The 102,256-nt window shown below is 56.5% G+C and overlaps 3 protein-coding genes and 1 long non-coding RNA gene across 11 annotated transcripts in view; 1 reads left to right on the forward strand and 3 right to left on the reverse strand.

The window, feature by feature from the left end:
- NKX1-1 (NK1 homeobox 1) overlaps positions 1 to 3,390 on the forward strand; it is a 72,309-nt gene extending 68,919 nt beyond the window's left edge. Inside the window, exons 5-6 of the mRNA XM_027104058.1 lie at positions 4 to 316; positions 2,540 to 3,390. Of these exons, the coding sequence (XP_026959859.1) occupies positions 4 to 316; positions 2,540 to 3,390 (1,164 nt within the window). The remainder of the gene's footprint in view (positions 1 to 3; positions 317 to 2,539) is intronic.
- Positions 3,391 to 15,777: 12,387 nt separating this feature from the next.
- UVSSA (UV stimulated scaffold protein A) lies at positions 15,778 to 41,012 on the reverse strand. Of its 4 annotated transcripts, XM_027103968.1 has the most exons (14): positions 40,906 to 41,012; positions 39,846 to 39,953; positions 38,363 to 38,693; positions 37,123 to 37,243; positions 36,006 to 36,308; positions 35,164 to 35,276; positions 34,943 to 35,071; positions 27,254 to 27,359; positions 21,952 to 22,096; positions 21,417 to 21,542; positions 20,563 to 20,746; positions 20,011 to 20,134; positions 17,260 to 17,425; positions 15,778 to 16,219 (listed from the first exon to the last, which is right to left on the reverse strand). In XM_027103968.1, exons 2-14 carry the CDS (start codon positions 39,941 to 39,943, stop codon positions 16,126 to 16,128), a joined length of 2,040 nt encoding a protein of 679 aa, XP_026959769.1. In that variant the 5' UTR covers positions 39,944 to 39,953; positions 40,906 to 41,012; the 3' UTR covers positions 15,778 to 16,125. The 4 variants fall into 4 exon arrangements, with proteins under 4 accessions (XP_026959769.1, XP_026959768.1, XP_026959770.1 ...); XM_027103967.1 differs by lacking the exon at positions 40,906 to 41,012 and having other exon boundaries at positions 39,846 to 40,840; XM_027103969.1 differs by lacking the exon at positions 40,906 to 41,012 and having other exon boundaries at positions 37,123 to 37,239; positions 38,363 to 38,539.
- A 7,624-nt stretch (positions 41,013 to 48,636) lies between these two features.
- MAEA (macrophage erythroblast attacher, E3 ubiquitin ligase) lies at positions 48,637 to 79,710 on the reverse strand. Of its 4 annotated transcripts, none has more exons than XM_027103971.1 (10): positions 79,581 to 79,710; positions 64,198 to 64,380; positions 62,133 to 62,336; positions 58,034 to 58,156; positions 57,150 to 57,263; positions 54,569 to 54,645; positions 53,517 to 53,625; positions 50,260 to 50,393; positions 49,767 to 49,962; positions 48,637 to 49,522 (listed from the first exon to the last, which is right to left on the reverse strand). In XM_027103971.1, exons 1-10 carry the CDS (start codon positions 79,647 to 79,649, stop codon positions 49,427 to 49,429), a joined length of 1,305 nt encoding a protein of 434 aa, XP_026959772.1. In that variant the 5' UTR covers positions 79,650 to 79,710; the 3' UTR covers positions 48,637 to 49,426. The 4 variants fall into 4 exon arrangements, with proteins under 4 accessions (XP_026959772.1, XP_026959775.1, XP_026959774.1 ...); XM_027103974.1 differs by lacking the exon at positions 79,581 to 79,710 and adding an exon at positions 78,640 to 78,723; XM_027103973.1 differs by lacking the exon at positions 57,150 to 57,263.
- Positions 79,711 to 94,889: 15,179 nt separating this feature from the next.
- LOC113619194 (uncharacterized) overlaps positions 94,890 to 102,256 on the reverse strand; it is a 7,438-nt gene continuing 71 nt past the window's right edge. Inside the window, exons 1-3 of one of the 2 annotated variants that reach the window (XR_003432321.1) lie at positions 100,698 to 102,256; positions 97,416 to 98,355; positions 94,890 to 95,834 (exon numbers count right to left, since the gene is read on the reverse strand). The exon at positions 100,698 to 102,256 is cut by the window's right edge and continues 71 nt beyond it. This is a non-coding gene — a long non-coding RNA (uncharacterized LOC113619194). Of the gene's footprint in view, positions 95,835 to 96,349; positions 96,727 to 97,415; positions 98,356 to 100,697 lie in introns of those variants that run through there. The other variant, XR_003432320.1, reaches the window with a different exon arrangement.

The raw sequence follows: 102,256 nt of genomic DNA on the forward strand, positions 1-102,256 counted from the left end.
GAGCTGCCCGCCTTCCCGCGGGCCGGAGCCCCGCCGCTCGCCGCCAGCGACACGGTGCCCGCGGCGCCCGAGGGGGCTGGGGCGGCCCGGCCCGGCCCGCCGCCGCGCCCCACCTCCTTCTCGGTGCTGGACATCCTGGACCCCAACAAGTTCAACAGCAGAAGACGCCGCTGTGTGCTGCTGGGCCCCGTGGCGCCCGCGGCGTGCGCCCCGGCCCCCGCCGCCCCGGGACGCCCGCCGCGCTCAGAGGAGCCGGAGCGCCGTGCCCTCGCCGCCGCCGGAGGAGCTGGAGCCGGTACCGGAGCTGAGCCGCCGCGTGAGTAGGGCACGGCCGGTGCCGGGTCGCGGGGGTAGAGGGACGGGCCGCGTCTACGCGTTTGCGCTCCCGGGACCCCTCGGCGAACCTGACCGGCCCGGCGCCAAGGCTCGGTGGAAAGTTCGCAGCGCGCGGGGCCCGCACCAGCCCTCCCGCCGCCTGCGTCCGACCCGGACTCCAGGGCCCGCACCGCCCGGTGCCTCCCGGGATGCCTCCCCCAGGCCGGGCCCAGGGCTACGAACTGCATGGCCGGCACAGGTTTGGCCACCGCGCACCCCCGGCATTGGAGGGCAATAGGTGGCAGAGGAGGGGGAGTCGTGCGCGGCGGCTAGCCCGTGACCTCCCCACTCCCACTGCAGCCTCCGGAGACCTCCCTCCCTCCATTCTTTTATTTCCTTTTTTTTTTTTCCCGTTCTCTCTCTGTCTCTCTTTTTTTTTTTTGGACAAATCAGACTAATTGTGACAAAACGCTGGTTATCTCTGGAAAAACAATTAAATCCTTTCGAGTACAGTTAAGGGGAAATGTGCTTAGCGGCGGAAAGCGGCCGGTAATGGGGCAGCCCGCAACCCCGGCCTGGTCGATATCCCATTACGGCTGCATGCATATCTCTTTCAAGCACCTTGCAAACTCCCCCCGAACATCTAAATTATAGGGTCAAAATTCGGATAATTACTCGATTAAAACCTATTACACTTATTAGGGGCCGCTATTGATCGAGAATTGCATTCGACCGGCGCCTGATTGCTTTTGGTGCCCCCTCCGCCGGCCCTTCCTCCCTCCAACTTCCCGGGCCCTCTGCCCTGCGGGGAGAGGCGCGCAGGGCCGGCAGGGCTCGGGTGGGCCTTTTCAGGCGAGGGGCCTCCCAGCACCTGCACCTGGGCTTCCTCCCGGTTGGGCGGAGATGAAAGAGGAACAATCTCGGGAAGGCTGGAGGGGAGCCCCTCAGGTTTTCGGCCTGGCCAGGGTTCTGGGAGTTTCCACCTGGAGCCTCTGATGGGGAAGACATCCCAGTCGGAAGGCCCAGTTTCTTGGTAGTTTAGGGAGGGAGCTGGGTCAGGGCCCCTCCTTAGCCCACCCCTGGACAGAGCAGGAGCTGTCAGGGTCACCTGGGGGACTGTCTCTTCTCCTGCTAAGGGGTATAGGTGGGGGCCAGGATATCTGCCCTGCCGGCCTCCACGCAGCCCGTGGTCACCCTGGAGGAATCGGACTGAATTTGTCCTTTACTCTCCAGTTCTCCGTGCCAACCTGACCGGGGCCTGGTGCCCGACGGGGCGGCATGGTGTTGGGCGCTTGCCCTGGCTTCTCTCCTGGTTGTATGACCACCTGTGGGAGCAGGGGCTGCATAGAAACGCCCTCCCCTCCCCTCCCCGCCACCCCTCCCCTCCCCGCCACCCCTGCCGGGCCCTGACCGGGACAGATGCTTTTCTTCCAAATTTCTGAGATTCACATTGCAGCCACCGCGCGGGCCTCTGCTTGGAGGATCCGGAGCTGCTGCTCAGACTTGACCTATGGGGACTCCCATCCCGGCTGGTCTCAGCGCTGCTCTAGACCCCCACTGCCCACTGGTCCCTGGTTGGGACCAGCCTGGACCTGCTGGGGTCTCAGCCGATGGGCCAAGGGTGGCCAAGTTCCAGGGCCCCAAGTCTTGAGGTAGGGATGGATCCAGGGCAACTTTTTTGGTCCCCGGAAATCGCCTCCTCACAGCGGGCTCCAACCTTACCCCAGGACTCTGGCCCGGCCCACTCTTAAATGCCCAGTAATTGGCTGGCTCTGTTGGAGCCTTGTGGTAATTGGAGGGTAATGTACGCTGAAATAAATTAAATGGCCGTTAACTAGTTTCTACATTACGCAAAATGAGTTTAATTAAGTTTGTATCTGCCCCATGGATCGATGGGATCTTTCCGTCTGCCGTAAGCTCTGCGGCCCCGTCCTGCCCGGCTGGGGCAAAGGCGCAGGGCTCGGGAGATGGCGGGAAGGGGGGCTCTGGAGAGAAGGAATGCACAGGGGACGGAGAGAGAAAGCGCGGGAGGGTGAGAAGAAAAGGAGGGGAGAGGGCAGGGAAACGAATGCGCTAAGGGGAAAGGGAGGCAAGAAGAGAAGCAACGGAAACAGGAAAAGGGATTCGTTAAGGGGAGCAGGGCGCCGGAGGGGCGAGCGAGCGGAAGGGAGGCGCCGGGTCCTAACTGTGCTGTCCTCCCGCCCCGCCCCGTCCCCGCCCGCAGACGCCGGCGACCCCTGCAAGGCGGACGAGGCCGAGGCCAACGGCTACAGCAGCGGCGGTGGCCGCAGCCCGAGCGGGGACGAGGCGCCCGACGACGAGGACGAGGACGAGGACGAGGCGCCCGAGGCGGGGGCGGCGCGCGGCGCTGAGGCGCGGGGAGGCGGCAGCGGCCTCGGGGCCCGCGGGTCGGGCTGCCAGGGCGAGGCCGAGGCGCCCCCAGGCGCTGTCGATGAGGCCGCTGTCCCCGGCCCCCGTGGGAACTCGCCCGGAGCCCCGGGCCCGCCGGGAGCCTCGGCGGCGCCCGGGGACGCGGGGACGACCCCGCAGGGCGCGGCGACGGCGACGAAGCCCAAGCGGAAGCGCACAGGCTCCGACTCCAAGTCCGGGAAGCCGCGGCGCGCGCGCACCGCCTTCACCTACGAGCAGCTCGTGGCGCTGGAGAACAAGTTCAAGGCGACGCGCTACCTGTCGGTGTGCGAGCGCCTCAACCTGGCGCTGTCGCTGAGCCTCACCGAGACGCAGGTGAAGATCTGGTTCCAGAACCGCCGCACCAAGTGGAAGAAGCAGAACCCGGGCGCCGATACCAGCGCGCCGACAGGCGGCGGAGGGGGACCGGGGCCGGGTTCCGGGCCGGGTGCGGGGCTGCCCGGTGGCCTCAGCCCGCTCAGCCCGTCGCCGCCCATGGGTGCGCCGATCGCCATGCACGGCCCGGCCGGGTACCCGGCGCACGGCCCCGGCGGCCTGGTGTGCGCCGCGCAGCTGCCCTTCCTGTCGAGCCCGGCGGTGCTGTCGCCCTTCGTGCTGGGCTCGCAGACCTACGGCGCGCCCGCCTTCTACGCGCCGCACCTCTGAGCACGGCCTCGGATCAGGACGGGACGCCGGGCCGGGCAGCCCCACGAGGCCCTCGCGCCCCTGAGGCCGCGCCCAGGACCCGAGGGCGCCCGCCGGTCGGCCGTTTTGTAAGGCTGCGGTCGCTGACTCTGTATATAGCCGATTGCTACAGAAGAGTTTTAAATTTATAAACGACTGTCCGCGCGCGTTGGGGCCGAGCTCTGCCCTCTGGGAAGCACTTTGCCGAACTCTACTTAATCAATAAACCGCAGGAGACCGCGCCCAAGTCCCTCAGGCTCCCGCGTCGCCCGCGCCCCGTCCTCCTCGCCGCCCTTCGGTGGGGACTTCGGCGCGACCGAGGCGCTCCGGGGTGCTCGACCCGGCGCGAGCCTTGGGCCCCAGTTTCCCCGCCGCCCGGCGTCCCGTGGCCAAGCTTGCCCCATCCTGCGTCGCCCGGGTACCCCCACGCGCTTGGGAACAGGCGCGCGGCCTCGGTGCTGTGTACGCTGAGGCTCCGGTCCAGGAGTCCCGTGTCCCCGCTCCTTCCCTTCCCCTCCCCCCTCCTCCGCTCGGGGCGCTTGGGGGTGAGGGAAGCCCAGCGGGACAGTGCCCGCGCGGTGGGACCTGGGGGCAGCGCTCGCGCCGGGCGCCGACCCCGCCCCCGCCCCAATGCGCATCCGCGCGGCCTTCCCTGAGCACCAGGCCGGCCCGAGGAGGAGGGGCCTCCCGCCGCTTCCCAGTGGAGGAAAGCTGGGGCTGGCCGGGATGGAGCAACCTGCCCAACGGCGCCTGAGCCGGACCCCGAGCCCGGCCCGCGGGAGTCCGGCGCGGCCACCTCTCCTCCAATAGCTTGCAGTCCGGCTCTGGGCGCGGTCCCCACGCGGGCTTCTGGAGCCCTGGGGAGAGAGGGGAGGCGCGAGGCGGCGGCGCCTGGGCCGGGTGGCCGACTCGAGGCGAGAGCCGAGGCTCGGGGACGCGGGCGCTGCCGCGCGGTGAGGGGGTCCCCGCCGCAGCCCCGCCGGCACTCAAGGTGGGTGTCCACGGTCGCTGGACGCCAGCGCGGTGAAGCCGTGCGCCTGCCCCGCCCCCTGGCTGCTCCGCGGCCGAGCCTTGCGCCCGCAGAGGGGACATCCCTCTCCATGTGCGACCAGCGAGCTTTCAGACTCTTCCCTGCGCTGTTCAGCCCATCACCCACCACCGTGGGCAGGGCTGGGGCTGAGGCTAGGGCTGGGGAGAAGGACGACCCTGCGGCGGGTGAGTGACAGCACCACCGTCCAGGCCCAAGTCCGGGAAGCCGCGGCGCGCACGCACCACCTTCACCTACGAGAGGGCGCCCCACGTTGTCCTCTCCATCACCTGTGGGCAAAGGGTGGGGGAGGAGCAGCCCCCGACCACGGCGCAGCGGGGAGGGGCGGAGGCAGCTGGGACCGCCCTGCCCACTGCTGCAGCCCCCGCCACCTGGGCCTCTGGCCTCCCGCAGGCGGCTCCTCACCTGCCTCAGACCTGGGCCCCCCCCCCCCCCCACACCATGCACCACTCCGCCTCTGCCTTCCCCGTCAGCTTGGGGCGGGCGTTGCTGAAATTCTCGGAGTATTCTCGCAGCTGGTGGTTACAGCCGCCATCCGAATCCTCCACCCAACCTGCGGGCAGCCGGACTGTCCCCGAATCTAACCGGCCGGGGTGCAGAAGGGTGAGGACACTCCTGAGGCCTGGGCCTCCAGGGTGTAGACAGCTGACAGAGGAGCCCCAGAAGGCTCCAGAAGGTTCCAGAGGGCTCTCGGCCTCAAATCATCAGCATTACTGTGCACTTAGCCCAAACAGGATGCCAGGGGCTGCCAAGCAAGAAGCCACAGCCTCCACTTCCAGGAGCTGGGGGGAGAGGCCAGAGGAGGGCAAAACCATCAGGACCTTGCAGGAGCTGGACACCTGTCCCTCAGGGGTCCCCTGCCTCCCCTAAAGCCACCTTGCTGGGCCGGAACCTGCTGGAGCAGAGGGAGAGGTCAGGGAAGGGCAGTGCCCCCGACCCTCCACGAGGCCTGGTCCTGCAGCGTTGTCCACGGTGGGGCAGGAGGGGAGGAGGAGGGAGGGAGTTTCAGACTCCAGACTCGACAGCTCCAGTCTCCTTCCTCTCCCCATCCCGCATCCTGCCCTCACTCACCAAGGTCGCCCAGAAACAAAGCGGCCACACCGCTGGACCCTTCAACATCAGTCCCCCGTGGCTCAGGACACGGGGGCAGGGGGCCGTTGGAAGCCATGAGGCAGGGAATCAACGGCCCCCGCCCGCCCGGCTCCACCTCCGGGCTCGCAGACTCAGCCCTGAGCGGATACCACAGCGGTGATTGGCCCACGCGCTAGGCATACACTGGGCTGCTCTGAGCACCTGTGCAGGCCCTGCTGCGGGCGCAGGGACGGCACCCTGTCACTTCCCTGGGCCCCTCCAGTCTCTCTTTGGTGCGTGCCTACCATGTGCTGGGCCCTGTGTCAGCCCATCTGAGCCTCCCCACACTCGAGTGGCATCCGAGCTGAGGGTATCTGCACATGGTCACGTGGGAAGAAACAGGCCCTGGCCCCGGCCTGGGTGCCCTTGCCCCTCCTGGAGGTGCCGACAGGCCCAGCTCCCACCTCAGCACCCCCGCTCCCTCTCCTATCAGGTGCTTGGAACCCACCGCGGACCTGGGGAACTTGGGGGTGCAGGCTCCTCTGGCTGCTTCCCCAGGGACCCTCCAGCTGGCCCTACCACCCTTGCTCCCAATAGGCTATGGGGGGCCCCTGCCTGCCCAGTTCTCAGCTTGGGGTTCCTGAGCTGGAAGCAGAGGGCAGTGGTGGCCCTGCTGGTACCTGATCCCTGTCCCCCCCATGGTCCCACTTTGTTGTCAGTGCCATGAGGACTGGCACAGCCCCCAGGATCTTCATGTACTCTGGGAAGGCCCTCCTCCAGCCCCTAGGACCAGCCCTGGCCCCAGACAGCATCCACCCCCAATCCCAGAATAGTACTCAAGTAGTTTCCATCACGTGGAAGGAGCAAGCAAGACACAGCCCCTGCAGGTACGAGCCCGGACAAGCACAGGCACCCAGAGCCCTCCCTGGGGGGCTCCCCTCCCCACACTGCCCCCCAGTCTCCTGCCCAGGGACTGTTGAGCCCCACCCTCCTCCCCTCCTTGTGCCCAGCCCACAGCTGGCTGGCTGTGGTCCCTTGCTGTGTGTTAGGCTTTGGTTGCATGAAAGAGAAAAACTGAATGAACAGAAGTTGAAAGGAGATTGTTTATTTTCTCTTGTGTGAGGGAATGCTGGCCTTTGGCAGCCCTGGGCAGCTAGGACACCTTCCCAGGGTCCTTGGAGAGCCAGCTCTGTCCAGCTCTCCACTGCCTCATCCTAGCTGGGCTGGGCCCTCATCCTCATGGACCCATATAGAGGGTGAGGCTCCAGCCATCACATCCACGTTCTAGGCAGCAAACAGGAAGAGAGAAGAGGGGCACAACTGCCTCCTTTTAAGGTGATTTCCAGAAGCCCATGTAACAGCTGCTCACATCTCATTGGCCAGAACTTGGTCACATGACCACTCCTAGCCAAGGGAGTTTGGGAAATGTAGTTTTTCTAGCGGATGCGCTCTCATTCCTGGTAAAAAGGGGAGGGGTTGCAGGGGCTGCTGACAGACCTGCCACCCTTGCAGAGCACCCTAGCAGCTGCACCCGTTTCCCTGCCTGCCTGTCCCACTTAACTTTAACCAGCTTTGTTCCGTTTGGGCGTGTTGGAAACCCTCGGCCTTACCCAGTCACAGCCAAACCCTCAGGGGACACACCTGGACTGCGGCGTGCCCCTGGCCCACTGTGCTCACTTCCCCGCTCAGGATCCCCAGTGCCCACCGCCCCACCCCCACAGCAGGCTCATGCCACCTGCCCGTCCTGCCGCAGCCCTCCCCTCCCCCTTCAACGGTGGCCCTGCTGCCACCTCATTCCTGCCCCCCCCCCCACGGTCCCACTTTGGTGTCAGTGCCATGATGACTGGCACAGCCCCAGGACCTCCACCCCTCCTTGCCCGGCTGTACTGGAGTCCAAACACACTCTAGTGTCTCCACCCGACCCGGGATTGCTTCTTCCGGCTGCCTGCAGTGTGGCCTCCTTTCAGAGCCCAAGTTACCAAAAGAGCTGTCTACGCTGCCTTCCCTTCCCCCGCCCATCACACCACCCTCTTGCCCGCCCACAGCCCATCCTGCGCCCTTGCCAGGTCTGCTGCTGCTCCTTCCTGCCGCGGACGCTGCCGATTCCTTCTCAAAGCTCGGGGGGACCCATTGCGCCCACCCCTGTCCTGCAGAGGCAAGGATGAGCCCCAAGGGCCAAACCCAGCTCTGCCCCATCTCAGACGTGCCCCCAGCCGCACCTCACTCGCCTCCCAGGACCCAATGAACTCCCGCTCCGTCCCCCCTCCACACAGCAGCTCTCCTGTGGCCCCCTCTCCAGGGCCCCCAGCCCTCCCCAGGCCAGTGGTGCTGACCCATCACTCAGCCTCCTGTGCCCCTCCCCCCTTCCCACCCCTTGCTCCAGGTCAGCCAGCGTGACCTACCATGTCCCCCATCCCAGGGTGGCACCCAGGTCTCCATCCTGGGCCACTGAAGTGTCACTCAGCTGAGGGACCTTGCCCAGCCATGTGCGGTTTCCTGGAGGGTGTGATGTTTCCACAGGGAAAGGGCAAGGCTGGACAGACAACTCGGGGCACCTGGGGGCAGGCAGAGGAGTAGTAGCAGGGACGGGGTGGGGAGGAATCAAACAGGTCATTCTCAGGGACGCAGGGACTGTCACTCAAGGGGAGGGTGCAGAGCTGAGGCACGCAGGTCCACGGGGTGGCGGGGGGAAGTCCCGTCCATTCCACGGCCACATCCCCTGTAGACGGGCCACAATTCCGGGTGCCATGTCCCACCCCATACCAGACAGCCGTGTGGTGGCCCCCTTTGGAGAAGCCCCTGCTGGGCACTGACAGGTTCTCCCTCTTGCGAGGACACAGCTGATGGCAGCTGGGCGCCCATCCCCAGAATAAAGCCAACTTTTCCTGCTTTCTGGGCAGCTGGACGATGCCGCGTGACTAGGTTTGGCCAAGTTGGCATGAGCAGGGTGTATGTTGCTGGAGGGGTTCCCAGGGAGGCTCCTCACAGGAAATGGCTGAGCCCAAGGCACACACCCCTGCCCCCCTTCTGCAGACCCAGTGATGGCTGGAGCTCCAGCAGCCACCTTGGGCCAAGAGGTAGCCTTGGGGATGCAGGCCCTGTACGCTGACACTGGGAAGGGATGGGGGCCAGTGGCTCCGTGCGGCCTCCTCCCCAGCCTGGGCACCACCTTAGGACAGAAGCACATTTAAAGCCTGCGTTCACAAGCCACTGTCACTCAGGAGTTTTCCGTTCTGTGCAGCCAGCTCTGACTGCCGCTGTAACAGCCCTGCCAGTCCTCCCTCCTGCCGTCCCTCTGCCGCTCCCTGGGCCGGCCCAGCCAGTCTGCCTTGGACCAGGGCACAGCACCTTCCCACCCCGCACCCCACAGCAGCCCCCGTGGTCCCAGGCTGGAGCTAGAGCCCTCAGCGCCACACGAGGACCCGCTCCCACCAGCCCTGCCCGCACTGCCCCACACCACCCGCGCTGACAGGGACTCCCACTCACTGCTCCCGCCCTCCTGACGAGAACCTGCCTAGCCCAAACGCCAGCACTGACACCCCCTTGCTACACGGCCTTGAGAGGCCCTGGGACCCCACCCCCCCAGGCAGTCCCACTCTTGCTTGCCAGGTCCTCACTGGAGTGCCGCTCTCCCACATGCAGGTGGGCTCCTCGAGGCACTCGGGGTGTAGCCTTCCCCTGCTGGCTCCGAACCCACCTACTGCCCAGGCTGTCCCAGGCCCCCCTGCCCCGCCCTGACTCACGGGGTCCCAAGAAGCACATGACAAGACAGGTGGGGGGGGGCACTGAGGGCACCAAGGGAGGGGGTGCAGCTTCCTCTGCTTCCACTGGGGCCTCTGAGGAAAGTGGGACCCACCCAGGACCCCCTCAGCACCATGTCACTGCTTGGGGGCCCTGGGCTCAGAGTGGTGGAGCCTGCTCCCCGAGGTACCGTCCACCGGGCCCCACTGGCCAGAAGGGCCAGCCCAGCTCCCACTGCTGCTCCCGCCAGCCAGAAACACATGGACCTGTGGGTCTGTCTTAATAAACACTCACGGCGATTCATTAAAAGATACGATGCAAAGAGCCCCAGTCACCAATCAGTCATGAATTCAATTTTATAGAAACACTAGTTATGTAACTTCACCTGAAGTTATACAACAGAGAACAGAAACATAAGAGGTTTTGACATAGGCATGTACTACCAAGGCACAGTAAGTACAACAGTATGATGATATGTAAACAGGCAGACGAGTTGATGAGCTAGAACAAAGTTCAGAAATAGAACCACTGTACGCAGGGACTTCAATAAATGATAAAGGCAGTATTTTAAATCTGCAAAAACAAATGAATTCATTACTAGTGTTGGGACACCTGGATGGGTATTTAAAATAAAAAACTGAATTTCCAGAGCCATATTTTATATCAAAATAAATGTTAAGTAGATCAGTGACTTAAACATGAAAATGCAACCTATAAAAGTACTAGAAGAAAAGATGGAAGAATTTTTTAGTACAATCTTTGAGTGGGGAAGGAATACAAAAGCAGAAGCCATGAAAGGTTGGTTAAATTCATCTGCATAAAAATCTACATGGCGAAAACAACATAAGCAAAGTCAGGGATAAAACGAGGAAACATTTGTGACTCACCATGTACAGCTCGTTACTGAATAAAGAGCTCCCACAGCTTAATAAGCTAACAGAAAAATGGGCAGAGGGTATGGAATACAATTCACACAAAAGGATAAACAATGAATGCTTTAACATTATGAAAAATGCTTGCTCTCACTCCTAAGAGAAACGTCAATTAAAACTATAACACGCTACTTTCTCATGGAGCAAAGACCAAAACATTCATCAAGTGAGAGCCAAGGCAGAGTCAGCAACCGGCTGGCAGAGTGCTGAAGGTGTGCCCAACACAGACACATGCACACACAGCTAGTCGGAAAACCACCAGACTCACTGGATCAAAGCATTTAAGGAAATCTCTGTCCAATCATTAGCTAATCACTAAGCTGCCTTGAAGATAAGTCCACAGGTCCAGTCTGAGACACAGTAAAAAGAACAAAGAAAAATGAACAGGCCTCAGAGGCCAATGGATACCATCAACCAAGTGTGTATACATGATGGAGAGGAGAGGAGAGAGGGAACAGGACAGAAAGAATCTCAGGAGAAACAGTGGCCAAGTGTGATGAGAAACAATCTCTACAACCAAGAAGCTCAACAAATTCCAAGTAGGACACACACAGAGAGACCTTAACTAGACACTTCGTGGTTCAAACAGTCAGAGCATGAAGACAAACAGAGCATCTTGAAAGTAGCAATTAAAAACCCAACTCGTGTTCAAGGCTTCTTTCCAGACTAACAGCTAGCTCCTCTCCAGAAACCCTGCAGCCCACGAGGTTGTGGGATGACTTGCAAGAGGGCTTCCCTGGTGGCGCAGTGGTTGACAGTCCGCCTGCCGATGCAGGGGACACGGGTTCGTGCCCTGGTCCGGGAGGATCCCACGTGCCGCGGAGCGGCTGGGCCCGTGAGCCATGGCCGCTGAGCCTGCGCGTCCGGAGCCTGTGCTCCGCAACGGGAGAGGCCACGGCGGTGAGAGGCCCGCGTACCGCCAAAAAAAAAAAAAAAAAAAAAAAAGTGTTGCAAGAAAAAGACTGTTAAACCAAGAATTCTACATCCAGCAAAACTATTCCTCAAAACGAAGGAGAAATGAAGACATTCCCAGAGAGACGAAAATGAAGAGACTTCACTGCTAGCAGACCTGCCCTACAAGAGACACTGAAGGGAGTGCTTCAGGTTGAAGTGAAAGATACCAGATTCAAATCCTCAAAGAGAAATTAGGGCACTGGGAAAGGGAACTACAGAGCCAGATAAAAGACAGTATAAATGTGCTTATGTTTGTAAACCTTTTCTTTTCCTATCTGATTTAAAAGACAACTACATAAAGCAATAATTACAAAACTATGTTGATGGGCTTACAATCTATTAAGATGCAATTTGTATGACAAAAACAGCAGAAAAGAGCTGGAAGGAAACAGAGCTCTAATGGAGCAGTTTTTGTAAATTACTGAAATTAAGTTGTTATTAATCCAAACTAGATTGTATTAAGTTGTTCATTGTAATCCTCAAAGCAACCACTGAAAAAAATTACTTAAAAAACAGTGGTAGAGACACAAGGGAATTAAAGTATTACAAGGGAATTAAACAGCCATTTAACACACAAGAAAAAAAGGTAACAGAGGAAGAAAGATTTAAAAAGATATGCAGAAAAACAGAAAAACGGCAGACATAAATCTTACCTTATCAGCAATTACATTAAAGGTAAGTAGATTAAACACTCCACTCAAGCAGCAGAGACTTGGTAGAACAGATATAAAAACATGATCAAATATATGCTGTCCATAAGACTTGAAATTCAGAGATATAATGAAAGTGAAAGGCTGGAAAAGGATATGCCATGCAAACAACCAGAAGCTACGCTAACTCATACAAAAGAGACCTTAAGGCAAAAACTGTTTGGTACTAGAGATAGAGAAGGCTGTGCTGTAAAGGGTCAACCCATCGGGAAGAAATAAGAAGTATAAACATATATGCACTTAACAGAGCCCTAAAATACACAAAGCAAAAACTGACAGAGAAGGAGAAACAGAAAATTAAACAATAACAGCTGGAGATTTCAATACCCCACTTTCAATAACGGATTTAACTGCTGGGGTAAAGATCAATAAGGAAAAGGAGACTTAAACAATACTATAAACCAGCTATAGACCTGACAGAACACCCATCAGCAGCAGAATACTCATCTTCGCAGCTGCACATGAAACACTCTCCAGGACAGATCAGAAGTCTCAAATGTTAAAGAACTGGAAGCACACAAAACATGTTCTCTGGCTACACAGAATGACATGAGAAATCAAATAACAGAAGGAAGTCTGGGAAATTCACAAGGATGTGGAAATGAAAGGACGAACACCTAAATAAACAGTGCGTGAAGTAAGAAATCACAAGAGCAGTTAGTAAACACTTTTGAGATAAAGATGGACACACAACGTACCAAAACGCACGGGACGAAGCTAAAGCAGTGCTTGGATGGAAATCCATACCTGCAAACACCTACGTTACAAAGAAGACAGGGCTCAAGTCAATAAGCTAAACTTCCACTTAAGAAACTAGAAAAAGAATGGAAACTTCTAAACACAAAGCAACTCAATGGAAAGAAACATTAGAGTGGACATTAAGCAAAAAATGAAAAATAATAGAGAAAAACAACTTTGAATAGATCAGTAAAACTGATAACCCTCTAGCTAGACTAACCAAAAAATTAATGAGAGAAGACTCAGATTTCTAAAATCAGGAATGATAGAAGAGACATTACTATCAACCTTACAGAAATAAAAATGACTATAAAGTAATGCTATGAACAACTGTTATGTCAACAAACGATAACAAATAACCTAGATGAAATGAACAAATTCCTAGAAATATACAGACTGCTGAAACTGACCACGTGGGATTTATCCCATGAATGCAAGTGTGGTTCAATGCATGAGAAACAATGTAACGCACCATACAAAAAGAATAAAGGACCAAAACCACACGGTCATTTCAATAGATGTAGAAAGTGCATTTGACAAAAACTCAACTCCCTTCACGACAAAAACACTCAACAAACTAAGAACATAAGGAAACTTCCTCAACCTGATACAAGGCCATCTACAAAAAAACCAGCTACCATTACATTCGATGGTAAAAGACTGAAAGCTTTTCCTCTCAGATGAGGGACAAGACGAGGATGTCTGCTCTCTCCAGTTCTATCTGGCACTGTACTGAGGCTCTAGCCAGAGCACCCAGGCAAGACAAAGAAATAAAAGAAATCCAAATTGCAAAGAAAGAAATACAACTTTCTCTTGCAGATGACATGGGAGTGTGTATAGAAAATCCTAAGAAATCTACACACACATACAACTATTAAACTAATAAGTGAGTTCAGCAAGGTTTCAGGATATAAGACCAACATAAGAAAAGTAGTTGTATTTCTATGCATTAGCAATGAACAATCCAAAAATGACATTCAGAGAACAGCTGCATTTACAACGACATCAAACAGAACAAAACATTGAAGAATAAATTTAACAAAATAAATGCAAAACTTGTACACTGAAAACTACAAAACATGGAGAAAATATAAAGAAAACCTAAACAAATGAAAAGATATTCTAAGTTCACTAATTAGAAAATTTAGGATTAAAATGACATTACACGTGGCCCTTGAACGTCTCAGGGTTTAGGCGAGCCTACCGAGCCTACCCTCCATGCAGTCAGAAATCCACGTGTAATGGCACCCTCAGCCCCTGCGCCTGTGGTTCTCCTCCAAGGAGTCAACCAGCCATGGCTCATGTGGCCCTGCAGTGTTTACTGCTGAAAAAGTCCTTGTGTAAGTGGACCTGTGTACTTCAAACCCGTGGTTTTCAAAGGTCAGCTATACTTTCCAAAGTGATCTCTAGGGTCGACACAATCCCTAAAATCTCAGATGCCCTTTTTTTTTTTTTGGTGGCACAAATTCATTCATTCATTCAATCATTCATTTATTTGTGAGATTCCATTACTCTTTATTTTTAGCAAGAGCGACAGACACATGAGGTGGCTCAAAAATTTGTCTGGAAACGCAAAAGACCCAGAATGGACAAAACAATGTTTAAAAAGAACAAAGTTGGAGGATTTCGAAACTTACCACAAAGCTACATTAATCAAGACATTGTAGCAGTAGCATAGGATTTATAGGTCAAGGGAATAGAAGTGAGAGTCCAGAAGTAAATTCACACATTTATTGTCAATTGATGATCAAGAAAAGTGCACACAATTCAATGGAAGAAAGAATAACCTTTTCGACAAATGATGCTGAGACAACTGAAGAGCCACATGAATGAAGCACAGACAAAAATTAAGTCAAAATGGGGCTCCCTGGTGGCGCACTGGTTAAGAATCCGCCTGCCAGTGCAGGGGACACAGGTTCGAGCCCTGGTCCGGGAAGATCCCACGTGCCACGGAGCAACTAAGCCCGTGTGCCACAGCTACTGAGCCTGCGCTCTAGAGCCCACGAGCCACAACTACCGAGCCTACGCTCTAGAGCCTGAGAGCCACAACTACTGAAGCCCGAGTGCCTAGAGCCTGTGCTCCGCAACAAGAGAAGCCACCACAATGAGAAGCCCGTGCACTGCAATGAAGAATAGCTCCCGCTCGCCCCAACTAGAGAAAGCCCATGTGCAGCAACAAAGAACGCAGCCAAAAATAAGTAAATAAAAGGTAAATAAATAAAATTTTAAAAAAAATTAACTCAAAATGGACCAAAGACCTAAAATGAACAGCTGCATCTTAAAACTCTTAGAAGAAAACATAAGAGTATATATTCGTGACCTTAGAGTAAGCAATAGCTGCTTGGATATGACACCAAAATCACAAGTTACAAAAGGAAAAATAGATATATTGGGTATCATCAAAATTCATAATTTTTGTGTTTCAAGGAATACCATCAAGAAAGTGAAAACACAGAATGGGAGAAAATATTTGCAAATCATATAAGGATCTAGTATCCAGAATATATAAATTACTTTTACAACTGAAAACAACAATTCAATTTAAAATGGGCAAAGGATCTAGATGTTTCACCAAAGAAAATACACAAATGGCCAATAAGTACATGAAAAGATGTTCAGTATCCTTAGTCAAATCAAACCACAATGATACGCCACTCCACACCAAGATGGCTAAAATTAAAAAGACTGATAAAAGCAAATGTTGGCAAGAACGTGGAGAAACGAGAACCCTAATACACTGCTGGTGGGGACAGAAAACGGTGCAGCGGCTTTGGAAAATGTTTTGGCAATTCAATCAATAAGTTAAACACAGAGTGACCACGTGACCCAGCCATTCCACTTCTAGGTATAAACCCAAAAGGAATGAAAATATACGCCCACACAAAGACTTGTACACAAATGGTCATAGCAACACCATGCATAATAACCCCGAAGTGTAGACAACCCGAGTGTCCACAATGAACGGATCAACAAAGTGCAGTATGTTCATACAGTGGTGAGTTATCCGGTCATAAAAAGCAGTGAAGCACGGACAGAGGCCCCAGCAGGGAAGAACCTGGAAAACTCTGTGCTAAGTGAAGGCAGCCAGACACAAAGGGCCACAGGCTGCTATGACTCCATTCACAGGAAACGTCCAGCAAAGGCAAATCCAGAAACAGGAGGCCAGAGCGGGCCGGGGCTGGGGGCAGGGCTGGAGCTGCGCACTCGTCTCAGACGTTGAGCCACCCTGAATCTCGCCACAAAGGGCACAGGCTGGACAAGACACCCACCTGTGGACACGGTTACCCAAGTTCGCCCCGGGCTACTAGGCGGTCAGACCCATAAGCGATGGCCGTGGTCCCCCGCAGCAGGGGAGAGTCCACACCTCTGGGGCGCTTGAAGCAGAAGGTGCACCATTTCTTCACGTTAAATACACACTATAATTGTGGCTGTGGTTATAGCCCAGACCTGGGTCTGCCTTCCCATCCTAGCTCATCAGCAGAAGAAGAGGAGCTGACGATCAGAGTGGACCCGGCCTGGCGCTCTAATTCAGCGCGTAGTTAAACTGGTTTGCAAACTTCTCATGCTTCTTCCGGTCCATCTGGTTCATGGCTGTGACCACCCTCTGCACAGCGGCCCTGCAGGGAAAGCACAGCGAGACGTGATCAGGGAGGCACCGGTCAGGGCTCCGGGCTGCTCACTGCAGCCTGGCTGGGTTCAGGCATGGGTCCTGGGCCGACTGCCCGTCCGCTCCCTACGGACGGGCGACACAGCTCGGAAATAGCTAGAGCTTCCCCATCCAGAGCCGGACACCACAGTGAGTGGCTCTGCCCCCGAACATGGCCTTGGCCGCGTCCTGGCACCTCTCCCGTCGCTCCCTGAGCCCTGAAGCCTGCTCCTAGGATCCCCAATTCTGCCAGCACCAGGGTGCACCCCAGAACGAGGGCGCAGCCTGCCCAGCAACCGGGCAGGAAGCAGCATGTGGGCAGAGGCGGTCAAGACACGCTGGATCCACTCAGCCCAGCTTGCTTTCGCCCCACTGTGCACAGAGCTCGACATCCAGCGAGGAACACACGTCTCACGGCCAGCCTGGCTGCCGTGACGAGGTAGCGCCTCTGCCTGGGAGGAAGCCGCTGGGGCCTGGCAGCAAGGAGGCCCAGACACGGGCACCACTCCAGGGATCAGGCACGGCCTCCCTCACAGATCACAGAGGCTCCGGCCACAGCTCCCAGCCCCTCGGAGGACGCCCCCAGGCCCCGCTCCTCCGGGCGCCAGCACCCACGGCACCATCACCCCTGGCTGAGCCACGGGGAGCCAGCCTCGTGCCCGGAGCCCGGGGGCCGAGCCCTCCCCTGGATGCAGACGCAAAGGCAGGCTGGCGGTGAGGAGCCATGGGCATTCCGCGGGGTGCTCAGGAAGCTGCCCTCCTGCTCACCCGACTTGGGCAGGGCCCTGGCGCCGCCTCCTCTGCCCAGGGTGGACGGCGCCCATGGGGCCTGGGCGCAGACACCCTCGTGCCTTCTAGGGCACCTAGCAGCGCCGCAAGGAGCGCCTCTGGCCGCCAGAGCGGCGGGGTGGGGGGCGGGCAGTGGGGGCGTGGGCTGGTGGCCTTCTCCACTCTCACCACCAGCGACACCGGGCCTGGGGCGGAGTGCGGGACCCCGCGAGGAGCTCTTACTTGGCGAAGACCTTCTTGGCGATGCGTGCACGCGCCGTGTCCGCCTGCCGCTTGAGGTCGGTGAGGCCGGACCGCCGCCGCCTGCCCTTCCCACCGGGCCTGGATGAGCCAAGATGCACCCCAGTGGCTGCCTCCACGTCCCTCATGAGCTCAGGGTCCTGCCAGGCTGCAAACACACCCGACACTGCAGAAAACTCCCGGCACCGACCTCACCTGAGCCCCAAGCCCTCCCTGACACGGGGGCAGGGAGGGCCACCGGCTGCCCAAGGAGTGGGCGCAAGTCCCCGTAGGCCAAGGTGGGCGCCTCCACTGGCCCCTTAGGCAGGAAGGCAACCGAGGCTGGCGGCCAGGGGCAGTGCCATGCGCAGGCTGCTTCCGCCTCCAGGCTGACGGTGCCCCGCCAGAACCCAGGCGTGGCCTCCGGACCCGTGTGCTGGCCAGAGGGTGTGCACAGCAGGGTGGCCACGGCCTCTTTACTGGTCCAAAGAGAACTTGGCCCCAGGCCCCAGCGATGAGGGTGCCGGTTCAGGTAGGCGGCCCTGCTCCTCCCGCCACGGCCCAGGCCCTTCAGGTCAGAAGATGGTGCTCCGCGGGGAAACAACCGTCACCCAGCCCCAAGGTCTGGTCTCACCAGACCCGGCTGCAACAGAGACAAGTGAGTGTGCCTGTTCACCAAGACGGGAAACGTTAACTGTCTAAATGGGGGGCTCCCAACGCAGCAGGCCCAGGCATCGGAGTCAGAGGCCAGCATCCCAACTCCACCCACCACTGCCCTGGCAGCGACTTCCGCCTCAGTCTCCGTCCGCTGGGTCGGGGGCAGGGCTGGGTCGCGTGGAGGTCCCTGAGATGCAGGCTCCATCTAGCCTGCTGGCTCGGGAAGGCCGCCCTGGTCAGGAGTGTGACAGCACAGCTCCCCAACGTGCCCAGACCTACGGACCCAGGCCCTGGCTGGCAGATGGGGGCTGGACACCCCAAACCCCGATGGCGCCCACCACGCCAACAAGAGCCCCATGGGGGGCTGCGGCAGAGGGGCCGGGTGGCAGGCAGGGCACGTCCAGTGGGGGGAGAAGCCACGCGCCCAGACAGATAGCGAGGCCTCCCCGAGTTGATTTTTGAAGTGAAGGAATACGGGGCGGCCCAATCCAGATACAGGAACGATTAATCCAAGATTAAGGAAAACTGTCCCAACAGTTTATCTCCCAGAACGAGAAGGCGCCACAGTTTAGGAACCCGGTGAATGGAGCAATTGTTTAAACACAACGGAAAAACGCTGGCACCCAGTAGAGATGGAATGAGCATCTCAGTAAAATGAAGGAGCAATTTAAAAGCCTTTGAAAAAAATCAATAAGAGCCAGGCCGCGGCCGTCCTGCGCGCTGATGGGCCCTGGAGCTCCGCGCGCATTGTCACTGAGGTTAGCGCCGGGAAAAGAAAACTGCCCGGCGTGTGAGGGAGGCGGGGATCGATACTGTAGTTAGTAAAGAGATGCTATTTCACATCTGACTGGCCAGCGCTGGCCCGCGGCCCCGGCCTGATACCTGTTGTTAACAAGTCACCGAGGGCTGCAGAACCCGATACTCTTCAGGGCTGACACAAAAATAGGCACTTAATTTGCTCCCGAGTGGGCCACCAGGGAAGGCCTCGCTGCGGATTAATGGGCAGGGCCCCTCCGCGCCGCCCTCCAGGGCTCCAGGCGCCAACCCTGGGTGTGAGGCCGAAATCTAACATTTGTCTCTCGTGACAAAGGGAAAAACCCTGCGAAAGAGGACACACGGCCCAGCTGAGACCCACACTAGCACCACCCCTACAGACACAGCCGCCTTCTGCCTCGGGGCTCTGCGCTGTGGGCCTGGACTTTCTTTTAAGGAAAGGGGCCCAAGGCGGGACGGCCTCCAGACCCCAGCCCAGATCTGACAAACCACGGGATGTCGACACGGGTCAGGGCCGCACCGTTGGGCCCACCACCCCCACCCCAAGTGTGCTCGGGTGCTGCCCTGCCCAGGACGCCGCTTCTGCGGGTCACCATCCTGCCCGGCTGTTCAGGGGCCTCTGGGGGCCAGGCAGCCGCCACCCGCAGCTTGTGCCAGAACACAGCACCGGCTCACGTGCCAGGATGAGATGAGCTCCCTGAACGGCGGAGAACAGCGTCTCGGTGGCTTTGGCACGAAACAGGCCTACAGGCCGGAAAATGGGGGCCCTGAGTAGGACCCCAAGAGAGCGCTCCAGGCTCAGAGGCTCAGCAAGGATGCCTGGGACCACCGGGCAGGACCCTCACCTTCTGCCCACACACGCGCACACACAGTCCACGTGCACGCAAATCACACACCGCACACACCGCAGCCCTCCTGCCCGGCCCCTCGTGCATGGCTCTGCAAGACAGCAGGTGACGGACAGGGGCAGCTGGCATCCTGGAGGCAGCTCGGGGCTCAGCCAATTAACTTTTCATGCCTCGGTTTTTCCATTTGCTTAAAAACAGGCTTAAGAACCCAGAACCCAAACCAACGATGACAAGGTGGTTTCCGGCCGTGGGCGTGTCCACGGCGCCCGTCAGGAGCCGCGTGAAACGCGGCCAGGCTGGTGCTCAGTGCTCTGCTGGCCCCGAGGACAGCGTGTCCCGACCACGCTTGCGAGCTATGACTGAGTGGGAGGCGGCAGGCGACCACACGTGGCAACCACGGGCCACCCTGTCGGCTGCCGGGGTCCAAGGCGCCCCCCCACGCCGTGGCTGCCACTACCCCGTCCCTCGGACCTACCTGGGCGCCCCCCCGGCCTCTGCAGCTGCTGCTTCTGCTTCTGCTTCTGCTCGCGGGCCCTGTCCTCCGGATGGAGGGGCCGTCCCATGTCATCTCTCGGGATGATCTTCCCGTGGAAAGGGCACTGAGGCGGAGAACGGAGCAATTCTGAGGCGGGAGTGGGCCACTGGCCATCCCTACCTTCACGGCTCCCGGGGCCGGCCGGTCCACACCACCCTCTGCTCACACACCCCTCAAAGGAGGGGCCCTCGGGCGCAGCCGCGACACAGCCAGGCAGCGGATGGAGATCTGGTGTCAGTCTGGCCAAAGCCCCGCCTGGGGCACAGCGCCGCCTCCGTGGACCCCCGGCCCAGCACAGAGCGCGCTCAGGAAACACACGTGGGCAGGGACGCAGGAGCCAGGGCAGAGCAACCCAGCCCTGTGCCCGCGTGTCAGACCACCCACCCAGGGGAAGGTCCTGGCACCAGCAGCCTGGAGCCCAGCGCCCCCTCCGGCCCCATCCTGGCCTGGCCGAGGTGGCCACCCCACTGCCCAGCCGCCCACCCTCCTCACCTTCAGGCGGTCTTGGCGCTCGCAGAGCCGGCCGTCGGGCCGGGGGGCACGGCACCGGTGCTGCACGGGCTCGAATCGCCCCGCAAAGGTGATTTGGCGGCTCCGGAGAGACTCAGAGACAGCGGCACTCTCTACTTCCGCGTCCACCTCGCGGGGCTTCCAGAAGCGGTGCTCCGAGTCGGACCTGCACACGGACCAGACGCTCAGCGCCGTCACGGGGTGGCCACCACAGCACCCGCAGCAAGGCCGGCCTGGGCGGCTGAGCAGGGGGCACCCCTGGGCTTGTGAGCCCATTCGGGACGAGTAGAGACGCTGAGTATGGTGGGGGCACCGCCAGGCACCCCACCCCGGTGGCCCGCCTCCCTAGCCTGGCCTGGACCCGGGGCAGGGGCTCCCTGACGGAGGTTAACAGAGGACAGATCCGCCCACCCCCACCCCCACCCCCACGCCCACGCCCACTCCGGAGAGAAAGCGTCCAGCCCAGCAACGGGGGCGGCTTCCCAGAAACTCTCTGCGGAGTCCCAGGCCGGGCCCGCGGAGATCCGAGTCAGAGGACCAGAGGGCGGTCATGACGAGGGCCTGGGCAGAGAGCCTGGAGCAGTCCTAGGCAGACAAGCCTCATGCCGTCTGCCATGATGCCCAACCATCAGGGCAGACAACAGGGAACGTCCCCCCAGGGAGGAACAAGGAGGTTCAAAGCAGGTCCACAGGCCTCTGGGCAGGGCTGTACAACCCCGGGTAGGCACCATGCCTACGAGAGCCCGAGAGCTGCGCTTGGCGGGACGCGTGAGGGGCTGCGCCCAGGCCGGGGGCAGAATGGGTGCCCACAGGACCCACGGGACGCCCGCACTCACTTGAGGATCTTCCCAGCCATCGGCTCCTCTCGGCCCCAGTAGCACAAGTCCACCCCGAAGGGCACGACAGGTGCCCGGGCCCGCTCTGCCGCCAGCTTCTTGGCCTCCTCTGGACCCAGCGGCACCCTGGAGACAGCAGAGGAGTCGTCAGTGCTGTGCTGCCGGGAGCCGGCCTCGGCCACCTGCCTCTCCGCATCCCCCGGAGCTCCCGGTCACACACCTGGGCTGCGACCTTTGCCACCTCGGGCCTGGAACCCAGGGCAGCCACTGAAGCCCTACGAAAAGGCTGGCCACCCCAAGACCACACTGGGAGCTGGCCTCAGATCTCCGGTCCTCACGGTGGGCCCAGGGGTGTCCTGACGCCTGACCCCTTGAACCCCAGAGCCCTGGCCCACCCCCACGGCCCAGCTTACACACCAGCGCTGAGGACCCCCGGCCCCTGCAGCCCCCGCCCCAGTACAGATATTGGCAGGTGCTTGCCCGGCCGGGGGTGCACATGTGGGGCTGCCTGGGCAGGGGTGGGTGTCGGCATCACCTGGGGCTCGGGGGTGAGGCCGGGGGCAAGTGGCGCTGGAGCCAGTGCAGCTGGGCAGCCGCAGAGGTGGGGTCGCAGGCCTCCTCACTGCTCCGCATCCTCTTCCTCGCCTGCGAGGCCGGCGTGGCCGGGTCTTTCTCCAGCCCTGCGACAGAGACGTATCTGCTCTTGGCCACCATCCCCATGACCCCGGACAGACCCCTGGAGGGCGCTGCGTCCCCATCCCACGGTGACAGCACAGCACGTGTGAGGGCACCGAACCCTCCATCAGCACAGCACCTGCCCCGCCAGCCAGATGAGGCCCCAATGCCAGCATCTCAGCAGCAAGGCCACCGGGCCACCTCTGCAGGCCAGGGTCCGTGCCCAGGTCCCCAGGGCAGGGGGAGGGCAGCTTCTCTGACACTACTGGGCCCCACTGGCCCAACTGTGCCGATTCCCGGGCTGTCCCTGACCCCTGCCAGCCCCTCCCAGTTGGGCACCTGGGCCAGGGGCTGCCCAGGAGGCACAGGGCAGGGTGTGGGTTAGGACCTCAGAGGCACTCCATCCCGAGAGCGAGGGCAGCACCTCCCTCCCCAAACTCTCCTCCAGACAGGGAACCACTGCCAAGAAAGAGGTGAACAAGAAACAAAATATCTGGAAGGTGAGAAAGAAAGAGGAGCTGGAGACCCACCAGGGCCCCACAAAGAGGGAGCCAGGAAGACGAAGACAGCGGGCAAGCAGAGGAGAGGACGACTCCAGGCCGGGCTGAAGGACAGGAGGGCAGCTGCACACCCATGGGCAGCTCTCTCTGGTCAGAGACGTGAAGGGCATTCACACAGGCATCAACTTCCTCATGACTGGACCCCAGAAAGAGGAAAGATAACTGGAGTGGATGAAATAAAAAGCCCAATCTTCCTGGAATCAGAGCAAGAGCAAGACCGAGGGGCTCACTGAGTGTCAGGAAGGAGACGAAAGGAAGAACGTGCAAGTCACTTACAAGGACGTTTAGGAATGCGAGAGATGAACACAAAGATCTGAGAAGCTTTCCTTCGGAAGCCGTAACCATCCCACAGGCACCAGTGTCTTTCAAACAACAGTGAGTGTAAGGTCTGGGGAAAAAAATCAAACTCGGAATTTTATACCCAGCTACGCTAGGTTTCAACATGCAGGTGAAGGACACAGCCTCACCTGGAGGTTCAGGAGGGTCTGCGGGACATGGGGAGAAAAGGCCAAGAAATGACGTCGTAAGATTCACTCCCGCCTCCCCCGAAACCTGAGTACCCACAACCATCAGAAGTAAGTTGGTACCTGGACGACCCAATGTGCCGGGCTGGGGGGCCTGAGCGAGCGGGAGCCAGCATGTCCCCCATCTTGTGCAGGACGTGGGGACAGGGACGTGCTGGGAGGTGCATGGCGAGGGGAAGTGTGAGTGCAACTCTCCCGAGCGGGCGTCACCATCAGAAGCGAAAATACTCGTATCGTTTTATTTATACTGGATGAACGCTTTCAAAACCCGCAGAAAAAAGGTTTACCCAGCAAATAAAAGGTAGGGAAAAGAAAAAACCAAAACAGTAGCAACAACAGCAAACTGAAGAGGAAGGCTGGCAAACAGATGCGCAGCACACTGGCAGCCCCAGCTGAGAACACGGCAGTAACTCAACGGACTCAAGTCAACGAAAAGATACACCGACGACATGAAAAACAAGCAACAATTTCCGACTTTGGCGAGAACCCCTTAAAACAAAAGGTTAACAGAGACTAAGAATAAAAGAAAACAAAAGGATGAAAAGATGCTCGCTGTGCCAATGGGAACTAGAGGGAAGCTGAGCCGACGTCACCACAAAGAAACTGGGTTCTACGTCAAAAAGCTGCATAAGAGGAGCGTGTGAAGGCGTAACAGACGCGAACGGCTCTGCCTCAGGAGCGCCCTGGCAGTTCCGGCCCGACCCTGGCCAGTGGGGGTGGACGAAGGGTCAGTGAGGCCGTGCCTTCTACGACAGACACCCTGGGACCTCACGTCTGAGAAGTCCTTCCCAGGACACGTGGAAAACTGACAAGACAGCCAGGCAGGCAGCTCCAGGGGCCAAAGGGCCGCCACAGGAGCAGAGCAACACCAACACCGACACGAAGCGCTGCCCGCGACGCCACGAGCCTGGCCTTCCTGATGGCGCGTCTCCATCCCTCCATCCACGTGCACGGGCTCGAGAACATCCCCCGCTTAGAGTGAGAAACCAGAAAGGAAACGACACAGCACTGAGCGCTGGGCGCCAGGGGAAGTACTTCCTGGGGGAGGAAGGGGAAGTGGGAGGGGGTGGGAGGGGAGAAAGGCGAAAAGGACGGGCTGGGAAGGCTGGCTCAGGCCACCATCAGCTCCGGGCTCTCTGCAGCAGGGCGGGCGGACCTCACGGCCAGGTCCTCCCGGTGTCTGCACGTGGCCTCCCCGCGTGCACGGCCGGAATGCTGTCCAGTGCTTTTGTAGATGATAGCAGGTGAGTAGCTGCGACAGAGGCCTCATACTGCTCACAAATCCGAAACCGTTTACCCCAGGCCCTTCACGAAAAACTGCCTTCCCTGGCTGCTCCGGACGCCCTCCGAGTTTGCGCACGGCTCTGAGAGTACGGGGTCCACCCCTGCTTCTCAGGTGCCTGTGGCTGACAGTGGAGGACGTGGGGCAGAGCCACTTGGCGTGGCAGGGTCCACCTCGGTCACCCGGCAGCACCCTGAGCCCTGAGGCCTGGGTGCTCTCGGAAGGCCGGCGGGGACCCGGCCCCGTCACCAACACAGCCCGGGTCCAGTCACCAAGCCTTCCAGATGCCCCCACTCGGGCACCGACAATGCAGTGTTACCAGCTGGTGCAGACCCCGACACGGGCATGCGCACACACGGGGAGGCGGGACTGGTAAGTGGCCGCTGTGGCACTCATGTAGGTGGCTACAATCGCAACCCAAAGATCGATACGAGAACTCCTAAGAGTTACAGGAATGAAATATATTTTTCATTGATGTGTTGTTTTAAACCATTAAAAAGATGGGTAAGCATGCTGAAGCAGAGTAAACACTCACAGCACTAAAACAACACTACCGTTCCCACACTGCTGTAGAAAATCAATCTCCCTGACACACTTTCAAGGCAAAAGTCCTAAAAGCAGACGTGTCCCCCGGCCCCAGGTGCTGTGCTTTCGGGGAGAACACTGAGTCCAGGGAGACCAGAGGCCACAGGTCACGGCGAACCCCGCCAGCCCCACCCACCTGCACAGGGGCGTCTGCCTCAAACACAGACTCAGCTCAAATCTGCTCCCTCGGCGGCTTGAGAATGCCCAAACCCCTGGGCTGGTTTAAACTGACCCAGGGGCCCCTCCGTGCCTGCAGCGCTAGAGCAGATGGGGCGGGCGGGATCGATGGCAGGAAATGGAGGGGCGGGGGCTCCGCGTGGAGGGCGGCTGCCAGCCTGACACTATTGATTTTACCTAGTTCAGCTGGCCTTGTAATTAAAATGTAAATTTGAGAAAGAGATTACGTCCTGACAGAAATGGGAGGATTAACGGCAAGATAAAAGCCCCTCAGTGAAAATTCAGAGAAAGAAATGAGAAAGAAAACGGGCACCCGTCTCCTCAGCTGTGGATTTAGACGGAATCTACTGCAGTCACCTGAGTTTAATTGAAAAACCAGTGACGGACTATCAACTACAGTTATGAACTGGCACACCCAGCACTTCCTGCAGTGGCCTCGTGGCCCCGAGCTCTGTGCTCCAGACCAGGCACCAGACCCCTCCAGGGAACGGGGGGACAGCACCCAGCCCCCCCACTGCCGCAGGACAGACCCGGAGCTCAGCAGGTCCTGTCGTGCGAGGGCTCCCAGGCTGCCCGGCCCACGAACAATCAGGGGATGGCTCAGCTCCGCACTGTCACACCTGGGGCCCCGCTGGGAAGACAAGCGGCAGGTCGGCGACACCTGGAGGTGGTCATCCACAGTGGTGCCTGGCAACCTGGGAGCCTCCTGGCGGGGCTGGAGCTCCCTTGAGGGGGGGCAGCCAGGAGACCTAGGAGGGCAGTCATGGCACCCCAGGGCCTCCAGCACCCCTGGCAGCCTCACGGGTGTGGGACGAGGCCTCGTGGGGGGCGGGCCAGGCACCTGGAGGACGAGGCAGAACAGAGGGCACGGGGAGTGGCCCAGTGGTCAGAGGAACCCCACTGCTGGGATGGCGCGGTTGGGGCAGCCGGGACGGAGGGCGGGGCAGTGGCCGGGAGGGCAGGAGGCAGGTGGAGGCTGCACCCTAGGGCACCCAGGGAGGGTTACGTGGCGCAGACGGCAGGACCCAAACACTGGAGGGCTGTGAAGCTGGTGTGGTAACTTGGTGTGACACGCCTAACGGGTCATGCCCTCACACTCCAACTGCCTGAGCATCTAAACTAAGAAATTCACATCTCATCTCACACGCTCTGATTCAAATCAACTTGTCCACGTCGCCACAAACCCACATGTGATCTTGGTTTTATTAGCTTCCTCTGGACAAAAGATGCCTCCTGTGCAGAAGAGGCTTTTGGAGACTTTTTGGAAAAGAAAAGAATGCTACACGGGAAAGACAGGTCGCGCGGGTAGCACGCCTTCTCAAGGTGTGTCATTGCTCCTGAGCCAGACGTCAGGCTGCGACTCCATCAACGGGAAGGAGGGCACCACCTGACCTGGGACGCCCCTGAGAAACGGAGACTGGGCAGCAGGGGAGCCCAGAGAATGTGGGGTGGTTGCCCCCCACCCACCAAGGCAGTGGCGTCCCCCCCGACTCCCTCCCAGCTCAAAGGGCCCTACCGCCACGGCAACCACACCGCGTGCCCCCAACACCCTCCCCCAAGCCCAGGAGGCGCTCTCTGCTCTGAGGGTGCCCTTCCAACCCTGGACTCGCTCCCGATGGCTGAGACTTCTATGACCCCAAGCAGGGCTGCCCCTCACTGTGGTGAGGCCTGAAGCTGCAGGGCGGGGGGGTGGTCAGCATGGGCCTCCGTGTGTGGACAGCCTGGCCGCGCCCACAGGAACTGGCAGCAGGGCCTGCCCACCAAGTGGACTGCGGGAACCCGGGGCGGACCTCGGGGAGGGGCCCAGGCCAGTGAGCACCCCAATCAGGAAACGAGAATCACATGGTTTTCAATGAAGGCAGCTCTGCAGGGTCGACGCGCGGGGACGCAGTGAACCTCAGGACCAGGTGGCACAGACTCGGAGTGCCACCACGGCCAGCTCCCTGCTTGCGGGCCCCAGGCCGGACGTGAGGTCTGCCCTGAAGGGCAGCGTCCGGGGCGGGACCTCCTCCCGTTCCCAACCTGGCCACTCACCACACTCAGACTGCAGGTGCTCAGGGACGCAGGCCTCATAGCCCTCCTTCTCCGGGACCTCCACGAAGTCCTCGTCGTCCTCATCCTCGTCCCGCGGGGCTGCCGCCTGTGGACACACCCCCAGACCTGTGAGTGGATAGCACAGGCAGAGACCCGGACAGCCCCAGTCCCGCTTCTGTGGACTTTCTCCAGGTTGGGGTTTACTGTCGACCGTGACGGCCGCATTGGAGGTCCGCTCCCGTCCCTAAACCACACGAGCTGCACGCGCTCCCCTCCACCGGCCGGCCCTGAGATGCGCGGATGGGCACTGCTTCAGCCCACAGAGCCCCCACGAGCGGCAGGTCTCAGCCGCACAGGCAGGGCCTGGATGACGGCCCTCCATCCAGCTCCAGCCAGGCCAAAGCACCTCGTCCTGCCCCGGGCTGGCTCCCCACCTGGGTGTCCAGTGGTGCCAGTGTGACCTACAGCACTTCTGCAATACTCTACCCTCAAGACGGCTTGTTAAGAAACTACCGAAGAGGAAGCTTCCTCTGGACAAGGCCAACCTCCCCACCTGCTCTGTGAGGCAGGGTCACTGTGCTATGCCTGGAGCCCCCCCACCCCTCAAACCCAGGGACCCAAGAACCACCCAGGGCATTCTTTTCAAGACCCATTCACTCCGCCTCTGCCCCCACCCGCTCCTGGGCAGTGCCCAGCTGGGTAGGAGCGGCAGGGGCACGGAGCACAGAGGGCTCACGTTGTGGGGACCAGAAGGCCCTCCAAAAAGCAGGACGACCGACGGCCTCGCACACGTGCCAATGTGCTGGGGCCACGTGCAGCATGGACGAGGTGCTGGCAGCCCACGCCGCGCAGACTCGGAGGCATAGCCCCTCCAAGGCCAGAGCAGCTTCCTGCTCCCCTTCTCCCTCACCCATCCTCAACGGCCCCCCGCACTCCAGGACAGGGCGTGGGGGCCTGTCCTTCTTGAGAGGGTCACGGCAGGAAGGCGCCCAGAAGCCCGGCCCCGCTGCCAGCGCCATCCTGAAACACTCGGGGGGCGCTGCCTGCCTCCAGCCTCTCAGGCCCACCCGAAGGAAACGTCCAGAGAGGTAGCCTGCTATCGGGGTGATAGCAACCAATGGTTGTATCCATCAGACTTGCCCTCCCCTCCAGAGCCCATCTTGACAGCAACGTCTCAGGGGCACACAGGCACGCTGGAAGAAGGACGGAGGGCCCGGCCCGCCGACCCCCAGGGCAGGAGGCCAGCCAGGCCGCTGCCCTTGGCACTGCCAGGCCCGGGATGCCCCACGCCCTGTGGACCCGGAATCCACGGAGGAGCTGCCCGCGAGGCCTAATCAGATGCAAATGCACTGAGCTTGGACACAACCCGCGGCGTGCGTCTGGGAAGCATGGAGACATTAATCATTGGAAACTGTAATTTTTGTTATCGGTCTAACACTGATCAAAAGGGAAGCCTGTCTCCGCCGCTGACCTGTGAAACGTCCCAATTATACTCTTTGGAAATGACAGGGGCACTTAACTCCAGAGCTGAGCAAATGACGACGATCAATCACGTTTGAATAACAATGAGCCACGGACCTGAAAATTATTTTTGTATAGAATCTGCCCAGGAATTTATGAAAGGTGGAAAGCAGCCCAAGGTTTTAGGGCATTACGGTCCCGGCTAGTGCAGCGCGTATCAAACACTAAACAGAATTTATGTGTTTTAATTTTCTAAAAGGTAGATGTGGACCGAGTGCCACAATGCATAGCACATGGTGCCAGACTTTAAATACGGGGCTCATTTTCATACAATACTATGCTTACTGCTCACACCCTTGAATTTCACCGGGAACTTTTATTAAATTTTCATTTCCTAAAAAATAATTAGCTGCTTAGCTAACTATTAGGAATTATACCTTCTTTCTCCCCAACTAAAGTTGTTTATCCCCACGATTAAACACTAAAGCCTGGCTCCCTCTGTTCTTGAAGTCTCAATGACGAGGCCATGAGGCCGTACCGCACCCAGGAAGACCGTCAGGCCCTCGAGAGCTGCCTCCTTAGGGGCCCCGGCCAGATCCTCGGGCACAGCTCTGCTGTGAGCGGCCCCGGGCCCTCGTACGAGACCTACCTTGGCCATCGCTGCCACGCTCGCGTCCTAAACCCCTTAGCGGCTGGGGTGACCCTCAAACCACGGCCCTGCGGAAGGAAGCAGGGGCTTCGCTGCTGATACTGAACTCAAGCTTGAATGAACCAGTCTCGAGTTCTAGTTCATACGGGCTGGGCTGGGCTCTGCTGTCCTGAGCACACAGCGGGACCTTCTGCGTCCGGCTCTGGGCACGCTACCCTCACGGGAGAACAGCAGTGCAGATGTCCCAAGGCACAATCCCTGCGGCTGGAACACCTGGGGCCAAGGGCCTGTTCAGAGGAAGGGACCCCTGCCCGCAGGCTGGACAGTCCTCTCCAGGCCTCCGGAAAGCACATGGCTGGAGACACTGAGGCCCACGAGAAAGCATCCACCTGTGCTCGAGGGGCCAGCCCAGGGGTCCCAGGCAGTCGCGCTGGCAACCTCCCCTCAAGGCTAAAGGTCACATATCAAGTCAGATGCCACACTGCGTGCGGGTAGAGGCACTACGGGCAGAGCAGGGGTGAGGGGAGGCCCGAGGATCCTAGGAGGAGGTCATGCCCTAGGGAGGAATCGGTTGAGGGTGGGTGGCCTTCAAAACGGGGCCAGACTCGCCAGTGGTTCTCAAGAGCAGTTTGCTGGGAGCTGAGCTTCCCAATCGGGAAGAAAGACCACCAGACATGCTTGAGAAAGCAGCCCGCCCTCGTCCGGGGGCCAGGAGGCCATGCCAGGCCGCCCCCGGGGGAGCACCCACCCTCCCTAACAGGTCAAGCCCCAGGGCCTCGGAGGCCCGGGCAGGCGGTCCGAGCCCTGTGGTCAACCGTCTGGGTGAGGGCCAGGCCCCAAGCTGAACCCTCCCAAGGCCGCAGGGAGGTGTGGAGGACGCCCTGGGCTTTCCTCTGGTTTCACACAAATTGATTCTCGCCCACAGTTAAAAGGATTTAGAAAAATGAGGCTCCCCGATCATAATTAAACAAGCAATAAAAACAGCTAAGATATACAACGTAATCTGTTTACAGAACTAGGGCAGCCGGTTGCTAATTACTTGAGAAGGATGGGAAGAGCTACCTCCCAGGTCTGCCGGCCCAAGGCACACCCGAGATACAGCTGGACCATTAAATAAATTTTGTGCGATCTAATTAACTCGGGGCGCCACGTCCATTACTTTTCACCCAAGAAATCACTTTTGTTCAGTTTCATGTGTGTCTGTTTCCCTTTTTTAACAAAAATGATGTAAGGCCTCGTCAGACAAGTGAGCTCCGAGCGGCATTTGTCTCCGCGGCTTGATGGCAACGCATTTAAAACCCCATTCTATCTTATAAACTAAAAATTAAACGTGCTCAGCTGTGATGGCCGTCATCACATCTGCTATTTATATGCTAATGCCCTCCCTGGACGCAGTGCAAATTGCCCAGCCAGGCCAATATCTCACGCGCATCTCCACTGCCCGGACGCACCTCAGAGGGCAGAGGACGCGCAGTGACCACCACGGGCCCGCGGAACAGGAGGCGGACGGGGCGTGGAGCACGTGCTCACCTCCCGCACGGGGGCCTGAGAGCCACCAGACCGACTGTCCCTTTCTCACCCGCCCCCACGCGGCCGAGCCCTGGGAGCTGCTCCAGCACCTCAGCCAGCCTCCGGGGGTGCGCAGGGAGGCCACCAAATGCCTGGCGTCCATTTCCAACCGAGGCCGGGTGGCCTGGGCCTGTTCTGCATGCAGATGAGCGGCGCGCTCCTCCCTCGGCGCGACCTCCTAGCAAGAGCGAGGTGCTTGCTGTGCCGCCTTGCCTTGGCCAGAAGACCCATGCGGCTCCGCCTAGACTCAGTCTTCCCATCCGTGAGAGGACGGTGAAAATGGAATCGACCTCACAGGGCTGACTTTGGAATTAACGGGACCACACGTGAAAAGTGTTTGGAAGAGAGCGGCCACCCTGGAGGGTGCTGGGGAGGATGGGCTGCAGGGCAGGGAGGGCCCAGGGGCTGTGGGGGAGACGGCTGGCCCCCGCCCCCCCCAGCAGCTAACACGCTCCTGGTCGCCGTCCTCGCGAGCACGTGTGCAGCCCTCTCCCCCGGCTCCAGCCCTCACACAGCAGCCTTTGGCACGGTGGTGGTGGTGATGGAGAAGCCGCGTCACCAGGAAGGTTGTTTACCGGCCCTGACGAACACAAGGTCCTGACTGCCAGCTGATTTAGTTCCCTTGCTTCCCTGGGGCGCCCGACACGGTCAACATTCCACTCCCCTTGTTCCCTGCTCCTTCCTTTTCACCTACAGGAAGCCAGCACTCAGCTCCGGCAGCAGAGAAACGCCTCGCCTCCAGCGCACAGAACAGCCGTGACAGCAGCCTGGCCTCGGCCCGCGCACCCGCCTGGGCGACCAACAGGAAGAAAACCTCACCCAGAGTTAAGAGGAGCTATCTCCACTTTTGCAATGAGAGGGAGTGTGTCTAAGTTAAAAGCCTGTGGCTGCCACCTCAGACCACCAATGGGTGAGAACGAGAGCATCCGTGCGGGCATTCCAGCCGTGGAAGCGAGGAACCCGACAACTGAGCAGACGCCCACACTGTCCACAGCTTAAACAGGCTGATACTTGGAATTATTTATTTCTGACTTACTGGTTGGGGGAAGATTAATATTTTGTTAATTACACAATACAAAGTTAAGTGGTGATCGTAGCTACACAGTTAAACAGCAGGCAATTTGCAAGTTTCCAAAGGATTTTTATCAGCTTAACAGATGTAGCAGCCACGGATTATTAGACCTCTCCTCTAGCAGCAGAACCGGAAACTAAATCTACCAAACGGTGCTCCGTATCTATCTAGTTAAGATTTTCCCCCGGCCCGCTTCCACAAGGAACTGGGACAGATGCTCTATAAAACAAACGGTGAAACGTATTTAAGCTAACTTAAGTATTCTTTAAAAACAGAACGTCTACGTCAAAAGGAAAACAATACAGCAACACGCAGACTGAATCAGGAAATCTGAAAACAAGGCCCTTGGCCTGGCTGCAGTTAGGCTGCCCAGGAGAAGCCCTGCACGAGCCACTTTCCACGGTCGGAGCCATCGCCTAAGCTTCAGCGCGACCGCCACGACAGCTTCGGTCTCTGCCACGCGTGTTAGATTCTCAGACATTTAACCACACGCTCCCAGCTCAGCGCAGGCCAAGTGGGTAAACACCAGCAAAGGGTTTAAGCCCCGGACCTTTTACGTGAAAAGAGTGAGCGAGAAAGACTGGGCCGTGATTCTAATCGCCACTGGGCCGCGCGGCGCGGGCACAGGTGCGCAGATACCACAGCCTGCCTATTCTGGGAAGCAGGCTACCCGAGCGAGTGGGCGCTGCCACTCGGCGGCCCAGCCCCAATCACCCCATCAGCAGGCCCGCACCACTGCTAGTGAACCAGCCCGCACGCTCTCCAAGGATTCAGGGCCTCTGGAATCAACTCCTGGAGGAGCCTGACAAGGCAGCGCCACTCCCACACCCGACCACGCGCCCACCCCGACAGACCCTGGCCACCCCAGCTCGTGCCCTCAGCCGCCTCCCTGCACAGAGTGCACTCTGACCTGACCGTGCCGCCACGTGCCTCCCGGGCTTTGGGGCTGCCCGGCCACCGTCAAGGATGCGTTGATGTTCCAGCTGGAACCAGACGCAGTGGGCCGTTCAGGGCTCGCTCCCAGCAGCTGGCCTCACCTAGTGGCTCTCAAGGGAGCCACGTCAAGACATCCGGAAGGTTCTGCTACCAGTTCTGGGCTCCGAGTCTTGCCAGCCCAGGAAGTGCAGGCTGGCCCCCGACCCGGAGGGACCAGACTGTGCTGCCTGGTCTCTCCTTGAGGCTCTCCCCCAAAGCCCTGGCTGCTCCAGGATGCCTGCTGCTCGGAAAAGGGGGGAGCTGCCCCAGCCCCACCAGACACGGTGAGGGAAAGGCGGCCTCAGGTGCCTGTGAAGGGGGCACACGGTGTCAACCCCTGATCCCCACACCCCTCACTGCTCTCAGCCCGGCCTTCCACCCTGACACCGCGCCAGGAGTCCGCTGAGGCTCAGAAACACGCCCCCCCCAGACCTGAGAGGATGCACAGACCAGACCAACTCCTCCCCCGGGCCCAGAAAACACCCTTTCTCATCGTGAAACAAGTATCTCGGTCAAAATTCACAGAACTAACTTACTTCCTGTTCAGTTATGCACCGAGCAGAGCCCTAGCGTCCACGGAAGCAGGGCCAGGCCCCCAGCTGACGACCAGGCCTCGTGCCCGCGTGTCTCGGGAGAAGGTCAAGATCGCCCTCTGCCGGTCCCCGGGGGCTGCACACCCGCAAAGAGGAGGGCAGACGACGGCCCTCGGCTCCGGAAACTCTCACAGGGCCCATCCCCGCGGGCCCCTGGGGGCAAGGATGAGGCACCCAGGCCCAGGGTGCTGGCCACTCTCCCCTCTAAGTCTGAGGGGCTTCAAACTTGACCTTTTCCTCAGCAAGGAACAGCGCTCTCCCCACCCCAGGGCTTCCTCAGGAAACGGGAGAGGGACCTGCCCCTGCCCCCGCCCTCCTCCCCCTTCAGGTGCCACAGCTCAACCCTGTGGGGTTCGGGCTCTGGGTGCCCCTGGGGCGCAGTGCACTCTGCTGCCTGTTTCCTTGCTGGTTCTCACCAAAGGCTTCTTGGCTCTGATGGCTGACGACGTCCAGCTCTGGCTGTCACCTCTCCCCACACACCCCCTCCAACTGTAGCGCCTCCCCGCCCCCCACGACCCCCTGGAACACCCTCAGAGGACCCAGCTCTCTCTGTCCCTTTCAGGCACGAAGGTCCAGCTCCTGGTGCAAGCCCATGGGAGGGGCCCTGGACGCCACCACCTCTGAGGTTCGGGGTCACTGCACAGGGGCCTGGTGTCCGGGAGCAAGTGGTTTTACCCCTGCCCAGTCCCCAGGGCCCCTGGACCAGGGCCACACGCCTGCCCCCGCCCCACAAGCCTTGCTGGGGACACAGCCATCGAAGATCAGCTCCCCGCTCCCGAACCATGTGGCACCTGGGAGGCGGCGCTGTATGCCCAGCAGATGGCGGGCCTTAAGCACCCTCCCAAAACCGGGCACCAGTCCCCACGTCCACCCCACTTGGCCGCCCTAGGCTGGGACACCGCTCTGCGCGTAAGAGACATCCTGGTCTTCCGTGTCCTGCAACCACCCTCGGCTCCAGTGCACAGACGGGAGAAACGCCCAAGGCTGGACGTTGCTACCGAGTTCACAGGAAGGGGCCTACTAGGTGCTTGGGCCGGGCGGCAGCCTAGTCTCAGCGAGGCCGCCTCCCACACATCCCTGCCTGGGCCCTGGGAGCCCCCTCCCCAACTAGAGCCTTCCGCCCGCTGCCCAGCCCACCTCCCTCGCCCTTCTGCCAAGACCCGGTCCCAGTCCCTCCACGTGTGGCGAGGGCCTGGCTGTGGCCTCTGGTGCTCAGTCCAGGGCTCCCACTCGGGGAAGTCGGTTCCCAGGGAGAAAGAGAAGGAACAACGCTGGGGCCCCAGGGACGCCTGCTTGCTTAGGAGGCCGAGCTGGTATCAGAGGAAGGTCCCCTGGCTGTCCTCACGGGCGGACGGGCCGGTGGCACTCACCTCCCTCCTGCAGCCCTCCTCGGGCATGACATCCAGCTCCCGAGATCGCCTCAGGGCGGTTTCCAGCTCGGCCTTCAGGTCGATAGCACCCTCCAAGTGCCTGCCGCGTGTCCCTGCGCGGGTGAACAGCTGCGAGGACGGGGAAGCGCTCAGCAGGCTGGGCACCCTCCCTCCCTCCCCCGGGCTCGCCCTGGCACCCTCTGCCCACACGCCTGGCCCACCTGGACCCAGGAGCACACGGCTGGCAAGAACTTGTTCTGGATGAGCCTGAGCGTGTCCCGGACCACGTGGATGATGACCAGGTTGTCCTCATCCTCGTGCACCTTCAGGCTGTCTGCAGCAAGCACACAGGTCATCAGAGCGACCACTGTCCGGGCAGATCACCGGGCACCCCAGACGGGCCACCCGCACTGCCACCCACCCTGCCCCAGCCACACATCACCCGGGACCCCAAACGTGACTCCCTAAGGAGACTCACTGCCTTGTGATCTCGGCCACGATGGATTTAGCCTGACCCCAACGCCTCCCTCCACGCCAGGCGGTCGGGAGACCCTCCCCGCACTACTTGCGGGATGGAGGCCGCACCTGCCCCTGGGCCCCAGGGTCCTCCCTCTGAGCTCTGCCATGCCCGCAAGCCTCAGCCAGGCACCCCAACCTCCAGCACGCCCCTGCCTCCATGGCCCCGGCCAGAGGGTGTCGGTTCCTTGGGGCTTGCAGGGCTCCTCCTGCAGCCCAGCTGTCCTCCAGCCCCGCCCCAGGGGCCTGGGCCACATGGGGTTGGACGGGGTGTCAGTGCCCCTGCCCCACCGGTGGCTGGAAAGCAGGAGCCACGTGAGGCCAGCCTGTCACCACCTGTGTCGTCACAAACACGGTGATGAGCTGTTTCTCAATGACTTCTTTCTCCCAGCCACCCTCCGACCCCTCCGCAGGGGCGCCCCATCACTGGCGCGTCAGGCCCACCCTCACCGCCGGGCCTGCGTGTCGCGATGAGGACCCACAAGCCTAAGTCACCCCTGCCCCCACAGCTCGGGAAGCAAGCCCAAGCTCTGGGACGGGCCCGCACCTGAGGAGAGCTCCACCTCGAGCGTGTACTCGCGGGAGCCCAGCCCGTGCTGCCGCACAAAGCCTTCGGGGTCGCTGTCCTCGTCCCTGTCCTCCGCGGGCGGGCCCTCCGCACCCGCGGCTCCCGGGCGGCGGGTGCAGGCGGCCAGGGTCTTGCTGCAGCAGGGCTGCTCCTCGTCCCTGCCACCCTCCTCGGCCATGGCGGGCCAGGCAGCCCCCGGGGTCGGGTCGAGGTCAAAGGGCACCAGCAGTCGGAAGCAGCTCTCCAGCTCCATGAGGCAGCTCCGGATCTCCCCGGACATTTCTGGGAGGACGAGACGGGGCTCGCTGGGTCCCATCAGGACTTGGCCGTCGAGGGTGGGGATGCAACCAGCCGCCCGCCCCGTCCCCCACTTCCTCCACAGAGGCAGGCAGGAGCCCTGCTCCAGAGAGCACCCAGCCGGCCGCGGCAAGGCCGTCCTTCAGGACGTCCTGGGTACCACCCTCAGTCCTGACTCATGCTGCGACGGCACCCGGCGGCGTCTATGGACGCCCAGCGAGAGCCTCTGTGGGCAGTACTTCTGGAAGAGAGCAGCCAGCCGAGGGGGCACACCACCACCGTCCCGCTCTGGCCGCCCCCCACCCTCCCGGCATCTCCCCCGGGCCGACCACCTCTCCCTGCTCTGCGGCTATCCTAAGGCCAGGCCTCCTCCCCAGGTGCTCCCACCCTGGCTGCCCTTCACGGGAAGGGCTGGCCAATGGTGGGGATCTGGGGAGGAGGCCGGCAAGACCACGGCTGGGGGGTGGGGGAGCGTCAAACGCATGGGGTGTGCAGACCACGCGGGGTGCACGTCTCAAGCACTACCGCCGGGGCCGCGGGGGAGGCGTGGATGGCCTGCAGGGTGCCTCCTGCTGCCCGGCCTCCAGAGGGGAGGGCTGGGGTCTGTGGCTGAGTGCCTCCCCCAGCCCTCAACCTGAGCCAGCTCCGCCCAGCCAGCCTGCCCACTTGCCTCCCCCCCCGCCCCTCCGCTGGGGACCAGGCCCTGGGATGGGAGAACAGAAGGCTGGGCGGAGACCCGAGCTCTGCCTGGGAAGGGGCAGCCGGTGGGCGCTGGGGCACCCTGTTCCCCACAGCTCACCTTCCATCTCCCGCACGGCCTGCTCAGACCTCTCCTTGTAGATTCTGTCCAACCGCTTCTGTTTCTCCTCTGCTCGCTTTCTCTCCGCCAGAGTCCTAGCGCCCACATCTTGGAAATCTACCTGAGAAGTCGAGGTAAAGATCAGATCTGACCATCGTGAACCCAAGTAAAACAAGAATCAAAAACGGGCCTAAGGGGGCTTCCCTGGTGGCGCATACGTTAAGAATCTGCCTGCCAATGCAGAGCACACGGGTTCGAGTCCTAGTCTGGGAGGATCCCACGTGCCGCAGAGTAACTAAGCCTGTGCGTCACAACTACTGAGCCTGTGCTCTAGAGCTCGCGAGGCCACAACTGCTGAGCCCGCATGCTACAACTGCTGAAGCCTGCAAGCCTAGAGCCCATGCTCTGCAGCAAGAGAAGCCACCGCAGTGAGAAGCCCACGCACCGCAACAAAGAGTAGCCCCCGCTCGCCCCAACTAGAGAAAAGCCCGCGCGCGACAATGAAGACCCAACACAGCTAAAGATGAATAAATAAAATAACTAAAATCAAAAAAACAAAAACTGGTGTAAGGGAAGACGGAGCCTCGCCAGCTACAACCATGAGCTCTACGGGTCTCGACTTCACACGCGCTGTTTTAACACACACAGCAACACGCTCAGCTGCGATGTTTAACCCCCGGTAAGAACACAACCACCGGCGTCTCCCAGTAAAATAAAACGTAAAAGACTTCCATCCCCACGTGTGCTGCATGCAGGCAGGCAGCAAGCTCGCTCCAATTAGTGGGAAGGAAGGCTGCTGGCTGGACCGAGGGGCCTGAGAACGACGCTCGAGTGGACCCCTAGGGAGCGGCAGGAAAGGCAGCAGCCACAGGCCAGGAGCACGGGCACGTGGGGGAGGCTGGCGCTACTGGTACTGGTAGGTACCATCCACCGGGCTGGCCAGAGCCTGTGGCAGCCCAGGCAGCAACTCACACTGAAAGCAGGGGACAGCCCAAGCGCAGAGCCCAGCACAGAAAAGGGCTGCGTCTGAGCAGCTGAATCTCCCTCCTCCTTTTTTCATCTTTCCTAGAAACCAGGTCCAAAGGCTCAGCACTACCTACACGTGGGGACAAGCTGCGGCTCTTCCCCCAAAGCTGCTCCTCCTGTCTTGGGAGCCCCTGAGGCCCACCCCCTTCGGTACCCCCAGGGGCCAGGCAGGTCTCCCCGCGGGGAGGGGCAGTGCAGCTTGGAGCCTGCCTACCTGTTTGTTGTGCGTTAAGAAGTGGAAGCCCAGGGCCAGCTTCTTATAGGCTGTACCATACTTCTCGTTCCAGCCGCGGATGGCCCGGGTGGCGGCCTGCCTCAGCTTCTGTGCCACCTCTCTGGGCGGTGGCAGGGGCCGCTCGTGGTCGGTGCCCAGTGTGAGCTCCAGGAACTCCTGGAAGTTGGAAACGACTAGCATCCTGAAATGGTGAGACCTGGCAAAGAGCTGGTCCAGGACCTGGAAAGCGGAGAGGCGGACCTCGGCGTGCTCCTGGCTCAGCTGGGCCATCAGCAGGTGGTAGGTGCGGCCAAGCTGCTCCTCTGAAGACCTGAGGACACAGCCATCCTCACCAGGCGCCTGACGCACCCACAGGTGGCAGGGACGCGGGCCCTCCCACAGCCCTCTGCCCTTCCTCCAGAGCAAAGTGGACGAACTACTGCCCGCGGGCCAAACCCAGCCCCTGCCTATTTCTGCACAGCCCACAAGTCAAGAACAGTTTTTCCTTTTTTTGCTTAAGACAAGTCAAAAGAGTAACACTTCCTGACGTGTGAGATTCAGCGTGGGTGCCCAGTTTTATTGGGACCCAGCCAGGCCCATTCATTCATTCAGCGGCTGACCGCCTGTCCACAGCCCAGTGCCCACAGCAGACCTGACCGCCTGCGGAGCCTGAAAGACTCCCCGCCCGGCCGGCCCGCGGGTAGAGGCCTGCCGGCCCTGCACTCGCGTAGCAGAGACCCCACCCCGAGGGGAGACCACACGTCCCAGCACCCCCAGAAAACTCTGGGAGCCGCCCTGGCAGGCCGGCGCACACCCTGACCCCTCGTTGCTCCTCCTACCGGCTATCCCCGCCCCTGCACACACCCTGCTGTTTGCGGAGATTCTGGGGCGTGCGGCAAAACCTGATCTGAGCCACTATTTTCTATCAAAACGTAAATCACTAACAGGATCACTTAAGTTTCCCTGCTATGTAAGCACAGGATAAGAACGATCAGTAAATCCCCTCGGCTTACGTTCCCAGCATCTGAGAGGCCCTCGGCAGTGGGAGAAAAGAAGGGGTGGTGTTGAGAAACAGGTCCTGCAGAGCCCACCTGCTATGATCTCTAACCTTCCTCCCATCCTTTGTTCCAACAGTAACTAATCCATAAGTACCACACGTGCGCTCAAGGACACACACACACACACACACACACACCCCCACACCCACACCCACGGGAGTGAACAGACACCAACCACAGCCCTGCTGTGTTCTCCCGCATGCCACACAGCCCCACCTGGGACCACTACCCAGAACACGACCAGGCGCTGCAGGGCCCTGGGGAGACGTCCCAGGCGTGTCCCTTTACTAGTTCTCTCCTGGCAAAGGGTCGATCGTGGGGACAGGCAGGGGAGGGCGGACCCCGGGGGAGCCCCACAGTCTCCCAGGGCTGTCACGGGCTTGCTGAGACAGCCGTCACCTAAAACGTGAACGCTTATGACGTACTTGCAAATTTTCTTCAGCTCCCTCATTTTCTCGGGATTCACTTGGGGCTCTCCTGAAGTCGTGAGCTCTTCCACCAACTCTGAAAGTTTCTGATCCATACGTAGAAACCTGGAACGCAGACACGCTAAATGACCGCCTAGTACTTCAGGGCCCTGGGTTTCATCGGCAAGTGTTTGCTGGGCTGCACTCTGTGCTGGGCATCGGGGTGTGGGCGCGAGGCTGGGGCCTCGCTCCCTGGCCTCTGAGAGGTGACCCCCGATGCTGAAATACAACCGTTCAAGGAGACGTTCCAAATCAGACCAACAAGACGTTTTTGGTGGAAGTTAGGAAAAGAGTAACAACAGCTCGTGAACTCTGGAGGTCTACGGTCCGACCCCACCAGCGCGGCAGAGGCTGCAGCCCCGGCTGTTCTCCGCCTCTGGCCACGCACTGCGGTAAGGCAAGGATCAGAACGGTCTAAGCTGCACTTAGTTAAATTAGCTTTCCCACAGGACCGCCGCCGCCTCTCTTTCCTCGCCAACACGACTATCCATCCAAAGGCCACAAGGCGTCCTCTACACCCGGAGCGAGCTGCTGCGACTCGACCTGCGCGCGGAGAGCCGCCCGGAGGCCGGGTGCGGCGGAGGCCGGGGCGCCCGCGCAGCACTTGCGCAGGAAGGAAGGGGCCGGGGTCGCCCTGAACCTGGGGCGCCGAGGACGCCTGGCTGGCTGCAGGGCTCGGCTTCACCAGGGGAAAGAAGGGCCGGGAAGGTGGGCGCAGCCTCTCCCGTCGCGCCCGCCGACAGTAACGTTTATCGTCGCCGACCCTCGGCGGCCTGGGCGGGAGCCGCTCTCCCGAGCACACGCCAGCACCCGGCTGCCCACGGCCCTGTCAGGGCCGACTCCGCCCCCGTCCTGAAGTCCGGGGAGCGGCCGGACTGAGGAGGGGGCGTCTGGGGAGGGGTGCGGTAGGGGCATCACGGGGGGGACGCAGGGGCCGTCCCCGAGAGAGGGCTCGCCCTCCGGCCCCCCGCCCCCGCCCCGTCGCCCCTGCCCGGCGGCGCAGGACCGCGATACCTACCGCGCGACCCGGCCGCTCGCCTCACCTCACCCTTCCGGCGAAGGGCCCGCCCCCTGTCACATGCCCCAGATCGCGACAGTCATTGGCTCGCCCTGGCCCGGGCGGCGCGGGGGCGAAGGTCGCCCCGGCCACGATAGCGTGTTCGCCGCGACGCGGCTGCTCTCAAGTTAGCCCGCCCCTTCCGGATGAGGCCCCGCCCACCTCCTGTCACGCGCCGCCGAGCTCGGCAAGCAATGGCTCGCCCTGACCTCCGAGGTGCGGACGTGGGGTCAGGGCCGAGGTCTGCGCGGTGACGCAGGCGCGCTCCCGGCAGGGGCGGGGCGGCCTGGGAGGGCGACGCGCGAGAAAAAGGAGGCGGGCGGGCGCAGCAAGTTCTTAAAGGAGCCGCGTGCGCGGGGGACGGGGCGGGGCCGGGCTGAGGGGTGCGAGCTTGGCGTTCACGGCGTCGCCGCCGGGAGGACTGCTGTCCCCCGGCCCGGCCCCGCCCCTGCGACGGGACGCCCGGGTGGGCGCCGCTGCGCGTTTCTCCGGGAGCGCCGGAGACCCTTCCCCAGACGCCACTCGGAGGACCCGGGAGGGGGCGCGGGCTCCCCGGGGCTGGGGGCCTCGGCAGCTGACCCCCAGCCCTCCCCGAGGAGTGGCGCCCCCGCTGTCGGCACTAGCCTCGCCTGGGCGGCTACACTTCCCGGGTCCGATGGCAGCGCTGGGAGCCGTGTCCGGGGGACCCTCCCCGGGAGACGTTGCCGAACGTCCCGGAGGCGGGGACACCCCGGGCTGGGCGTTGTGTCCTCACGCGGCCGGGGACCCCAGGTGCCAGGTGACACCCCCAGCCAGGTGGCCCCGCACCCCAGCCGCCCTACCCGGCGGCCCCTGCGTCCTCGGAGCCCCGCCGCAGCCAGGCCCTCGGGAGGCGCTCGCCCGCTTACCGGCCCCGGGCGCCCGGCCCTCCCTCCGCAGCGCCGCCGCCCCCCCAGCTCTTGCCCGCCTCACTCGGGCTCTGGGTGCCGCGGCGCCGGCACAGAGAGGCGTCAGGGGGCAGCTGGGATGTGCCGCGACCCGGGGTGGGGGCCGAAGGGGGTGACGGCGCTGGAGGCCGCCCGCCCCTGAGCGCGGGCGCCGCGGCCTTAGCGCGCAGCCCAGGCAGGGCCCCTCCCTGCCGACGGTGACCAGACGCCTGTCTCCAGCCTCAAAAGGGCTTGAAGCGCTGAAACGCCACAACACGAGGGACCTTAAACACAGGACACTGAGTGAAAGGAGGCCGTCAAAAAGAGCAAATGTGTGATGCCACTTGGACAAAATGTCCAGAAGGGGCAAACCCACAGCAGAGGGAAGGGAAGGGAAGCGCCTGCAGATGGGCACAGGGGTTCTTTCTTGGGGTGACAGACGTGACCTAGAATTAGAGGTGGTGGTTGCCCAACCTCCTTACTGTATTAAAACGTTGAGTTGTACATTTTGAAAGGGTGGCTCTTGTGGTATGTGAATTACATCTCAATAAGTAGCTATTGAGAGAAAGGAAAAGAAAGAAGGAAAAAGACAAAGATGAATTAAAAAAACGACACAAAAAAGAGAGAGGAAGTGGCCACCCGCCCTCTCTGTGCCCAGACCTCAGGCCTCTGGTTTGCTCCGAGCAACCAAGAGCTGCTTCCCTTCTGCAGCTACAGGGTAACTGTCTCCTGACAAAACGAGGCCCGACTCTTTCCAGCTCCTCCCAGCCCTGTGCGGCCCAACTCCTAAGAGCTGTCCCTGCCCCGACCCAGGTTGCCCAAGATGCTTGTGTGGCCCAGTCCAGCCTTGTGCCCGCACCACCTGAGCCACCTGCCCACCGCCCTCTGGTGTCAGCTGATGGATGGTGGTCTGTCCTTTCACTCACTCGGGCCAATGACCTTGGAGTCCCGCTGGACCCCTCTTCCTCTCACCCGACTTGGAAGTCCAGACAGGCCCACTTTCAGAACGTATTCAGAATCTGAGCACTTTCCGTCACCCACAGCCACCAGCAGGTCCCTGCCACCATCCCCCTCAGCGGGTCACTGCAGTCACCCCTGCCCACTCCGCCCTCAGACCCCTAGGGTCCATTCACCTTGCAGCAGCCAGAGGGACCGTCTAGAGGCTAAGGTCAGATCATGTCACCCCTTCGCCCCTGCAGTGGCTCCCATCCCAGAGCAAAGCAAAAGCCTTTATCAGCCCACGGGGCCTTCCTGGTCTGTGCCGGCCGCCCCACCTCCTCCCTCCTGCTCTCCCCTCATCCCCGCAGCCATGTCAGGCTTCCTGGAGCCACCCCGTGCCTGGAAGTCTGTTCATCCCACCCCAGCACTTTCTCCTGCAGCCTGTCGCCTCCCTTGCTGTGACAAGCCTCCCCTCGCCCCGCCCCCTGCCCAGCCTGCCTGCCCTTTAACCTCCTGTACTTTGTCTCACAGCGCTTACAGCTCTATCTCACACTCACAAGATTACAGGCTTGTAATCTTATTACTAGGTTATTGGGGTTTTTCCTCTTCTGCTCTCAGGACATATGCTCCGTGAAAACAGAGATCTTTGTCTTGTACCATGATGCCAGGCACACAGTAGGTGTTCCACACTCGTTGAATGTTGAATCAGTAAATAAAATTAGCCAAGCTGAACTGTGGTGAGAACTAAAAAGATACTGTAAAACAACCAAAGCGGATGTTTCAGGATGCTAACCCCCAAGCAGCGTGAACGTGAAGAAGACCACTCAAGGCACGTCATAATCAAATAGTGGAAAACCAGTGACAAAGACGCACCTTAAAAGCAGTCTGAGAGAAAAGGCGTGTTGCAAAGATAAGAGAGCCGCAGATTTCTCGCCTGAAACAACACAAGCTCCAAGACAATGGAGTAGAACCCTTGCAGCAGTAAAAAAAAAAAAAAGACACTGTTAACCTTGAATTGTATGTACAGTGAAATGTCCCCCCAAAACTAAACTAAGGTGAAATAAAATCATTTTCAGACAAATAGAAGCTGAGGGAATTCATCACCAGCAGATCTGTGGTGGAAGAAATGTTACAGGAAGGTCTTCAGAATTAAATCAGAATTTAATGACAAAAATATCTGGAAAATCTCCACGTATTTGGAAATTAGCCAACAGACACCGAAATAGTCCGTGGGTCACAGAAAAAAATCACAAGGGAAACTAAAATGTTTTGAACTGCATGAAAATGAAAACAACGTTAAAACATATGGGATGTTTATGTTAGAAATGAAAGGCCCCAAATCAGTCATCTAATCTTCCCCTCAAGAAGCTGGAAAAAGAACACTTAAACCCAGAATCAGTGGAAGGAAGAAAACGAAAAGAGCAGAAATCAGTTACACAGAAACAGTCAAACAACAGGGAAAATAATCCAAAAGGTGCTTCTTTGTAATAATCTATAAAATCGATAGAAAACTGACTCTAGCGAGACTGATCAAGGAAAAAATAAGGAGAAGCCAATGACCAACAACGGGCATGAGAGGGTACATCACTACATGTCCTACAGACATTACAAAATAATAGAGTACGTCATAGATCATGTGCTTAGCAAAGGCCTAGCAGAACAGATCCAGGATACATTAAGAATATAACATACCAAGTGGGATTTATCTCAGGAATGCAAGGTGTGTTTAACCACTCAAAATCGAAAAATGTAATTCTCCATGACAACAGAATAAAGAAGTATCATATGGTAATTTCCTTAGACAAACTAAAGAACATTTGACAAACTTCAACATCAGTTTATGGTAATAATTTTCAGGAGACCCCCTCAACCTGATAAAGAACACCTAGGAAAACCTACAGCAAGCATCACCCTTAACAGTGAAAGAGAATGCTTTCCACCCAAGATTGGAAACACGGCAACGGTGTCCACCCTCCTGTTTAGCCCTGAGCTGGCGGCTCTGGCTGGTACAAGAAGGGAAGAAAAAGAGAAGCAAGGCATGCGATTAGGAAGAAAGAAGTAAACTGTCTTTATTTACATATGATACAGTTGTGTACATAGAAAATTCCTTAAAATTTACCAAAAAGCTACTAAGATTAATGAGGGAGTTTAGCAAGGTCACAGGATACAAGGTCAATATACAAAATCACTCTATGTCTGTCTGTTACCATATTGGAAATGTTGGAAAGGTAAATTTAAAGATTAAGTTCACAATAGCGTTGATCATGAGATAGGGCTTCCCTGGTGGCGCAGTGGTTGAGAGTCCGCCTGCCGATGCAGGGGACGCGGGTTCGTGTCCCGGTCCGGGAAGATCCCACATACCATGGAGCGGCTGGGCCCGTGAGCCATGGCCGCTGAGCCTGCGCATCCGGAGCCCGTGCTCCGCAACGGGAGAGGCCACAACAGTGAGAGGCCCGCGTACCACAAAAAAAATAAAATAAAAAGATCATGAGATAATTAGGGTTAAAGTAACAAAATATGTGCAAGGTATGTACACTGAAAACTATAAAATGTAAATGAGAGAAATGAAGGTAGATCTGAATAAACATGTGGAGAGACAGCCTGTGTTCACGGGTTAGAAGACTCAGGACTGCCGATTTTCAAGTCCCTGTTACAGACTGAATCGGCACCCCCTCCCCCAAACCCATATCTCCGTGTGACTGGAGGCAATTAAGGTTAAGTGAGGTCACAAGGGCAGGGCCCCGATGCAGCAGGACTGGTGCCCTCCTGGGAGGACACAGGGAGAAGGCGCCGGATGGGGTCTCGCTAGGACCCAACTACCAGCACTGTAGTCCTGGACCTCTGGCCTCCAGGACCGTGAGGAAATATCCTCCTGTCTCAGCCGCCCAGCTTGAGCAGACTAAGACTGTTCTCAAATCGATCTTGAGATTCTACGCAATTCCAGTTTAAATCCCAGCGGACTGTTTTTTTTTCCCGGTAGAATTTTAAGAGCTGATTTTAAAATTTACATGTGGGTGCAAGGGAGGTAGAGCAGCTGACACAATCTTGAAAACCTAGAAAATAAGTAGAACAAAAGGGACTCGCACTCCCTGGTTTCAAGAATTCCATTGAAGTTCCTGTGACTGAGGTGGAGTGTGGCGTGAGGACATCCAGAAGGGGACCCAGACAGAGAGTCAGGGGATGGTTTTCCCAAAAAAGGAGCCGCCATCATTCAATGGGGACAAAGTCTTCTGATGTCGGAACAACAGGGTAAACACACTGGGGAGAAACGATCCTCAACCTCTCCCTCGGACCACACACACGGGTTAATTTGTGATGTATCACAGACCTAAACATAAAAGCTAACACTAAACCTTCTAGAAGATATAAGAGAATGTCATTCTGATGTTGAGATAGGCAAATATTTCGCAGAATACAAAAAGGCATTCACCATAAAAGAAGAAATTGATAAATTGAACTTGACTAAAATTAAAACCTCGGCTGATCAAATGACAGTGTCAATAAAGTGTATGTACATATTTCTGACAAAGGGTCGGTAGCCAGACTGTGTCATGAATCCCTACTAATGAAGATAACCGGTAATCCAATGATGAAGGGGCAGAAGGCTTGACGGAGTTATGACTAACCTATCAGCGGGTAGTGAGGCAGACCCAGCCCAGGAAACGCAGAGCACAAACACACATAGCAAAGAATGAGGTGGGGCGCGCGGAGGGGCGTGGACCGTGTGGCCACTCCAGGAAGTCCTTGGTGGCTGCGACGGTAAACCCGTGACGACACCAGGACACAGGGACTCTACTTCCAGGTTTTTACCCAGGAGAGAAGAAGGAATGTCCAGAGACGGGGGTGCCAACGTCCCGGGAAACGCCTGTGTGTCCATGGCCGGGTGGACAACCAGGCCGGGTGCGCATGGGGAAGCAGCGGCCCACAGAGACCACGGGAGTTTCTGGGTGAGACAAGTCAGGGACCAAGAGCTCAGTCCGTGATTTGATTTTAGTGAAGGCAAAACTCACCTGAGTTATGAAAACTGGAGTGATGGCTGTGTGCTGGGCAAGCAGACAGTCTGGAGGGGCCGGGAGCGCTGGCCCCCGGGCCCGCTGGCTAATGTGTGTGAACACTTATTTAGCAAAACTCATCCAGCTGTTGACTTACGATCTGTGTTTCCACACATACCATTTTCACAACTAAACAAGCCCACAGGGAGTGGGTGCTCACAGCCGACAGCACGTGCAGTCCACGTGGAACGCCGGGCACCGGCGGCAGTGTGAGCGGGGGGGCCCATGCCGGCCAACCGTCTATCTAGCAAAGGTAACACAAGACCGGCACTCCTCCCACAAAACACGTGTGTGTGTTCAGCAAAAGCCACGTACAAGAGCGCTCCGGGCAGGTTTATCTGGAAACAACCAAGTGTCCACCAGTGTGTGGACGGGAAGTCACCCTCCACACGTCCAGTGGGACGCTGCACACAGTGGAAAGGATGAGCTGCCCCTGCCCGTGGGCGAGCCACCCAGGGAGCCGACGGTAGGGTTCTGTTTTCACCAAGTCTGAGAACCGCTGAGCCACTCTCACCAAGAACCACCGCTGCTGGAACACTGGCCTGGGAAGGACCCGGGGGCAGCCCTGAGGGCCCGCTGGCCCTCGGGCCACACGCACGAGCACGCGTGCAGAAATTCATCCTCGTGTGTGTGCTCAGTTAAGACCTACTTCTACAGAAAGGAAAGGGCAGGAAGGCAGGCAGAGAGGATGGGGATGGGGCCAGCAGAGACCCCGCTGCTCCCTCCCTCGGTGCAGGTGGCGGCAAGGAGCCCATCGCCCCGCGGACAGCTCTGCCCCGCACCCCTGCGGAGCCGGGAGCCCACGTGTGCGCTGGGGCCTGACTGGTGGCAGATGGGCACGGGGAGAGCCACTCGGACGGTGCTGCCATCCTCGGCCCCCACTAAGCAGAGCACACGGCGACGACCTGGAGACCGTGGTCTCTGGGATGTGGACCCCGGGCACAGGGTTCGGCGTGGGCGCCTGGCAGAGGAGCAGAGAGCTGAGACCAAGGCTGGGAGCCACAGCGGCCAGCACCCAGCAAGCAGCCCGGGCGGGTCAAGGGTCGGGGAAGCACAGCAGTGAGGTCAGGAAGGAGGCCAAGGAACCCAGAAGGCTCAGCCGACATGGCAGAGAACAGGCGTGAGGGAGAGGTTAGCAGGGGCCGCAGAACCCAGCGCCGGTCCTAGCAGGAAACGTCTGCAGGAACGACGGGGACAGAGATTCGCAGCACAGAGCACGCCTGAAGCCAGGTGCTGGGGGCCTGGTGGAGCTGGTGGCCCTGCCCCGACCAAGCCGGAGTGGCCTCCAGCTGCTTCTGAGCCCCATTTGGCCACAGTGACAGAAGCTGTGTGAATTAAGAAGAGGAATTTGCCGAAGGGTACTGGGCAGCTTCTGGACTGCAGGGGGCCGAAGCAGCGGGCAGGGGAGGGCCCTCCACCGAGGCACGACCTGCTAGGCAGAGGGGCTCATGCGGTCGCCCGCATCCTAACCCTGAGCCCCCTTGCCGCGCCATCCCTGCCGAAGTTCAGCGGGGAGATCTGAGCAGCGGCCCCTCCTCCCAGCCTGGCACCTTCTCAGCAGGAGACACGCTCTGCTTCAGGTGCCTCAAATGACCCCAGAGGGACCCCCAGTTACCAGGTGCTGCTCGGGGGGGCAGCGGTGAGGCTGAAGGGGCCCTGGGGCAGGACTCTGGGACGCAGCTCACGTGGGAGCAGCTCTCCGCCAACCCAGGCCCCACCCCGGACCAGCGGCCAGGTGGCAGACACCACCGGCGGGGTGGGATGTGCACGCGGAACAAGAAGTAGAAACCCTTTCATTCCCGTGTCTTACATTTACATTTTATTAGCTAATCAACATCAACATGCAAAAATAAGCGCTGAATACAAACCTCTACAATATGGTTTCGTGTAAACTACGATGGTTCATCTGATTTGGAAAGTCATCGGTGCTTACTTCAACTGAACTATTATTGGCTTCTGCAATGAATAGTGTTTAGAGCTAAAGTTACGGAGCCGTCGGCAAGGCCTCTGCAGACCCCGGTCCAGTGGATTTCCACGGATACATTCTCAGGCGGGAGATAAGGCGGCACGAGTGACATGACACCGAGCCTACACACATCCTAACACAGCCCCGTGGGCGCGGCTGCAGGCAGGCGGCGGTCCTGGAGGCCGGCCCCTCCCGCGGTGCTGGCGTTTTGGCAGCAGCTCTACAGAGAAGTGACAGGGTCCCTCGTGGCACCGAGTGGCCGCAGGGCAGTCTGGCATGGCCACCAACGCTCCCGGGCCACGGCCGAGGACTAGCCTGTCCCCCGGGGTTCCTCGTTAGCAAAAGGGAGGGAACTGTGAGAACACGGGGAAGGGATCAGTTCCTATGGTGAAAGGTTCTAGCCTCCCTCCGCGTGGTCAGTCTTTAAAGAAGTTTCTCTGAAAGGGGAAAGCGCTTCAGAAGCGTCGAAGAGCTGACTTGTTACAAACTCAAGTACGAGCTTGTTAAATCTTACTTCTTCTCTTCCCAAGAGTGTTTGTCGTTGCTCACTGATCTTTGGTCGCAAGAAACAGAAAGGCAGGCAGGCAGGGGCCCGCAGCCGCCCGGGTGCGGCGACCCGCCTACATGATGTACACCTTCTCGGCCTGGGAGAAGTGGAAGACCTCTTTGGTTCTCGGGCAGACGACTTTATCATCCTGCCGGATAGACAGCAGGGACTGAAAAGAAAGACCAGGCGCATTAAGACGGGCCAATATGGTTTAAATCAACGTCTCTATTAGAAACCCACAGAACCAAGGCTCGGGAAATAAGTCACTGCATTTCGGAAAAGTTACTTCCGGCAGGTACCCCTGCCCTAGGCCTTCAGGGCCCAGCCCTGCTAGCCCCGCCCCACCCTCTGACCCCGCCCGCTCTCCCTACAGGCCTCGCCCCTCCCTCCCGCAGCCCAGGCCCCGCCCTCACGTTGTAGCCGTAGACGTAGCCGTTGGGCAGCATCATGGGCGGGTTGTTCTCGTTCATGACGTCCCCCGAGATCTTGCAGACCAGACGCGAGTTGGCGCAGTGCGCCATGGGCAGGGGCTGCGCCAGCTTGTTCAGGGAGCGGCTGCACACTGGGCAGTCGGGGCTCCGCGAGCTGCCGTCCTCCTTGTAGCACTGCCTGCGCGCGGGTTAAGGAAGGCGGGGGCCGGCCGAGGTTCTAGGGGGTCCCCCGGGCACCACGGGGGAGGCTGTTCCGAATGGCTCGATCCGTGGAGTTTGGGCAGGTTTCCACTGGGCACCCCCTCCCCCAGTCTCAACACCGTGGGGCTGCAGTCCAGTTAAGGCACGGGCCTGAAGCCGGGGGATGCAGCGCCCGTTTCAAGGTGGAGAACGAGGGCGCTAAGAAGCGGGGTCTTGGACCCCAGCCCCACACTAAGAGGGGCACACGGGGAGCCACTCCCAGCGCGAAGGATACGGTGTCTTTATGGCCGAGAGGCCGGCCTGCAGGGTGAGTGTGAACACGGAGTTGTTCCCCAGCTGGTGCAGCCGGTAGTTGTCGTACCGGAACTGCTGGATCAGCATCCGCCACCGGGCCGGGTCCAGCAGGTCCTGGAAGAAGCGGGGCAGAGTTGGGGTGACAACAGCAAACAAACGCGACTCTTCATCCCTGCAGATGAAAGGTGACGGGAGGAAGAGTCACCCCACTAACACGCAGGCGGCCCGCGGCGAGCCCGCTGCTGAATCGCTTTCTGGGACACCGACTCGCTGGGCGGGGACTCGGCTGCCCTAGAGCACGTGTCCTGCGGCCTCGAGGCAAGTCAAGGACTTGGGGCTGCAAGGCCAGCTCAGCACGGAGCGAGCAAGAGCCTCTTGCTAAGAGCATTAAGGTCTGAAAGGAGAAGCCTTATTCCTGGAAACCACTTACTAGAAGAGAAGATTAAATCACGTCCATGCCTAAAACCACCCAGGTTTAGACTCAAGAAGAGAGCGCAGGGAGGGAGGGGGAGACACACACACAAAAGCACAGCCAGAGGTTCTGTGTGAGCTCCTCAAGAGTCCTGGCGTACGGTACACATCACACTCCAACGTTTAAGAAACGCTTTTAATATTTCTTCTATCCAAGTCCACGGAGAATGAGGTCCACACCCGGGGCTGGCACTGCCCAGTGCCGACTCCGAGGCCCTGCGCAGCCTCTGCTACAGCCGCCTCTCAAAACAAAACACTTCGGCCTGTTCCCGCCGTGAGCCGTCGGGACACGCCTGTGACTTCCCACCACGAGGGACGAGGGTTTCGCTCCCTTAACCAGGCTGCTCCAGCACGTTTCAGGAGTATCTGCCCCCCTGCTCCTGCTTCCAGGACACTCCACTGTCCCAGCTCTGTTTCTGTGTTTCCCGCACCCTAGATCCCCCGCTTGCTCTGGGCCGAGGTTCTCCTGTGTCATCTTGGTCTTCTCTTTTGTGCTGCTCAATCTGTCTGACCAATCTTCATGGATGGGAGGCTGTGTGGAGAGCTCTGCCCCGGGGAGGGGTGGCCTGCCGTGGCGGCTGTGGCTTCCGCCCTGGCCCGGAGCCCATTCTGAGGCTCGGCCCTCCTGTCCACAAAGCCATGATGGCAGCACTCGCCTGGCTCTTTACAGCCCCTGCAAGGCCACATCGGGGAGGGAAGGGACACGCTCCGTGCCCTCCTGAGCTGGCCATCTCGCCCCCAAGGGCAGGCCGGCCTTTCCTGCACTTCTAACAACTCTCCAGAGCAGGAAGACCAAACGCTGTGAGTTGAAACCTGAGTTTAGACCTGAAGATCTCTGTGACCTGCTGACTTATATTCCCAAACACTGCAGAAGGCGTGAGTTCAGTCCGGGCGACACGCTTCCGGCCACCTCCCGAAGGCCTGCGCCACACGCTCTGGGCGGCAGGGGCCGGGTCTGCCAGGGGCCCCACAGAACTCTGCGGGGCAAACACTCAGGGCCTTGGACAGAGACCAGCTTCAAGGCCTGGAGCACAGGGCTGGCTCACCACACAAAGAAGGGGCTTTACCCTCTCCCTGCACACGCTGAAATGCTGAGGCCCAAGGCGATGGTCAGGGAGGCCCTCTGGGAGGGAATGGGGTCACGAGGGTGGAGCCTCATGAAAGGGATCAGTGCCCCTCTAAGAGCTTCCAGAGCGCTCCCGACCCTTCCGCCACGGGAGGACATAGCAGAAGGCTGCAACTCGGATGAGGGCCTCACCAGACCCCACTGGCACCTGATCTTGGACTTCTAGCCTCCAGAACCATCAGCAATACATTCTGCTGTTCACAAGCCCCCATCTGTGGTGTGTTGTTGCAGACGCCAGAGGGACTAAGACAGAAACCTGCTACCGGAAGTGGATGCTTTAGGAAACAAATACCTAAACACGGGGGTGTGGCTTTGGAACTGGGCAATGAGCAGCAGCTAGAAGCTTGGAGGTGATGCCACACAAAATGGACCATTAAAAGGTGGGCCCAGGAGGAGGAGGGGAGAGCGGCAGGGAGCGCCCCAGGCTCCGCAGAGAAACCTAGGAGCTGTGGACTGTCAAGGCCACTGTGATGAGGCCTCAGATGGAAGAGGATCATGTCACTGGGAACTGGAGGGAGGGCTCCTTGTTACGAGGTGTGCCGAGCCTGGCCGAACTGTGTTCGTGGACGGGGGAGCTGTGGGTGATGAGCTGTCTCTGAGCAAAGTGCTGAAGGTGCGGCTCGGCTTCTCTTGAGTGTTTATAACAAAAACCAGGAAGAGAGGAATGACTTAAAGATAGAATCGTTCATCAAGAGGAAGCACAACTTCAGGATGTGGGAAACCCTGTGCACACTGTAAACACTGAGACAGGCTGCTGAGGAGAGACCAGTGGTGGGCGGCACCCAGGACTCAATGGGCCACCCCAGAGAAAACAGCCAGTTTGAACCTCAGGGGAAGGAGAAGGGAAGGAATGAAGGGGGGCTGTCAAACTTCTTAGGTTTTACAGGACAGGACTTGTGGTGTTTTTCCAAGAGAAGGTTCAAAGGTCATTAGGGCGGCCCCCAGGTTTCAAAAGGACCACAGCTGTGGGGGGTATGCCCCTGCCCAGACCCACATGGAACCTCAAGGTCAAGGAGAGCCACCCAAGGGGGAGGGACCGAGGACAGATGTGCCCAGTGATCCTGGCGCAGGGAAGAGAAAGCAGATCAGGAGCAAGCGAGGTCAGGAGAGACACTGGCAGAGCCGTGCAGAGGCCCCGGCCTGTCCAGCCCTGACCAGGCACTCCAGAGAGCGGCGCCCCGGGGAGGGGAAGGGAGCGGTCAGGCACTCGGAGCTGCGCTTTGCAGCTGATGCGCTTCGGGAGGTTTTCTGATATAAGCTGTTTTTGGTTTTTTGCGGTACGCAGGTCTCTCACTGCTGTGGCCTCTCCCGTTGCGGAGCACAGGCTCCGGACGCGCAGGCTCAGCGGCCATGGCTCACGGGCCCAGCGGCTCCGCGGCATGTGGGATCTTCCCGGACCGGGTCACGAACCCGTGTCCCCTGCATCGGCAGGCGGACTCTCAGCCACTGCGCCACCAGGGAAGCCCTGATATAAGTTTCTTTTACCAGCATAATGGGAACAAGACGGGAAATGTGACCCTGGGTCCCACGAACCAGGCCCAAGACGGGAAACGAACAAGTCGTGCGTGGGCCACGCTCGACTGTGGCAGTGACTACAGACCAGACCTTACGAGCGCCCGGGGCCCCCAGGCGCACCCTACCTTGTAGGGGGAGATGTGCGTGTCCGGCGGGAATGCCAGCATGCCCATGACCTGGCGGACCTCGTCCAGCTGGCTCCCTTCGGCCTGACTGAAGTGCTTTCTCGCGTGTCTGGAAAAGGACAGCGCGGCCTGTTGAAGTCTGCGCTCCCAGCGCAGGGAAGCTGAGCTCGGCTCCACGGTAGCTGTGGGATCCTGGGCCCCGCCCCCACCCAGACACGCGGAAAGCCTCGGTACTCAGGTACCCCCTCCTCTAGGGAACGGGGACGGGCTCCGAGGCACCAAGTACAGAATCCCACCTAGAGAACACCCAGAGGCAGTGCCTGAACGCAAACGGTACCTGCCCGAGCCCTTCCAGGTGACCCTGGGTGCCACGAACCGGGCCCAACGACATCCATGGCACCCGGATCCGCCCCGCCCCGCCCCTCCTCCTGCACAGCCCCTGGGGCCCCAGAGAGGGTCCAGCCTCCCGCCTCTGCAGTGACCCCCAGAACAGCCTCACTCGCGTCTACCGATCAGACCCGGGGCGCTGAGCCCTGTCTGTGCAGGTGGAAACAGCAGGAGGGGGCGGGGACCCCTGCCGCCACGCCTGCACTCCAGCCTCCTTCCCTGAGGCTCCCCGTGGAGAGCAAAACTGGCCCCGCCCACCCTCTAACCACCACATCCTGGGCTGGGAGCCCCCCAGCCCGGCGCCCCATGCCTCCAGGAGACAGAGCTCAGGGCGCCAGGCTGAAGCTGCAGCAGCGGAAGGACCGACACAGCTGCCCAGGGCTCTCTTGCCCTGGGGACACTGTGCTCCCCGCTGCCCACAGCCTGACCTGGGACGGCCATTTGCTCCAGGGACCACGACGGGAAGAGTGCGGTGGAGGCCTGGCCCTGTCGGGGGCGCCCGTGGCCTCACCCCCGCTCAGCAATGGGAGAGAAGCAGGGCAGTGCGTCCCTGGGCAGGGCCCAGCCAGCCAGAGAAGACCTGCCAGACACCCGCCCTGCCTGCCCCAAACCAGACCGGGAGGGGACCCGAAACGCCTGCCCCGAGAGTCAGGAGAAAGGCCTACCTCACAGCATCCAGCCTCTTGTTCTGCCGGATGAGCTCAATGAACTCCTGGATCCTGAGGCTGAACTCCAGGCAGCTCTGAGGGTGAAGACAAGACAACGGGCAGCTTACACGGGGTCACCGGAGCCACGTGCCAGCTTGAGGCCACGCGCACAGCGACAGCCGCTCCGAGTCGCCAGGGAGGCAGGGCTGCCACTGAAACCGCGATCTCAATCACAGTCGTGGCTTTCTGGGCCCGGCCCCTCCCAGCGCAGCCTCGGCCAAGCGTGCCCCCGAGTGCGTCCCTCGGGCCAGGCCGGGGAGGGCAGGGAGGGCCGGCAGGCGGTGCTGGGGGCGAGAAGCAGCGTGGGCCGTCGGCAGCGCAGAGGGCGGTGGTTAACCGCACAGACAAGCGGCCCAGTTCCTGTAAGTCAGCGAGCGTGCGCCCTCCTCTACCTCCAGCCTCGCCGGCCGGCAGCCCTCAGCCACACGGGGCACCTTCCACCGCCAGGCGGCTCCGGAGCCGGGCAGCGTTGAGGCCTGGGCACCCGGTGGGTGGGAGGGAGGGAGCGCTGGGTGCGGACCCTCAAGGTGGGGGCCGTGAGAACTCCGAGAGAATGCTCCAGGCAGAGGGATGAGCCAGTTCAGAGGCCCGGGGTGGGGGGGTGGGGGGCCTGGGGCACTTGGCCAGGACCAGGTGAAGGAGGCAGAGGTAGCGAGAGCCAGTCAGGGGCTGGTTCCTGGAAGGGGCAGGAGCCCCAGGATTTGCCAAGGGTGCGGGGGGGCTGGGGCTGCTGTGCCAGGAGGTGGCCGTCTCCCAAAGGTGTCACCTGGGAGGCGTAAGTCCCAAAGCTCCACGGGAGACTCTGCGGGCGGCTAATGGGGCCCCAACCAGGGGGGTTGCTTGTATGGGAGCCCAAACTAACTTTGAAATCTTGGCGATATCAATCCAATTGGGGCTAAAACCCCTGCGGTTGGGGGTAGAGGGCAAGCAGGCAAAGTGAACTTTCATGACCTAAGGTGAAAAACCTGGATTATTTTACAAGAGAAGTAATTTAGATGATCACATCTCGAACATGGTTTCCACCAGAGACAGAATACCTGGAATTAACAGAACAGGACGCAAACCTCACTGTCACTGCCACAGCGCCCAGGTCGCAAGATGGCGTGAACGGTGCTCTATGCCTGACGCTTCAACTCAGGTTTGCCAACCCCGCGACTCCCCACCCAAGCCCCGGCGTGCACACTGCATTCTGGGGAAGCGCCTGGGCCGGACCCTGGGAGGACACCCTACACAAAGCCCCCAGCCCCGCCCCAGGGACACGGGGTGAGGCCGGGCTGACTTGACCACCAGACCGTGCTGCCCAGGGCATCCGAGGCACGGCAGAGATGCAGAGAGCCACTTACCTGGTGCCCACACATCCACCCCACAGGTGCTCAGGGAAGGCGGTCTCCCAGCCCGAGCCCCACTCCCTGCCCTCTGCAAGGGGGACTAAGCCCTGGGCAGCAGTCTGTCCTGACCCCCGACTGGCTGGGGAAGGGCGCAGGCCGCCTGGGCGGTGCCGCACAAACCAGTGAGGAGGACACGTCCCCTTCAGAGGCCAGACCAGCAGGGCCGAGACGGGGAGCATTGGGGAGAGGCCCCGCCTGCCTCCGGGGACCCGGTGACTGCTTCCGCTTGGGGCCGCCGGTGGATGTGCAGCCGAGGAGCGTCCCGGGTAAGCGCCGGGCCACAGCTTTACACAACTGACACGTGGAAATGTGTTGCGTTATTTACGGTGGCTCTTTGCTCTCCAGGTTAACCTTCAAACAGTCCGCTGAGAGGGAAGCAGGCGGTCACACTCCACGTGGACGGCTACGATCTGGGTGACGTCGTGTGCTGCTGGCTGAACACGCCCCGTGCTGTCTGAGAAAGGCGTGGCGTTCTCCCATTTATGACCCCTTCCGAGTTTGCAGACACGCAGCACACACGCTGCTGCCTCTGTTAGCCTGACGTGTCCAGAGACCCAGGTCAACTCCGGAGACTTTCCTTGCTGCGCCTACCCTTGGATGTATTTCTCAACTGCGGGAAACGTGGGTCTCAGAGTTTCTTTTCTCGTCTAGAATCTCATCACTGCTCTGAGGGATCCCTGGCATCTGGCACGGGCACCCCTGACCCCCCGCCCCAGCTCCCTCCCCTCCCCGGCCTGCGAGTGTGATCTAGTGCAGGAGCTCACGTGTGCCCACACATGTACGAACTGTACAGTGCCTGCGCACTGACTTGTGTTCAGACGCTATCTTGTACTGAGCACGTTCCGGTGGCATCAGGTTGTTCTCCAAGTGCGCTTCTGGACGACTACTTATGCTCCTTCAAGTTACACGGCGAGGTCACAGGAATGTACCATCCGTGGATTCGGCCCCTGCCAGCCCGCCCCTGGTAGCTGCAAGGCCCCCGCTTTGACCCGGCCCACGTGGTGTGCCCTGGCCAAGCAGCAGTGTTCTCTGGGAGGGAACAGGGCTTGCAGAAACCGCCTTTCGCGACCGGAGGCCTATTTCCTCCTGCCCTGGTCCCCACCGAGCGCACAGCCGTGGGGTGGAGCAGGAGAGCGGCGCGTGTTACATACCAATTCTGGCTTGCCTTTTATGGTTTCCAAGCCAAGGTCCTCACTCTCTCTAGGGGAGCCACTGGCCACTCTACTTTTCCGTCCCGTCTTCGCGTCGTGCTCGCTTTGGCGGCCCTGAGTGGCAGAGAGTGTCACCCTTGGCTGGTGACTATGTGCACACGACAAGCTCAACGGGGCGGGGTTAGAGGCACTCAGTGTAGAACACAGAAGACAAAGTTTTTCTGACAGAGGCAGGAAAGGTTAATACAATCAAGCATTTCTGCAAGCCCTAAGGCAAATGACACCTTTCAGTAAGCATGTTTAAATTCTGCAATTTACGTTTAAGTGCCTATTTTTAAAGCTGCTTGTGGGTCTCAAGAAAGGCTGTATTGGAGAATATCCCAGCCTGGAACTCTGCACCCTGGCAGGCGGGTACCCGCTCCCACCGGCTTCCCCACGTGTGTGTGGGCCAACCCGGCGCCAACCCCCCCCCCCCACCGCGCAGCGGCCACGCGCAGCGCAAGCCCGGTCAACACCTCGTGCTCAGAACTTCTGGCCAAACCGTAATGCAGAGGGGGTGCACTTTTCTGGGATTTTACCTAAAACCCAAACGCCACCCCCAATAAAACCCCAAAACCCATACCAAACCCAATAATCCTCCACTATGAATCAGAACCCCAGAACTCTGAACCAACAGGTGAAAGCACTTCGGCTCTACTGCAGGTGGCGAAGCTGCCTCCCCACCCTGCAAGCTCTGCCCAGGCGCGCCCTGCCCCCTCCAAGAACCCTGTCAGGTGCAGCCCCGCCCCTCCAGGAGCCCCGCCCAGGCGCAGCCCCGCCCCCCGGAGCCCCGCCCAGGCGCAGCCCCGCCCCCAGGAGCCCCGCCCAGGCGCAGCCCCGCACACCTTCATCTTGCGCAGCCGGGACTTGTTGTCGTGGCACCAGGCCAGGCAGGTGGCTGTTTCTCGCCTCTCCAGGGACTCCTCCACCTCTTTGGCTGTCAGGAACATCTCGATGTTCACTAAGTCCTGCAGGGAAGGAAGTACTGGCTCAGAGCACGGGACCCCGGACCCGCCGAAGGCCGGCCCGACACACACCCGGTGCCCAGCAGTCTCATCTTATAGGAGCACCCCCGCCCCCTGCCGGGGCAGCCCCTCCGCGGGCCAGGTCTGCACAGCAGGCAGGCCTGCGCCCCAGTTAGATGCTGGCTCCCAGGCCCCCTGAGAGCCCAGGCCCTGCCAGAACCTGGGGCCCTGAAGGGCAGAGGTCTGCCCCCCTTCACGTCTCAGGGCAGCCGCGGAGACCCCAGCAGTTCATACTCTCATTTTCTGTGTTTTGCTCTGCAGATTGATCTAAAGTTTAGATTTCTGAGAAGGGGCAGCAGGGTGGTTAGGGGCTGCAACTCTCTGCCCTCCGCCGTCTGCTCCCCTCTCTCCGTCCCCGAGGCCTGGCAATCTGGGAGGGCAGGCCAAGTGCAGCTGCATCTGCGGGGCAGGAGGATCCCAGTAGGGCCAGGGACCCGCAGGAACGAAGCCACCAACTCAAGTGCACACCTGCTGCAGTCAAGGGGGCTCTGTGTGGTGCCGGGAAGTGCAAGGCCCCCAGCAAAAGGTTGGGTTACAGCCAGCGAGAAGGACCTCCCTGGTCGCACACGGCAAGGTGATGAATGCTCAGACATCACAAAAGGAGGGGGGTCATTAGAAGAAAACGAAAATTTCAAAAGGTAAATTTCTCTTCCATCTGGAACAGACTCGAGCAGAAAACGTTAGTGAAGGTCGTTTTCTCAGTTACCAGGTGGAACACCCAACCCAAACATCCCTGGAACCCCGTGTCTCCAGGGTCCCCGCTCAGGCCTCATGGGCTGTTGGGCACTGCAGAGCACAGGACAAGAGAGCTTTCTCGCCCACACTCTCTCGACCAAGGTCTGCCACGGCAAAGCAAGCCAGGAGCTCGCCACCGAACTTCCGTACCCAGGCACCAGGGCCATGTCAAGCTCCCTGCGGGAGCTGTGCTGCAAAAGGACACAGAGTCCTACTGGTGGATGCAGCGTTAAGGTGCAAGCTTTTAAGTAAGAGACACCTTTTTTTTTTTTTGTGGTACGTGGGCCTCTCACTGCTGTGGCCTCTCCCGTTGCGGAGCACAGGCTCCGGACGCGCAGGCTCAGCGGCCATGGCTCACGGGCCCAGCGGCTCCGCGGCACGCGGGACCCTCCCAGACCGGGGCACGAACCCACGCCCCCTGCATCGGCAGGTGGACTCTCAACCACTGCGCCATCAGGGAAGCCCCAGAGACACCTATTCTATTTCAAGAGAAAGTCACTGAATGCATATAGCTATTGATGCTGCAGTGAAAACCAGGCACTTACAGCAAAATTAACAAGAAGAAATAATCGAGTACAGTTACTTGGCAACAAGGCGGCGCCCATGGACCAGCTAGCTCCTGAAGCATCTCCTGCGGAACCAAATGGGTCAAGGGCAGAAGAGCAGCTGACCAGAGGGCCCGGGGTGTGCTCCTGTTGTGTGTGTGTGTGTGGGGGAACACTGGAGATGCCCTGTCAGCTTTCCAGCTCCTGCATGGCCGCTCCAGACAGCAGGCAGGTCAGGGTGGCCACACGAGGGCAGCTCTACCCACGTCCTCAGTAGGGACGGCGGCTGGGCCCGCAAGAGGCACCCCCAACCTCCCCGTCCTGACCGACGATTACAGAACAGGACCCAGTCAGACAGGGCTGGGAGTGTGGCGGGCCGAGCGCCACGGCCACTGCTCCTCCCGGCTGCTACCTGGCGTTGCCCTCCCGAGGGGAGCTCTGACGACGAGGTACCCCGGGGCTGCCGCAACCAGGACTCACTAATCCAGTTCTCTGCTCACCGCCCTCACCGCAGAGGTGGGCTTTCTCATGTCGCTTCCTTGGCCATTTCTCCACTGTCTTCTTTCTCCTGAACCCTTCCCACTGGGCAAGGCCAGGCGCCCAGACGACATTCTAGTCTTTCTTCTCTCCCATTTCCCACCTTTTCCAGTTCTGCTCTAAATTCCAAGAGGTGGCCTCTCCTGCCTGCACCCCCCCCGGCATCCCGGGTCTTTCCAGGTCTTTCCTTTCCTGCTGACGGTCCTCTGACATCCTCGGACCCTCAGTTACGGGAGCCACAGTGAAGATGTTAAACCAGCCGGCGGGAGGCGGGCCAGAGCGAGCGCCAACCACAGTCCGCTCCCGGGAGGCGCAAGCATGGCAGCTGCTAACACAGGGACCGCAGTGGACTCCACCGGGCATTCCTCCCTTCTTGGCCGTCTGCGTAGCCCGCACTCCCCCTCTTCGTGGTGTCTTTTGATGAAAAGAAGTCCTTGACATTAAGAAGCCCCAGCTGCAGCCTCTTCCTGGGAGGCCTCGCCCAACCCCAAGGCCAAGAGGATGTCCTCCTGCATCTGCTTCTGAAAGAGACTTGGCTTTCCGCGCCCTGTGTGAAGCTGGGGGCTCCTGTGGAAACCCCCTGCCAGGACTGTCTCCTCGACGAGGTGCACGCCGATCTCCTGGGGCTGCGCCCTTCTGCTGAGGACCGCCAGCCCCTCCCCCGCCGCCCTCCCGTCCCTCTTGGCACTTCTGCAGACACGTCACCTTCAGCAAATCTCGTCTGACTTCGTGCTTCTCCCCTCTACAAGTGCACGTTTGGGGGCCAGGAGGCGTGGGGAGCTCGTGCCTCACCAACCACCGCAGGTGTGCGTGGCCACGCCCTCGCAGGTGTGTGGGGGGGAGGGGGCGCGGGAGTGAAGCCTGACGCCCACCGCAGATGGACAGGCTGTGCCAGGAATGTGAGGCTAGGAGAGCCCGTCGGTCAGAAGCTGGCCGTGCTGGGCAGCGGAGGGAGGGGTGAGGAGAGCAGGCACCAGGGACCACTGGGCACCGAGCTGAGACTTGTGGCCCTGCCGCCCACAGCAGGAGCCTGGGCATGTGGCACATGCAGCTCCGGGGAGCTGCCCGGGACTGGGGTGCAAGAGTGAGGAGCCCCCCGTCCCCAGCCCCACTGCACGAGTGTGTCAGCCACGTCGAAGGAAAGGCCTAGGGCTGGAACTAGACAGGGACATGGACACAGCAGGAAGTGGGGCCAGGGCGCACAGTGAGGACCTGCGGATGCCGGTGTGGGGGTGACAGCACGATGCTGTCAGGGACCCAAGGCCACCTGCCGGGACAGGGGGCAGGGTCTCATGCTGGGGTTTCGAGCAGCTAGGGCTGAGCCCCTCGACCCAGGGTGGGAGCCACACACACACGGGTGACATTTAAGCCATGCCAGGGGATGGGACTGGTGGGGGGGGGCAGGTAGGCCCCAGGCGGCCAGCAGTGCTCAGACTGAGAACTTAAGAGTGAGGAGGGGCGGAACCAGTGGGTCCCGAGAGTGTGGCAGAGGAGCAGGCTGAGACGGGACCCCACGTGGAGACGAGGGAGACACTGCCGTCCACACGGATTCTGCTGCCAGAGGCTCTGGTCGACACAGGACGTGGACAGGGTCGGCTGGCCACGCACTCTGGTCTGAGCAGCCCGAGCAACTGTTCCTTGCCCCCCCGCCCCCCCAGTGAAGGCTGCCCTCGGGACACCAGGGTACCACTGCCCCCAACCACACAGCCCCAAAGGCCAGAGAAAGGTGCGGGCCGACCTGCGGAGGCCCGGCGGGGGGTGCCCCCTTCGCCACCGGCCAGCAGCCTAGGGTATCGAGTACTTCCACACCTGCACCCCCGGGGTCACCACACACGGACAGATGGAAAACGTGCCTGACCCCAGAGAAAGGCGTCACCCCAGGGGGGCAGTCACGGGACGCGCCTGGCGGCAGGAAAGCAGGCAGCGGTGCGGGGAGGGATCCCTGTCCACACTCTAGCTCCTCGGAACACGTGCAAACCATGCGGCAGGTGCGATGCACCCCTAGAGCCGTCACGGGCGGGAGGGGACCTCCCGGCTCAGGACGCACGAGTGGCCGAGTGCAGCCTCCACGAAGGGCTGGGAAGCCGCGGCCCCGCGCCCACCTCGATGCCACTCTGGCGCGCCAGCTTCACGGCCGTGTTGTAGTAGCCACAGCGCAGCAGGTGCTCCACCATCATGCGGTCCATGCGCTTCCTCTTCCACACGCTGGCCGCTGCCGGCTGGTCGCTGCTGTGCTCCTTGAGGTGCTCAATCCTGCGCTTGCATAGCCTGGCGCTCTCACCCTCCGCCTGGATGGACTCCACCGCCTGCGACACGCGAACAGAGGGGGCGCTCAGGATGGGTGGAGACCGGGCACCCCACCCCCATCGCCGAGGACCAGGAGGCAAGGAGGTCAGAGGGGAGCTGGGGCCCAGGGCCACAGACAGCAAGAGTGTGCAGGGCTGCTGCCACCGAGCGGACGGCAGGGTCTGTCCACCTCCTCAGGGATGCTACTGCTTTACATACGCTGGGGCTACGCTGCCAGAGGCGTAGAACTTAAACTTTGTCATAGCTTCCTGGTTAATGAAACTACTTGTCATTATAACACGACTTTCTATCTTTTATAATACTTTCCCTTAAAGGCAATTTCGCTCAAAATTAAGACAGCCAGGTGGAAGTGCTCTACGCCTGCGCGTCACATAGCAGCCACTGTCAACCATCTGAAGTGTAGCTCGTGCAACCCCAGCAGTGAATTCTTGATTTTATTCCATTTAAATGTTAGTGGGCACAGGTGGCTGGTGGCTACGCACTGGACAGCAGGTCCAGAATTCTGGTCGGCCCTTGTTTCCCTCCAGCACATTCCACTACGGTTTGGCTTCCAACTGGCATCAAGAAGTCAGCTGTCAGGATGCTTGCTGCTCCTTGACAAGCGGATTTTCCTCTACCTGCTTTGAAGATTTTTCTGTCTCTCTTTTCTTCAGTCTCACTGTGAAAGTCCTAGTTACGTTTACTTTTATTTAACCTGTTTAGGTCTCCCCGTCATTCTCCCGCCCGCCTCTCCTGGACTCTGGCCCACTGCACAGTCCCTGCTCTGTTCCCTAATCTCTCACCCTCTCATGTGCTCTCATCTCTTCATCCCTGTGCTGTATTCTAGGTAATTTCCTCAGACCCACCTTCCAGCTCACTAACTCTCTCTTCAGCTTGGTCTGATTGTTAAGTGTTAAAATGTTTGTTGTAAGCAAACATTTGAGTTTTTCATTTGCTACTTTTCACTTCTTGTATTTTTACTTGGTTCTTTTTAACTTTAAATGACATACTTTCTACTCCCTGCAGCTATTTTCAAGCTATTTTTTCATTCTTTAAGCACAGTAAAGTATGGTATTTGATAGTTTCTGTACCTGAAGTCTGTGCATATCTCTTTCTATTCCTGCTGTGTCGCAGTCGTGGTGTCTTGTGTACCTGTCCTGGTTACTGTAGTTGAACCATCTGATGCTCAGATGGAAGGCATCCTCCACTCAAGAGAACTGCATTTACTCTACCTGGAGCCTGGAGGCAGCACCTGCTGGGACCACTCAGACCAGGCTGAAGGAGGGGGTGGGCAGCAGTGCTTCTCCCAGCAAGTTCACTTCTGGGCACCCTCACCTGAGGTGTAGTGCTGCTGGGTCCTGCCATCAGGCCCCCAACTCTAATGGCCCTGAGTCACTGGCCAGTGAGGCCCTTGCTGGGGGCTCTCTCTAGGCAGCAGGGGTCCCTCGCCTTCTAGCCCCCCTGACCCCCTGCTCTCCAATTCTGGCAAATAAAATGTTTTCAAATATCTTATCTCACTTTTTAGGGCTTATCAGTGGGCATACCTACCATTCCCAGAAACAGGATACCCTATGTGCTGTTCTGAGGTGAAATTGTGAAAATAATCAATCAATCTACTACCCATCCTGGCCTCCCCGACCTGGGCTCCCTGGGACATCTGGAGTCAGGATAACCTGGCCCTACAGGAACAGGAATGTGGGTCGGGAAGCCGGCCTTACAGCTGACAGACTCCAGAGCGCGGACAGCAGGGGAGGGGGGCCCCTCCACCGCAGCTCCCCCAGGAGGCGGCCCCTTCTCAGGACAACTGGGTGAAGGGTGCGCCCGTGGGGTGCGCGCAGCCTGGGGGCAGGGCAGGCAGCATGGCCCAGAAGCAGCACTGACCTTCCTCTTGAGCACACTGAGCTTCTCCACCACACCATCCAGGAGGCTGACCACAGAGTCCACGGCTGGACAGCTGCTCAGGGTCTTCTCTAGCTCAGCCACTACCATGGTGACGTGGCTTGTCTCCCGGTCAATGTTCTTCTGTGCGGCACGGAAGCGCTTGTTCAGTGTTTCGTAGGGCACCTGCAGAAGACAGAAGGCCACTAACTCCACACGGTCGGCGGGTGGGCACCACCCATGGTCCACGCAGGATGTGCGGGCCTCCTTCATGGCACTTTTTGAGGCAAGAGGCTTCGGCTTCTCATTCTCTAAAAATGTATCTCCTCTAAAACCTGCCCGAGCCCCACAAAAGGCCCGTGTGAGCGAGGGTCACCTGTGCTCCTAGACAAGGACACAAAGGCTGAGATGCACCCTGACCCACATCTAAGATGTAATGCAGCCTCCACTCTTCCCAGAAACCTCCACAAGCCAGCAGACAGAAAGATCACCAAGTTCATCTAGAATAACACAGCTAAGGAAATGAGCAAAAAGGAGAGAAGTACTGGGGGCTTTAATCGATGGACATGAAAGCCCACGATGTGCAGCAGAGATGCCGATGAGCCTGGCGGGCACCAGGCTGAGGCCGGACAGAAATCAGCACCTCAGGTGCACCTCAGGGTTAGGAAGGTGACGGCATCAGCACCCATGGGAGATCATAGGCACACATTTAACTGATCTCCACGAGAGGACGCCCATTCCCCTGAGTTATTAAAAACCACCCATTCCGTCCAGAGCATGGGAAGATAGGAAACCCACGAAGCACCACTGAGAAGTCTGGAGAACTGCTGCTCACACACTCGTCGGCCCCCAGGGTCATCACAGCGCAGCAGGCAGGGTCCAGCACCGCACCCCGGGGACCCCTAGGGAAACCCACCGAAGACAGGGACTCCCTGCCAGCACTCCCTGCTCACACGGCAGGTCTCCATGGGATTCTGCGATAGCTGCCGCAAACCGCCCCTGTGAGCGCTTCGTCTTCAGGCCCGCCCAGCAGGGAAGCACCCACTCCCGGGGCACTGCTGGCTCCACCGACGCTTGCTAGGCACCAGCCGTGTGCCAGGTACTGTGAGGAGTACCTGGGAGGAGCCTGGGCTGGCTCAGAGCCTGGGCTTCCCAGCAGCAGAGACCCTGGGGTGATGGCAGAGCCAGGCTCCAGCCACGGAAGGACCACCACAGCAGGACTCTTGGCCGGAGACCCAGCAAGGCCAGCACCGTCCTTGCCCTCAGCTAGCACTCCCATTCGGCAGTGCATAAACATGCCTGTCCACACCTTGGGTTTCGCCAGTAGTCTGAGGGGCAGAATGCCACGAGCTGAGCCCCATCTGCCACGTGTGACGGGGTGGGCTCGGCACCGGGTGGCCGCCCCGCTGGGACTCGGGCTCGCGGATGACTGCTGTGGGTGACTATCAAAGCACAACCGAGCTGAGAGGCCAAGCCCAGCAGGACACGGGACACGGCCTCACACGGACGTTCGGGGCCGCCTGCTGCTGGTGGGCGGCGTGGGTCCCCTTGCATGGGCCACCGGACTGGGCTCTGTGGTCCACCCCCACACCGGCCGCATCCTCTGGACTCAGTACTTCCTGTAAGAAAACACGGAGGGGCTCCTTCGGTGTCCGCTTGGTCAGAAAGTGACCACTGCGTACAGCACCCAACACGGTGCCAGGCTCGCGGCAGACAGCAAACCGCACGTGGTGAAGGATCCCCTCCAGCTCCTGTGGAGGGTGTGTCCTGCCACACGATGGGATTCTGGAGGGTGGAGGCACGACCCAGCCTTCAACCACCACCCGTGGTCTGCACGACCAGGACTGGGGGGATGGGTCTCTGCAATGGGAGCGGCACGTAGAGCAACCCCAAGATTGTGTGACGCCGGCACCGGGGAAGATGCCCCAGGGTCCTCAGCTGCCTTCGGTTTGCCCCCCAACGCCACCGTCCTGACCCGACGACCCCCCCAGGCAGCCTCCATGGCGCACAGACAGGGAGAGATGCCCGCGGGGGGCTGAGGTCAGGGCTGGTGGGGTCACTGATGACCGCACACGCCCTTCCAGGCTGCTTGTTAAACCCAAGTGAGCGCAGGCGTTGATGTTACTGCTTGAAAAAGTGAGCACTCAGTTCCAGAATGACTGGGAAGTGGGTCACCGGCTGTGCCCTCAGGACCGGGGGCCAGGAGCGGAGGCAGCCTGCCCGGGTCCCGCAGGCCGTCTGCGTGAACACACTGTGTATTTGGAATCTGAGCTGGATCGATGCATTCATAAAAGAAAACAGAGTGGAATTACTAGAAAACAAGTTGAACAAATCCCACGATGCACAATGAACAAAGCCCCTAAGGTGTTTTTTATTATCACATCCAGACGTTAAAATTCTCTTCCAATAAATATAATCAAAATCACCATGACACAGGAGAAAAGAGTCACATGCCTGCACAGGCACGGGGGCGATCACCGGCCAGAGAGCCTGCACGGGCCGCGCACACACCGGTACACCCGTGCGCGTCACCGAGGCAGGGGGATTCCAAAGAAAGCTCCGTGGGCTGGGATCCGACTTTCAACTCTTATCCAGAAAAGCTGCCGGCGACGCTCTCACATTCATCCGCAGTCCATCGTCAGGATCCAGTCCCAACAATTTACACTGTAAGCTAACAGTCAAGCTTACCTATTTCTCTTCTGGGGCAAGAAGCCGACTCAGGGTCTGGCATACGTCCACTGTGCGGGAATGGAACCATGGCACAGTCCGGCCGGTGGTGGGGGTGGTGGCAGCGAGGGTGCCACCCCCGCACGTGGCCCACACCCCGCCCCACCCAAGCTCCTGATGGCTCCGGACACTCCCGTCCCCCAGAGGCCTCCCCTGCACCTGCACCAGCCCCACGCCTCTCCTGGCCCTGGCCATCCTCCCACGCCCCAGGCCACCGGCCCACATGCTCGGGGGCCACGCCAGCTGGGCCACGCGCTCTGCAGGGCTGAGCTTTCGGGTCCCACCCTCTGCTGCCCATGCGCCCCTCTGAGCTCGGCCACCCACCCCCTGCACGAGCACCTGGAATCAACGTCCCTCCCGGGGACACCGGGCCGCCCAGGCCTTGCCTCTCCCGCCTTTCCCCAACTGTCCCCTGCTGTTCTGTCACCAACAGCTCCACAGGTTCCTTCCCAAGGGGCTTTTGCCAAAAGAAGGGGTGGAATTTCAGAAATGCTGAAGACTCTAAACCATGCCAAAGTATCACTGAGAACGAGGCACAATTGTGATGCCTGCAGATAGGCAAGGCTCCAAACCCCTCAGCAGCCAAGCCCCTTCTGGGAGGAAAACTACTGAGACGGTCCTCGGTGAGACAACAAAATCACAGAGACATGAGAAGTGCAGTGAGGTGGGAACGCAACAAAGAGCCAGACTGAGAGAAAAACTCTGTGTTCTTCAATACATTCCTAAAGCACAGGCAATGAAAGCAAGGGTAACAAATGGGACTACATTAGACTTTAAGACGTCTGAAAGCAAAGGAAACAATCGTCAGAGCGCAACGGCAAACCGGGGACGGGAAGAGATGTTTGCAGACCACACGCCTGGTAAGGGTTACTATCCAGGCTTCATAAGGAACCCCGACAGCTCCACGACGGAGACAAATAACCCAACTGAGAAATGGGCCACGGACTTGAACTGACATTTCTCCGAAGAAGAGACGCAGCCCCGACACGTGTGGGGAGGCGCTCAGCACCACTAACACTCGGGGAAACGCCAGTCACAACCACGAGGAGAGCAGCGCACGCCTCGGGACGCTCCCAGCGGGAACAGGGAGCAGCCGTGCTGGGGGGTGCCGGCCCCTACTCTGGGACTCCACCTCCAGGACCGGAAGGAACAGTGTGTGCTGTGGGGCGTTCTGTCAGAGTGGCCCGAGCTGACTTAAGAGAGTCCTAGAGATCTGAGTGCGATACAGCACTGCTAGACACTTAGAAATGGTGGAGCTGGTTCATTTGTTTTTTACCTGGATAAAAAAATATCCTGAATGATTTTGGTAACATACGGGCAATGGTGCCTGATTCAAAGCACTGGTCCAGGAAGGCATGGAGACCAAGGAGGGTGGGAGACCTGGGGGGTGGACCCACGTGCATGGTCCGTGTGGCCAACCAAAGAGACAGGGCAATTCAGGGCAGAGAAGACCGGCTGTCTCCGCAACAGAGGTGCCGGGACTGGACCCCACGTGGGAAAAGGACAAACCTCAACCTGTGCCTCATACAATCTGCACAGATTCCCTTGAAATGGACCACAGACCTAAACATAAAAGCTGAAACTGCAAAAATCCTCGATGTAAACATAGGAGAAAATCTTCACAACCTTGAAATAGGCGAAGATTTCTTGCAGGTATACAGAATGCACTAACTGTAAAAGAGGAATCAGTAAATTAGTCTTTATCAAAACTAAAACTTTCGCCCTTTGAAAGATAATTTAAGGTAAGCTGCACCACTTTTTTTTTTTTAAACCCCCCCCCCCCCCCGCTTTTTGTAATTTATTTTTGGCTGCATTGGGTCTTCGTTTCTTGCATGTGGGCTTTCTCTAGTTGCGGCGAGCGGGGGCTACTCTTCGTGGCGGTGCGCAGGCTTCTCACTGCAGTGGCTTCTCTTGTTGCGGAGCATGGGCTCTAGGCACATGGGCTTCAGTAGCTGTGGCTTGCAGGCTCTGGAGTGCAGGCTCAGTAGTTGTGGCACACAAGCTTAGTTGCTCCGTGGCATGTGGGATCTTCCCGGACCAGGGCTCGAACCCGTGTCCCCTGCATTGACAGGCAGATTCTTAACCACTGTGCCACCAGGGAAGTCCCCCTGCATCACTTTTTATTTTACCAATTTCTAATTGAGATATAATTCAGATACTATAAAATTCACCCTTTTAATTCAAGTATACAACTTAGTGGTGTTTAGTATAACCACAGGCTGTGCAACCATCAGCATCATCTACTTCCAGAACATTTTCATCACCCCAAAAAGAAACCTGCTGCCTACAGAAGCACTCCCCAGAGCCGGGCAACCAGCCACTGACCTACTGTCTACCTGAATGGACCTGCCTATGCTGGACATTTCATATCAACGGAATCATACACTCTGTGGCCTTCTGTGTCTGGCTTTTTTTTTAATTTAGCGTAATGTTTCCAAGACTCATCCATGATGTAGCATGTACTTCATTCCTTTTTATGGCTGAATAGTATTCCATTATGCGAATACCACACTTGTTTATGCACTCATAAGTTGATGGACATTTTAGTTGCTTCCACTTTGGCGCTATTATGAATAATAAGGCTATAAATTCCTGCACAGGTTTTTGTATGGGCACGTTTTCACTTCTCCTGGGTAGATTATCTAGGAGTGGAACTGCTAGGTCATATGGTAACTCTGTGTAGCTTTTTGAAGAACTACCAGACTGCTTTCCACTGTGGCTGCACCATTTTACATTCCTCAGAGTCTATCAGGATTTTAGTCTCTCCACACCCTCATCCAACGCTCGTTACTGTCCATCTTTCTGATTACAGTCATTCCCATGGGTATAAAGCAGTGCCTCATCATGGTTTCGTTATTTCACCAATGATGAATATGTCGTGCATCTCCTCTTATGCTCATTAGCCATTTGTATCTCTTCTTCAGAGGCGTCTCCTCAAACCAGTTGCTCGTTTTTACATCGGGTTATTTGTCTTTATATTATTGAACTGTAAGAGTTCTTTACATATTCTGGATACTAGATCCTTATCAAAAATGATCTGCAGGGCTTCCCTGGTGGCGCAGCGGTTCAGAGTCCGCCTGCCGATGCAGGGGACACGGGTTCGTGCCCCGGTCCGGGAAGATCCCACATGCCGCGGAGCGGCTGGGCCCGTGAGCCATGGCCGCTGAGCCTGCGCGTCCGGAGCCTGTGCTCCGCAACGGGAGAGGCCACAACAGCGAGAGGCCCGCATAACGCCAAAAAAAAAAAAAAAAGATCTGCAAATATTTTCTCTGTGTTCTGTGAGTAGTCCTTTCACCTTCTTAACAGAATACCTTTGAAACACAAGCTTCTTCCCTTTAATGAAATCCAATTTATCAGTGTTATTGTAAATAAAACTCTTTTCTTCATTTCCCTTTTCACTGTTCATTTCTAGGATACAGAAATACAAATTATTTCTATTATATAAACTGATCTTGTATCCTGCAACCTTGCTGAACCAGATTATTAGTTCTAACAGGTTTGTGTACGTGTGTATTCCTTAGGACTTTCCATACACAAGATGATTTCCTCTGCAAATTGAGTTTACTTATTCCTTTCCAATTTGAATGCCTGCTATTTATTTTTCTTGCCCAACTGCCCCAATTGGAACCTCCAGGACAATGCTGAATGGAAATGGTGAGTGGACATCCTTGTCTTTTTGCTGATCTTAGGGGAAAGGTTTGGTGTTTCACCACTAAGCATGATGTCAGCTGTGGTTTTCTCAGAGATGCCCTTTATCAGGTAGAGGAAGTTCTCTCCTACTCCTAGTTCGTTGAGTGTTTTTATCATGAAAGGGTGATGGATCTTGTCAAGTGTTTTTATCTGTGTCTATTGAGGTGATCGTGGGGTTTTTGTCCTTTATACTATTAGTATGGCATTACGTTGACTTTTACATGTTGGGCCAACCTTGCATTCCTGGGGTAAAGCCCACTTAGTCACGGTACATAATCCTTTTCATATGTTGTCAGATGCAGTTTGCTGGCACGCTGCTGAGGATTTTAGCACCTACATCCATCCATAAGGACTGGTGTGTAGTTTTCTTGTGGTATTGTCTGTCTGGTTTTGGTATCAGGGTAAAACTGACCTCACAGAACAAGCTGGGAAACTTCCTTCCGCTTCCATTTTCTGGCTGTTTGTGAGGCAGCAATGTTAACTCTTTTTAAAACATTTAATAGAATTCACCAGTGAAGCCATCATGTCCTGGGGTTTTTCTTTATGGGAAGTTGTGTTTTTTTTAATCTTTTTACATGGTATAGGCTATTCAGCCATCATTTTTACAAAAGGGTGATTTTATGCGGTTCAACTCAACACATTCTTCCTTCTACATATTTTCTGTTTGTATTCCTCACCCAACACTCAACAAGGAAGAGGGCATTGGAGCTTTCTCATCAATTTGAACCAGGTTTTTATGGTTCACATTTGGCGGATTTTTTTAAGGTTTGTTACTTGCTTTTAAATTCTGGTTTTATCTTATCTGGTTATACCAAAAAATTAAATTTGTATTAGTCAAATCTAGTTAATGTTTCCTTGGTAATTTGTTTCACTACAGCTTTTAAGATCATAGAATTTCTCCATTTAATTAGTTGAATGTTAAATTATATTTCCTCCAGTACCTCTTTCCCCTTCAGTGACTCGCAAAAAGTAATCCTTCCTGTTTTCATAACTGAAGCAGAATCTGGCAAACACCCTCATCGAGACCCGTATGAAACACCTGTACTCTCATCCAGCTCCACAGCAGCCCTCCCACACCGCGCCACTTGCTTTGGTACGTGTTTCTTCAAACCTTCTCCAGTGTTTGCTGTGGGTTTTCTCACAGTATTTGCTGACAAAGAGATGCACCTTAGTTTGTTCTCATAATGTTTTCAGCCATTTTTACCAGCACAGGAAGGAAGTATTTCCCCAATGGCAGGAGGTCTTTTATCTTTCACAATTAAGAAACCTCAGAAGAGGTTTCTAAATATTTATCACAAAGCTAACAACATCCTGTAAAGTGTTGCACTGAGCCCTGAATGGCAGCAGACAGCCCTGCCTGGCCTGGAGAGCTGTGCCTCGTGTTCCGGCGTGTGGCACGGAAGTCTCACGAATCACACGCGCTCCTGGGCTGACCTCCCCGGGCACAGCACACACCTGAGGGAGGCTCACGAAGGGCAGGAGTGCTTCAAACCCCCTCTTTCAAATAGGCTTCTTGAAAACTGACATGTTGCTGGCCCACCTCTAGGGGGATGTGATGAGATGGACTTTTCACTCCGTGAAGTGCTGACAAAGCTGGAGGCGGGAAGGGCACCGGCAGCACCTCCATATTCTCCCTCCTGGGGGCAGGGTCCTCTCATCCGCGACTGCTGGTTACTCACAGGCATCTTTTCATGCCACTGGTCCACCTCAGCAAGGGCAGTACGGGTAAAACAGAACACGCTGCAAGTGCTGAGTTAGCCGGCGTGCACACAAGGCAGCCTGGCACCAGCCCTCCACGTGAGCGTCTCAATGACCAAACACGACACACAGAGCCCGAGCAGGCACCGGTGCCGACTGTATGCATAACACCAGGGGAACACTGGCTCACCTTTTCCATACAACATATAACCAAAGCCAGCAACTTTGCAACAAGGCTGTTACTTTCGCAGTTTCATAGCAGACCCTGGTGTCCAGCAGAGACACCCTTCTTGGAGCTTCCCTCAGGATAAAGAAGAAAGGTCTGATCAAGCACACAGAGAAGTCAGATGGTATCTTTCCAGCTACTGTTAGCATCTTCAAACAGAAACCCAGCACCCTCTGCTGCTGCCAGCCACGGCGCCTCCACTGGCGCCCACTGCTGGTGTGCTGCAGTCACCCTAACGCTTTACTCTTCCTGGCATTTTCCCAGGAGATGTTCTACTGGTTATTGCTGGGATGCAGAAAAGTGAGGACTTTTGTCTGCTTTTCATGTACCCAGTTACTGTGCTGACCTTTCTAATTAACTGCAGTCATTTTCTGGTTAGTTTGCTTGTGTTTCTGGGTACATAAACATATTCTGTCTCATTCGTTCTAACAGTTACATTTACTTGTTTCAATCTTACTTCTTTGGATAGAATTGCCAAAATAATATTTAATAATTCATCTGTTATTTGAAGAGTTATTTCTTCTACGCCCTCCAAAGAGCTTATAATCCCAGTGGTTAGAAACAAAGAAGCAAAACACAGTTAAGTCAAATGGCAGCGGCAGCTAAGGAGAAAAACAGAGCAGAAGAGGGGATGGTGGGACTCCCAGTCTCAATAAGGTGCTCGCACTGAGAAGGTGATACCTGAGCAGAGACGGGGGAAGGTGAGGGAATAAGCCAGACTGACATCTGGGGGAAAGGATTCTGGACAAAGTAACCAAGAGCAAAGACTCTGAGGCCCCCCCATGCTGGCACATCCTGTAGCAGCGGGGAGGCCACTGTGGCTCAGTGTCCAAAGGAGTGGAGGTGGGGGAGGAGGTGGCGGGGAGGAGGGAGAGGCGAGGAGGTGGGGGAGGGGGACGAGGTGGGGGTGGAGGACGTGGGGAGGAGGGGAGGGGGGTGGGGGAGAAGGTCGTGGGGGAGGACGTGGGGAGGAGGGGAAGGGGGAGGCGAGGAGGAGGGGGAGGGGGAGGGGAGGAGGACGACGTGGGGGAGGAGGAAGAGGGGGCCAAGTCATGTGGCCCTGGAGGGCCACTCTAACAACCTTGGACTTTACCCCGAGTAAGACGGGAGGCTGCCAGGAAGAAGCACGGGCAGTGCTGGGGACAGCTGGGGGCTCCTTCAACAACCCGGAGAGGGCCTGGTTTAGGCCACGGTGGCAGAGTGAAAAGGATGTGAGGACAGGCTGGATGTGAGCTCTGAGAACGGAGGGGTCGAGGCTGGCTCCAAGGTTCTAGCGTGAGCCAAACGGGATGGGAGCGCTGTCCGCCACTGAGACCAGGAAGACAGGGGAGCGGGTTTGCGGAGGAGTTGGGTAAGACAACGAGTTCAGACTTCCACGTGCTGAGACACCTTACAGACCCAAGAGGGGACGTCTGACAGGCTCCCGGGTCCAAGGCTCTGGGGCTGGCGAGGGGATCCAGCTGGGAGTCATCGGTACACACGGGGGTCCTCAAACAAGGTCACCAAGTCAGCGAGCAGTCCCAACAAGGAGGATGAGGGGCGGCTGTGAGCCTGGGAGGAGCCAGGCGTGCGTGGTGTCACGGGAGCCGCCTGGGGCCCTACGCCGGGAAGGAAGGGCAGCCTGTGGCACACGTGGTGAGAGGTGGGGGCGAGCACCAGACGCTGTCAGGGGCTCAGGCTGCCCCATGGGGTCACCTGGAGACCCTGGCCAGAAGCCTGCCGGGGATTGCTGGGGCAAAACCAGCCCGGAGGCCGCTCGTGAGACCGGGAGGTGGCCATCTCGAAGGGGGTGCCCGAGGGTGCTGTCCAGCTGTCACCTAGAAGGTCACGGCATGCACACCGTGAGTGGACAGAGGGGCAGGGCGCAGACACTCCTCCCCGGCAGCTGAGCCCTGAAGGAAGGAGAGAGGGGTGCGGGCCGGGGTGGGGGGGTGAGAAAAGAAACTCCGAAGGCTGCCACACCCGGAATGCCGCTCGTGGACAAGAGTGAGATGTGAATGTTTACGGGATTTCCGCCCAGACAGAAGAGATGCTCGCTCAGCCAACAGCTACCACCGGTGCCCCCCACGGGCCAGGAGCTCTTCCAGGCGCTGGGAGGGCAACAACCGCCCCGACACAGCCCCTCACTGAGGACTAGCGTCCCAAGGGGGCATCTGACAGAAAAAGCGCCAGAGGGTGACCGAAGCCAGAAAGAAAACCCCAGGGTGAGGGCCAGAGCGCAGGGGCCGGCCGCAGGGCCGGATCCGGCTCAGGGCGGTGGCCTGGGGCCACGTGGGCAACGACACGTCGGCAGTGCCCTGCCCAGCCGGCTGGTGGAGCGCTAGGAGGCCGGCTCCCATGTGCAGAGACCTGGGAGGGACACAGGATGGGGCGGGGAGCCGGGGGAGGTCTGGCTCAGATGGGGCAGGGCAGGGGGGCCCGCTGTCATGATGGGAAAGGGGACAAGGCCAGGCCCCAGGGGCTGCGTGTGGTGGCAGGGGAAGGCTGGCTCTGTGGACAGTGAGACCATCGACCCAGCTGGGGGTTTTCTCCCCTCGGCCACATTCTGCGCGATAGTCCAGTTATCAAAGTACTCAGCAATGTTTAGTTGTTAACTATTGGTTAGTAGTGATTGAAACAGTGAATAGTTCTGGTTTCAAAAGGTTGTAAAAAACGTACACCTGAAAATAACCAACTGTTACCCCGGTGGAAACTGCTTGGCCAGGTTCAGGTCAGCATCAAACCTCCCACCTCAGCCTGCCCGAGGCCTCTTCCCGGCCCGTCTTCCCACCCCGCCCCCCGGCCCATGTCGCCAGCCAGGCACTCAGTGGCCCCTGCACCCTTTGCAGGGCTCTGGGGACGTCCGAGCTGCCTTGCTGCAGTGGGACCGTGAGCCTTCCGTGTCAGGGTTGCCAAGACTTAAACTCAACCCACATGGCTCCTCCCCGAAACACGCCTCCCCGGCCACCCCCAAACAAGTGCGCTGAAACCCTGTGTCCCTCGTTTAATGCCACCTGGTCCTGCACGTGACCAGGATGGGGCCTCACCCGTCTCTCGGGGACCCCCTCTCCAGGGTTTGTTCCGAGAGTTCCAAGAGCGCAGATGTCACGTGCTCAGTGATCATGGTGGTTACAGACCCGGCGGAAGCCAGGGGCCCGAGGCGTGTGTGGTGGCCACACGGCTCCCCCACCAGCTCTGCCACCACCTGCCCAGGGCTGAGGGTCAGCACTGGCTCCAACAGCCCACCCCTTACAGAGAAATGGAGATTAGAAAGCCCTTTCCTCTCCAGACTTGAAATCTGCTTAAAACACTAACCATACTTAAAAACACAAGCAGCGAGCAGGGACCCCTCACGTCAACCCACGTCTCTCCGGGAGGGCCCGGCACGGAGGACGCAAGGACAGGACATGCCACCAGGTCGCCTTCGTTTGGTCAAACGTCCCTCCAGCGACAGTGAGAGAGAGGGGAGCGCGAAGCCAGGAGGACGCGCGGCACACACTTCAGAGAGGGGCACGCAGCCAAGCTCTGGGTGTGCGGGGCTCTGGAAGCCAAGGCCACGTGCGGGCTCTTTCAGCTGAGAACAAGCACTGCCCTGAAGGTGTGACGAGGCTGCAGCCTGAGAAGAAGGCAATCATGACGCAAGCAGCTGCGGACCAGAGACGGCCAGCGTCTGAGGGAGGGACTGGCTCACTCGGGAAATCACAAAACCTAAAGTAGAAAGAGGTTAGGCCCCAGCCATGGCCACCACCTGGGACACAGCATAATCAGATACTTGTCTCAAAAGTCCAAACACTTTATGCTACCAGCGTCTCTCAAATTTGAGAACATGTGATTCCCCCAAGCCAGGCTGAGGCCAAGTTTGTAAAACCGCACTGAAAGTTATAACTTTAGCATGTAACTGGCGCACAAACTTTCTACAAGTACAAAGCCAGGATTTGAAATTGCAGGGCAGTACTTGGTCAACAACACTGTCACCACATTAAAAGCAGCAGATTTTTTCAAAGACACAGGAGAATCTGCCTCCAGGCCCAGCTGGGAGCAACGGCCACACTCCCAGCCTGTCACATGTGGCGAGGAGGGGACAGCTGGGAGAGGGGCTGGGGAGCCAGGATGAGGCTCCAGGTGAGCCCAGAGATGGGTCCAGGTGAGCTCAAGGGGAGGAATCAGGGTCCAAAGCAGGTTTCCAGCGACGATGCCAGGTCCCTCCCCTGGGCTGAGCGAACTCCCACCTGACCTGGACGGTGACAAAGAAGGCCTCTAAAATATGATTTTCCTTCAGCTATCCAAATGAAAAAACAGAAATAAAAACTCCAAAAACGAATGGGATAACTAGCAAAGTCATTTGGAGAATAAACACAAATTGCTTTTATACTCAGAAAAAACTTCTAAAAACATAATTAGAACAGGGTTTCCAGTTGACGATGGTGGATCACGCACTCGAGCTTCCACTTCTCCTTCCCTGAGGCCTGAGGGGCACGGCCCACAACCCCACACACTGCAGGGAAAGCTGCCAGCCAGGGCCAGAGCACCAGGTGCCCGGACACGCCCGCTGCAGTAAGAACAAGTTCCTCACAGCAAGGTGCAGACCAGTGGTTCTCATGGGGACCACCTGCGCCCCCAGCCCAGGACAAGCAGCAAAGCTAGAGGCACCCAGAGGCGTGCTCCCGCCGCCAAGACGCATCCATACGTCCACAGGCCCCGGGGGGAGCAGGGGCTCCGGGGGAGAGGGCCCGGGTCAGGGCGAGCCGGGAGCCGCCACCAAGGGCCGCTCCACCCTCTGGCCATTCTGCCAGGAGAGAAGAGCAGAAGAGCTTACCAGCCCTGAGGCTATGACGAGGCTGCCCAGCCCTCCAACAGGGAGGAGTCCCCATCCTGTGTGAAGGGGACTTGCCGGCTGCACGCTCGTCCCTGCTACCCTGCAGGAGGAGCTGCCTTCAGACTACAGAAGCACAACCTATGCCTTCCAGAATGCCCACCCTCAGCCCTCACCCCCTGCCCCCCTGCCTCTTGACTCTCTCCAGACCATGAACAGCACAGCTCCCGAGCCAACAGCTCTTCCCATGTTCCTGGTGAAACTTCCTCATTATCCAGTAGGAATTACTCCTGATAAAAATGTTAACTCAGCAGTGACACACATGTCAAGAGAACAGAGGAATTATCCTGTGGGATCTAAATAATCTGTCAGGGAAAACGGAGATAATACCTTGCAAAAATTCTACTTTTGAAAATCATTCCAGAAAAGAAGTAAAATTTCTTTATTTGGCAAGCTCACTTGAAATGATACTATAATATTTCTTGGGACTTCCCTGGTGGTGCAGTGGTTAAGAATCCGCCTGCCAATGCAGGGGACACGGGTTCGAGCCCTGGTCCAGGAAGATCCCACATGCCGCGGAGCAACTAAGTCCATGAGCCACAACTACTGAGCCCGCGTGCCTGGAGCCCGTGCTCTGCAACGAGAGAAGCCACCGCAATAAAGAGTAGCCCCCACTCGCCGCAACTAGAGAAAGCCCACGCGCAGCAACGAAGACCCAATGCAGCCAAAAAACAAAAACAAAATCCTTTACCTCTAGAAGTATCTGCCTAACTACATTAATCAAAGCCTGTCTGATAAGTCTGCAACTCAGACTCCGTTCACGGTTATGAAACGCGAGAGCACGACTCGGAGGAGGGATCCTGCCTGTCCGGTGTTCCCCACATTCACCACCACAGTTTTCATCCCTGAACCTTCTTGTCTGTCCGTCAAGCGGCAGGCCTGGCAGGGGCTGAGTGAGACCAAAGCTCACAGTCAGCGGTTCCCACTCACACCCCTTTGTTTTGGTCGGTGCCTCGGGCAGCAGAGAATCGTGGCCTATGAGCCGCAGGGTCTTGGGGAGTGGAGTGTCAGAACAGCACGCCCTACACCTGCGGTCCAGCAAACAGGCATCTGGCTCAGGCCGGCAGCGCTTCCCTTCCTTCCCTTCAGCTACCTTCCCACAGCCAGAGCCCTCTCTTCACCCTGAGCCGACCCAGGCGCCAGGAGTAAACAACCTCAGAGGCGTTGAGGACCCTCCCGAGGTCTCCCAGGAAGTGAACGCAGAGCTCACAGCAACCTGGCCACACCGCACCCCCCCTCTGTCACCACTGACGTGGACAGGGATGCTGGGTCCTCCGGGAGGAGAGATGCGACGTGGCCCCCGGGAAAGGAATTCAGACGCACGTAGGATCGGCCGCAGCTCTCCTGGGAATGTTATAACCTTGAGCGTTGAAGGAATTTACTCCCAGGTGCTTCGCTGTAGTCAATCACCATCGAATCCTCTACTAACTAGGGAAGAACTAGCACCGACCCCTCTCCCGGGAACACCGATTTCATCCCAGCGTTAAGTCGACTTGCCTCAGCGACCATCCAAGGTCACCCAACTGGCGACCGAGTGGCAAGGGCTGTATTTCAGGTTTGGTGACGCCCTGCAAATGGGTTCCCATTGGGTCGTGAGGTCTCTCCTCACAGGTTCCCTAATTAGAGGCTGGAAGCCATCCATCAACACCGTCTGACACGAGCTTCCGGGAGGATAGCTGGACACCAACCGCCCTTCACGGTGGGCACTCTGGCTGGGCGCCCGCGACCCCACAGCCCTGAGACCCCAGCCTCCAAAGTCGCCAGCCTGTCTACGACCAGGACTGTCGCTGATGCAGTTCACGGTATTATAGGACGAAGGGGCCACAATCGGGCTCCGGAGGGAGAAGCGGGGCGCCAGGCAGACGCGCTCCCCGCCCTGTCACGAAGGCAGGAGGGAGCATGGATGGCCAGACGCCACACCCGCCCGGCCCTCAGGTCCCCTGCCCCCGGGGAGCCCGGCCGCCAGCCCAGGACCCCAGAGAGACGGGCCCCCAGCCCCTGGGGAGCCAGGCCCCCAGAGTCCGGCCCCCGGGGAGCCCAGCCCCCAGATCCCCGGCCCCGGGGAAGTCCGGCCCCCAGACCCCCGGCCTCCGCCCGGCGCCCCATGCCGCGCCCCGGCCTTCGCCCCGCCCCTCCCCCTCCCCTCAGAGGCCGCCCGGCCAGGCGCGGGCGCCCCCCGGCCGCAGACCCCACCTTGAGGGTCGGATACTCCTGCACCTTCAGGGTCATGGAGAGCTGAGCCGCGGACTCTTGCACCGCCATCTTGGACCGGCCAAAACATTAGCGGGCGGAGCGGAAGCGCGGCGCGCGGCACGCCGGGTAGTGACGTCGCGGGGCGGGGCGGGCCGATGCCTGCACCAATCACGCCCGCCCCCGCCCCGTGGCGGAGGATGGGCGCCGAGAGGCGTCCACTCCACCCAATCATCGCCGGTCTTTCTCTCGTTCAGCCAATCAGAGGGAAGCATGGCTGGGCGTGGTCTCTCCTTGAACTTGAGGCGGGGCGGGGCGGGGCGGGGCGGGGCGGGGCGGGGCGGCTTCTCTCCACCCGTCGCTCGCTTGCTGCCCCAGCCCCAGTGCTACCTTCCCAGAGCGCCCCCGGGGGTTGAGGGCCGGGGTCCTGCTAGGAGCGCGGCTATGGGGGTGACTGGGCTCGCGTGGGGCGGCCCCTGGAGGCAATGACCCCTCCCTCCTGATTAGGAGCCCTCCTTGCAGTGACCCCGCGTGGTAGTCGTGGCCAGAATGTCTGCAGGCCACGGGTGCCTGTCAGCCGGCTACTTTCCATGGGCCCCTCTCCGCAGAGGAATGCGTCTGGAGCTTGACACGGAGCCGCAGGTTCCCGCTGAGGGAGAGGAGAACTGAACTGGTTAAGGAAAGAGGCTCCCACAGTGTAACAAGGACCCGGTGCGGGGAGAGCATCCAGCATCCCTGGCGTCCACACAGATTCTAGTTTCCTTTCAACCACTTCACATTCTTATTCCCTTTTATTCCTTTTTAAAATAGAAATTAAATTAGGTTTCACTAGTTAAGAGAAGACTTTCAAATTAAGCCACATCTCACACTCATTTCTGAAACGATTTTTTGAAAAGAAATATTAAGTTTAGCATTGAAAAAAACACCTAAGGCGACACAAGAAAGCCACTGTCGCAATGGGAGCCACTCAGACTCTCTACCCTCACCCCCACCAGCCCCCACGCCCTGCAGCATTCTAGCAGAATCATGGCAATAACCGAACCACGGGAGGATGAGAAGCTTCCTGTCCTGGATAAAACCAAGTTCCTGGAACCTGATGACATCAACCAGAGTAACAGCATCAAGGCAATCAGAGCCTGTGCAGCTCAAGGCTAAGCTCAAGCCTCTGTCAACTGTAATAATATGACAGCCAGTTATTTCACCAACAAAAGGGAGTTTACTCAGGAATAGTGGAGGAACTTCGATTCGGAATATGCAAACAAGGACAGACCACAGGCAAACCCAGGGAACAAGAAATGGGGACTTGCTTTTATAGGGAAAAGGAGGAGTTGGGAGGGGCTGTGATAACGGAAGAGTCCATTGGAAGAGCTGGGGGGGGGGGAGCATGGAGGCTTCCCATTGGCTGAGCTGCTGCAGTCTCTGATTGGCTGGGCTCTGGGGGGTGGGGTTGGAGGGAAGTTTTCTTATTCCTGCTGGATAGTAGGTAGAGGCATCTTCCTGTTTGGGATAATTGACATGCATGGTGGGTGTGAGGGCACCCACTGCGGGCCTGTCCTGACTCCAAAGGTTAGTGGAATGCTCCTTAATTAATTCTACATTTTCCCCTTTTGCTCAAGATCTTTCCTTGAAAGCATCACTGATCAAGAGTCAGGATCTCCTCACCTAGTGGTTTGCCCCAGTTAACTTAAAACCAGTAATTAGGGTCAGCTTCAGAGGCTCTCATTTTAAAGAGGCAGGTTTTCATGGAGGAGGAGAGAGGAAGGTGGTGTTGGGGGCAGGGCCTGAGCACAAGATGGTTTCTAGGGGCAGAGTCTGAGGCAAAGGGAGTGGGAAGACACATAAGACCCTACCTGAGACAAAGAAATTGGGGGCAGGGGGGGACACAAGAAGCACAAGGCTTTGGAAGCCATTTTGTTCTCCTTTTTTTCTTTGCTTTTTTTTTTTTCTTTGGTTGTTTCAGCCAATTTAGAAATGGTATCTTGCAAAGAAGCAATTTTACAGTTTTGTGCATGTTTGGAAGCTTCCGGTTACCAGTGAAAACAAATATGCCATTCATTTTGTTTAATTTTAGAACCACGGTCCTCCAACTTAATCTTAAGAAAAACAAGTTTAGGGAGGTTGAGCCTTCCCCGTAACGGCCACTGTAATTCCAGATTACTTTTGGCTTGTTCAGCCCACTTAGCTAAAAATGGGCCTGTGGGGAATCCATAGTTTTTTAAAAATTATTAATTAATTAATTAATTAATTTTTGGCTGCATTGGGTCTTTGTTGCTGCATGCGGGCTTTCTCTAGTTGCAGGGAGCAGGGGCTACTCTTCGTTGTGGTGCACGGGCTTCTCATTGTGGCGGCTTCTCTTGTTGCGGAGCACGGGCTCTAGGGCACGTGGGCTTCACTAGTTGTGACATGTGGGCTCAGTGGTTGTGGCTCACTGGCTCTAGAGCGCAGGCTCAGTAGTTGTGATGCATGGGCTTAGTTGCTCCATGGCATGTGGGATCTTCCTAGACCAGGGCTCGAACCCATGTCCCCTGCATTGGCAGGTGAATTCTTAACCACTGTGCCACGAGGGAAGCCTGGATCCATAGTTTTTAAACATGAAACTGGCTGGAGTCCCTGAAGGAGGGCTGCCCTCAAAACATTTAGGTGACTGGGATCCCATTTCCCTTAGTTCTCCTGGAAACCCAATAAAGTTGCTAAAGTCCTAGCCCAGATTCCAAAAGGAATAAAACGAATTCCTAGAACACAGCTCAATCCCCCCAAAAGAATCTTGTCACTCCATGCCCCAGACAACAACTGAGTACTCACTAAAGGTAAAGTCTTGAACTGGAATGGACAAAACTTTCCCCCTGAAACAACAAAGACTTTCCAGATCCCAAATAAAATTGGAGAGCTCAAAATGCAAAAAGAGCAAAATTTGAAGTCTAAGAAGAGATTCACCAAAACGAAAGCAGGTGGCAATTCATAGAAGTGATGAGCACAAGGGGCTCAGTGTGAGTACCTTGCTCAATTCTGGGGGCCATTGCCTCTCGGGATTTGATGCCTTCAGATCCCACTTCTGACACCCTGTTCCTGCTGGTGAACAGACACAGAATGGTAAGCTTGTCCATGCTAATTTCTGGAGTGTGTGAAAGTGAGAAGGATAGAGATGGATTCCTGTGTATGGTACATGCCCCTCAGGAGACATTTGGAATGAAATTGTTGGTGTAAGCCTAGAAAAATGCATCTGTTCTAGAATTTGTTAAACACTTGCCAAGGGAAAAAAGGGATGTTACCAACTGAAATTGATCAGTTCATCTAATCACAGATCATAAGAACAGTAGTGTTCCCACTTAGGAGCTTTAGGAAATTGTTTTTGTACTTCAAGCAGAAAAACTCTTCACTTCAACAGTATGAAATGAGCACATGCAGCTTTGGAAAACTGTATTGTTTAACCTAGGCTGTCTTGTCTACAAATTTCAGAAGTATAAAAATAAAATACTCTGGGGACTTCCCTGGTGGCACTGTGGTTAAGAATCTGTCTGCCAATGAAGGGGACACAGGTTCGATCCCTGGTCTGGGAAGATCCCACATGCTGCAAAGCAACTAAGCCCATGAACCACAACTACTGAGCCTGTGCTCTAGAGCCCGCGTGCCACAACTACAGAAGCCCATGCCCCTAGAGCCCATGCTCTGCAACAAGAGAAGCCACTGCAATGAGAAGCCCACACACCACAACAAAGAGTAGCGCCTGCTCGATGCAACTAGAGAAAGCCTGTTGCACAAGGTTTCCCTTTTCTCCACATCCTCACCAACACTTGTGATCTTTTATCTTTTTCATAAGAGCCATTCTAACAGGTGTGAGGTGATATCTAATTGTGCTTTTGTTTTGCATTTCCATGATAATTAGTGATGTTGAGCATCTTTTCATGTATCTGTTGGTCATTTGGGTGTCTTCCTTGCAAAAATGCCTGTTTAATCTTTCTGCCCATTTTAAATGGGTTTTTTGTTTTGTTATTGAGTGGTATTAATTTTTTAATAGATTTTGAATATTAACCCCTTATCTATGTTTTGCAAATATTTCCTCCCAGTCCATAGGTTGCCTTTTCATTTTGTTGATGGTTCCTTTGCTGTGCAGAAACTTTAAGTTTGATATAGTCCCACCTGTTGGTTTTTTCCTCTGTTGTCTGTGGTTCTGGTGCGATACCAAAAAAAAAAAAAAAAAATCATTGCCAAAACCAATGTCAAGGAGCTTCTTCCCTATGTTTTCTACTAAGAATTTTAGGGTTTGGGGTCTTACATTTACATCTGATTCATTTTGAGTTAACTTTTTTGAGTGGTGTAAGACAGGAGTCCAATATCATGGTCTGCATGTGGTTTTCCAGTTTTCCCAGCACTGTTTGTTGAGGAGACTATCCTTTCCCCACTGGATGTTCCTGGCTCCTTATCAAATATTAGTTGACTGTATATGCAGGGGTTTAATTCTGGGCTCTCTATTCTGTTCCATTGGTCTATGTGTCTATTTTTATGCCAGGACCATGTTGTTTTAATTACTATAGCTTTATAGTATAGCTTCAAATCATGGCCAACTCTTTCTAGAAGGGTTTCTACTCAACCAGAGAAGGTCTTTAAGCCTAATTTGTTGAACATGCCTGCCCCCCAAACACATTGGCCGTAATAGTTGGCAAAAAAGCAGGGTGAATGGGAGTGTATGAGAACACTCTGAACTGCTGTTCAAGATTCCTGATTCCTAATGAGTGAAGGCTGGGTCAACACTGTCACAACATTAGAGAGTTCTTTGGGGTTCTTTCTCTAGACAGTTACACACAGAAAAACGCCACTGCTCAACAGGAACCTTGAATAATTTATAAATTGGCCTACTTTCTTAAAAGGCCCAGAGAAAAAATTGAGTGACATTTCTTCTGTTTTGGATTTTCTCTGATCTAAGAGTTCAAACTAGTTCCTGCTTTGATAAAGTTGTCTTAGTTTCATTCCTTAGGACAATGGTAGGAACTACAGAACACTGAACCTGAAAGCACTGATGTTCAGATGCACTCCCTCTACCTTTTGATCTAAAGCTATAGATGGTCCACGTTTTATGTTAACTGGGTGACTAAAATATGTTATTAAAATTCTTACGTTTTTAAGAGTATTTCAGTTATCACCTTTAGGTCAAACAACCATCAACTTGTTGTCAATTGTGCATGTCAATAGTGAAAAAGACAGAGCAAAAGGAGAAATAGACTCTTTACAAATAATAATGTTCAGTTAAACACCCTCCAAGTCCAACCTGGGATAAATGATTGATGCTTCCTACTACCTGCACGGGGTTCACTATTTACTATTTTTGTGGGAGTATAACAGAGACAGCATAGTGAGAACACTTTGCACATGTGGCAGGTCATACTTTACTCCTGTGTATTTAGATGTTTGTGGAATATCTATGTGTTAATGGAAGGTATTTACTATGATGGAGGGGAAGCAATCTTACTGCACATGGTCCTTCAACCCTAACCTCCCATCACCTACTCTTGCTGCAGGCATCTGTCTACACACGTGGCTAAGTTTCAATATGTATATTTTCCCACTATGGAAAATTTTAATCGGTCTGTCTTGTTTAGATTGCATAAGTCATTATGTCTGACATTCTTGTAACTACCGTGTGATCAATAAGAAATAATGCTTTTAAATATACACACACACACAGAGGTGTGGCACATCCCACATTTTAGTGGGTGTTCATGTTATTTATAGGGTCCTTGTAACAAGTACTTTTTAAAGAGAGGATTTAGGGAAGATGGCAGAGTAGGAAGCACCTGCGAGGTGAGACTCCATCTCCCACCTGGACAATAAATGCAGGGGCAGAATCTTCCCCGTAACCATCTGGGTACTCTGGAGTCTGTTGAAGGCTTGAAATATCCAGGAAAAGCCTTGGATGGTAAATTGTGGTTCATCCTGGTCAATTTTAGTTCTTAACGCAGTAGCAGCTACCTACACTGGACCCCCTATGCTCATGGAAGACAGCTGTGCATGTGTTTCCGGAGCAGCCTACACACAGCTTGGGGAAACCAGGGTGGGGAAAAAAGACCCTGTGCAGATATTGGGGATCTGTGCTCTGATCACTGATTGCTGTTTCTGATCACAGAGGTGCAGATGAACAGGCTGGTGGCCCTTGTTGCACCTCTCTCATTGTTGCAAGACCCTCCCCCTCCAGCTGAAGTGACTTCCAGGGGCTTTAAAAGGCTGGCAGCCTTCATCCCTGTTCACTTTTTTCTTTTTCCTCTTTTGGGAGCCAGACATTCAAAAACAAATGCATATATGGGGAAAATCAGAAAGTGACCATGCATGCCCAGGGAAAGGCTCAGAAATGATCTGAGAAGACCTTAAGTTTGTACCTTAGGCTTATCCTCAGCACAGAGACAGCCTATAACGATGAACAACAATAACACGAAGTAGCAAACCCAAGGGAAGGGGGATAATCTGATTTCCAGAGGTATCACATTATTAGATTCATATGTCCAGTGTTAAGTGTTCAACAACAACAACAAATCACAAGGCACACAGAGAAACAGGAAAGTATTGCTGATTCAAAGGAAAAAATAAATCAACATAAACTACCAACGAAAAGACCTGATGGTAGATCTTCTAGACGAAGACTTTAAAACAACCACCTTAAAGATCCTCAAAGAACTGAAAGAAGCTGTGGAGAAAGTCAAGAAAGCAATGTACAAATAAAATAGAAATATGAATAAAGACATAGAAAACCTGAAAAAGAAACCAAAAAGATATTCTGGAGCTGAAAAATACAATAACTAAAATAAAAATTCAACACATGGATTCAAAGGCAGATTTGAGCTGGTAGAAGAAAGAATCAGTGAACTTGAAGATAAGACAATGGAAATTAGTGAGTCTGTGGGACAGAAAGGAAAAGATTGAAGAAAAGTGAACAGAGCCTAAGGGACATGTGGGACACCATCAAGCAGAGCAACATTCACACTGTCCCAGGAGGAGAAGAGAGAGAAAAAAGGGCAGGGAGAATATTTGAAGAAATAATGGCCGAACACTTCCCAAATTTGATGAAATACATGAATATAAATATCCAAGAAGCTCAACAAAATCCAAGTAGGATGAACTCAAAGGAACCCACACTGAGACACACTATAATCAAACTTTCAAAAGACAAAGACCTTCCAAGACAAAATCTTGGAAGCACCAAGCGAGAAGCAAATCATCATACACAATCCTGAATGAGATTATCAACAGATTTCTTATCAGAAATTTTAGATGCCAGAAAACATTCTCTAACATAAATCAGAGAATTTATGTTTTCTTAGGTCACTCTCCCAAGGCAATAGAAATAAAAGCAAAAATAACAAATGGGACCTAATCAAACCTAGAAGCATTTGCACAGCAAAGGAAACCATAAACAAACTGAAAAGGCAACTTACAGAATGGGAGAAAATATTTGCAAAGGATGCAACAAATAAGGGCTTAATTTCCAAAATATACAAACAGCTCATACAACTCAATAGCAAAAAGCCAAACAACCCAATCAAAAAATGGGCATAAGACCTAAATAGACATTTCTCCAAAAAAGATATACAGATGGCCAACAGGCACATGAAATGATGCTCAACACTTCTAATTATCAGAGAAATTAAAATCAAAACTACCATGAGGTATCACCTCACACCTCACAGTCAGAATGGCCATCCTCAAAAAGTCTACAAATAATAAATGCTGGAGAGGGTGTGGAGAAAAAGGAACCCTCCTCCACTGTTTGTGGGAAAGTAAATTGGTGCAGTCACTATGGAAAACAGTATGGAAGTTCCTTAAAAGCTAAAAGTAGAGTTGCCATATGATCCAGCAATCCCACTCCTGGGCATGTATCCAGAGAAAACTATAACTTGAAAAGATACATGGACCCCAGTGTTCATAGCAGTGCTACTTACAGTAGCCAAGATATGGAAACAACCTAAATGTCTATCTACAGATGAATGGATAAAGAAGATGTGGTGTGTATATACACAATGGACTACTACTCAGTGATAAAAAAAAAAGAATGAAATAATGCCATTTGCAGCAACATGGTTGGACTCAGATTATCATACTAAGTGAAGTAAGTTGGAAAGAGAAAGACAAACGCCATATGATATCACTTATATGTGGAATCTAAAATATGACACAAATGAACTTATTTAGGAAACAGAAACAGACTCACAGATATAGAAAACAAACTTATGGTTATGAAATAGGAAAGGCAGTGAGGGAGGGATAAATTAGGAGTTTAGGATTAGCAGATACAAACTACTATATATAAAACAGGTAAACAACAAGGACCTACTGTATAGCACAGGGAACTATATTCAATATCCTGTAATAAACTATAATGAAAATGAATATGAAAAGGAGTATGTATATACGTATAACTGACTCACTTTGCTGTACACCAGAAACTAACACAACATTGTAAATCAACTATACTTCAATTTTAAAAAGGTAAATGTGGAGAAATAAACATTTGTGTGTAAATTGAAAAAAAAGAAAGAAATTAGAGGCCAGAAAGCAGTGGGCTGACATGTTAAAAGTGCTAAAGGGGGCTTCCCTGGTGGCGCAGTGGTTGAGAGTCCACCTGCCGATGCAGGGGACGCGGGTTCGTGCCCCGGTCCGGGAAGATCCCACATGCTGCGGAGCGGCTGGGCCCGTGACCCATGGCCGCTGAGCCTGCGCGTCTGGAGCCTGTGCTCCGCAATGGGAGAGGCCACAACAGTGAGAGGCCTATGTACCACACACACACAAAAAAAGTGCTAAAGGAAAAAAAAAAAAAGCCAACCAAGAACACTATACCTGCCAAAACTCCTTCAAAAGTGAGGGAGAAATAAGACCTTCCCAGATGAACAAGCTGTGGAAGGTCATGACCACTAGAAATGCTCAATGGAGTCATGCAAGTGAAATGAAAGGACACTAGACAAAAAACATATGGAGAAATAAAGATCTCAAGAAAGGTAAATACATGGGCAATTATAAAAGCTAGTGTTATTGAAACAATGGCTTGTTATTGCACTTTGTTTTCTATATTATTTAAGACATGAATACATTTTAAAAATTATTAGTTTAAAGGCTAGTATTATTGTAATTTTGACTTATAATTCCAAATCTTGTTTTCTACATAATTTAAGAGAATGATGCGCTTAAAAGAATGTATAATTTATGTTTTGTGCACACGATGTGCAATGATGTCATTTTGTGACATCAACAACCAAAAGGGGTGGATATGGAGCTGTAAAGGAGCAGAGGTCTCGTTGTCCTTGAAGTTAACCTGGTAGAAATTCAAATTAGAGTGTTATAGCTTTAGGGTATTAAATGTAACCCCCATGGGAACCACAAATAAAACAGCTATAGAATATATACAAAGGGAAATGAGAAAGGAATTTAAACATTTCACTACAAAAAAATCAACTAAACACAAAGAAAGACAGTGATGCAGGAAATGAGGAGGGAAAGCTATAAGAAAACAAATAGCACAATGACAGATGTAAGTCCCTCCCTATCAGTAATTACTTTATATGTAAATGGATTAATTTTTCTAATAAAAAGACAGATTGGCAGAATGGATAAAAACACATGCTCCAACTATACACTGTCTGCAAGAGACTTGCTTTAAATCCAAAGACTCAAATAGATTAAATTGAAAGGATAGAAAAGATATTCCTTGCAAACAGTAACCAAAAGAGAGCTGGGATGGCTATGTTAATATCAGAAAAAAATAGACTTTAAATCAAAAAAGGACATTAAATATTAATAAAAGGATCAATACAGCAAGAACTTATAACAAATATAAACATTTACACACCTAATGACAGAACATCAAAATATATGAGGCAAAAACTGGACAACTACATGTAAAAGAATGAAATTAGAACACTACCTAACACCATACACAAAAATAAACTCAAAATGGATTAAGGACCTAAATGTAAGACTGGACACTATAAAATTCTTAGAGGTAAACATAGGAAAAACACTCTTTGACATAAACCACAGCAAGACCTTTTTTGACCCACCTCCTAGAGTAATGAAAATAAAAACAAAAATAAACAAATGTGACCTAATTAAACAAAAAGCTTTTGCACAACAAAGGAAACCATAAACAAGACAAAAAGGCAACCCTCAGAATGGGAGAAAATATTTGCAAATGAAGCAACTGACAAAGGATTAAATCTCCAAAATATATAAACAGCTCATGGAGCTCAATATCAAAAAAGCAAACAAACCAATTAAAAAAATGGGAGGAAGACCTCAATAGACATTTCACCAAAGAAGACATACAGATTGTCAAGAGGCACATGAAAAGATGCTCAACGTCACTAATTATTACAGAAATGCAAATCAAAACTATAGTAAAGCGTCACCTCACACCAGAATGGCCATCATCAAAAAATCTACAAACAATAAATGCTGGAGAGGGTGTGGAGAGAAGGGAGCCCTTCTGCACAGTTGGTGGGGATGTAAACTGATATAGTCACTGTAGAGAACAGTATGGAGGTTCCTTACCAAACTAAAAATAGAGCTACCATATGACCCAGCAGTCCCACTACTGGGCATATACCCTGAGAAAACCATAATTCAAAATTACATATGTACCCCAATGTCCACAGCAGCACTATTTACAATAGCCAGGACATGGAAACAACCTAAATGCCCATCAACAGAAGAATGGATAAAGAAGATGTGGTACGTATATACAATGGAATATTACTCAGCCATAAAAAGGAATGAAATTGGGTCATTTGTAGAGATGTGGATGGGATTAAAGTCTGTCATACAGAGTGAAGTAAGCCAGAAAGAGAAAAGCAAATATCATATATTAACGCATATATGTGGCATCTAGAAAAATGGTACAGATGAACTTATTTGCAGGGCAGGAATAGGGATATAGAGAATGGGCATGTGGACGTGGGGGGAAGGGGAGGGTGGGATGAATGGGAGATTAGGATTGACATATATACACTACCATGCATAAAGTAGATAGCTAGCAAGAACATGCTATAAAGCACAGGAAGTGCAGCTCGGTGCTCTGTGACAACCTAGATGCGTGGGATGGGGGGTGGGAGGGAGGGGATATAGGTATACATATAGCTGATTCACTTCTTTGTACAGCAGAGATGAACACAACATTGTAAAGCAATTATACTCCAATAAAAAGATATATGAGGCAAAAACTGACAAAATTGAAGGGAGAAATAGAGAGTTCTGAAACAATAGTTGTAGAACCCCACTCGTAATATTGGATAGAACAACCAGGCAGAAGATACATAAGGAAATAGAGGACATAAGCAATACAGTAAACCAACCAGATCTAACAGCTGTGCACAGAACACTCCACCCAACGACAACAACATACACATCCTTCTCAAGTGCACGTGAGACACTTTCCAGGATAGATCATATGTTAAGCCACAAATTAAGGCTCAATACATTTAAAAAGCTAGATACCATAAAAAGTATCTCCTCCAACCACAACAATTGATGTTAGAAATCAATAACACAAGGAAAATTGGAATATTCCCAAATTTGTGGAAATTAAAGAACCAATGGATCAAAGAATAAATCAAAAGGGAAATTAGAAAATAATTCGAAACGAGTAAAAAAGAAAACACAACTTACCAAAAGTAATAGACCCACCAACAGTGGTGTTTAGGGGAAATGTACAGCTATAAACACATTAACAACAAGGAAAACCTCAAATCCGGGGAAATGTACAGCTATAAACACATTAAAAACAAGAGAAATCTCAAATCCGGGGAAATGTATAGCTATAAACACATTAAAAACAAGGAAAACCTCAAATCCGGGGAAATGTATAGCTATAAACACATTAAAAACAAGAGAAATCTCAAATCCGCACACTAACTTAAGGAACTAGAGAAAGAACAAACTAGACCAAAGCTAGCAGAAGGGAAGAAAAAAATAAAGATTAGGGCTTCCCTGGTGGCGCAGTGGTTAAGAATCCGCCTGCCAGTGCTGGGGACATAGGTTCGAGCCCTGGTCCGGGAAGCTCCCACATGCCGTGGAGCAACTAAGCCTGTGCGCCACAACTACTGAGCCTGCGCTCTAGAGCCCGCGAGCCACAACTGCTGAAGCCCAGACGCCTAGAGCCTGTGCTCTGTAATAAGAGAAGCCACCGCAATGAGAAGCCCGCTCACTGCAACGAAGAGTGGCCCCCACTTGCCGCAACTAGAGAAAGGCCATGCCCAGCAACAAAGACCCAACTCAGGCAAAAATAAATAAATAAATAAATTTATATATAAAAAAAGATTAGAGCAGAAATAAATGAAATAAGGGATAGGAAAACAATAGAGAAAATCAGTAAAGCCAAAAGTTGGTTATTTGGAAAGATCAACATAATTCATGTCATCTAGATGGACAAAGAAAAATAGCTCAAATGACTAAAGTCAGAAATGAAAGTGGAAACACTAAAACTAATGCTACGGAAATAAAAAGGATTATAAGAGAGCACTGTGAACAATGTACACCAACAAATTAGATAATTTAGCTGAAATGGACAAATTCCTGGAAATACAACACCTACCAGGACTGGATCATGAAGAAATAGAAAATAAGAATAGAAATATGACTAGTAAGGAGATTGAATCGGTAATAACAGCAATAATAAACCTCTCAACAAAGAAACTGGACCTGATGGCTGCACTGGTGAATTCTACCAAACATTTAAAGAGGAGCTAATACGAATCCTTCTCAAACTTTTCAAAAAATTTAAGAGGGGGGAACACTTCCTGACTCATTCTTTGAGGCCAGCGTTACCCTAAACCAAAGCCACACACACTAAGACACTACAAGGAAACTACAGACCAGTACCCTTTATGCGCTCACTGGGCACACACTGGGCACACAGGGAGTACTGGCTCCCTGCCCCTCCCTGTCTGCGCCCCCGAGGACTGCCCTCCCGACCCTTCACCCCATAAATCAGCTTCCTCAAGCTTCATGGAAGTGGACTTGCACAGACCTGACCTTACGTGTTGGCACGATAATGTGAATAGACTTCCTCCCATGCTCGTCCCCTCCTTTCTTTTTTTTTTCCAGCTTGTGGGATCTTAGTACCCCAACCAGGCATTGAACCTGGGCCGCCTGCGGCGTCTTAGCCACTGGACCCCCAGGGAAGTCCCAACTTGCTCCCTCTTCTTGAGACAGCACTGGTCTGGTCTCAGGGGCGCTGCCCACAGCACCCAAGCCCTTCCCGGGGGCCCCACCTCCAGTTACCTCCAAATACAGGAGGTAGGATGTCAGCATAAGAGTTTGGGGACGCAAGCACTCAGCCCAGAGTTTGCATGTCACAGAAGTGTGTAAACCCTCACAGTTCATGTGCGGCATGCATTCTCGGAATCCACTTATTTGAAGACAAAACTGCATTTGGATTACTTGGTTCTTTCTGAATAAGCTTCATTAGTATAAAAACCTTATTTCCTTTGCGTCCCTCGCCGTGAAGATGGGTCACGCCCCAACCCCAGCTTCTGGAACCACGTTGGTCCCGTGGCCGTGTGGCTGGTGCGCTGGCCGGTCAGCTCCGTGGGAATGGCCACCCCTTCATCTCTGAGGGCCCCGGGGCTGCACAACCCCATTCTTTGAGGCAACCAAGGACTGCCTCTTTTAAACGCTTTTCACTTGTCGTCTGTTTTGTGGCCGCCCTGGACCCGAGGGACGTTACTACCCCTTTCGCTTTAGCAGGATGTGTGGTGCTCGTGCAGCACAGACGTCAGGGCTGGGGGGCTGGGGGGAAGCCTCCTCTGTACTTGCCCCGGGACCAGGCGTCGCTTGTTGCCCTCGGATGCAGCTTCCCCGGCAGATCTTCCCTCTGGGACGCCGGCGGTGTCCGGCGCCTGGCGCCCGGGGAGCCCACAGCCCACAGCCCACAGCGTCCCGCCTGTGGCGCCCCTGACTCGGGGGCACGGCCATGCTTTTGGAAGTTGTTTCTGGAAGGTTTAGCCTCAACAAAAGTAGAATAAAAGGGGAAAGTCTGTGTCACAGGCGGTGTCTGGGTGAGGGGGACCCTTGTCTGCAGGCGAGCCTGGCTCACCCTGCGGGGTTGCACTGGGGTCCAGAGTGAGGAGGGTGCCTGATCTCGGCGGGATTAAGGTCACGTGGAAAGGCCGCGCTTTTCCGCTAATCCAGATGCTATGAGCCAGCAAGACGCGGCATCTGGGCCCTGGACACAGAGGCGAGTGGGTTCCCGGCCGCCACTGCACCCCGTCCTCCTGCCGGGTCCCCGCGTGGCCCTGGCGTCAAGTGAGCCGAGGGCCCAGCCACGCGGAGTCGCTCGGGCCTCCGGGATCACAGGTCACAGAACCGTCTCGGGGGAGGCGGCTTGTCTCTGGCCCATCTGTGTTCGCGAGACGCTCTCGGAGCGGAGCCTGTGGGAGCCCGTGGGCACGTGTGGCTGAAGAGGTTCTCGTACGACGTGTGCCTTTCTGTATTTTACGCCTCTTATTAAAATCCATGTGTTTGTACACGTAACCTTTGTCCATGTGGGAGCAGCGCTCGCACGCCCAGTTTTCTCTCTGATGCTTCGTTTCGGGCCATGCAAAGCCACTGCCCCCTCTGTGTTCCGGAAGCACATTTGGGACAAACCTCCGGTGGATGCCTGCCCGCGGTGGGAGGGCGGGGCTGGGGACAGGTCCTCCGGCTCCGGTGAGTCACACCTTCGCATCCTGGAAACGCCTCGGGCCGCTGGCCCAAGGGCCGCACCCAGGGTCCCTCCTGCCTGCGGGGTCTTCCTGCGGGTCCCCTCACTCTGCAGCTCCTGAGGGCACTGTCGGCAGGGCCCGGCACAGGACCGGGCATGGGGAGGGGGCTCTGGGGGCGGGGCAGAATGGGGCCTGACCAGGCCGCGAAGCAAGACGCGCTCGAGCTCCAGGGCAGAGGGGTAAAAAGGACCCTAGTCCTGAGTAATGGGAGTTAATTCAAGCCCCCTGTGAAAGGGAGAGACAGGCGAGAGGGAGAGACACAGAGATAGAGAGAGAGAGATGGAAAGGGGCTGGGAGAGACACAGAGAGAGGTGGAGACGGGGCGTGGAGGCTGCATCGCCTGAGGGAGACCAGGGGCTCCCGGAAGCCGGCTTCCCTCCCGGACCCCACCAGTCACGTGCCCGGCGCGTCCTCCACCATCTGGATGCCCCTCCCCCCGAGTCAGCGCCGCCCGCAGTAGGGCTGAGTCCCGCGGGGCTGCCCCCTCCAGCGCCACCTGTACGTGGGCCCCCACCACCACGTGGGACTTCTCCCTGGCGGTGACAACTTCGGTGGTTCCCACCCTTCCTCTGGTTCACCGATTCACTAGAACGGTTCAGATCTCAGGAAAATGTATTTACTTGTTCATGATAAAGGACACAGCTCAGGACCAGTGGAAGAGCCCAGTATGGGGCGGGGGTTGCCGGGGTGGGGGCGGGATGGAGCCACTCACTCTCGGCCGTGAGCCTCCCAGCGTCCCCTCGCATTCACCAACCTGGTGCTCTCCAGTCTCACCATTCGAGAGCTCTGACCCTGTCTCCAGCCCCGTCCCCTCCCCGGAGGTCCGGGGGTGGGGGGGGCTGAGGGTTCCTACCCCAGTCACTTGGCTTTTCTAGTGACCAACCCCTGTCCTGAAGCTCTCACAGGCCCCAGCGGCGTCGCCTCATTGGCATAAACTCAGCTGTGCTTGGAAGGAGATGGTTATGAACCGCAGAAGACACTCATCACCCAGGAGATCCCGGGGGTCTGAGGGGCAAAGGCCAAGTCTGGCTTTGTTGTCACATAGCGCCCATGAGCTGCCAGGTCCTCTCCATTCAAACTTCCAGCATCTCAGGATCCGACTCATCAGCTGTGCTAGGGGTGCAGGGTGGCTCATGCTCGAGTACCAACACCCCCTTCCCGGTGGGTCGGGGGGATCTAGAGAAGAGAGGCTGGCGGCTCCCGGACAGGCCTGTGGGAGGATGTCCCGACGGGGCTGTGCAGATGAGGGTGGGAGGCTGCTTGTTACAGGATGGGGGCTTCCCTGTCCGGCCCCGGGGCCCCTTCTTTCATCTCAGCTGCCCACAGGACAGCCAGGGCGTCAATAACCCCCCAGGGCTCAGGGACACTGCCCAGTCCGCTGTCCAACCAGAACTGACCTCCAGTGATTTTGATCTCACAGGAGGCGGCTGACACCTGCCCATTCTGTTTAAAATACTGATTCTTGAATAAAACACGTGCCCCACACAGGATGATAAGATTTTACACGCAGTTAGCTGGCTTACTGGTAAAAAAATAACATTTTTTGGTTTTCCCCTGAAATCATTTAGTAAAACAACCTATAATTAGTTTCTACGATCAGCCGTAGAGATAGAATCCACCCAGACTACGTGACAAATTTATCACAAAGTCCGATAAACTCTCCAGGCGGCAGCCTCCAGGGCTGCGAGGCTGGAGGCCAGGGGAGCGGCCAGGCTGTGGGCCCTCCCTGGTCCTGAGTGGGGCTCGGACGTGTGCTGGGTGTTCAAGACCACTCCTGTCAGGACCCAGCATTGTAAGCGTTCCTTCGGAAAGGTGCTATGAGCCTGAAAATAAGAAGGCTGGGACACAGGACAGAGTTAAGACCTAGCTGGTGTGTGTCGCTGGTAGAGGGGCAGCCCTGCAGGGACTCGAGAGCTGAGGAAGCTACAGGGAGCGGGGCAGGCCGCCTGGGTCCAGGTGTCCCTGTGACTCTCGCTAAAGAAATCAGGCACCCGTGTGCACATACGTGTGTGCACGCGTGTGTGTGTGTACGGCCCCTCCTCCCCAACGTGCGGCCCCCTCCGAAAGGACGCAATCGGTGTCTTGGTAAATCTGCCTGGAGACACCCCTACCCCCATGGTTTAATTATGGAAACGGGTGCTGGGAAGGAGAAAACGGTAACCGGGGTGGAGAGTAGATCATCTGTGGCATGAGGCCGCCCAGACGGTGTAAAGAGTTTTCTTCTTACTCGGGGTCACGTTAGTGAAATGGACCACCCTGTCCCAAACTCTCAACAACCGAGCCCAGAAGGTAATCCGGGCACTCACAGGAGAGGTGCTGCTGAGACGGCCCACCCAGCAGGCTGCAAAGGAGACAGCGGGGCACTGCAGCGCAGAAACAGGACGAGCGACTTTCTTGATCACGTCGCACCCAAGCTAGGAGAAAAGAGTGTTTCCGCCCAGAAACGCAAAGCCTCTCTCTGGAGCCAAAGAGAAGCTAGGTACAGAGCACAGAATTTCTAGAGAACAGTAAAAATAGAAGAGTGCAGTAAAATTCACAGCTTTAGAAAGTTGCATTAAAATCAAAACCACAATGAGATATCACAGCACACCTGTCAGAACGGCTGCTATGAAAAAGAACACAGACATTGGAGAGGGTGTGGGGAAAAGGGAACCCTCGTGCACTGTTGGTGGGAATGTCAACTGGTGCAGCTACTGTGGAGAACAGTACGGAGGGTCCTTAAGAAACTAAAAATAGAGCTACCATATGACCCAGCAATCCCACTGCTGAGTATATATCTGAAAAAAACAAACACACTAAGTCGAAAAGATATGTGCACCCCAATGTTCATAGCAGCACTATTCACAGTAGCCAAGGCGTGGAAGCAACCTAAGTGTCGATCAACAGATGAAGAGATAAAGAAGATGTGGTACGTATACACAATGGGATATTACTCAGCCATAAAACAGAATGAAATAATGCCTCTTGCAGCAACATGGTTGGACTTGGAGGGCATTATGCTGATAAGTCAGACAGAGAAAGACAAATACTATGATATCACTTATATGTGGAATCTAAAGAAATGGACAAAGCACTTGAACAGACATTTCCCCATAGAACATACACGAACGGCGATGAGCTCGTGAAAGGATGCTCAGCATGGCTAGGGCAGGGGCTCAGGACGTGCCGCTCCGTGCTGCGCTGCTTTGGCACATTGGTTATCTTGTGTTAAAGGCGCTTGCAAAACAGCAGGTGCAGGAAGGGTGCTCTGACTCCCCTTTTCCTCCTGAAGGCAGAGGTGAGACTCGACGTGGAGGACATCCTCCCTGCACCGAGAAGACACACTCGTCACCAGAGGCGGGTTGCCAGGCGAGGACCCTGCGAGCAGACCTCGTTAAATCCCTCGTATTTTCCTTCCATCCCCCAGATACTCCCCTTCTGTCCCACAGTTGCCACTCCTTGTTCAACCTACTTCATAAACACCTGGCCCTCACCGCCTCTCACCGTCATTGTCCTGTGAGGACTCCCACGTACACATAACATTTTATTAAATAAAATGTGTCTGCTTTTCTCCTGCTGCTCTGTCCTGTGTCAGTCCAGCGAAGGCTAAGGGGATAAAGGAGAAGTCTTACCTCCCACCTCAGTCACTAGGAAAACGCAAATCAAAACCACAGTGAGAAAAAAAACAAAACAAAACAAAACAAAACACCCACAGTGAGATGCCACTTCAAACAACAAAATAATCCCCAAACAGAAAATAGCGAGTGTTAGTGAGGGTGTGGAGAGGTGGGAACCCTCCCACTGCGCAAGTAGGGATGCAAATGGTGACGCTGCTGTGGACACCATGCTGGTGGCTTCTCAGAAAGTGACACCCGGGACCCAGAGTTCCACTCCTAGGGAGAAACCCCAGAGAACCTAGAGCAGACGTTCAGACGAACGCTTCCTGGAGAACACGCTTCGGCGTGGTCCCGGTGAGCTGTGTCGCAGCAGATGAGACCTGGAGGGTTGCCAGGCCGGACGGTGGGGTAACCAGACCTCCCGGTCCCTTCTCGGCAAGTCGGAACCTGGGGCACAAAATGACAATTCAACACGTCAAGATGCTTTGCTGTTGCTGCCGAGATTGCCACAGTCATAACTCATTTGTTCTGGAAAACAAATGGAAGCCACAGGCACACAGGCCCTGTGCCACCCGCACAGAGACCCCTCGGTGGAGGGCGAGCCCTCAGGCCGAGGAGCGCCACACTCCTTCTCCACATGGAAGCCAGGCCTGGGGCTCGGCGCCACGGGCTCCTGGGCTCCTTCGAGCCCAGGCATGGAGGCTCCGGGCCGAGTGGATGGGTCAGCTGCTGCCACCACCCTCCATCTCCAAGTCCGCTCTGAGGGCCGGACACCCCCAGCTGCTGTGCCCGAGTCCCGGCCGCGCTGACGCGGAAGCCCTGGGGCTCCAGGGGTCCCACAGCTCTGCTCGGGGCGGGAAGGTGGAGGGGCGCCCAGGGCCAGGGCAGCCGGGCCCTCGGTGTGTGAGCCCCGACTTTGCCCTCCGCACCACCGAGAGCCCGTCCTTCCAGCAGCTGGACAAGTAGGGGTGCAGAGGCAGCAGTGGGACCCCACGGCAGCGTGGTGGAAGAGGTCAGAGATCCCCCCGAATGCAGACACTCACCGCAGTCAAGATGTCTCATCTCCCAGATTGATCTCCGGGTTTAACACATTCCTACAGAAATCCCAGAAAGTTTTATTTTATAGACACTGACAAAACTATTCTAAAGTTTATATGGAAATGCAAAGGAACTAGGACAGCCAGAACAACTTGAAAAGGGACAAAATGGAAGAATGAAGTCAGGACACTCCATCGCAAGACGGGTACGGGTGGAGGCAAAGACCCAGGACCAACAAGAAGAGCAGGGGACCCGGAAGTAGACCACACTCACTCACCACCCGGAAGTAGACCACACTCACTCACCACCCGGAAGTAGACCACACTCACGTGGCTGACCTTTGACAAAGGTGAAAAGTCGATTTAACATAGAAGGATGGTCTTTGCAGAGCAACTAGACAGCCACAGGCCACGAAACAAGGACAAAACAAAGGAACAAAAATACCACGACCTAAGCTTCACCCCTCATACAAAAGTGGACACAAACTGATCACAGCCTAGATTTAAAAGTAAGATGTAGAACTACATAACTACCAGAAGGAAGCACAGGAGAAAATCTTCAGGACGCAGACGCGACACTAAAAGCACAATCCGTAAAATAAAACACGTGCTAAATCGGACTTCAGCAAAATGAAAACTGTTTTCTCTACTAAAGATCCTGTTCGGATGAAAAGACAAGCAAGCTACAGACTAGGAGGACATACCTGCAAACCGCACATCTGACAAAGGGGCTCTCAAACTCGACGGTAAAAAACACAAGCTACCCAAATAGAAAATGGGCAAAAGCCATGAACAGACATTCACCAAAGAGAATACACAGGTGGCAAATAAGCACATGAAACATTGTTCGGTATCACTAGCCCCAAGGGAGACGCAAAGGAAAACCTGAAGGACGCCACTGCCCACCTGCTAGAAGACAGCAGACCGGAAGGGACGCAGGGCTCACACGGCTGGTGGGAATGTGCGTGCGCTGCTAAGACAGCTTGACGGGTTCTTAAAAAGCTAGACACAAGCCCGACCAGTATCTCAAAAGGTCACGGCTGTATGACTCCATTCAGGCCACACTCTCGAGATGACAAAGCTCCCAAGATGGAGAGCGGATGGGTGGCTGCCGCGGGCAGGGTGACGGAAGGACAGGACCCTACACGCACACCACGCTGACCCCGGCTTCCTAGGGAGTGCTGTCTTACGGTCACGTAAGATGTCACCACCGGGGCAAAATGGGTGAAGTGTGCCCGGGGCCTTCCGGCCCTATCTGCACCCTCCTGTGAACCTATACATATTTCAGAACATATACGTATGTTCTAATGCCACATCTGTCAACACTCCCTCAAGCCAGCCGTCCCAGCCCGGCTCCCTGGAGCTCAAAGCTTCCCTGTGCACCCCGAGCCCCGAGGCGAGGGGCGGTGGCCAGCGGCATTGAGGAAGTAAGAGGGTTCTGGGCAGAGCAGGTGCTGGGCTGCAGCCTGTGGCCGAGTGGGGGAGAGAGGGAGCAAGCAGCGCTGCCCTGCGCCCCGGCGCACCTGAGCTCCCCCCAGCCCCGGCATCCAACTCCTTCTCAGCTCTGCCTCGTGGAGGCGGCCACCTCCCTCATCCCCCAGATGCACCTATTCCCACCTGCCCCCCATCCCGCAGGGCCGCCCTCCCGCGCACGCAGCCTGCCAGCCCAGCCCCCTCTCCGGTCTCCCACCTGCCGCCCTCACCCCACACCCCTCACCCGATGCCCCTGGCCTCTCTCCACCCTGGCCTCACCCCTCACATTTGCTCATCAGAGACCTGCGTCAGACCGGCACCTGCTGCTGTAACGCCAAGGTCCAAACCCAAGTTTTGCCACAAACTGGCTGGGAGGCCTTGGGCCAGAAACGGTCTTTGTTGGAATCCCTGGGTCCGGGCCCTCTGCTTGGTTTGCTGCCCCTCAGAACAGCGCCCGGCTCGACGCTGGCTTTGAGTGTTGGCGGGTCTGCAGTTCAGACCCAGTTGGGACCCAATCAGCTGGAGGCTGTGAGCATGCATGTCGGGGGGAGTGACCGCGACCCCTGGTGTCCCCATCACCAGGAACACTTCCGTCCCCTTCCAACGTGGTTTATTCAAAACTCCTATACATGGTGAAGCACCTCTACCCCGCTTCTAGGCCCCCCTCCCAGGGTGGGGTGCACAGGGGTGCCAGGCCTTCGTACCGTGAAAACGTCCCCGGTGCAAAAGCTTCCAGGAAGCCCCGCATCTTAAGGAAGAAGCTCTCCAGCTCTCGGACCTGGGCCTCCTTCCCACCCCAACGCTCGGCCTGTTCTTGTAATGCCTCCCCCTCCCCTTCCAGGCGGGGGAACCTGTCCTTGACCTGGAGGAGCTCTGCCAAGGACCCCTCTGTGCTCAGGGCCCGCGGCTCCCCCTGGGACGTGCTCGCAGGCTCCCTCATCTCCAGCCACGTCCCGGGACGTCTGTTCTCTGGCGAGTTCTTTAAATGGTGTCCTTCCGTGACAAGTGGAATAGATTTTTCCTCCTTTGGTTTTCTTCAGACATTCTGAGCAATTCCTTCAGTTCAGACACTTTCTTGGATAGATTTTTATTAATTTCCCTCTTTCTGTGAAAAACTGTCTTCATAAATTTAAGCTTTCTGTCAAATTCCTCCAGTTTATCCACGAGTTTCCGGCCTGTGGACAGCTCTCCTGTCCGTGTCCTGTTCTAAGCCCTCCCCAGAAGACGAAGACTCCTCAGGTGATATACCACCAGAAGACCAAAGGTCTCCAGGCCAGAGGCCCATCAGCACCTCGGCACGGTGACCCTCCCCGGGGACCACGCCACGCACGGCTCCAAGCACCGGCCATGAGGCGCTGCCGTTTCTGAGTCGGAGCCCCGGCCATGGAAGGCCGGGTCCCGCCTGCGCTGGTGGCCTTGGATTTCTCCTGTCTGGGTCAGGAGGCCCCACTTCTTTGGGTCCAGGTTGCTCTCCCTGTCCTGCTTTCCGCCAGTCTCACAGAGCGATTGAACTGCTGTTGGGCGGGAGGGGCTGCCGGGGCTGGTCCTTCCCTTTCTGGTGGCTGGGGCCCAGAGTCAGGGAGCGGGTCAGGGCCATGGTCGCCCGGCAGCAATGGGAGGTGTCCAAGGTGGCTTGGGAGGGCCATGCGGTGGTGGGGTGCACGGTGAGTGGGACGAGGCATTTCTCTTCTACCAGGTAGTAGCCCCTTCCAGCCAGAGGTGCCGAGGGCCACAGGCACAAGAGGACTCGGGAAACATCAAGGGAAAGCTCAGGGCTGGATTCCCCATGCCCACGTGGGTGGGGTCCTGTAGGAGGGGGAGTGGGGCTGGATTCCCCA

This window comes from Aethalodelphis obliquidens, unplaced genomic scaffold, assembly GCF_003676395.1.
Source record: "Aethalodelphis obliquidens isolate GAN/ISIS:26980383/991018 unplaced genomic scaffold, ASM367639v1 scaffold6, whole genome shotgun sequence".
Lineage (NCBI taxonomy): Eukaryota > Metazoa > Chordata > Mammalia > Artiodactyla > Delphinidae > Aethalodelphis > Aethalodelphis obliquidens.

Excerpts from the sequence above, each read along its gene's own strand:
- UVSSA (XM_027103968.1), bottom strand. The coding sequence starts at position 39,943 with ATGGATCAGAAACTTTCAGAGTTGGTGGAAGAGCTCACGACTTCAGGA. Across the intron at positions 21,543-21,951 it reads GCCTCACCCCCGAGCCCCAG|GGTGCCGCTGGGTCCAGAGG; the intron begins GTGATGCCGACA and ends TGCTGTCTCCAG. Across the intron at positions 20,747-21,416 it reads ATGGCTGGGAAGATCCTCAA|GTCCGACTCGGAGCACCGCT; the intron begins GTGAGTGCGGGC and ends GTCCGTGTGCAG.
- MAEA (XM_027103971.1), bottom strand. The coding sequence starts at position 79,649 with ATGGCGGTGCAAGAGTCCGCGGCTCAGCTCTCCATGACCCTGAAGGTG. Across the intron at positions 64,381-79,580 it reads AGGAGTATCCGACCCTCAAG|GTGCCCTACGAAACACTGAA; the intron begins GTGGGGTCTGCG and ends TGTCTTCTGCAG. Across the intron at positions 49,963-50,259 it reads CTCTCGGCCATAAAGACACC|GCAGTGCTACAAGGAGGACG; the intron begins GTATCCTTCGCG and ends ACCCGCGCGCAG.